Genomic DNA, 144,179 nt, shown 5'->3' with positions numbered 1-144,179 from the left:
ATGTTCAACATATTACAATTGGGGATTAAAGGTAATCTTATCATGTGGATCTCTTATTTCTTACAAGATAGCAAAGCCTTTCTATCACGGAGAGGCGTGTCCTCTTTATTATTATTTAAGCACGAAATGGGTGTCACACAAGGAAGCGTCCTTCCCCCTTTACTTTCATAATTTTTAAGAGTGATATCTATAGTGTCTAACCTAATGATGGTACTTGCTTTATCTATGCGGATAACATATTTTTGTAGGTGGAGGACAATAATATTGAGGCGATTCAAAACAAGATGTGTTTCTACGTTTTTAAATTAGAAGGCTGGTGCAATGAATGGCATATGGATATTGCACGTAAAAATGTATCATAATTAACCTTTCCTCTCGGAGATTGCCAGTTGGGTTCACAGTCCTTTTCCGTGTAGTATCCCTTGGTCCAATAATGTTCGTTCAGTTTGCTTCAACCTTATCCTTTCGTTCACATATCGACCAGCTTAAAACCAAAGCCTTTTAAACGTGATCAAAGGATTGGCTTCTCCCAGATGGGGTGCGAATATATCTAATTTGATCAAAACATGGATCTACTGAATTTGGAGCTCATACGGTTGGTATGATCAATAAAGCTGGTTATGCAGCTTTTCAAACTATTCAGAATAACATCCTTCGATTTGTATGTGATCTCCCACGGTGGACACTTCTCCCAATTTTATACAAGATATCAAATAAAATCAGTATGAAACTGAGGTTTGAAAAGAAAAACATGATATTCTTTTTAAATCAATTCTCAGCCCGCGAATTCACAGATGTATCGAGATCAATAATCGAGGTTAAATATATCATCTCTAACGTAATTTTCTAAAGACCCAGGCACATTCGAAGAATATTGTCTAAAAAACCTGCCCTTGGACCAAATCTTCCCTATCATAAGATGTAACAATTGCAAACATTTCGTTATCAGGAATTATGCATGCCGAGTTCAAATCACGGCGCCCCCCGGACCGGATAATTTTGATCACTGATGCATCCAAGAATGAGAATTCTATTGCGATTGCTGCTATCAACTGCTCCTCGAATGTTGCCATAAAGGGGACGATACACAACATAAACTCTGTGTTTACGGGGGAGGGCTTGCTATAGCTCTGGCTGTTATGAATTTTTCCCAAGAAAATAAAGATTACATTATCTTGACGGATAGTTTATCCAATTTGAAGGCCCTCAGATTGCTCAAATTTCATTGTCCGAAAAAATTTTTTTCTGGCCCGGACAATATGTCTTAAAGCTATATTTAATGTCATAAAGCTATGCTCCTCATTGGAGCTGATTTACACTTCCGGCCACGTGGGGATTGCAAAAAGTGAACGTGCTGGAAATTCTTTAGCCAAATAAGTCTTAACTTCTTATATCTATGATTGGATCTCGTTCGAAGATGCCAGTTCGGTATGCGCTAAAATTGTTCGACATAAGCAAAACATGGAATGGGAAAACTCCAAATATTATGAGAAATATAAATGGCTTGATGATGCTTTCAATTAAAAAAAAACTCACTTTATCTAGACGTAATGAGGTATTAATTTTTCAATTAATATCTAATTAATGCAGTTCTTCATAAATGTAGGCTCAATGAATCATCAAATTCTGCCATTGCGAGGATCCAGAAACCTGTGAACATTTCGTCCTCTCTTGCCTTAAATATGAGACAGCAAGATATTCTCTCCGAGCCAAGTTGAGTTATATTCCACTATCTTTAGATCAGATTTGCGATTTTTTTTTTCCGTTCAGGGATGTCATAAATTGAAGGTTATTTTAGCCTTTATTGTCGATTCTGGGAATTTCTTGTGATATTTGTTTTTGTTAACCCGGCAAAAGCTAAGAATCCGTTCTGGAGCATACGCTGGAAAACAAACCTCAATCTTTCCTTCCACCTGTTTCTGTGTATCTTAATAAAACATGGGTGGACTGATAATTTTAAAATTAAAAAATAAAAACTTAGTCTTAAAAAAAGTTTGAAATCCATTTTTGAGATGAAGCAAAACTGTATGAATAAATTTTAAGATAATTATGACATACTCTCTTTTATTGAATTTCCGATTCTTTCTTTTCAAACTTTGGTATTTTTGTAGGCAATTTAATATTCTGTACGATGGCTAATTTTTGTGTTGAGGACTGCATGCAAACACAGTACCATGTGATTTATGACCAGGAAATATTCTGTAAAAATATTTAAAAATTCTTAAACAATTTAACTAAAAATTATCTAATTAACCGTATGCTATATACCAAAAACTTATTGCAGCTTCAATCATAAAATAAAACTTTTACTTTTTTTTTAAATTTCCAATAATATATTTAACAGATTTTTCAGATTGGGAATACATTATCTTCTATATATTCTTATTGTCTATATTTACTAACTAGTTGAGACATCCGATGTTAATGGAAGGATAATATTGTTTTATGCCTTGCATTAATAAAATTTTAGCTATGCAACTGTCACAGAACATTCACTTAAGCTTTTCTTATTCTTCCATAATAAGCAAAATTAATCTTCCATTTTATGTAAGCTGCAGTTAGTTATGTGGTATAAATATCGTTTGAAAGAAAGTAAAATTATATGAGATAATAACATCTGATAAAATACAATATACACGCAGATTAATATATTCTTTAAAATATTTTTATAGGAAAAATACTAATATACAAAGTAACAACAATTTATATAACAAATAGCATATTTATGACTTTTGTTTTCAATTCTTGCATTTCTGAAAAATTTATGTCCTTTATGAAAATTGAATGATGACATTATAGGTATGAATGAGCCCTTACTATCTCTTGGCAACCAATATTTTCAAACCCTGCCTGCCACTGGGTATACGCATCGTAATTTTGAATCAAGGTCATGTTACAATGGCATCATTTCTCTCTCTTAATTTCCTCAAAACAGCAAGCGAAAAGTTGAAACCAACGAATTTTACATGCACAATACCCAAGAATACAGCATTTTCTTGAGGGAAAATGAATCTCTATCTTCAGGGCCGGATTATTAAACAGGTAAAGTAGGCAACTGCTTAGAAGTCTTGTGACTTTGGAAGATCCCATAAACCGTAGAATTTTTTTTCTCAATATTTTCAATTTATATAATTTTGTGTTTTCATTTGCTTTATTATGGTTATGCATATGAATATGTTCATATTAAAATCAAATATTATTTAAATTTTAATGCAGTATAAATAAGATTTTTTTTTCAAGTTTTTCAAAATCATTTGCAGATTGTTTAAATATATATGCAATCAAACTTCGCTATTGTACATCTCACACAATGAATAACTCGTATAACGTGCCAAACAAAATATAAATAAAGTGACTCCTTTAATGAGCGATGTTTCGCAGAACGAGTGGCGAGGAGTGACACCATGGCATCACATGTTCGAGTGGTTTGTGTCAGGCGAAGAGAACCCTAATATGCATACCTATAAATGATCAAAACAGAAATGCTTCGATTTGCTATATTATATATATATCACCAATAATAAATTTCAATTCTATGAAATGAAAAGAATTCAAGAAAACAACTAGTGCTCTTATAGAACATTTTTTTTATTAAAATCTTTACAGAATAATAAGTTACCAGTCTCATTTAGACAATATGCTGGAATGATGCAAGGTAGGGAGGAAGAAACTGGGTGATTTTTTTTTTTTTTCTGTATGCACAAGATAACAAAACACATTTTGAATGAACAACATATTTAGATGACTATAAATTTTTGTTAACAAATGGCAGTGACTTTCAAATATCGAGGAAATTAATTTAAATTATAAAAATCTAGCAAACTAAAAATGCATAAAATCATTCACAATAAAACACATTGGTCACATCTCTTTACATCAGCTTCATTCAATAGCAAATACTGATCAAGTATTCACAGAAAAACATGCAACTGGCAAGATGCTGACTCGTTTTCCATCAAAATCCCATTACATTTACAGATATTTATAGAAAACAGTATTTAGGTACATTATGCAGAAGTTAAAAGTAATGGAAGTTAAAACAGACAAAGGGATTTAGTTGATCCTTTTTTAACATTATATCTGTACACAAAGAAAAAAAAAATTAGAATTTTGATTACACTGGAAGAAGAGGATTAACTCACAGCATATAGGAAGCAACCAAGAATATAAACTTTTTCAATAAATAAATATTAGAGGGATGTGAAAAATGAATAATTTTTAAAGAATACACAAACATAACATCAACACTGATTGTATAATACATACTTAATTTAAATTGCAACATATGAAAAATATCTTAAAATTCAAAGAAAATATCAACACTATATACACCAAATAGAAAGTTACGCTTTCCAATCCTAATGAAAAGACAACTTCCAGTAACCTGCTTCAACGAGAGAATTGTACAATGAGGAATGATGCTCTTCTCTCCAGTGGAGAGAGACAGCCAGAAGGAAACAAATCTAGCTAAGAACACCCTGTTGTTTTAAAAGCCAACAAATCCATTGAATAACAGCAAGCCAACTGATTATGAGGTTTGTCCGAGAGAGAGTGTATGTACAGTGAAATTTACAAGCAATTCTTTATTCCATGTTAAAAACATTGACATGGAAGACAATTTCTAAGTCCTCTAAATGACCACCTCAGTCAAAACATTCGCAGCGAGAATCCTCCACTGTCGGGGCTGGTCTCAGACTCACTGATATGAATCTGCTCCAGGAGGGATGTGGCCATGGCAATGTCAGGAATTATTTCATTTAAGTGATCACTACAACAGCTTCTTGACATCTGAAAAGAATCACAAAGATGCCTTATGTGATACAAAATAATAAATGCCTCAATGTGATAATTCGGGTATTATGTTACAGAACTAGATAATATGGATTTTAATATTTAGAATCAATTTATTATCTGATTTATTATTCTATATTCATGATTCCTAAGTATGAAAGTTCATGCAAACAAGAAAATAAGGCTTACTGATTGATTATAAAAGAAACTAATTACACATTCTTATTTGGAATATTTTTATAAAAGATTTTACATCAAAATAGCTTCCTAATTATTTTTGTTTGTTAAATTTAAAAAGTATCAAAGACTGCTACTTTTTTTTCAATGAAGAATCCATTCATAAGATCTCATTTGAGATATTGAACTGTTAGTTTAAGAATTCCTGGTTTACATCAATAACTAACAATTCTTTTGACTGCAACTTTAATTCTTTTAATTGCTGTTAAACAATTGGATTTTTCAGAAAACTGCAACTTTTTTTTTCATTAGAAGTAATTAGAAAATCAGTTTTTTCCTTTGATGATAATATGAATCACAGTAGGATGAAATTTAAATTACTGAAATATTGTAGCATTACAGAATTAAAAAATTATATTATTTTCCAAAATATTAATAGTATACTATAATAAAGAACATAAATGTTTTTTAGCAATGTGTTTGATTATATGTCATTCATAAAAGCATTAATTTTAAAAGAAGAAAAAAAAAAAAATGTGAAGAATGTTGAAATGTGAAGGAAAAAATGTTGAATTGTGAAGAATTATTCTTAATACTACCCAAATGTCGTACCAGTGTTTATTTTTATTTATAATAAATAGAACTTTACATAAACACTTAAAATTACAGAGGCTGCTTTTCTAATTTTGTACATTAATTAATAGTTAAACAAATAAAAATGAAATGAAATGAAAAAATGAAAGGTAAAATATGATCATAGGGGGAAAAAAAAAATCATTGCATATTACAAGAACAATAGCTTAAGCAAAAATATATCCACTCAAAGTGTTATTTTCATGATCTTAATTTTTTTTAAATGATCCTAAAAAATTTGGTCTTAAAGAGAAGATAAAAAATTACTTCCCTCACTGCTTTTAATGAAATCCTAAAAAAATGTATGAAAATTACAATTCATATTACTAATTTTCTTGATTCCTACATGTTTCCTGATTAAAAAAAAATTGGTATGCTTTTTCTGATAAAATAAGGCATTTTTATGAAATAAATGTTATACTGTTGACTGCTACCATAACTAAAATAATTGCTTTAAAAAAATGATATTCAAAATTTAAAGACATATTTAAAAGTAATAAACTGAAACAATCATTGAAGCAACTTACAATCATTATAGCAAACTTACTAATATATGAATCATTATTAATTTTTATATGAAAAAATTTGGTAAATTTGAGTATTTTTAATTTGCTCATATTTAAAATTTTTCCCCGGTCCCTTAAATCCTCTATTAACATACTTAAAATACTGTCTATAAGTGAAATTTATTTTAGTCAATGAAATAAAATGCTTTTATTTTTTTAATTTTTCATTAATTAAAAAATGTTTTTCCATCTACACAAAAGCTCCAACATATAACTGTTTCATCACAAGTCTCATCTGCTAATTGTTTATTTGAATTATTATTTTTAAATTACTATTGATTATTAGAGATTTTTACATAGTTCTGGCAGACTAATTGCTTGCTAGTATTTAATAATATGAATATAATTTTTCATCAGACATATTATAGTAAATTATATTTTTGCAATTTAATTTCTAATTTATATAATAGCATCCCGTTTCTATGGTTTAGATTCTTAATGAAAATTTTGAACTTGGTCTGTCATACTACTATTCATGTTTTTCTGAATTTAAAATAATAAAAATATTAATTCCAAAAAATGAGTATTTTAATACATATAAACACATTAAATCAGATAAATTATTACAGAAATACAATTATTGCCTAACACAATTTTAAAAGATATGCTATAGCAATGAAAAATATACGTGATAATAATAAACTAATTCTTACAAAAATGGTATGCGGTCTTTATATGCAATATATACAAGATGCAAAAATATATCCAATGCTAATAATTTAGCATAAAAAATTATTCCCAGATCTAATAATAATTAAATAAATATAAAAACTTTATATGGTATTGTTAAAAAAGAATTTCATAAATAATACGTCTGTACCTTCAGAGAATTAACAATTGCAGATATTAAGATTAATAAAACTTTACAGTAAAACCTTTTATACATATTCATTATAATTTCATCCATATTCACAGTTATTCTGTTCACTAATTTCATTGACACAAAATGAGCAGATATTTATAATAAGGTCTTTTTATGTGCAAATACAATAAGATGTCAAAGCATACCAAAATAATAGAGAAATAATGAAACTTCTTTGCTTATTTGATATCAATAAAATTCAAATTTTAAGAGTGAAAATATTTGGTGGCAGATTCACGTCTCAATTGTTCATTCATTGCAGCAAATTTTATAATGTAAGAAACTGAATAATGCAAAATTAATAGAACTGAATACTTTACATAACATGAGGGAAGAGACAATACATTATCATAGACATTTACAGCCAATTAAAAGAAGTTATTAAAAAAAATCATAGCCACACAATGAAATATTAACATATTTTAATATGAAAATCCACTGCCAACATGTCGGAAAAAAAAATTACTTCAATTTCTGTAATATTATTTCATTGCAATCATAACAATCCTAATTACAAAAAAAGAATATAACATTTACGTTTTTTTTTTTTTTTTAAATCTGGAAATGAAAACCTTACGAAATACTCAATAAGCAAAGATTTAGCTACGAACAGATAACTACTAATAATCAGAGTTTAGCTACAAACAGATAATACTAATTTTACATCTTTATTAATAATGAAGAAGAATAAATATATGTTGACACTTTACAGGATAGACCATTAGAGCTATTAATTTTGATACATAAATACTGTGGAAAGTGAACAATTTTGACCATGGAATGATTTGTTTGAAATTTTAAACAGACCTTTAATTAATTAAAAATTATGCAAAATTTGGGCCTTTTTTAAAATCTTAGCTTTTGAAAATATTACACTACAAAAAAATTTGTGAAATTTCTCTCTTTTTTTTATTGATTTAAGAAATATCATATACATTTTAGAACAATATGTTGTAAAATATACTTAAAAATTGTCGATATTGTTGAAGTGAAGGTCAAATCATTCTCATTATTGCTACTATTGCTAATATTTCATCCTAATCTTTTCCGCACAGTTGATGATCAAAATATAAAGGAAACTTATTTTTTCATGTAGAGTAGGTTCCTGTATAAAGTATGCTTTTAATAATATTTTTTAAATTTTGTTACACTTACAATTAAGATTTAACTACAGAATTAAGTAATGATGAAAAATGTTTTAAGTTCTTTCACTTTTAAACACTGTTGCTCTTTTCTACAATATAATTGGATATATAAAGATATAGATGGTAAATTACGGGAATACATAACAGCATGTACAGAATGGAGTAAGGCTTCTAAAATAGTCAAGTTCTGAATAATTTATATGAGGAATAAATAAGAGAAGTTGCAGCACTGTGAAGGTTAGATTAACAGGACAACTATGTTTCATCTTGATGTAATGGGACTTGATTCCATTGAGAATAGTTTAGATGTACAATGAATAGGGCAGGAGTAAAATTATTCAAATATCAAAGCTTTAATGTTTTTAACTATCCAACACAAACAGTTTGTTAATTTTTTTGATATGTTGGAAAAAAATTTTATATTTCAGTATAAAAAAAATTGATTTATTAATGGCATGGTCCATGGCAATCAAGATCAAATGAGTAAATGTGTACAATTAATCTTCCTTTTTGATGCTTAAGTAATATTTATAGGTGCTTTTATCATTGGAACTGCAGAGTTTTCCCACTACTATGCTTCACTTTTGCACTGTTTTTCTAAAATCTATTTTGATTTAATTATTCTGTAAGAAACCAACTTAAAACCAAAATAGTTTTGTGTGTCAAACCACACCAAGGCACATTTCTCCCTAATGGAACCAAAATACAATAAACTAGTGTTTGGTTCCTTGTTGAAAAATTCCTTAAAATTTAATCAAGTATTTAAAATGACATTTATATGAACGATTAAATGTGTTTAAACTTGTAAACCTATTTTATTAATAATTTTTTTTTCTGGTTGCATTATAGTATTTATTATTCACTGAATAATTTAATAAAAAATATTTTATGCATATAATAATATTATAGAATAAATTTAGCAGATCTCATTACCCTTTCTTTATGCTATATGCATATATACTGAATTTAGTTTATTTATTATTTTTAAAGAATATTTATTATATCTTTGAAATTTTAATGTTTATGAATTAGAAATATAAGATTTAAATTGATTTATTTTTATTGTTTAGGATAATTAACAAAATTTATTGGGAAATAATTTGCTTACTTATTAACAATGATGACAGCATGTCAACAACAAAAATAGAAAAATATTAATAAGGAATAAAAATTAGAAAAAGTTTATGTATCATTGATGAATGAGAGAGAAAGTTTACTCGTGATTTGATGAATAAATTTTACTTCAGATTAAATTTTCAGTGCAAATTAAAATTCCAAAAATTCAATCTTTGAAATCCATTCTGAATTATAACTCAAAAATCCCCCCCCCACTTTAATTTCCTTTACTTTTCCATAATATATGCTTTTAAATTTTCATACATACATATATTTTTTTTGAAACTCTATACCTAAAAAAATATTGCTTCATTTCCATCTCATAATATATTGTTCATTAAATTATTGTTATTTTTAAATCTATGATAAAGATTTATTTTAGCAGCAGATTTTTTACCTGTCATTTAATTACTATCTAAATTTTAGTACTCACCAATCTATACCAAGTGTTTGATACTGATAGAACTCCCAATACTTATTTTAGCCAAATCTTACAAACTTTTGACACTGACCAAATATTCATACTATAAAGAATAATTCCAGCACCAGCTTCTGATTAGATTCAAATGTATTGGTTTGGAAGCATTACGAAATGAATAAATAGGAATATATGTGGAATGATAGACTTCTATTATTCTAATTTACTTCAGATTGAATACGAGTGGAATATGTGTTGGGATGTTTATTATTATTATTTTTTTATATTTCATATGGTTTTTATACATTTTCAAAAATCTCCAATTTTTCATAGCTTTATTATTCTAAAAACACCTCTTCATTACTACTTCAAAATATAATGCTTATTAATTCAATTTACTTTGCATTTACAATAAAGATTATTTTTAGTGATAGATTGGTTCACATTCATTTGATAGCTATTTTAATCTGGTTGCTTATCAAATATGATTCAGTGTTCGATGTCCATGGAGATTTCAAAGACATAGTCATAGCAATGTTTCCTTTTTTCACTTTGATAGCATGACAATGAAAGAGGTTTCATGCTGATAAAATAGACAGTGTTAATGTGAATGTATGATGGAATAATAAATGCTTTATCTAATTTCATACGATATAATTGAATTTTTAACAATATTTCGCAATTTAAAAATGTTTTTCTTAAAAAAAAAAAAAGTCCCCCACTTAAATAATTTAAGCTATTTTTGTTTAAATATTTTATTTTTATGATGACAATTATTTTGAAAAGTAATGTTCCAATTTGTAACTATAAAACACTTCTTAACATTTTAATTTTCAATTTTATAATTTGATTTTCACAATATATTTAAATATTGATAGAATAACCAGAAATATTATTAACATTCAGAAATATAAGCTTTGGATATTTGTTTGGATGTTGGTAATATTTTCAATGAGTTTATATTAATGATGATATATATGGGAGCATTTTTTTTTATTTGTCTACATATTCTAACCACCTTAAAATTGAAAGTCCCTCCTAAAACTTTTAATATATTACTATATTCTATCATTAATATGTTTAAACTCTATAATAATATTCATTTACATTTTGGAATTACTATTTTTAATTTCTGAAATTTTATGTTCAAGCTTTTTTAGCTGTAATAATTTTATTTGCAAATTTAGTTAAAGCATATTTTAACTAAGCCTACCATTAATAATTGTAATTAAAAATTTATGTTAATCATGTACTGATTAATATTTCATGACATTATCCTTTGGATTTTAAATTCAAGATTCATCAACTACTTAATTTAGCTTAATTTAACATAAACATTTTGTGTTTGAGAAAGAAGAAATATATGTTTTGAAATTTTCTAATTTGCATTAAAAAATATACCATTTTATAAATTACTCCATTATTGAAAAAATAAATTATGATATATTGAAATATGTGGGTATAACTAAAATGAAATGCTGTTGCAACATTCTCTATTGAAATGATTTTAATGACATTATATTTAATTATTTTAATGGAAAGAGAAACACAAATATTTTTTCATAGAAATGAAAATTATCAAGGTAACTGAAAACTCCTCTTTTTTTGGAGAAGTTCAGATAAGTCTATATGTTAAGAAAGATCATTTATAATTTACTATTGTACTACTGATTTCTCTAGGCCAATACATCACAATGCTACAGTTTGATCATCGCTCAGCCCTAGATGGAACCATGCACATATGTTTAAGAAATGTAATTGAAATATATAATCAATATTTTGAACAAACCAACTAGTTGCAAAAGGTAACTAGTATAAAATAAATTAAACAGGGAAATTATTTTTTCAAATGCAACTGCATTGAGAATATCTCCAATATTGGCACTCTCTCACACATGAGGTTGGAGCTGTCTTATGAAATTTGATATCGATTATAAGTAATAACATTAATATTACTTACAATTATTATCAGTCTGATGTCCCTATTTATAATTGAAAACACTTTTAGAATTTTTACCTGATTTGATGATTGAAGAGGCTCATCTCTGGCCTCCCCAAGTTCTAAACTGAGATGCCTAGAAGGTTTGTACATTCTTGGCAGCCCATACATATGACTAGAATGGTCCCCAGCATAACGTGACTGATGGCCTGGAGTTGCGGAACTGGCAACTGGGTGATGCTCAGCTCCATATTCCTCCAAGAATTGATAAGAAGTGCGATGGAGCACCTCCATGACTTTGTCCGGAAGGCCAAACTCTCGGACAACGCGCAATTGCAACAGTTTGGTCACATCACAGTGATTTCTGATGACCGAATAAGCTCGACGAGCAGATTGGCTTTGCCTCAACTCCTTTTCACGCTTTTTCATTTGCCGCAAGGTCACCTCATCTGAAAAACAATAGAACAGAAGCTCCATAGGTTATTTTAATTAAAAGATATACAAATAAAATAACTAATGTCTTAAAGAAATATTTAACTTTCTTATAAAATTAGGATAAAGCAAGTGAAATTCAGATTTGATTTATATATGTTAATATCAAAAATAAGTTCAGACCATTTACAGGTTTCCTTTTAAAACCTCCAGTTCGATATCTTCAATATGATTAAAATAATTTCCCATTATGGAAATTAAAATTAAATTATAAAAATTAATATACACAAGTAATAAATATAGCAGTCAAAAATAAAAAAAGAAAGCAATACAGTCCATAAGGATATCATTTGGAATTACTATATTATTAATTACTGGGTTGAGCTTAGACATAGTTTATAATAGCATATATTAAAATTCCTATCACACAGAATAGTAAGATAACTAAAAAAAATCTCTCCTGATAATATGCACATCAATCAATAATAAAACATTTTATAGCAATTTATTAAAATAAATATTTGAATTTGACTTATTTTTACAGAATTTTAAGAGAAACTTAAAGAAATTTATTTAAGTAAAATTGTCTAAATTCCATTTTTCAAAATATAGAGAACAAATATAAACTTTTTTAATACATAAAAGCAATAACAGAAAACGCTTTTAAATTAAAGGGGTTAATATTTCAGAAGGGGAGAAGCAATATTTTATGAACAATAATTTTTATACAAAGAAGCGAGGTACTTACCGAGCACAACATCCTTCATAAACTCCAAACTGGATAGAGGACAGAGGTGCCCAAGAGGTACAACTCCTTCACTGAAAGAGAGGGGTTTTTCCACCATATATAGAGTGTCAGGAATGTGAGAGATGTGCCACACTTGCTGACGAACCACATCTGTGTCTTGACCCAATTGTTCCTCCAACCATGCCTAAGAAAGCCATACTAATTAAATAACCAACACATTCAATTTTCATCACAACAAATTTAGTAAATGGTTAAAAATAGTATGTTGCAAATTTATTTGGATCAGTGACGGATAATTGTAATAGTTAATTTCTGTAGTAAAATCAGTAAGGTAACAATACTTATTTTTCCTCCTGGAATTAACTGAAAGTTGTATTTGAATCTAAAATTCCAGTTTAAAAAGTTTATCTGTTAAAGCAATTACTGTTTCAAAAAAATGATCAACAAGAAAATTATGTCAGACCACTGAAATAATTTCAAAAACTGACGAGGAACGGACAGAAACGCAGCTTGAAGTTGCCGATGATCTTTATTATCTTTCTGCACAGCTTCCTTGATTATTTCAAAAACTTCATATGTGCTAGTGATTCCAGAGATGAACTGCCTAACCCTGAAGCACTGAAAATAAAATTGTTGTAAGAATCCAAAGCAACAAGAGGAAAAATAAATCCTGGAACACAGTGAGTTCAATATTCTTTAATCAAAATAGATAAAAAAAAAGGATAAAAAATGATACACTTCCTTTGAAAATGAACTTTTATGAAACAGACAAAATCTTTCCACAAAAAAAACCTTACAAAAGGCATATATTCTAAACAAACTTATAAAAGAAAAATTCGATCCAAGGTCAAACAAGTACAAATTCAAAAGATACTCCACTGAAACCAACACTTATTACTTGTATATTAAGAAAATAAAGAATGTAATAATTAGCAAAAATATTTTTTTCAATGACGAATTCAAAAACCTAATGCCATCTAATGAGGCAGAATTTATGATTCATACTAAAAATCTCAATAATTTTTCTTCAAGCACTAAATGATTTAATTAGCAATAAAGGAGAAATGCCAACTTCTGATTCTGAAATTGAAGCCAGAAAACCTGACACAAGAGTTGCAGATGTGAAAGAGCTTGGCACTGAGCTCTTGGGAAAACAAAGTTTCTGAAATCAAGAAAAATAAGCCAACCGAAGGAGTTATATGAAATGCAATCAGAAACTGAAGAAGTTTCATTAATTTTGGATTGCTAGAATTACCTGTTATTGCTAAAGAAATTGTGACAAACCTAATAAACATGCTTTAAGAACAAAAGTACTATTTAACTATGCAAAAAGCACGGTCTTTAGTGCCACGACCTAAAAGTAATTTTTGATGTAAAAACAAATCTGTTATTCGAAGACTATATAAATCAATTAATTTTCAGAAAATATACTAAAGCAAACAAATTTTCAGCAATAAAACTACATATTAAAAAAGAATTAAAAAAAAATAGATTGATCATTTGGAGGGCAAAATGTATTTAAAATTAGTAAAACATTATAATTAAATATGTTAAAAACTCATTGTTACCCAATAATTAAATCATAGGCAGTAATTGATTATAAATTGGTCAATTGCAACAACAACAACAAAAATATTCTACATAAATAAAAATGAGCTTTCTGTATTTATAAATTTTTAAAAATAGCGTTATATTAAAAAGAAGTGCCAAGACTAAACATTAAAAGAAGATAAAACTTCAAGGACATTAAAAGAATTTATAAAGAAAAAAAATGAAATAGAATCAGTTTATAAACAAGTTATTAACAGCAATTTAAATTATTTTCCTACTATAATAAATAATGATCATACTAAAGATAAATAAAGTAGCATTAAAGACTTTGTTAATAATTTAAGCCCAATAATAATATGTATATAAAATTTATGTGTAATATCATATTTTCTAAAAATATTGAAACTAAAAAGAGAAAAAGGGGAAAAAAACAAAAAAACACTACCTTTGCTTCTTCCACATAAGGCGTGAAAAGTCGAGGCTTCACATAGAGTCCATGACTATTACGACCCCTGATCCACGCTTTGGGTTTCAAGTTTGAGCTATGTCCCACCAGCAAATCATCTCCTAACATGTAAGATGGTGGTGTGCTGATGAGACCACGCCTCACGGCTGACACCAAAACTTCACTATCAGGAGGTAGAATGTGGCTGATGCGTACACAGCTCAGGAGGTCAGATAGTAGATCACGCAACTCCACATCACTGAGATCTCGCCTTCTCAATCCCCGTCTGCTTACACTGTGGGCTGTATGGCTTACCAGGTTGGGTTCTAAACACAAAAAAGATAAAAAAAGCAACATTTAAAAATAATTGCAAAACAATACAATAATTACTTCATCAATTTCATGGATAGTTGGAATTTCAGTTCAACAACAATAACTTCAACATGGTTTGGAGGTAAAACAATCAAAATTAGTCTCATTTTACTTTTTTTATAAAGTAAATAAATAAAGTAAAGTTTTACTTTATTTATTGTTTGATACTTTATAAAATAAAATGAATTAACAAATAAGATAATAAAAAAACATGTCTGTATTAAACCTATTTATACAGAAAAGGTAGACTAAAGTAGCATGGAGAAAGAGGACATTACTGCATAACATCTTGTACTATTTGAGTAAAGTGTGTTGATGAGGATGGGGGGAGATTACAACAGATATGCAGCATTCAAAATATCAATCAATATAAATCAGATATAATGTTTTATTTAAAATTTAAAAAAATATGGTTGGTTGGTTTGAGGTTTTATTGCACAAGAATCAATATGAAGGTTATACTGTGCCAAACAAGTTTAGTCAAGTTCTCTAATTCAAAGCCCAATAAAAAGTTTCTATAAAAGTGATACAAAAATAACTACTGGTAAAATAATGACAAATTGCAAAAAGTCATAATGAAGCCAAAATAGTGAGTTCAAATTAAGGAATAAGAAACCTATAGGTTTTAAAAAGACAAAAAGGTTTTTATGCGGATAAAAAAAAAATAATGGAGAATTAAATATGATAAAATTAGTAAATTCAATATATTTAACAAAAAGAAGTATATTATCCATAAACTAAAATATGTTTACATTATTATTCAAAAGAGATTATTATGAAAGGCAGTAAAAAAATCAATATAGAACATTTACAGAAAGAATGAATTTTTAAAATTAATTTCAGGCCAATTAAATTGCTATAAATAAAATTTACCATGAATGCTGAAAAAATACACAATAAAGGTTGTTTCATAGAATCTTATGTTTAAATCTTATCAATATTAATGCACTAGCCACCTCTGACAACAGCTAGTTTCCCGAATATATTGTCAGTGTTCAATTTAAATTTATTGTACCCTCAACAAAGTCAAATTGAGACAGATATGTTAAAAACATATTATATTTAAAACTTTACACTTCCTTTACTGCACATTTGATTTTGCATTATTGATACAGACATATTTATGTTTATTCCTAAAAGTGTTGTTTAATAACATCAGTGTCATTAAAAATGTTGTCCATTTAATCCACCTGCACATAAATGACACAGTTACTACTTCATACAATATATTCTTTCTCAGCTTCCAACAACGGAAGAAAATCATGAAATTAGTTATTTGATGTAACAATAAAAAAGAAAAAAACATTTAAATCCCGAAAATTTAGCGAAAAATACACAAAAACAAAATTGGTATTGTTAAAAAAACAACCTTTAAAATAGCAGAAAAATAATTTTTTAGCAATAATATTGTTAGAAATTATTATAGGAAAAAAAAATGCCATTATCTATATTACTTAAAGTTTAAAAAATTAAAATTAAAACAAATTATTCCCCAAAACCCATTTCTACCTTCCAAAGCATATTTCTATAAAATCTGGGAGTATCCCAAGTTTCATCTGGTACAAACAATCTGGTTATAAAATGACAAGATACATACATATTTGCCTTCAATAGTAGTAGAGATAACAAAATAAGAAAAGGTGTTTTTTAAAAAGAAACAAAGGAAGATTTAAAATTTTTAACCTGCACAATATATTAATTCTTAACCTTTAAAGATAAGAAACTTCTGCATTTCAAGCATGAAATACCTTGCATAACTATATGATCAAATTTAATAAAAATGCTTCATTAAAATAGCAGGGTGAAAAAAAAGTTACAATATAAATTTTTTATTTTAACTAAAGCAGTTTAATAATGATGCTTTACAATTTCAGGATAATTTCACATTGTAAAATTAACAATTTATCAGCTGAATTAACAATGAACCAATCAATAATCTATTAATTATCAACCGAATAATTAACAGAAATGAAAAAAGAACTACATACATAATGTAAGTATATATTTTGAAAATACAATGTGCTAACCATAGTTAATAAAAAATAACAGAATCAATTGTTTCTAAATTAAAAATAATATTAATAAATCACTTATTATAATTATTTTAAAATTTACTTAACCAAACAACACTTACCTCTCTCTTCGACACGCTTGAAAAGCTGGTGTTCTCCCCATTTTAATACAGCTTGAAGAACTTCAAGTTCACCGGCCTAATTAATGGAAATAGGGTATTATTCATTAATCAGATGAACAACAACAACAACAAAAAAAAAATATGCAAAACCATCTTGCATGCCATTAAATGCATTTCTAAATTATATAAAATATCTTCAAATTTCATTTTTTTTAAATGTAGAAATAGTTTACAGAAGAAAAATTACAATTTAAGTTAATACGTTCCTTGTATTGTAAGAATGGAGTAGAAAGATGCAAATGAAAAGAAAGAAGAAATGAGGGAAAAAGGAACGAACCATTTAGAAATCCTTTAAAGTAGAATTCTGCCTTGAATATTAAGTTCTTCACAGGGGCTATGTTGTGTAATTTTATTTAATTTTTTAAAATCAATTCCATTCATTGAATATTTGCACTTACATTAAATGGACATGGCTTAAAAATAGTAGTAGTTTCTTCAGTTTTTGTATTTTTAATTCATTTCAATCTATAGAAAGTTTATAGGATTGTTGAAGTTTATTCAATAAATTTTTATGAGAAATGTTTTATTATTATCACCATTTTACCTAATTTATACAAATCTAATTTATACTATCTATTTTTAGCCTTTCATAACATTAGTAAAATATTACTTAGCACTCCAAAGAACTAAAATACTCTAATAATGACGAAAGTTTAATAGCAAATATACTCATTTTCATCTTTCTAAAAGGGGGGGGGGGGACTCAATGTGACAAGTACTTAAAATCTAGAGACAATGATTTATTTCCAAAACTAAAATTAATAAAAATATATTAATTAATAATCTATAGTGGTATAATCCTTGGGATATTTAACTTTCGTTTCTAATAATTGCCAACACACAAACTTAGCTAACCAAGAATTATCAAATTTGACAGAGAGCTGTGTGGTGACTTATGACACTTTATAAGCCCACTGACAGTTAGCGATTTAAGCAGAGTGAGCGTCTCTTGTTTTTTCAGTAGTGCCAACTAGGGCCAAGAGTACAATTTAGCTACTTCATACGACACATTCGCTTGCACAATCCCTTTTTACAGGGGGGCACATTTGCACACCTTACAGATAGAACACAGAGGAACAACCATGCACGAATCCAAGATGCACAGATCACAGGGAAGTAGCACTACCCCTATACCAGGACACCCGCTGATAGTGCGTTAAGTGCTCTAAGTACATTGACTTGAAATGAAGGTTTTTTTTCTTTGAAATTTTAATTAAAAACTAAATAAAATTTTTTCAAGATAACTTTTTGAAATATTAGAATACAAAATAATTTTTACACCATCTTAAAATGTAACAAAATTATCTTTTCCATATTAGAATTTTGCTATATAATTTTTTTTTGTACATTTAATCAATTTTTAAAAAATATTTTAAACATAAGAATTCTGAATTAATATTAAACATATCAGGAATGGAAATGCAAAAACATAAGAATAACACCAAAGAGGTCAATAAAAGTCATTATTAAAGTTACAAATATTTTTTCATTTTTATTATAAAATCCAAATTACTATTCATATTAATACAAAAAATAATGAAATGAGCAAATTGGTGAAATTAAACTTCTGTCTTTAACACAAATCATTATTAGCAAATCAAATTTCAAGAAAACGAGGGATATATTTACTTAATTCTGAGAAATTCTATACAAGATTCTTATTAAATTTATATAATTAACATAAAGAAAACATTAAATTTTATGTTATTTTAAGATTAGAAATTAGGTTACATTGTTAAAAAGCTAAAAATAGTCATATATTTCCATTTTTTAAAAATGAATTGCATAGCGGAAATGCATGGCAAAATTTAAAGATTGGCATGAATTAACAGGAAGATTAAAAATATTTTTCTATATGAATATTGTAGCTTAAAAATACTTTTTGTTGAATAAAGTATTAAAATCAAGCTACATAAAATAATATAATTAAAAATTTACACAATCATTAATCACAGCAAATGGGTTGGTCAACAAAGGCAATAGTTGCTACAAATGACAGCAGGATATAAAAGGTCACAGGGAATGGATTAATTTTGCAACCAATATATAATAAAGTTTGTGAAACTAATCCATACTAGCTGAATATAAATGAAAAGACATATTTACAGAGACATATACTGCATCCATTTTTTTTGTGTATTTAAGGAGTTAGGAGAGGTAGCTAAAGGCACATTTCAACAAAGGTTAGCTCATATACAAGTAAACTAAGATTATTTAGCCTCAGATACAGCAATGATAAATATAGCCGACCCTTCTTAGTATTTGAACAAATTACCTTCACTTCATTATTTGAAATAATTAATCATTCTAGTACTTATTAAAAGTAAGATTTCTAGCAGTGTAAATTTTTTTTAAAAATCAGTTAGCCACTTCAATGCAACTATGAAATATTTGATTATTTAAAACATTTTTTTTTTGCAGTTCATTTTTTATTATTGCAAAAAAGATATAAATTCACATATTAAAAAAAATTAATTGTAAAAAAAATATTATTTTAACTTACTTGTAAAAAATCTGATTTAATAACATCAATCAAATGAGATTTATCCAGCTGAAACAAAACAGGAGAAGCTGCAACAGTCATGAACTCTTCCCGCATAAAATTAATAGTCTGCCTATAAACCCACTGTGAGCCATGAGGTTGACTGCTCCAACGAAGAACAGGTAGAAGACTTTCCAAGCTCAAAGACTCTACAATGAAATCTTCACAACCTAAAAAGTAACAGATAATTTACAACCTGTCATTTAAAAAAAGGTCATGGATGTACAAAACAATCATAAATAAGGATTCAACAAAAATCATTTCTATTCTCACAGTTTTAGCTTAAATTTCTTTTGTTTAAAACAACAGCATTCACACAAAAAAGATTTTGTTTACTGGATTAACATCCTGTTTTGAAGTTACAATTTTGAAAATACTTTCTACTTGGAAATGAAGTAAGATGCTGAAGGTGATACAAAAGTTGACAACTAACTCTCCAAGTCAATTATAATAAAAGGAAGAAGACATTGGAGTTAGTAAAATTTAGAGTATCAGCATACACAGCAGATCTTTAGTGAAACATAGTATTGAATCCACAACAAACTATTTTGGAATCTTATCTAAAATAAGATTCCAAAATAGGATTTATTTCCAGGTAAAATATGAAACATATTCAATGAAAATATAAAAACCTTCAGTAAAATTATTCTTATACAAGTATTATTTGAATCATGCAAAAAAAAAAATTAATGTATATATAGTATTTATACTTCATAATTATTAAAAATTATGCCTCATTAAAATTATTAAAAATAAATAAAGTTTTCATAAAAACTCTCTAGAATTCATAAGTTCCCTGAAATTAATAAATTTCAAAATATCAACAAAAAAAATACAATTTTTTTATTAATTACCAATGATATGTAATAAATGAAGCAAAACACTATCAGAAATTTCAATATCTAAGGAATAGATTTTCCTTTCTTTCTGATATCCAGATTTCTTTTCTACTACATTTGTATATTGCTTTAGATTTCTATTTTTTTCATTGGTGATTCATTTTATTTAAGATAATAGCCAAATCCTCTTGAAATTGAAATTAGAGATAATCTTTAACAAAATAAATTGCAGCTTGCAGCATAACATTATGCTTCATGTCATTCCAAAATTTTACAGCAGTAAAAAGACAAAGATTTTTAACACAGCAAATATTTTACATCTAGTTCTGTATTTTCTGAAATTCATTTAAAATTCTTTTCTTCCTATATAAAGAGAATATTATTCAATTCATTGATTAAAAGTCTAATGGAAATTCTAAAGGAGAGGGGGAAAAAAAAAAAAAAAAAAAAAAGAATTCCAAAGAAGAATTTTTGGTTGTTTTTGTTAAAGGTTCAGTGCATAATTTAACACATCAACTTATAAGGTTTCGATCAAAAATTTAAGAATCAAGTTTCAAATTTTTTCAGAAGTTAAGAACGTAGTTAAAATATAAATAATTCAGAAAAAGAATAATTTTCTCCAAAAAATTCATATTCAGTTGAGTTATAAATTAACTAAGTGACATAATACCAATCCATCATCCAGAATTACAAAGTTATCAACATATTAACTGGAGAGCAACAATAATTAATAAGGATATGCAATCTTTAAGTAAGTTCTTTCATAATCAAAATTTGGCTATGGTAATTAATGGCATATGACTAATACATAAAAACCATTGCTTTATTTGCTTCACCTCTAACTATTTTAGGGGTTACCATCAGATATAAACTTCACACTGCAATATTATTTCAATTTTTATGTTTTGTTTGGCATATTTCAATTCTCATTCGTTTTATACATAAGTATATTATACTTTATAACCCTAAAAATTTGTTATTTCTTAAATTTACCAGTCTTTTGTTGTTCTAGCTAGCTAGTTCAGCTATTTTCGTTTGGAAGCAATACAAAGATTTATTTGGGGATGGTTCTAAAAATTTTGAAACCAAGCCAGATGACATCTAAGGTCATCTAATCCTTCTTTCCAAATTCCCACACTACACCATTAATAGGACAATTGGACCACAACATCAGATTTTTATTATATTTTCTTTTTCCTTGCTGATAAACTAAACAGTAAATACTTTTATACAGACTAGGACTTTTAAAGAAATGTACACATACTTTGCATTAGGGCATCCATCTCAATGAAACGAGCAACTTCATACAATTGCATGGCTTCTTCAACAGATGACTGTGGAACATGTACATCTGTCAAGCTACCTCTTTTTGCACTGTCCGGTAGTACAGCTCCGAACTCCAAAGCATCTTGATACACAGCTCGAAGTAAAATACAGGCATAGCGACGTGGAATTATACTATCATCCAACAGAATTCGAGTCCTATGAGTTTCATGCATGTCGGCTGACCGCCGCTGCTGCCTGTGAATCACATTTCGAAAAAAAGGTGACCGAGCCGATAAAATGGCTCGATGGCACCAAAATTCATTTGTCCCATGGCAGATTTTGCACGGTTTTCCTTCCGCATCAGTCAATATATGATCACAGATATAGGTGGTCTGGCCACGCGCAACCGAATGGCCAGTATCACTTGGAGAAGTAAAGCTTAAGGAAATATCACTGTAAATACCAGTCTCAAGCAAGTATTTTAGATCCTGTTCAAGAGGATTGGGAATCCCAAACTGTTCACTCAACTGAAACAGGATGTCAAAATTGCCACTATATGTTTCAGCAAGAGAAAGGTCCCCAGTGTACAAATATCTAAGAAGTTCATTAAACATAGATATACTAACACCGGCTATATCAATGTCAACTGCAACTTCTGTACAAATAGACGATAAACTATTGAGCATTTCCCTGAAAAAGGGGCACCTGGCAGCCAATATTGCACGATGAACAGCAAATACTGTTCCTTGGTAGATGAGATTAATATCAGAACAGTATTTGTTCTCAAACAACATGCCCAAATCTTGTTTGCAGGAAGTGGCTGGTGGTCGTGCCATCTCTGCCTGCAAAGTAATTTCTTTCAGTGCTGCAGTGGCTTCATACTCCTCCACCAAGGCAACAACGTCTCTGGGACTCCAGTCAGCAAGGAACTCTCGGAAGACCTGAGCGTGGTCGAATCCCTTGCTCGTCCTCCGGCGGCGGGCAAAGCGCTTACGGAGAGTGGACAATGATCCGACTTTTCTCTTCTTCTCCTTGCCATACTGGTCGACGTTGACAGATGAAAAACTGGTGCACACTTTGCTCTGCGCTTGGAGAGATGATGCCATCGGCTCCGTTTGCGTGTTGCTGCAAGAAGCTGGAGAGGATGCACTTGCTCCCATCTCTACCAAGCAGAGGATGTACATATATTCCAAAAGGAGTCTGAAAAATTAGAAAAATAACACATTTCAGAAATTAATTTTCTAGAAATTGTTCCAATTTTATGTAGCAAAAGACTATATAACAGCATTAAAAACAGAAAAATGAAAAAAAATTTACAAAAGAATCCAAATGTATGCTTTATAGATGAAACACTTTAAGGAACAAGAATGCACAGTATTTCATTATATATATCTATATGAATTATAAATCTAGAATTCTTTTTAAAGCTAATATGATCTATGTGATTCCATTTTTGCTAATTCAATCTATACTCATGGTACATAAGTGAATAGCTCTTTAATAAAATTCCGACATATATTAGCAGCTTACACAATTAATTCTTGTGCACAGTTTATTCTAATACAAACAAACTCTGTTCAAATTTTATGAAAGTAATATTAATAAAAAATATTCTTGAAATAAATATAATAAATTAAGTTGAAATTCCGAATTACTTAATGTCCATTAAAAGAGAATGGAATGAATATTTGGCATACTGTAATGTCATAACAAACATCAATAAAACATTTTTCATAATATTTCTATAATTTCTTTTTCAAAATTTATAATATTTCAAATATATATGCTAAACTACTGAATCAATGAGAACACAACATATATTTTTGCATCATTCTAAAATTAAATTTAAAATGATAACTGACAAACAAAGCTTAGAAAAACAGTATCCCCCCACTCTCTGAATAAAATGTTACAAGTTATGATAACTAATAATTAAAGTTGATTTTTAATTTTCTCTCAATATCTTCCATTTTATTTTTAGCACTAAATTGAGAAATTTATAAGTTTAGCAATTTTTATGAAATTTCAATTAGAATTGTAACAAATAAAAAGTTATACAAAATGTAAGCATTTTCTCAAAATAATTTTTGAAAATATTACAGCACAAAAATAATTTTAAGATTTTAAATTTAACTATTATTTTTCTCTATGATTTTTTTAATAAATGAAAAAAAATGAAGCATACTTGATAAAAATATATTTCAATGCTGAAACGGAATTCAATTTTTAGTGTTGCTATTAACATTTCATCCTGGTCCTCCCCCCATCCATTGTTGATGATCAAAATATGAAAATTTGGCTTATTTTTCTATGTTCAGTAGATTTCAATTATGACAGCTTTTAGCAAAATTTCTGAAATGTTTTTATATTTATAGTTAAAGTTTACCTTAGGAATCATTGATAAAGTGCACCTATTTTACAACTCCACTGCTCTTTTATGTGATATAATTAGAAGTATAAACATAGTAGACAAAAAATTAGAGAAAAGCACAGTATAATGAACAGAAAAGAAAAAGACTTCTAAAATATTATTTATATGTCTATCAAAACTAGATATTTTGTTGTGGAAACCATCCGAACAAATAATAAAAATCTCTCTTTCTCTTTATATATAAGTATAAAACACTTATGCAAATGCAAAAATCAAGCTGAATTTGTTAAATATCATTTGGCCACAGGAGAACCACTATTTTTTAAGGAGTTTGATAACACACTAAAAAAATTTAGCACAAATCAAGATCCTTAAAAACAAGATGTTAGGGAAAATGAAAGAGTTAAAGAATCATTCATAAGAAGATTTGGTCAGAATGGGGGGGGGGGGGATAACAGAGGCATATACATTTTATTTGCAGAATAGTTTCCAAATCACATGAATATCATCAATTTTCATTGGCAATTAATTTCTCAAATTTGAAATATATCTAACTACTCAGAATGCTCTATTATTATTACTCTAGTGTAATTTAAAATAATACAGTATTTTTTGTAATAAGATGTAGTCATCAAAGCTGAATGGAATGACTAAATTAATCGTATTTATACTTGCCTTATTCAGTGATTATTCCAATGTTTTTATTAAGTTGACCAATTTTAATTTTCAAACTAATTAAATCTAAAAATTAAAATTATATATCTTTGGTTTCTAACATTTACATATACATCTCTTCATTACCAGAAAATTTTAATTTCAGAAATTAAAGATTTAGTTTTTCATAAAAGATAAAAAATTACAACTTGCAATTTGAAATAATTTAAATTTATTTTTAGTAATGAATGTATTTATAATTTCCTATTACTTGAGAAATGCATAACTATATGGTAAATCAGTGACATGAGCTGGGATCATGTAGTGATTCCAAAAGGATGAAAAGTGATTCTTTGGAGTTAATGAGGGAGCGAGCAGGAGTATGTAATCTCATAATATTTAATTAAAAATTTTTAGCAGCCATTAATCCTAGTACGCCAACTGGTCACTAAAAGTAGCTAATATTTCGTAAATATTTATATGTAATTATAATATTTTGTTGTATTAGATTACATCTAGTTTCTTTCAGAAAATCAAAAATCTTACAAAAAGGCAATACTAATCATTGACAACATAGTGCAACATCCAATGTATTAAAAATTTTTATGCATCAAATTTTTTTAAAAAAATTTAGATTTTTGGCAGAAAAACAGTTTTTGCCTACTGAATAAAATTTTTATACATTAAGTAAAAATTTTTATACAGAAAGTTATGCATAACTAGTGCAGTAAAAAGGTTATTGATTTCATTTGAAAGAAGAAATATAAATTAAATAAATTGATTCAACTAATTCCAAATGCAATAGAAATTCTCAAAAGTTTTTAATAAAAACAATCTAAAAGCAATATGCAATGGTTAATGTATCATGCATTGTTCTTAGCTTTTATTTTACTATTATCTTAACTTAGAATGATATTTTTATTTTAAAATCAGTTTAGATTTCCCTTTTGTATAGCAAGTTTGGTTACTAAATATAAATGATACAAGCAAAGATTTTTAAAATAGAAATATTCAATTTTAATAATCATAATTAAATGAACAATATTTCAAATAATGATTGCTAAAAATTCTAAAATACCTTTTTCAATAAAATATTAGAAATTGATGAAATTTGTATTTAATTAGAGTAATATTAAATTCAAAAGCATAAAAGGAAAATAGAAAGAAATGTACTCACATAATAAGAAATAGAGAGCCTTAAAAGGCATGAATTCTCTGTTATGACATAATGTAGTGAATTTTTGGTTCCTTGATGCTACTCTAACATGGATCACCAGTTACAGATGTAATTTACATATACAATTTAAAGCTAGAGAGAGAGAGAGAGAGAGAAAAAAAAGATTTAAACACAACATTTTCTAATTACAAGATATTTTAAACTTGATAAAATACAAACAATAAGGAATCAAAATTCTATAGTGAAAACTTGACTTTTCAAGTGATTTATTAACTTCTGTATCTGAATAACAAGAGCTTTTTAAGTAGATAACTAGTTATGATGGCAGTTTTGAAATTAAAATAATTCTTCATCTAAAGTTTTAAGAAAATCAAAGTATATAATTATACATTGCCATTTATATTACAGGAGGGAATTAAAAATTATCTAAGGTAAAGTCCCAACTTTTATTTTAGCATCTACCAACTGAGACAGATATTTTCATGTTTAAATTGATTGATTGATTTGATATGTGAATAAAGTTAAGCAAGAATAAAAATTAATTATGGGTTGTAAATTTCACATTTTATTTACATTATTTTATACTAGACAACACCACCACCAACAAAACTTTTTAATATTACTATATATTTATATCTAAAGTATATTATAAATAATTATTTATTTATTTATTCCTTTACTTACTAAGCATTCTGTCTACATGCATATTTTCTACAACTTTTTAACTAATCTGTGATACTATTAAGAGGATTACAGCCCTACCAGATGGTGACTTCTAGCATACAATAAGCAAGGAATTAGCTGGTTTGATGCTGAAGGGTAAAAGCTTGTTCAGACCTTAAAAATTTAAAAATAAAAATTCCTCACACATACAATACTAAAGAAGCCTTATAAAATTATTTACTTTAATGCAGTAAAAGAAAAAAATCTTTACACCATGCATTTCCATTATTACATTTTGCATGCAATTCCAAAATGATAAGATAATTGAAATTTCAATAATTTGTTAAGCAATTATGACAAATTATCAATGAAAAAAAATCAGATTTTTAGAACTAAAATGCAAATTACAAAAATATAACTCTCTATCTTAATTTTTCTTTCTTTATTTGTATATTAAGTATAAAAAAAAAGATTATAAATATTTAACTACTACAGTACTATATATTGAAGATAAGGAAACTCAATGAATACAAAGTAGATACACACATAAAATTGTGTTAATTATTTATACTTTATGCAAAAGCTTTTTGAATGCAATGATAAAAAATGTGATGATACTCCTTATCTAGTTTAGACACATATTTAAAAAAAAAAAATGCTCTTATATTTTGAAAATTAAATACATATTATGATAAATTCATCATTTCTAAAGATAGCAGATATATCTATTTAAAAAAAAAATGAGGAAAAGTTACAACTGAAGCTCAGTGTTCATTCAAATAAAATAGCTTTACTACAGAGATCCAATCCATATAAATTACTGAAAAATAAAGATGCTAAAAATAACCAAAATATATCACTAATATATAAAAGTATGAAAATTCGGAGGAAATATATTTCTCCTCTCAAAAATCATAAATATTTTTAAATTCTTCTGATTAATTATAGAATTTTCTTGAGAATTATTAGTTATTACTTTTTGTATGATTTGCAATATTTATTTAAAAAAAATACTATACATAAAATATTAAACAATCAAAATATTTGCATAGTTTAGCTCCCATCTGCATTATCAACTTCAAATGCAAATCTTAAAAAACATATAACCAATTTTGAATATAATTAAAAAGAAGTTTAGCAAAAATGTTAATACCATTGCCATAAAAAAAACTATTAGAAATCAGCATGTTTGTTATATTACAATAAATAACTACAATAGTTAAAATGCTGGAGAATATTGAATTTCAAGAAAGAAGCTTTAAGAAAGAAGATTTCAATACAAAAATAGACCTATTTAAAAATTAAAAAATAACGTTGAATCAATTCGTAATTAATAGTAATTGTCAAAGATGATTTAAAAGAAGAGAAGTATTCATAAAATTATATTAGAAATAAACAAGATTTAGAAAAACGGAGAGTTCTTAATTCATCAATAATGAATTAACAAATTTAAAGTCATGCAATTAAAAACATATATATAAACAGCATTTCATTACATAAACTGTATTGATCCTACTGCCATGCTGGCATATTAATTTTATATTTTAGAATAAAATAATATAATTGAATTAATACACAGCACAATCAAAGCGCATAAAAATACATAAAACTGCGATAAAGTATGTTACACGAAAATAATCAGATCAGTATTCAGTTTATTGATGATTCCGATGTCAAACTTACCAAGTAACAAAGTATCTCCCGAAATCATAAAGTATAATCGATTAGTGGGAAATCATAGTAACAGAATTAAATATTTATTCCCATACAAAAAAATAAGCATATATTTGGGATGACCCGTTTCAAAACTCGACCTCGAAAAAAGGGAAAACATAACACCAAAACATTCGCCATGATTTCCACTTAATGTTAGTGACAGTTGAAGTAGTTTTGTTTTGTTTTGTTTTTATTTGACAATTTTTACTAGTGATATATACAATGTATCAATTCCGAAATGTAAAATCAAAAATTAGAGACATAAAGATCAAAAAAGTTTTAAATGTTCACTGTATTTGAAGTTTCCTATTTGCATTTCAAAATCATTTTCATAATAAAATAGTTTCATCTAAATATTCTTTCTTTAATTTATAGAAAAACTCTGGAAGAAATTTTAAAAATAAAAATAAATGAAGAATTTTCGGAAAGCACATCAGATTTTCAATTTTTGTAAGAAAATGAAGCTGAAAGGACCTAGAAATATAACTAATTTACAGCTTAAATTGATGATGATCCAGATAAGAAAAGCTTTTTAGTTAAATCTCAAATCAGCGTCTTCAGTTGCTAAGTAAGAAATCAAACCTTATAAGGAATGAAAGCAGTTTTTTTTTCTTTTTCGTCGATAAAACGTCTAATCTAATGCCTCTGGAAGAGTTTGATTTTTTAAAAAAAAATCCAAATTTAATACTTGTCATGTCAATTGTTGCTGTTCTAGAGCGACACTAATGCAATTGAATTCGAGTTTAAAAAGTAAAAATAAAAAGTAAATATTAAACATTAACAGCAGGAAACAAATGTAAAATATTTATATATTGTTCCATAAACGACAATCTTTCTTTAAATTGCGATTATGACAGTAATTAAAAAAAAAAAATTAAAGGAAAATTCCCTACAAGTTAATTTTAATTTTCTCTCGATTTAACCAATTATTTGTATTGCAGATAACACATATTAAATTAGAAAGAATAATTTTTCTCAGAACTGAGTGTAAATTAATAAAATTAAAAGTAATATTTGCAATATTTTTTCTTAAAAATTATTCTAAAGCTCAAAATTTATTGTACTTATAACCCTCAAGACCGAGCTCTTTGTAAATTAGTTTCTTATGTTCTGCTTTTATCGTTAGAATTGATCTCAGACTGTTTTCATGGAAATGAAACTAAAATAAAGTAATTTAGGATTTTAAAACATTGCAAGTACTAATTTATATGGAATACAGAAAAAAGCAAAATAAATAAGAGGCCGATTTCATCTTTGATAGATACTGATTATAATGAGGTGGCAAAGATTTTTTTATGAATTCTTTTACACCTCAACTTAAGAAATTGAAAAGTAAATATAGATTTTTGTTAGATATTTAAAAATTGTAATAATATTATTTCCATTTGGTGCATTCAACTTAATCCATGGATCAGGAACCAGTGATAATGGGAAGTTGTGCCATCTTCTGTAATCAAAGCAATTTTAGAGCACCTTAGTAATACCTAAAATAGAAGTTAAAAATAGCTTCAATATATGTAGATCATATTGAAGGATTTTTGTGGAGAAACTAACTTGCATTGGTATTTCATTTTTCTGAAAAACATGAAAATCTCCTGCTTAAAATACCCAATCTCCAACTTAAAATACCCAAATAACTCACTAAATTGCATAATATTGTAAATTTGTAAAAACAAATCTGTGCAGTTTTATTTTACAATAATGAAAGATTAGAAATATAAAATTCCATTTACATTGAATAATATCGGAATATTGTACAACATAGTTACCCAGAGTAGTAATGATTAATCCCCTTTATTATAAATATTCCCCAGCTTATTACTAGACTGTCGCTTTCAAATCATGTATAACTGACGACCATATTCATTACAAAGCAAGTTTACTTGGAAAGTACTCAATTGTGATCGAGTCAACATTCAAACACAAGTTTTCAAAAGAGACAATTGCCCCCTCCTGTCTGTATAATTCTTCGTGTTTCGAAACGGTTGTAGAGCATTAAAGAATAAGATAATGTAAAAATATCTTCATGTTAATATATTGTGAGCAAACGAAATATGCAAATAACGGTTTTAAGTTAGCAGAATGATTACGTTAGGTAAAACAGCCGATCCGGGTGACAAAGCAAGAAGATGTCGGATTTTAGTGACAATTTTTGGTTGTTTAACTAAGCACTCAATGCGAGGGATATCAATGATATTGAGTCGGCAGGTTTCCAGACATGTCTTTAAAATGTCATCCATTCAACTTAGAATTTGCACTACATTTGGCAGAATAACCGACAAGGTGATAAGCGATTATGAAGTCGCGTTTTTGCTGACTGTTCTTTGTTTTTCAACTAAGATAAAGTAATAAGTTTATTTCATTGATTATTTTGATCACTTCTCAGTAGAATTATAAGTAGAAGAATTTATATTTTGCATGAATAGAGGCAATAGGGTTATTTTCCCTGATGCAGAATTCACTGAATATTTTGAAAAAGAATCGTCATTTTATTCATCCAATTGTTACCTCCTGTTGTGAATTTTCAAGTATTGCTAATGTATTATCTTATTTTATTATAATAATTTTCTAACTAAAATCCGATTGATGGCTAAAGAAAATTTAATAAAATTAAATAATTTTCGGCTGTTGTCAAAATTTTAATATTGACAACAGCCGATGTCAATCCTTAACACTATGCATATTTTTTTGCATTCCGTTTTGATTGTTTCGCGAAAAATAATAAACTTTTGATCCTGCAACCGAGCTTATTCACCTGAGAAGCGATAAAAAAAAGTCTGAATTTCTGCTTATTGCTGCAGTTCTTATTTAAAAATTCTTTTACTACATTATATGCTAAAAAAAAAAACAATTTTTGGGGAATATATCGAATATTTTTTATTACTTATTCCGAATTTCTGAAAAATTTATTTTATAAAACCATTTGAATTTAGTTTCTACATTAATTTTATGTAGCCCCCATTATAAGAGCACATATACGCTCATTTAGCATAATACGTCATTCAGATGCATTCGATACAAATTGAATACGTTCTTTCTCAAGAATGCATTAATACTGATTATGCTTGTCTTACATTAGTTTCAAATCACATTTTCAAATCTCTCTTTTCATTACTTACTAAATGTTATGCTACGATGCATAACATTTAGGGATAAATATTAAAATTCACATGACTTAGAGCCAGATCCAATCTGCACATCAACCTGGGAGCAGGTTCAGTTTAATCTGACTAAACATTATCTTGTGAAAACAATTTTATTTTCTCCTGACTTATATCTCTGAGATAAAGTCATAACAACGCTAAAAGACACACGAATGTGAATTAGCATCTCGAACAGCACAAGTTGGTAGCTGCGGTCTTAGAAGTGGGAGTGAAGAAACGAAAGAATCCGAGAGAAATTAAAAGCTCCTCACCTGAAGATGATGAAGCCCTAATAGTCTTTAAGGTACCTCTTTCAAATATAAGTGATTTTTTTTCTTTCTTTCTGAATTGAAAAGGATTTATAAGTATAAATATACGAGTCCTTTTTTTTTCGTGTTTTCTCTTTTCTTGACCGAGTCTTAGGCCATAATTCTTTCCATATAATTATATATTATCGGAGTATTCTTCACTCTCTAGAAAATCAACAAATTAAGAAAAACTTTTATGAATTTCTAGATATAATTATTTCTTTTTATTAACTACTGGCTGGTATATTCGGCACGGTGTCAGTACTATTTAAAGTGTAAATTTTTTTTTAATACATATAATCTTTGAATTTAATAATCACCTGCAAGATATTAAATAAATGAACATGATGAAACTTCATAAAATTTAACGTTACCGTTATAAATCTGGTTGTAAATAACACACTGCCCATGCGTGAAACAGAAGTTAATTTTCCACTCCTTTAGAGGCTATAAAAATTAGATGAGAACTCTTTAATTTTCTTTATTCTTTTCTGATTTAATTCAGAATTACTTCAGAATAAATCTGAAAGACCGATTAATTAACAATGTTTGGGTTTCAATGCATAAAATAACGAAAAAAATATTATTTCCCATTGAGCAATTGATGTAATATCTCACCTCCTGGCATGGGGGAAAAAATCGCGCATTTTCTAAAATTCTACAGCCTTAAAAAAATAGTTTAATACACTGCGCATGCGCAAGTAATTTTCCACATTCTCAGATGCCTTGCCTTATTGGTGTAGAAAAAAAATCAACTTTGAATTAATAATATAAAACAATCATTTACTCAATTATCATGAAATTGTCCTGAAATAGTGTTTCAATACAACTGCATGCAAATTTGAATAAAATATTTCCAGAAATTTTTTAGTCTATAAAGAACAAAGACAAACGAATATTGCATTTCATATGTATAGATATTTTACATATGTTGTCCTTATCTAGCATTAAGCATTTGTAAATTACTGAAGTCCTGTTCTATTAATACAGTTTTGTTGTTATTGAAATACTTAATTGGTATTAAAAAAATATCCAGTAATTAAAGAATTTTGTTAAATTCGAGCGAAATTCAAAGTAGTTGAAAACGCACTCCTTGTTAAAACCCGAATAAATATTTGCTTTATCATGATACAACAAAGTTAAATGATTTATTGCTATATATGTCTTTCAATCTATATTCTTAAATCTAGAATGAAATATGGCCATATTTTTTCTTGAATAAGATCTCATTGTAATCAAATCTCATGCATCTCATAAAAAATGGACTCAAATATTGACATTGTTTTGGTGGTCAGTAAAATAAACTGAGAATAGTTTTATACAAAAAATCATATTTTCTATCAAATTTTTAACAGTCAGAGACACATTAGGGTCAGTATCTGAGTACAAAAGAAAATTTAGAGTGCGATGAATTTTACAGAGGTAATAAATACTTAATTGGTTTTTATTAAAAGTAAAATTAATTATCATGAGTTATTTTGAAACTAAACTGGGAAAATTATGCTTACTCCCTTTATGATAAACTTCTACTACCACCTCTAATAATTATAAAATATTTTTTAAAAATGCTTTTAAAAATTATTAAAATGTGAAAAAAATGTACTGAAATGAAGAAAATAATGTAAAACGAAATTTTAGGATGTGTTAAAATTACTAATGCGAGGTAGTATCCAATGTTATAAAGGAAAAACGTTAATTTTTCTATTAATTTTTCATTAAAATTTCAATATGAAATTTTGAAAAAAAACAAACAAACCTTTTTTAGTGATCTCCAACTATTTAATAAAAAGTAATTACATGCTGAAGTTTATAGCTGTAGTTCAAAAGATCTATATTATAGAAAGTTTTGTATCGTTTTTAAAATATACGTGCTACATGGCGATGCATCGTGCAATTTACAAATAGCATTCAGTTTATAAATATTATTAGCATTTTTGTCACAGTTTCACCCAAATATCTGTCCTAGTGAAGAAGAATAAGATTTATTGTTTGTTTACAATATTTCTAGCTTTGAAAAGAAATAAAATGTTAAGTAAGTAATTTTAAAAGACTTCCTTTTAAAACTGCATCTAGACTTTTTTTTTTTTTTTTTTTTTTTTTTTAACTGGGAGAATAACCAAGCTGTCAAAGAAAATAACAGTACACAGATTACAACATTGATTTTCTAAAAGTTTCTCATCCAACAATCTCCTTTTAACTCTGCCCCTTAACTTTGAATATAGCCATTATTAACTGGTATCGTCAACAGCTTGAATTGAAGAGGTAGTTTGATGGAATTGAATGGATTGTTTGGATGAAGTCAATGTCTCTAATCAATGCTCACAATTTCCTTATCATCAAGTGTAGAAATCTAAGCTTATCTATTTCTACTACATTAAGCTAGTGTTCCGCCTGAAAAATAACTAATAATTATCGAGAATAAACATTTGAATAATTGACTTTCAGGGAGAGAGGTAATTCTTTGCAGTAGGAAAATAACACTTCCAAAGGTTATCAAAGGTCTTTTTAAAGATCAAACTTTCTGTGATATTTAATGCAAAAATGGTTTATACAAATACAGGCTATCCGTTTTAATCGGATCCCAACACTTAATTTCGAAACAGTTAGTGTTAGGCTTGCATAGCTGAAAGGAGAAATGAAGTAAGGGATATTATTTTATATAGTTTGTATCGATAAATGTTGGTAATGTATATATAACCATTAATTTGAAAGCAGAGTGGTAAGACACTTGGAATTTTCATTCTCTCCCGGAAGGCATGATTTATTCAGAGAAAGCGCGAACAAGGCACGTCTACTCACAGCGCGACACAAAAGTGTAAGAAGGTAAAAACGAGGGAAAATAATTTTCACAGTGCTTATAAATAATGAAAGTTTGATAGGGATTTCTCTACAAGCTCCGATTTAGACAAGGGAAACACAGGGATCTTTTAAAAGAATGTGTTTGTGGGGCAGTATTTTATCCCTTCACTCGGAGTGTGGGAACTTGTCGGCTTTTAGCCGATTCAGCAATTTTAGAACTCGTGTTGAATAAATTAAATAGAAAAAGGGGAATGGGATCAGGAAATAAGAGAAATTTTAGAATGAAGTTAATATGGGTTAAATTAAACTGAAAACTAGGAAATTAATTAAGGTTAAATTAGATTTTGGCAAGTGCCATTATAAACAACAACAACAAATTAGATCTTAAAACATCATTACACACACACACACACACAGTTATAAGGTGGGTTTGCACTCCGCCAGTTATAAGACGGCCAGTAGACAGCGCATGTGTGGAAAGGCTGAAAAATTCTGTTCGGTACATGCAAGTACTTGTCCCGACGGGACAACAACAGCCGCTGTATTGTATTTTTTTCTTAGTACTCATTCGTTTGTAGAATTTGAATTTTTTTTTTGGGGGGGGGGAGGGGGGGCATGAAAAAATTGATCACTTATCACAGATTAATTCCGACATTTTTCACTCCTTGTTCTTTTTGATGCGGGGTTGTGTGTGTGCGTTTCATTTTATTTAGCATTTTTTCTATAGTTTTCCAAATTAAGATATGTTGACCTTTTTTTTTTATTTTACCATGTTTCTTTATGTAAATCTCCATCATTTTAATACGATACGCAGTGAAAAAAAAATTCAGGAACGCCAAAATGGCAATTTATAGCCAAGTCTGGAATGCCTGAATCTATATTATGAAATTGTGCCAAACATAAATCAGTCCCTTTCTGCGCATGCGTTTTCTTATTGGCCGTCTTATAACTGGCCAGAATAAGATTGGTAACTGGTTATATAAGTTATCAACATAGCAATCCATAACCATGACATCTTTTTTTAAAATTTGAAGTCCTATTCGACATCTGCGTTTTTTATTTCATACAGCAATTAGGATGCGATAGATTTATTTAAATACTGAGAATATTTCTCAGAGCTTATATAGTCGAAAATCGGATTTAAAAAATGTTTCTGATTGCAATCGATTTTGCATTTTGAATACTTAAATATTTATTGATTATTGAGACAATAACTACACTGATTATTCCAGATAACAAAAGTGTTATTTAGCTAGTCAAGAATGGACAAGCCATACCTACCTGTCAAGCCATATCTACAATGTTGCATTGCTTTCGATTGTTTACTCCTTTATTGTTTCCTTTATTTTAAAATTAAACTAGTACACTTGTCCATGTGTAAAGTAGCCATAAAAAATAATTTCTACATTAATCAGTTTATTTTTTTTGAATTATAATCTATTTCCACAGGATTTTATAAAAAAAAAATCGAGTAGCATTATTTTATTTACCTATGTTTATTTTAAACATAAACATTTTTATCTATGTTTATTTTAATTTTTATAAACAAGTAAAGGGCATTCCAATGGGAACAGCTTTCTCAAGCACTTTAGCTAATATTTTCCTACATTACTATGAGAAAGAAAATAATTAAATATAATTTAATAAACGGGTGGAAGTATATTGATGATTTACTTTTGATAAATTTAGATAATACCAATATTGTGACTAGTTGCTATCCAAAAGATTTAATTCTAACAGAAACAAATAAAAATCAACTTGAGGCTACCTTTCTGGATTTAAAAATCAAAATAGCTAATGATAAAACAATAGTTGGCGTCTACGATAAAAGGAATGAATTCAACTTTAAATTAACAAAACTTTGTAACTACCATTCTTATCTAAACTCTAAAATTTTCAAAAATCTAATTTTGTCACAATTTAACAGGATTAAAAGAGTTTGTAATAACAAAATTTCCTATATTGAAGCAACAAATAATATCATTATTTACCTATTACAAATTTTATTTCATAAATTTAATAAACAATAAAATTTTGAATCAATAAATATTTGAAAAAATATCCATTTGAATTTAACAAAAATTCAAATTTGTCTATTAAAGATATCAATGTATACAAAAAAAAAGATGTATTAAATTGATGATAAATATGTTAAATCAATGTGATCAATATATCAAAACCTGTACCAGCTGATCATTTTTTTCATATGTAATCAAATTGTTTTTAAAAAAATTCACTTAAAGCGAAGAGCAGCTTCAAAGATTCATTCTCTGGATCGCTTTTAATATTGTTACCACGGTAACGCTACTCGTTATGCAATTCGTTTTCCCGAAGGATATTTGCTCAGAGCCCGACTGATTATTCCAAATTCTCAGCTTCTTGGCAGCTGATTGTACTCAATTAAATGAATAGAATCTTCAAGCTTCATTAAAAGATGTGGGACACGAATTATTTGGTTTCAAATGAATAATTACTAACTGAATATTCCATTTTAACTGATGCCTTATTACAGTTTAAAAGTATGTGTGTGTAAAGAGTATGTTCTAATATGGTATATCAAGAAAAATCCTTTTAGAATAGTTTTAATAACCAAAATTTTCTTTTTCTTGGTAAATTTTTAGCACAAGTTATTTATAAATTAATATCAAGAGTCTAAGTGCTGAATTATCTCATTAGATAAACTGAAGGTTTGGACAGTTATATGCTATTTTTCTATATTATATCACAAAATCTCAAAACTCTGGAGGAAATGTTGATTTATATAGATAAGATAATATTTAGAAAGATTAAGATTTTTTTAATACTGTACGAATTATTAGAATTATATGTAGAATATCTTTATTAATAGTGAAAACGAAAGTATATGTAACAAACATGAATTTGTGTTTCATAAGTTTGTAGATGTATTTAATAAACTTGTGCGCGTGGTAAACTTCTAAATACGTGCATATAATAAAACCGTGTGTATGCAAATATTGATGTTTTATAATGGAGACAGTTAAACCTAGAGCTACCAAATTTGACACAGATATATATATAAAGGTGTATCTGTGTCAAATACATCTGCAGGTACATTTAGATTTGTGTCAGATACATCGACAGGTATATTAGAGATTAGGTTACATTTAGATATATTTAGCATTTTATAGATAGGAAGGTGCATTTCAGAGCAAATAATCCAGACTTATAACAATTTTTCTACATCAAATATAAACAGAAACTTGAAAATGCTATTCTTATGATAACATTTAGAACGGGAAAACTGTTAGAAAGGAAATAAGACACTTTTGAAGGAATTCAACAGGGTTGAAAGCAACGCTTTCTAAAAAAAAATATTTCACCTGTTTTCAAAGCGAAAAAATAAATTCGAATTAAGAAATTATATATATATATATATATATATATACACTGAAATGCATATACTGATACACCTATATATTGGTGGGAAGTAAACATACTGGTACACCAATCTAATATCGTGAAGAGACGCAGAAGTGCCTCAACACGGCGTAGCATGGATTCAACTAATTTGTGAAGATATTCTGTAGACAGTTGACACCATTATTCCTGCAAGGCAGTCAACCAGACTATTGGATTGTGAAGAGGTGGAAATCCCCTGAGGACTGTACATTGCGAAACATCCCAGATATGCTCGATAATGGTCATGTCGGGAATTAGGTGACCAAGAGAGGGAACGAAATTCAGAAGAGTGCTCTTCAAGCTACTCGGTAGCTACAGTAGATCTGTGGCGTGGCGCATTATACTTTTAGAATTGCCCATGTGTCATCAAAATGCACATGTCCTGTGTCATCAAAATACACACAGGACATGAACGGATGCAGGTGGTCAGAAAGGATGTTAACGTACCACTGACCTATTATGGTCGAATATAGACGTACCAACGGTCCCATTTTATACCGACTGCATGCTGCCCATACCATCATAGAACCTCCACCATCTTGAACAGTTCCTTGTAGACATGAGAGATCCATGTTTTCATGGGTTTTCTCCGTAACTGTACATGACTATCCACCCAATACAAGTGACTCGTCAGAGCAGACATCGTTTTTCCAATTATTAAAAGTCCAAAAACGATGTTGGGGAACCCAGGCAAGCTTCCGAGCTTGTGCCGTTAAGTCAACAATGGTATACAAGATGGTCTGTGGCTGCGAAAGTCCATATCATTCAAGATACGTTGAACAGTGCGTATTTTGGCACTTGCTGACAGGACTGCATTCATATCCGCAGCAATTTTGAGGAAGTGTTGGAAGTCTATTTCGTGTAATAATTCTTTTCAGCCGTCGTTGATCCCGTTCTGTCAAGGTCTTTTTGTGACCGCACCACTGTTCGGAGATTTGAAGTTTTACCGGAAACCTGATATTCGTGGAACACATTTGAAATGGACGTGCGTGAAAGTCCAAATTTCATCGCTGCTTCGGAAATGCTGTGCCCCATCTTTCGTGTGCCGACGTTCATTGCATCATACATGTCACATCAGACATGACGAAATCTGCCAATAATATCCTGCTTATGGACGTCAACATATTAAAATTAAATTTCAGTGATAGCCGAAATTCTATGCTAATCCTACGAAGTATTTATTTTTTAATGGCTGAAACACTACCAACATAGAAATATTTGCGTTCTTAGTCAGTAAGTCATGATCAATGAAATCAATGTTTAAATATTATCTACGTTATGTGTTATTATTCACCTTATAAAAACAAGGCAATATTTGCTGCAATGATTTAAAATAACAAGCAAATTTATAGAAACAGTTTTTACATGTATATTTTTATTAGTATTGTTACGAATTTGTAATACTTTTTTTATAAGTAGGTAGTTTCATAGTAAAGAAGAGAGTTTCACAGATAATGGTTGCTGAATAAATGTTGAGTTATTGCCTTTGGTGATAAAACTGATGATCAAAATGAAGACACTAGAATATTTGAAAATCTTGGTGGTATCTCTATTAGGACTCGAGTTCCACAATTTGTTCTAGAACAATCGATGTCTTACCACAAATGTTAGGAAAAAAGCAGAGTCGAGTCCAGTCAGCAAGTCGAGTTGAACGAAATCTCTCCTTGTAATATTGATCTCCAACAAGTTCTGTCTGAGCGTTTTGTACTTTTGTGGTTGTTTAATAAGGATTTGCTGTTTGTGCGTTGTTCATTTCTGCAAATGCTGTTTAGAGTAGGCATCGTCCATGCTTCATTATCAATATTTTGTGTTTTCGAAGAGAATAAAGCATCATTATCCGTTTCATAGTCTGTTAGATTTTACACCGCACGGGTGTATAGTAAAAAGACCAAATCAATTTTTTTGGTATCAGTATACTACTAATCGGACTTTTTAAATTTTAATTGCTTTCTACTTCGTTTTTAATTTGCATTACATTATTAAATAGACCTTGCTCACAAACCAAATTCACTACCAAATAGTGCTAGGTTTATGGAATCAAAGTTTAACTATACAAATAAATTAACTCATAATTAAATTTTAAAACTTAAGCCTTATATTCTTATTAATATATTAGTAGATAAAAATTCAAAATTTTAGAACATCAGAAAGTGAGAGAAAACTTGAATAAAAAATTCTATTTTTACTAGCATGATGAAAAGTAAATTCACTAAAAGCATTTAATAAAATCAAATTACTTGCATAAAATAAATGAAAATCAAGCATACAATAGTACCGAAATAATTTGCTTTAAATATGCATTTATAGAAATTTAATCAGAATGCTTACTTTCAAAGAAATAAACGCTTTCATATATATCATTAGTATTTTTATATCTTACAGCATTTAAATAACGCGAGTAATAAATGTTATAAAACGACCATGAATTTAAATTACCTTCTTACGAAAAACTTCAGTTGATGTACATGTACTAATTATTCAATCAATTTTTTCATTGTTAATGACAGAGATTATCCCATTAATTCAGAAACATTTAATTTTTCAGAATCCTAGACATCTTTCGCAATAAAGTTTCGCATTTATTGCGAAAGACATCTAGACTATCCTAGACATCTTTCATTTTTTTTTTTTTATTATTATTTATTTATTTTTTGCTTTCTTGTATACGAAATATACTAACAGAAAAAATAGCAATCGTAAAAAAATTTGGATTCTATATTTTGACGAATGTTTTCGTTTCAGACCTCGTTGAGTTCGAAAAACATATTTGTAAGATTATACTTATCTGTCTTTTTTTTCGTTTGTCTGTGAACATGACAGTTCAGAAAAGATTTAAAAAAATATTGATTAGTCTTTTATGTTAATAGCTTAAAAGAAAATAGCCGCCTACGGTGGCACCCGTTCACACACCATACCAGTTTGGTTTAGTTTAGTTCTATTAACGTCCCGTTTTAAAGCAACACTAGGGCTATTTTGAGACGGACCTCGTAATTTTGAACAACGGTCAGATGACGAGGACGACACATGAGCTGGCACCCCCTCTCCAAACTTTCACACCACACCAGCGGGTGAGCGTTTGACCCCGGCGGATTTAACGTGCACCAGATCCGCTAACAAGACGGTTCTTCGACGGAATCGGGTCTGGAACCTAAAACCTTTCGGTTCCAATGCCGAGACCTTATCACAGGGCCACCGCAGCCAAGCATGGAAGGTGTTAAAGGTGCAAGATAATTTTCCTCAGACACATATGAATCGATAACTGTCGAAAACCAAGAGATTGCCAACCACACTACAATGATATGCAACTTTAGGATTGAATTGCAACCACGTTTAAGTTCCCATTTTCAAATAAAGATACTTAAGTAAAGAGTAGAATTTTATCAATGTAATGTGCATTATCCCTTAAACTGACAGAATATCATACAGGGAGTGGACAGAGTGCTCCCAGGCACCATACAAATAATTTTGTTCTGTCCTTTGTATTTAACATAACAAGTCAACAATGTTTTAAAGCATTCCTGCACAGTAAACAGAGCATATTGATTTATTATCTATACATGCATTCGAAGTGGCGAAATTATTTGTCGAATAATACTGACATTAATCGGTCAGGTTTATCAAGTTTAAACTGACATAATCGGTGGGATGCGTTATAGTTTTATTACTGGATAACTTTTGAAAGGGGAGTAGATGGGGGAAAGAAGCATTACTGATAACTTATCTAGGGACCATGATTTTTCACGCGAAATAGAAACAGGCGAAATCGAATCAGTGAACCAAGCTGGGTGACTGGTTCATTTCCCCCCCCCCCCCCATTTTATTTTAAATACTATATAGATTGCTTGTGCAATTTTAAATATGTAGGTAAGCCCTTGAGAAAATCTTAGTAATGAATGGAAAAAGATAGTTTTAAAGGTAGGTAAGGTGTTTCTTTTTCACATAGGATAATTGATTCCAAAATAAATCTGGATGGCAATTTTTCCGCGATTGTACACTAGGTTTATTTAACAGTAAAATAAGCGGGGGTTTCAAAATTTAATTTATTAGACTACCATTATTTTAAAACTAAAATATAATCAACTGCAATTAACGAAAAAAATTTGATACTGTAGCTTATTAAGTACACTAAAAGAGCTTATTCAAGCATTTTTAAACATGTTGAATAAATTGGTACCCAATTTTATAAATTCTATGTTCAGTTTTATAGCTATGAAATCAAATTCCCTTTTCGAATTTTCTTTCTATTAGACTTAATTTGTCAAATATAAAATTTCAAGTGCTTTTAAATTTTTAGTAGATTTTATTTTTTAAATTTTTTTTGGATAAAGGCGTTTTAGCTATTACTAACGAGAATTAATATTTTTCTATTAAAATAAATGTTTAAGTATACATACTAAAAATTTTCTGATTTGTATATTAGATATCGGTGCTCATTTTACTCTTTAAATAGAATTCTCCCATTATGTACACTGTTAAACTTGCGCATGCATAAAATGCCTTTACAAATGCGCATTTATGCAAAATTACATTTACGTCATAATTTAATTTACAGTAACATATTTACAGTAATATTTTTCAACCATTTTGGTGTATAAAATAAATTCTTTGGATATTTTGCAATATTTGCTGTATAAATATCCAACACTCAGAAATCTATAGGGTAAATTTATTCCACGACGACATTTTATGGCTGCTTAAATGTGGATATAAACTTGGAGATAGCCTTTCGATTTCTGGTTAAAGTCAGGGATTTTACTTTAAGAAGAAAAATTCCAAATATTCGATAAATATTTAGATGTATTAAATATTTTGATTAAAATTTAAATACGTTATAAAATTTAGCAATGAAGAGTAGAACAACTTCATATAGTAAGATTTGCCAAATTCGCAGCTCAGAGAAATGAGTTGAATTTTTATTGCATAATTCTAATCATTCACAATATATAAAAAGAATATAAAAATCTACATAGCCAGGTAAAAATACGATTTTAAATAAAAAGGTACATAATACATCTCTATATATTTAGTAAAAGATTTTAATATAGTAGCAGTAAAAAAAATTCACTTATTTTAAATAAATTTTAAAGTGGAAAAGGAGGAATAATAGTGAAACGAAACTTCAACTTAAGACTGTACAATTCACATCCAACACATTCAAAAAAATTTAAAAATAGTAATTAATTTTTAAGTAAAAGGCCTCAAAAATTTACTCACTTACGATCACGAAGTATAGACAGAAAAAGGTAAAATAGTAAATTATAAACATTGAATTCGAATTGAACCTTTTAAAATTTAATAAAGAGAAATTTCAAAAATAAAGAAAAATTCGAATTTCCTAAATTTTATAGCATTTCTAGAGCATGAACAGTTCAGCTAATTTCTCATGTATACCATCATTAGAACAGCGAAATGAATCAACATTTCTAATTTGTCATGTTTATAATCGATCAATAAACTTGCAAATAAATTCTAATGATATTTAGTTTAATAAAAATATTTTAGGTAAAGATTGATTTACATTTAAGCTGAATTGGCTATCGATTTATATTTAAGACGAAACTAAAAAATGATTTGAAGTAAGGGATAGAAGTTAGTAATTCATCTTAAGAATTCTCACTTTATTTTATCAATTCAATAGTTCTCGGACGATGTAGATGTATATACCATCTTAAATTTAGACTACGAAGATGTTAGCAATGTAGTTTCTAAAAAAATATTTAACTATCAAAACTAACAGATATCTGGAAATATTTGATAATTAAATAAAAATTGAATTAAAAATACATAAATTTTATTTTCAAGTTTGATATACAAAAACAGATGGTTTACAAAATTGTTACAATATAAAAAGTAGAATACGAAGGCATTTGAAATAAGAATTCATAACAGGTATCAAAGTAAACTGAGTTTCGCAATTTTATGTAAGTGCTTAACAAGAATTCATACAAAGCATTTTTTGAAAATAAACCGACTCTTCAGTTCCGAATTCTATTGGTGAATTCGTAAGAATTGCATACATAAAAATTAATGCATAACTTATATACCGAATTTTTAATTGTAATTTCAACAATTTTTTCGATTATATAATACAATTTAGAACGAATGAAAATTGCATATTGTATTTAATATTTAAGAAAATGTTTTTCCAAATTTAATACCCAAGAATTTTGAATAATCAGCTGCTAAAAGGTTTCATGTTCACCATAGAAGAAAAAATGAAGCAATCAACACGAGGTTATTGCAACATTCATTCACCATTTCTCAAAATGTTGAGTTTTATTCACAAAAATTTCCCGAATAAAGAACCTTCCAAATTTATCCACTTGCGATCGGGGAGGAATAAAGTTAATTTTTGTCTTTCAATTCAGATGAAGATAAATCTCAAAGACATTGAAATTTCTAATGAAAAACATTGTTAAAAAGAACTACAGAAAAACTAGAATTCACCGAAATCTACTATATTTCTAAAGCATGACCAGCTTTCTAATCAGTCATATCTTATCAATAAATTAACAAATTCTAATAAATTTTATTTAAAAGGATTTTAAGAAAAGGATATAAACAAATAACTATTAATTCATCTTGTGCATTTCTACTTTTCGTTTGAGTCAATTAAATATTATTCTAACGAATTAGTTGTATGCACCGTCTTAAACTAACATATTCATAAACTGAATTTACAATTTTCCTGAGAAGTCGCCCATCGAATAATTTCTGTTCAGGGGAGTAAATAATATTCAGAAGTTAAATACAAAATTGAATTCAAGGTACATAAAATTTTATTTGCATGTTTGATATACAAGTACAGGTCATTTACAAGATTACAACATAAAAAAAACACAGTATAAATGCATGAAGAATCCAGTACAGTTATGAAAACAGCAAAGGCTTATTACATAAATTAAATTGGCTTAAGAAGAATTCAATTTAATAAGTAAAACATTCGTTTAACATTAACATACGAGTTGGAATATTTTATGCAGCATGAATTGCTATAACTAAGGAAAAACACATTTATATAAGTTTATGTATTTGGCAGAATTTCAATAGAAAATTCGTTATAAAAATTTTATTTCTATGTGTAATGTATCATAGAATATGCGAAAGCTTAATATTCTATTAAATTAAAAGAATTTAACAAATTTACTATTACTGAAAAGCTGATAGTTCAGAACCCTATACTTTCTCATGTTATTGGAAAAGAAAAAGCGATCTGCCCTACAATTAGATTATTTAACATTCATCGCATCCATTCACTTTTTCCCTTTAATAAAAGACATTCGCGTAGAATTTTTGCATATTATTTTATACTAATCATTCAAGAGCATCGTATTTTCTCTAAAAGCATACTGATCACCGTGGTGATCAGGCACGATGATCAAATGCTTTCTGAGAATCAAAGGATATTTTGATTGACTGGCCGGCCGAGCCAATCAAAGTATGCCTTATCCGCGGATGCAAACTTTACATAAAATTAATAGTCGAAGTAGCGAAATATCTAGAATTTTAAATTTACCATTACACTTACTGTAACTATTTTATTTAACATTTAATAAATAAAATGTTAATTTAAAAAATAATTGCAAATGGATGCAACGAACAGATTTAATATATCTACACAGACTGCGGTAAAAAAATCTGAAATGTTAGAGATTTAAATTAATAACCATTAACGTTGTCTAAATTTTGGTTCAGAAACAATTAATGCGATGCATTATGAAATTTACATATGAAAAGAAACTGAAAGTTTATTTTCTAACAATTTAAGAATATTTATAGTTTTAAAAGTCAAGTAATAAAATTTTTAGTATTACCATAAAACATCTCTTCAAAATTCAAAACTGTTTCATGTGCTAAATACAAGACTTACGATTGATTTACATTTATTGAAAATATTTTCGAAATTTCAAACAATGTATGAAGACAAAAGTGCATGCTAACAATACGTTTTGATTTATCCTCCATACACAATAAAAATTTTTCTTGACAAGAGTTACTAATCGTATATTTTAAATTAGCCGAACATGCATATTATAGCAAATTTCATAACTTGAAAATTTACTTTGAGAACAAAATTCTTTTTTAAATTTAGATATCTTTGAAAACATAACTGAAATTAAGCATAAAGCAATATACATATATTAAACAAAATAATTTTACACACTTAAAACATTTCAAAAGGCGAATATCAAGATTATGAAAGGAAAATTCCTTAATATACGATAATCATATACATATGGTCTTAAGAACATATTGAATTATTTGATAACTCATTTTATAAATCACAAAGCGAGTTCTAGATATGGACAAGATCATAAAATTGTTTTCACGAGCATTGACGTTCAGTAAAAAATGATACCAAGAGACTAAATTTTGAAAACTACGTAGGTAAAATAAACAGATCATTTTACAGAAAAAAAATTTACATTTTTAAATTTTGCTATGGTAATCGGTGATTAAAAATAACAAATCTCATGGCGAAAAGATTCATTTTCCACTCGCAATGAAGTAATACACAAGGCGAATGAATGTTTTTATTTCATAACAATTGCTATTCCTGCCTATATTGTTGGGTCAATGGTGGCTCTGCTTGTCAACTTGAGCTCTAATAAGAGATTAATAACCATATAGCAATTTTAAGGCGAATTTTATCTGAAATGTCAATCCAACATCCACTCTTGTTGGAAAATTGGTTTATATTACTAGCAAAATTAAATCCACTACGAAATATTAAGTTATCCATGTTAAAAAACCATTTCACCAATGTAGATTTTTAAAATACTTATTTCGCAAAAATTAAAAACAAATTACGTTTTAAGGGAATGAATTAAGATCAATATTTTAAAGTTGGCATAAGAATAAAAGCTTCCAGACAATTTTAAAGATGAAATATTGATTGAATTGCCAAACGCTTCTTTTGAATCCTAGATATTTTGAACATTTCAAGCTTTGCAAAGTTGGGAAAAATTATAAATATTCAGTATCTTGCTCTTAGAATAGAAAGGCACTATTTTTGGCACCAATAAATTTAGGTGAAGCCAAAATGAGTTTTACAAACTCAGGTGCAGAAATTTGATCTCCATTAGTTCCATTGAAAAGGCTCCTAATTGCAAGGTTGAAAGCTCCAAATGGTATCTTGTGCTGTGATCACTTGGGTTAAAACGTGTAGACATCTGAAAATATTAAATTAATGGATTAAATCAAACGATCGAGAATGCCATTAAATGCCAGAATATAAAATAAATTTTGATCTTTAAATCCACTCCAATAATTCAATAATCTGAAAAAATTGTTTCATTGTTATCAATTGAAGCGGAGTCTACTACATCTAGGATTTTTTTTCCCACAAATAGTTCGCATTATGAAAATGTAACTAACCATTTTAATACAATTTTAAATTGATTAAGCATTTTTTAAAAAAATTATTCCAGAATCTTCTGAAACATGCGTGTTTATTCTCTACGAAAGTCAGAAATGGAAAATAATGAATGCTCCAAAAGCGTCCGATAATTATTGTTTAGATTTTAGAATATGGTAGATTTTGCCAGGCTCTCGAAATTCTCAGAATCGCTTAAAAGCGCCGAACGCATCCTTGCATAGTGGAGGGGGAAAAAAAGAAAAGCCCGATATTGAGATATGAGCACAATTCCTTTCGTAGAGATTGCAAATGAATTTTCTAGATTGCCATTTATATACTTGAAAATCAAATGAGTTCGCCTTACTGATTAATATATGCTGGTAACTGCGATTAATGAAGGATTGAGAATTTTAAATATCAGCTGCAATACGTTTGGTTTGGCCCCAAAAATAATTTTAGCGGAGAAATGACAATTATTCAGAAACATTTTTTGCTTATCTTTCATAGGAACATGTCAGATGTTTGATCATACATTTCCCTATTGACAAGAAGGAAGCATATATAGGCCAACTCCATTTTTGGACAATGAATTACTTCGACATCTTTTTACAGAAATTGATCTCCCAGTATAATACGAATGTTAATTCGGTTCTTATGCTCAGAGGCAGCTAAAACCCGAGTTTTTCCTGGAAACTATGGTTTATGTATTTTTTGTGCCTTCGAAATACTTTCTAGAGGGTCCAAATAAAATAGTTTCCGAATATCATGCTATTCTAATAATTTTATTATGATTCAAGAACTTACCATGAGAATGATACTTCAAATTATCTTAAGGAAATTGCCGAGTATTGATGATTTGCATATGGAACCGAGAAAGCCATATTAATGATGGTGACGGCACGCTTTTATCCAAGGAAAAATGCAATGGTCGTAAGTTGTCTGACCTATGAATACCTAATGAAATAACATTTTTATAGGTCTAATTATTTCATAATCAAAAGTGTTTGGATACAATTTTCAATTCGATTTGGCAGTTATCATAATTCGTGCAACTTACCAATATCACTTCAGTACCATTTTTTCCTCCAATCCAGACATCTTCCATATTTAGAATTTGCTGCTAGAGCCGAAATGGTTATTCACTGCAGAGATGAGTGGTATTAAGCCGTTCAATTAGGTGGCCTCTAATTTATTCCTTGCAGAACGCGCTGTTCTAATATCAATTGCAGGACATTCTGCCTCTTTTTCCATTTATAAGACGTTCCATCGTGAGTAAACACGAAGAATTCTGTCAGAATACTTTCAGATATAAATAAAATAATTTAAAAATTGATATCTCCAAAGTGTTTGCTATTATTACTCTAAAAACTGAAATTCTCATTTGTTTTTTCTGCTCATCTCTTGAAGACAGCCTAAGAAGTAGTGGCCATGGTTTTCACCCCACCTCAGACTATGAGAAATCAACGTATTTCGGACTCGTCACTTATAAGCCCCTTTTCTGGAATATGCAGGAATTAGAAATATTTCTTTCACATCTACTGTGCAGGTCGTTATTAAAATTCCGGTAATTTTCTTTGTACTTGTACCTGTACATTCTTGATACTTTAAGCTTTGACTAATATTTCAGGCTTTATAAATTTAATAAATCTTTGATCTGTTAGTCGAATTCCATAGCATCCAAATTCTAATATGCGCTTGAAGCTCCATATTACTGTGCCGTGATCACTCGATTCAAAACCTTTCAACATCTGAAAAGAAATTAATGATTAGTGATATGAAATCAAGAATATATGCCTTTTACTTTTGCTCTTTTATCTACGTCGAAAATTCTAAAATCTGATAAAAATTTGCTTGCAACTTCATTGACAGAAGTTAAAGGTTTTCAGTTTTAATCAGGAAATCTTAAAGCTCACATCAATTCCTTTTAAAAAATTAAGCTATTATCAATATTTGAAATACATTTGTTAAACAATTCATCTCAATATTTGGTTTTAAAAAATACTTCCAGATCTTTTGCGAGAGCTATAAGCGTATATAGGAAAATAAGTGGTGTATCTAATTTGGTAATTGCCCATTAAGCATAATTGTTGATTATACTTAATATAACAATAAGTTTACTCGCTAAACGCTAGAATACTCTTTGAAGCGACCCACAGAATGCTTAGTGGTAAGTTCATGAAATTTCATTTAAGGAACATGAAAATTCAATTTTAATTTTGGACGGTTGCATTTCCAATTTTATGGAATGTCGTATTTAGGTCCTTGAAAAATAGAAAAACCGAATGAGACTCTTGCCAAGAAGCATGTTTATTAACTACAATTTATAAAGGATCGAAAAATGTTGATTTTTAAAAAAAATAGCAATACATTTGTTCATTCTAGAAAGTAAGTTTCCCCGAGTTCATGTAGACGCAAAGCAATTAAATTGAATCATTTTTTGTCTTTTTACAGGTGCGTGTTGGAATAAGCGATTTAAGAGTTCCTGGCCCTGTACTACCCACGTTATGACATGCAAATAACCATCATAGTATAACATGCATTTCAATACCGGTAATTCAAAAGGTTACAAATATTTCAATAAATATTTACCGAAAATTATGTTTCACTTCTCTTTGCAGTTTCCAGAAAGCTTACTTTCGAGACGAATCGAATACAATTGGTTTCCAAAAGCCATGTCGCTTTGTCAGTTTTATTAATATAATTTGCAAACTTACTGTGTCCTTGAATTTCTTGTACTTTGATGATGTCGTCTTAAGAGAATACTTACTCGCATCCAGCATTGGCGCAGGGATAGCATGTACATGGAACTGAGAAAAATGTACTGGTGATTGAAGTTGTGCCTTTGTCAAACAAAACGGCATTGACACAGGTAAGTTGTCCACCCTATGAAAAACTAATGAAATAAAGTACATTTTTATAGTTCTAATTAGCATTGATAAATTATTGCATCCAGTTTTCATTTCGATACGACAGTTATTAGTATAACTTACTGATATTGCGTCTGTACGGAACAGAGAGAAAGTCCCTTGGCCATCCAGATGGCTGCTATCAACACACTTTTCACCAAGTGCTGAAAAGGCAGTCATTCCACATAAAGGGAAAGGCGTTGTTTCATTCAGGTGTTCATCCAACAAACACCTGAAGAGTCTACAGGAAGCTGCTCCAATAACTACAGGATTTGTTTCGTTGATAATCTCTGTGAGGTTGCGTTTCTTTTAAACGAGTAAAGAATCCCATGAATTCAAAACTTCCAGGTACGAGTGGGGCAGTTTAATGATCTCTTAAGCTTATTTTAACCCCAGAAGCTTATCAAATTAAATATTCATTCTGTATATTTTCAGAAACGACAAAAGAAAATAATCGCTATGGCTCTTTCGTATATCATTAGACTATACCAAGTAAAATCCACATAATTATGGCACTTTCGTCACTTGAAAGCCACTTTTGTAGAATATCCAGAGATTGCTTCTTCCGTATTCAATCAAAACACTCAATGCGTCTTGGAAGCTTTCATAAAGTTTAAAGTTGTACAAATGGGCTTCTAGCAGTTTAGTGTTTAAGTTTTCGAAGACAATGAATTATAAAGATAATCCCGCGCTTATTTTTTTTTTTTTTTAAATTTGCCCACGAATGAAACAACCTTTACTTTAAAGCTGTACCGATTGTTTTGTTTATTTTTTTTTATGCATCCAAGGATGAGAAATGCAATACTAAGTTTGTCTACTTTCATATACGTTCAAAATAGCTGCAGCTAAAGACAATGTCTCCAATGATTAATTAACTCGATTACATTTCTAAACCTTTTACTATCCCTGATCTAGCCGATTACTTCCTTTCATTCGAATCAAAAAGTAATTAGAATTAAACCGCATTCAATAAAGTACTATTATTCAAACTTCTGTTTTCGAATTTATGGAACAAACTAAATTATTTCTAATTTTTGGATCTGTGGTTATTTAAATAGACTCGGATATTTTATTCAGTAGAAATTCTACTTTATTACACCTCCAAAATATCTAGTCACTTTAGGATTAATTGATACGCGAGCACGAATTGGACGAATTTTTCCGTACGATGTTATACCGTCAAGTATTGGAATAAATTTCTATATAGAAAGTAAAGAACGGCATCCATAATATTACTGTTCATATTATAGGTTGATTATTTTAATTTGAAGATTGAAGAGAAGGGAAGGTGGTTAGAAGAACGTATTTAAGATTACGTATACGGAATTAATACTGTCCAAAACTTCAAGAACCGCGAGCTGAAATTTAAGAAAAAAGGCAGCTTTTAAACGAGATGTAGACATTTTGGAATAAATTGTTTAATTTCCAATACGTGAACAATTTTATTGCCACTCTACGAATAAGTAAATTTAATTCGAAAGAAAAAAAAATCTAAAGTTTATATTAGGCATTTCAACGAATTACATTTTTTAACAAGCCAATAGATATTTTAAATCGAGCTCAGTTCTAAAGTAAAAGCAGTAAATCAAAGACACTGGAAATCAAATATCCAATTTCACCGCAATATGAATTCGAATCTATTCTGGTCAGTATATTATTCAGGTGCCATTTGTCGATTCTTATTATACCATGAAGAATTTCGATTATTCATTAAAATTCTAATGCATTTTAATTGTCGATATGAGCACAGTTCAGTTATGAGAGATTCTCCGAAATATCACAAAACGAACAGAAACAGAAGAATCTATTTATCCGTTATTTAATCCGGTTCGATTATCATGTCAGATATACATATATAGCTGTCAAATTTATGGGATTCAAATCCAAAATGATTTTTAAAATTATCAAGACAGACTTTATTTAATATTAAACTTATTTCGGAGTCGTCTAATTAAGCCTTCTTCCCCTGTTTTTCCTACTTCAAAGCAACGTTTCAAGCTCATCGCCGCCTACATCTCTATTGAAATAATGGTCGTCAACGTGAAATTAAATAGTTGAGAATTAGAATGAGAAATCCTTGTACAACACACAAATGCGGCCCCGTTTTCCTTAAGCATTTTTCCTTTCCTCAATGTGTACACGCACACATACATACGCACACATGCATTGCCCACGCCACCATCCTCAAAAACCACGTCTCACACACATGCATTGCCCACGCCACCATCCTCAAAAACCACGTCTCACACACATGCATTGCCCACGCCACCATCCTCAAAAACCACGTCTCACACACATGCATTGCCCACGCCACCATCCTCAAAAATCACGTCTCACACACATGCATTGCCCACGCCACCATCCTCAAAAACCACGGCTCACACACATGCATTGCCCACGCCACCACCCTCAAAAACCACGGCTCACACACATGCATTGCCCACGCCACCACCCTCAAAAACCACGGCTCACACACATGCATTGCCCACGCCACCACCCTCAAAAACCACGGCTCACACACATGCATTGCCCACGCCACCACCCTCAAAAACCACGGCTCACACACATGCATTGCCCACGCCACCACCCTCAAAAACCACGGCTCACACACATGCATTGCCCACGCCACCACCCTCAAAAACCACGGCTCACACACATGCATTGCCCACGCCACCACCCTCAAAAACCACGGCTCACACACATGCATTGCCCACGCCACCACCCTCAAAAACCACGGCTCACACACATGCAATGCCCACGCCACCACCCTCAAAAACCACGGCTCACACACATGCAATGCCCACGCCACCACCCTCAAAAACCACGGCTCACACACATGCAATGCCCACGCCACCACCCTCAAAAACCACGGCTCACACACATGCATTGCCCACGCCACCATCCTCAAAAACCACGGCTCACACACATGCATTGCCCACGCCACCATCCTCAAAAACCACGGCTCACACACATGCATTGCCCACGCCACCATCCTCAAAACTACGGCTCACACATAGCCATTGCCCACGCCACCCTCCCGAACCTCAAAACCGCATCTCGCATACAGGAATTGCCCGCGCCTCCAACATTAACCCCAGAAAACACAACTAGCACACTAATTACCCATGTCTCCAACACCAACCCCCCAAAACCGCAGTTCAAGCGCTCATTACCCACGCCATCTGCTCTACCTCCAATCCATGGTTCCCGTAAGTATCCACAACACCGACCCCATCACCAGTCCACAATTGTCACACCTACAAACTCCTTACCCCGCTAACACCAGCTCTCAATATTACGTACAATATCTGATATCGCGTCTAGTTAAGACATTCATGTCTTGTCCATAACACGTGGTGAAGTAACTTGCATACTTCATCACACATTGACCGTTTTCAAATTGAACAAAGTTGTCACTCCACTCACTGCTTAATGAAACATTGCACAAATTCGACTTCACTCCAAATCCTGAAACCTTCATTAATTTCATTTCGTGAATCATGCTCGTACATAAGATGGGTCTTTTATGATGCACATCACTAGGGAATTTTCTGATTCGCATAATGCATTTCAACCTGATACTAGAATGCATGTCAGTATCCTCATTGCTCCGAGAAGAAGTATTTTGCACTAAAATTAAAAACAGAATTTAAAAAATACTGAATCCAGCGGTTTTTATGCTAGTTCTGACTAACACGTTGAGTTAAAGCAGAATATAAACAGAGCATGCGATTTGTTCAAAAATTTTTTAATAAATTGCATACAAATATTACTAGTATTCTGTACCGCTTCCTTGGTCCATTTATGAATTTAAATATTAAATTTCCTCCGAGTTGGATGCCAAATTGCCCAAACATGACCTAGATCACGTTTCTGAACAATTTGATTTATTACGATCATTAAATATTGCGAAAAAATCAAGTTTTGGTTGAAGCGCTATTTGTATCGAATAATGCAAGAATTATTTGATTCAAATTTAAGAATATATACTTGGATGTACGATTGTCTGAAAGCATGCCGTAATATCGATTGTTTGTTTCTTATGGCACTTGCCACTGACAAGCCCACTGTTACGAAGACAGCGATTTAAGCCTGAGGGGGACGTCTCTTATTTTTTATAGCAGCGCCAACTAGGGCCAAGAGTACGACTTTGCTACTCGCGCATCAATCATTCGCTTGCACAACCCCTTTTTACAGGAGGGCACATTCACACATCTCACAGATAGAACAACAGAAGAACAACCATGCCCAAACCGGGACTCGAACCCGGGACGCCCAGATCACGGGGAAGACGCGCTACCCCTATGCCAGGACGCCGGCCGTAATATCGATAATTTCTTCCTTGACATTTCTTTAATTTACCGTTTTAAATTTTCGATCTCAATATTCCAGATTTCTTTGTGCTCATATCAGTTGGATACAGAACAAATTTTCTAAATTCCAGTTAATAAAATTTTAAGATGTTAAATTAACATGGTTCGTTTCTGGCCGGAAATGGTTAAAATACATCTCGATTGAAATATTTCGATAGTTTATGTAATTTGTGCAAGAATTCGTGATTTAAGTAAATAAAGAGACAATTCTAAACAATGAAACCCGATAATGCTAATTAAATGGCACTCCTTAAAGAATACGATTAAAATGCAGAAATATCCAAATACAAAATAATCGATTTATTCCATTAGTGTAGATTACACAAAGAATGTTAAAATAAGCGAAGATTAAGAATAATGACAGACTAATATCGGAAAGCAAAAGAATTTTTATATGAAACTTGTTTATGATATTAAAAACCTAAATATACAGACAAAGAATTTCAGAGAGCAAGAGAATGTTTAGGGTACTAATCGGCAATTTCAGTACGAAATATGGTTTCCAAATACGAATTAGCGATCACTTCAGGCTTAATTAAAAAATGACGTTTAAAATCCTTTGAAATGGATAGTAAAATTAGAATATTAATATTCTTATGGTCTCCTGTCCTCGCTTGATTCGATTTTCCGTTACCGCTCTATCATTAATAACTAATCACTTCAAAACATTTCGTCATTCCGAATTCATCCAATTCGCTTTACTATCCGGAAGAAAACTTTCGTTTATATAATGTATATTTTAACCTCTATCTCTGAAATGTTTGTATTTAGCACAATTTCTCTAAATATTAAGGAAATTCCTCTATAGCGTAAAAAATTAGTAGGCCGTGATGATTTTATTTTTACCAGCACTAAGAGTTTACCAGCACTAAGAGTTTATTCCTTATCTTTGTTCATCTAGCATTCGATAAAAACTATCAAGAATTAACTGCAAAACTAATTTTTATTCGAAACTGGTGTGCCTATTGATTGAGTAGTTGAAGATATTTTGACTTAAACTTCCCTACTTTAAGAAATTGATTTGTAATTCGCAATACGAAATTTGATATCAATTAATAAACAGAAGTTTGAATAACAGCCTGAAATCAAACTTATTTAATTTAGAATATACCGATTGAAATAAGTAACCGCTAATAAGAATTTTAAAGAATCGTCAACGAGTTCGATTAAGTAGTCCTTATCACTTCGAAATACCCCGAAATAAAGTTACACCGGAACTCAATTGAATGGCTTTTGACAAAGTTACAAATCAATATTTAGAGGACGAGTTGATCTCTAAATTAACAGTCGCGAAAATTAATGAAATTTTGAGAGATTCATTTTGGAAAATTTATCGTAAACTTTTAATAGATTATTATATCAAAAAATATCCAGGTTCCGTTTTTAATTTGAGAGGATGCACTTATTGCCAGGTTATTGTTTGAGATTTATTCGTTTTTGAGCGGACATTCGATTCCTATATTTTAGACTGTCCCTTTAAAATGTTTTCGAGACCTCGCAAATTCGTGGAAGACGCTAAAATCTAAACTTCTAGTATTCTGAAGGAATAGGGAAGATTTAGTAATATCCGAATATTCGACACAAGTAACCTCCAAGCAACTAGGGTACCACAATTATGTAGACATACCTGGTTAGTCCAATGCGATGCGACAGCAGGAAATTTAGGAGGAAATATCGCCCTCCATCCAAAAACAGCACAACACAACACTAATGGTTTTCCTTTCTCGGGCCATCTTGGAACTAGTATTAAATTGGAGTCGAAAAGTTGGAAGAATGACGCTTACAACGGCGATAGCTTCAAAATATACAGTCCATTATATAAGGAGAGTCGGGCATAAAGATGCAAGTGTCGCTTCCACATCGTGGTCTGAATTGTCTTGCGAAATGACCTGAAAGAGAAATGGTGGTTACCTTGGCGCAAGTTATAAATGATAAATTAAGAAATCTCTTTTCACGAAACGAGATGCGTTATCCTACTTTATATCGATTTCTGTGGAAAAATTTATGCTTAATGAATATTTCACATCGCGAATAAGATTTGAGGGAATTATGGTAGTTCAACGAGGTTCTAATTTCTCATTAATCTAGGCAACCAAAAATACTGTTGATAGAATTGAAAGTAACAAAAATTCTATCCTTGAGTCACTTAATAATCACAGAAATGATTTTTTTATGGCAAAAGGACCAGAATTAGATAAACTGCGTCAAAAAATGATGCACCATCTACGCTACATACGCAATAGAATATCATTAAAACATGCGAGCGCCTCATTACATAGCAGAACACACGAGCTTGAATAACGTTACAGCTTTACGCTTTTATTATTTTGGGTAAAATGAAGGAACGTACTTTATTCAGCTTTCATTAATGTTACAATAGAAAGATTGCCGCACAAATGCTTTTTAAATATTGTTTCATAAAACGCTGAAAGCGTTCCAAGTTTCAGGATTTTTCCCCGTGGTAGTTCAATAAGTTTATTATGCGAAAAATATAAAGCTGAAATATTACAACTATGTAACCATGTACAACTATTTTAATATTTTTATTTCATAAAAATCACCTGTGATATAACTGTTTACAAGATGTTATGATAATGAAATTTAAATTTCACCAAATGAAAGATTTCCAAGAAAAATATGGCACGAGATTAAAATTATGCGACAATTTTGCAAGATGAGCTATTAAAATTCAAATCAACTAGGGGGGGGGGAAGCTGCTAGCCTATATTTTAAGTATAAACAGACCTAATTTTATATGTTCTGTGCAGCATTCATTGTTTAGCTCACTGTAGTAACATTGTGAATCAAGAATTTATAAGTATTGGCATTTGTTCAAATTATACAGTTCAAAAAATCATTTATAAGTATTGGAGCGCCGGCCATGTTCAAGCACTTGTTCTCAGTAACCCTTATGACATTCAATTCATTATTTCGGATTATTAAAAGCTTGCACTGTCGAAATTTATACACTACACTTCGACACTGTTAAGAAATTGTCCTTTCAAGACAAACTTGCCATGAAACGCTAGGGGTATTAGGCACAGAATATAACGATCTTTAGACAAAGATTTGAACCTGAAGCTATCAATTTTGGCAGACGGTGATTTTCGAAAAATTGTATTATTCGAGAAAGAGTCGCTTTTACAAAGTTTGATTTTTAAAAATTAAATTCCGACCAAATTCATTTCTAGCAATAGAAAAGTTTCCTTCACAACTTCAGAAATTATGATGATCTAACTTTACAGACATTTAAAAATTAACTATTCATTGATAATTTTATTTGTGGACATTTAATTTATTCAAATTTTAAAAAATAGTGACACTGCTTATATGCTATAATAAAACTCAAAAATTTGTTTAGTTACATGTTTCAATCGCATACTTTAGTCAATGCAAATCTAATTTAAAAGATGCAAACTTTGTAAATTTAAAGAAATTTTAGAAGTTTAAAAGATTCCAAAGCATAACTTTCACTTTTAACAGATTTAAACTGACATTTATTCTGCAAATCAAATGACTAAAATACTACGAGTAGAATGCATTGACTAATGAAATAGAGCTAAATCGACGATTCAAGCTTAAAATACCATGCTATTAAGAGATGTAAATTTACCATATTATTTTAACAATTTTTTTTAATCCATTTCTTCATTATGCCTATAAACCATCCTAATAAAGTCATGTCATTTCGCGGATGGTCTTTCTAATTTTCACTATGCTATAACTTATTTCTATTCCGATGCAGAACAGAATCTTTAGCTTTCAACAATGTTTTGAATCACTCGATTAAATATTTTATGAAATAACAAAGTTTAAATCTCTGAATATAATCTATTGTTCAATATTAATGGCAAAAACTTGAAAAATTACCAAAATTTGGAAATATTCTCCCGACTAAATTGGCATTATAAGTTTTGTATCTCAATATTTAGAAGAAAAAAAAATCACAAAACCCATGAAATTCAGCTTTTTTAATAAAAATTCTCGTTAACATTTCAAAAAATACCCGAAAAGTTACATTATCACCTTTAAGGTTATATATGTGCCAAATCTGGTAGCGTTAGGTCAAATGGTACGTCTTGTAGAATGTCAATACACGCATTCATCATCATCATTATTATTAGTAGAGATACAGAAATTAACAAGCAAATTTGTATCCCTAATGCAAGAACTTATTAATTGCTTTATTACGCGAAAAACATGACATTTTTTTTTGATCTAGCTCAAAAAAAGAAATGTTTTCGAAGTTCACGAAACTTGAAGTGAGCTTAAGCTAAGTTCCGGAGAATTTTACAATGACCGTATTTTACACTTAAATTGAGTTACAATCATACCTACATTCGTTCAAAGAGCAAGAAAAAAGTTTAGAAGTCAAACTACCGAATACCTGCAACACTATAAAGGTGTTTTTTAACAGTAATTAACAGAACTATTGAACCGAGCATTAAAACCAACAGGATCTTAGTCGAACGACGAAGTTCTCAGCTTTTTCAAGTGTGCCGTTTTCTGTAAAACGTTTGTTATATGAATAGATGTTTAATTTAAGTAGCAATATTTGTAAAATGTATCATGAACAGTTCATTTTTGGAAAGATTTTCTTATGAATGAAATCCGCTTACAAGAACTGAAATTCTAGACTGCTTTTGTCGCAGTAAAATAATATCGCGATTTTTCCAGTTTAATTTCCCAATAAATTAAACGAAAAATGATACAACAATGTTTTATTACAAGCCCTTTACATGAGACTAATTATCAAGCTTTGACATTTTAAATTTGTTCATTCATCTAGTGAATGATAGCGTCATTTATATAGTAATGTTTTATTCAATGATTGCATAAATTCCGCTAAATACTTATTTTCTAAAAAGTTGTTTAAAATAACCTTTTTCGAAAAAAGATTATGAACGAATATTTCAGTACAACAATTCTTCGATACATTAAAAAATTACAGTTCATTTTTATACTTTTCGAAGTCAAAACAACTAAGTAACTTACCCATCATTATTTAATTCAGTATGAGCGATATGCATTTCTTGAAAAAGATATGAATACTTATTTCCTCTTTGAATATAGCGAGTTGAAAACAGCTAAAACATTCCATTTTAGAAGAATTTCCTCAGAAGAGACATTAATAGTTGACACAATGTACCCAGATTAACAGAATTCAACAATAAAATGAAAACCGATCAATTCTTTGAGTTTTTATCAGTTTATAGAGATCTAGAAATTTCTTATAAAGCGTCCTCTTCTTCGATAGATTCCTGCGAGGTGGCTGCTCAGCTAGCGCGTACGAGATATTTTCTAAAGGTTGCTCACTTTTTGAAAAGGATTCAAAAATATTTATCCAAATTCGAACCCATAAAGAAGCACACTCAATAAATATAAAAATTATTTAAAAAAGCGATTATCACGATAAATTTAAAGATAAATCTGTCTTTCGTAGAAAATTCGGATAAGGTGAAACAAAAGTGCCCTGTCATTCATTTAATCAGCAATTATAGGTTATTACTTTATATGCTATAAGATGGATTTTCGTTTAAGGAGCATCAAAAACATGATGACCCAGTAGCATAGGAATCAATGAAGGTACACCATGATATTGTTTGGCTCCGAATCCCAGCTCATTCTTGCTGAAATACTCCGGTATAGCTTCTTTAGATACTGCAAATAGAGGGTTATGGACACTGCTGATCATTAAAATTGCAACACCAGAAAGGAATGGTCTGACGAACGTCAAAATCATATAAAAAGAAAAAGAGGTTGGGATATGCAAATGTTAGCATTTCAGCACATTTAGATGACGCGAGGGAGAAACGACATCTGAAGCACTGCATAAAAGAAAAATTGTGAAGGGAATTTCTCATTTGGAAAGAGCTTTGTAAGGATGGAGTTTGTTCAGAATACCGTGTTAAGCATTAAATAATTATTAATAATAAATTCCTTACTTCTAGTAAGTCGAAATTCAGTTAGAAGTAAATTCAAATCGCTATTTCCTCACAAAATGGGTAGCGACTCTTGTTATTGGGGAGAGGAGTTGTTTTATATTCGCAGCATCTTATTCTATCGTGGAAGTACCGTCGGAATTTTTGATGCCGATTATAAACTAGTTCTTTCAAATGGGTTAAAAACTCCCAAAAAGTTTGGAAATTTTCTTTTTTCCCTCCTTCATAATTACGAGAATTTATATAAATGCGGAGTTCCTTGTACGAATGCTACTCTGAAAATGTCTCTTCAGTTGTAAATTTCTACTCTTTATTTTACATACTGGGAATATGTTTTGCATTTCCAGAGTAATTTATTTTATTCAAAATAAACTTGAATTCACTGATGAAGAAATTAAAACCAATTTACCGGCGAATGATGGAAGCTACGGTGATCTGTCAAGCGAAGATGATGGTTGGTGAAAACGTGTTTTAGCCGATCGCTTGAAGTGTTTTTCCAAATTTATTTTCCTTATTTTATTGTAAAATGCAGTTTTAAAATCATCTCGTCTCTTTTCTGAATTACTGTTGCACAAAAAAATTAAACAGTAATATATGACATATTATCTACGATTGACAAATAACCTTTAATAACATTTAAGTTTAATAAAAATACGATGAAATATAAGGATGTTTTTTGTGTAGATATTTGTCCCAACTTTTATTTCAATAATTGAAAAATGATTTACTAAAAATCTACGTGTGATTCACTCATGCGTAAATTTATGAAAACTTAATATGGGACTTGAGTTCAACATTTCATTTTATTTCTTTGTAATCATATCTTGCCTTAATAATACCATAGAAAAAATTAAAGTAACATTATAAAATTAGAAATTCGGCTTGAAAAATTTAGCATGACGGTTTATACTAAAAAAAATATTTATGATGGACTCGAGTGAAATGTTCAAGCTCAAAACTGAAGGAATATATTTGTGGAAAAATATTTCGCTGAGTAATTTTTTTCCCGGATTTTATTGAACAACTTTTTGTTTGTCAGTATTAAATGAAGTTTTAAAGACATGTTATCTCATTTATAGAATTGCTTTGACAGATGAGATGTATAACGTTTGGCGTAATATAGTCTCTAGGTTTGGCAAAAAATTTAAAAGATAAGTAAAAATGAGTTGCAAAATAAAGATTTTTGGAATGTATATTTATATCGCATTTATTTTTGTCGATTTAAATAAAAGCAAGACTGCTTAAGTTTTCGAAAGCAAATTGTGAAAACAACCTTAAAAATTTAATTAAAAGTTTAAACAATATCTTTGCATTTCGATCGAAAATTCAAAACAATATTTTATATTTAAAAATTCAATGACCATAACAGTTTATATTTAAAAAAAATTCAATGCTAAAGATAACAAAAAAAAAATCTTTGCTGAGTGTTCAAAGATAATCATTTTCGAAATGACTTTCAAGGTTCTATTTTCACATATTTTTGTTTTATTATTCAACGGATGTTTTTATTTCAATATTAAATGAAGATTTAAAACATTATTTCGTCTATTTCTGAATTGCATTGACATCTATACTATATAAAAAAATATCCTAATAGCACTATTATGTAAAAATGTATTAAAATGTTATGTATTATGTAAAAAAAATTGCAGACTAATTATAACGTATTAATTTTTCTAAAAAAATTGAATTAATATTTTAAGTCTGTTGAAAATTAGATGAAAAATAAATATATTTTTGAGATTGATATTAAGGCCTGTTTTTATTCGATGGTTTGGAAATCTAAAATAAAACTTAATTCACACTAAAAAATATCATTGCATTAGAATAAAACTCTTAGGCCGGTAGTAAAGGCAACTTGTTGTCGTAAAAAAAGTAAGGTAATTGCTCAAAGTAGAACGATTTATTACTTCAGCCCACAGAGATTAACTGCTCCAGAGCTCCCCTGAGCTTGGGAGAGTCCATGTCTCCCAGCGAGACGCTCAGAAAGTCTGGAAATTAATGAGTGTCGCTTGAAAAGCGATTGGATGTTAAAAAGTTAAGCCTCAAATTGTATAAGATATTTTTCTAGTAATGTAATTTCTGATACTTCAAATAAACTGCATTGTTAGTAATCAGAATTTTTTATCCTTAGCGTTCAACGATGGTAGAAACACACTTGATTCAGTATGTGATGAAAAGAAAAAAAATGCATGATAGTTGAATTTGTACCTTTAAAATACAATAATATTTTAGCGAGTAACCGAGAAAAAAAAGCACACTCTCACTTTCATTAAATAAATTAAATTGACAGGGATTAATCGCCAAAAACCGCCAAGAACGACACGATAGATTCAGTAAAAATGTTGAATTTACGCCAAAAGATAATATTTCGTAACTATTGTACGTCAACGCAGTTTAAAGGGTTCTCTGGCAGGACAAGTTTATTTGAAAGTATGCGGGAAAGTTTATGGGAGACAAATCCGGCTGGTTTCGAGCTGTACGCATGTTAATTGGTGGCTCAAATTGTAACAAACTGTATAGGTATCAATACAGTGCATAGGAAAATTTTGAAAGGCTGACACATTTAAAATGATTTCGAAAAGTGTTAAATTGAATTCATTGAATTGTTTACGAATATATATATACAAATATGGAACAAAAAATTGATTAGCAGGTTATAATTTGATAACAAAACATAACTAAAACTATATCAAAAATCATCTAAAATATAATTACATTTCAATTCTTATTAATTAGTTCATAATTAAGAATTTATATAGAAGAAACTAAATCATGTAAGTGAGGAGTGTTATTTCGCACCATATATCATCGAAGACCTCATAAATTAGTTACAAAAGATGCTCTTTCTCATTGATGAATAATTTAAAACAAATATTACACAAAGATTTTCTATTGGGTTAATACCGGGATTACATGCTGGCTAATCGAAAAACCTTTTCATTCTGTGAATTAAACCACGTTCAACAGTTGTTTGCTATGTGAATCGAAACATTGTCTTTCTGAAATTCCTAGGAAGGATGTTTAAGTAGTTTAGTTTAGTTATATTAACGTCCCATTTTAAAGCAACACTAATGCTATTTTATGGGACGGACCTCGTCATTTTGAACCGCTGTCAAATGACGAGAACGACACTTGAGCTGACACTCCTCTCTCCAAACTTCCATACCATACCACCGGGGAGGTATGTTTAGAAGTGTGACAGATAGTAGTAATCACTAAACGATCATTCCGATCAATCCGAGTCGGCCGCGGTGGCCTGGTGGTAAGGTCTCGGCTTCGGAACCGGAGGGTTTCAGGTTCGAGACCCAATTCCACCGAAGAACTGTCGTGTAAGGGGGTCAGTTGCACGTTAAATCCGTCCTGACCAAACGTCCTCCCGCTGGTGTGGTGTGGAGAGGGGGGGTGCCAGCTCAGACGTCGTCCTCGTCATCTGACCGCGGTTCAAAATGACGAGGTCCGTCCCAAAATAGCCCTAGTGTTGCTTCAAACGGGACGTTAATATAACTAAACTAAACTAAATCCAATCAGCCCGAAGACACAGGAAAAAATCTGAATGACCGGATGCCGCTACAGCGCATGCGAATCAAAATTTTGAATTGCGATGATATATATATATGTGATTCTTTCCTCCACGTTTTGAAACTTAAAAAAAGAATTAAGGTACATATGTCTGACAATAAAAAATATCATTTGCTTCGCATTGTTTGAAAGAAAATTAAACTTTTAGTTGAAGAAAAATTATTACATCTAATTAAAAGCCAGCCAGAAGAATAAAAGATGATTAATAAAATTAATCCCGGAATAAAAATCATAATTTTTATACTCAAATTAAAATGAGCTCTCAATGACAAAGACCGTATCTTAAGCCGAAATTTAAAAAAGAAATATATATTTATATAAAATAGAAAGAAAAAAAAATAAGGTTTTACAAGCTTTTCCTCGAATGAAAAAAACAAGCATAATTTTTCATGGAAAAGAAAAAAGTGATTCATCCAAACGATAAGAGTTTTTTTTTTTGGAGTATTTTCTGAGAAATGTTAATTAAATTCCAGATTTTCATATTTTTATTTTGCATGATATATATATTCCTGTAAATTAGTTTAAATGAATTTAGTTATTTCATTAAAAAAAATTAATTTTCTGTAATAAGGGCAAGGAGATTCAATGCATTTTTTTAAAATAATTTTTATTCTATTGATTTATCTTAAATTACCTCTGTTTGCATTTAATCAGATAATTTTAAATTCCATAAAGTAATTTATAATAGAAATATTTTGAAGCTACAATGCGTGATTTTAAGAAAGTGCTATCAACTATCTTTCACTTTTCTCTATGCTGTATTCCGCATATTGGAAATATCATTGACACACAACTTCACTTTCGATTCATTATTTACTTGTTATGATTCCTTATATTGAACAAACAAATTTATGCTCACTTTTCAAATCTCAAATACATTAATTTTTCATCTTTTCATTTAAGAAATATTTCATTCAGAGAGAAATCACACTAATAATAAAAAAACTTCTTGATTTTTATGAATGTCTAGTCTCAAAGTTACGAAGAATTCCTTTTTACTTTCTCGTGTACGAAATATATAAAGATATATTGTACCAATGAAGAAAGAAATATTGTAATTGTTAAAAAATTCGAACACTATATTTTAACGAATTTCGATATTTCAGACCTCAGACCTATCTGAGTACGGAAAACACACACACGAACGAAATCCTTTCAAATTAAGTATGTCTGTCTGCCTGTTCCTAATATAAATGATAGCTTCTAAACGAAGAGAAAGTAAGTTAACACAATAACTGTAAACAAAGAGCTTGATAGATAAAATTTAATAACCAATTTTGCCTTATCAAAAATGGAAATAGTGCCAAATTTGGAATTAAATGACTGTCTGCTGGCTGACCTGTACTTTTACAAACATGTAAATGCGATGACTTAAATATGTGAAATTTAGTATGTGATCTTGACACTACAGTTTTAGTTATGAGTTAACTTTTAATTTCAATTGCAAAACATGTGTCCAACATACCTTTTCTTGTTTTCTAATACTTATGCATTAAACTTAATACATAATACAAGTTTAATCATTAAAAAATCGCCACATATCGCACTCTAATAAACTCTTTTGAACTGTTATTTGTCAATGATATACAATTAATAACACACATTTATTAGATATTATGCGAGAAACTTTGGTGTGACCACTCTAGTTGGGTTTTTAAAAAGTACCTTTCTTTAAATTTTTATTCCACATTGTTTCCTTTTTATTTTAGAGAGGAATCACTGATAAAATTTGCTCAAGAGACTTTATTTTTATTAAGAAAAAAAATATAAAAGAAAATGGATCATTTAATTAGAAGGTTGCATTTACTTTGTGGTGGTTTGTGGATTTAGAAAAGAATAGTACTGAAACCGTTTCTCTAATACTGAAATACACTATTTCCTTCATCTTCAAAAACACGTTGAAATCAACTTATTTAAAAAATTTATTTTTATATAGAAAAATAAAAAATTTCCTTTTTGATCCTGTCTGTTGTATACAGGGTTCAAAGATTCATCCATTCCGAATTGCCTTTTGTAACTATTTACTCTCATTATAAAAAAGTTAAGTAATAATACAAACATTATTAATAAAAGAATTACAACGGGTGTAAATTATGAGGTTATACTAGCTTTTTTTAAATCCATTCGCTTCCGTGACATGTCATATTAATAATAATACCATGCTTATAACTGCTTAAAAAGAAACAGCGCCATCTGGTGAGCAGAAATCTGTAACAACATAGTACTGAAGTTTTTTTTGGGGGGGGGGGGAGTTAACTTCGTAGAAAAATTAAAAGAATCGAATAAGTATAATCACATTAAAATAATTCAAAGTTTATTTAAATGCGATAACATTTCCGAAATGTGTCTTTGATGAAAGCCAAACCTTTGCTTCATTTTTGATTAATTGGAATTTTAATTATTTTTTTTCAATCAATCTGAAGTGCACTTTTTAACACTCCAAAATGAGACTGAGCCAAATTGGGAGCTCTATAATTAACATTTGCCCAGTAAAACGTCAAATGATAAATAAATTCATATGGAAAAACAAATATTTTATTTTTTTCTGTTTAATAGAGATGGTTAAGCATTTAATTAATTTCTTCATAAATCTCTTCTCCTTTCATTCTTTTGACAAATTTATATATTAAATTACACATTATCTTGTTTGCTGAGAGTTGATATTAAATATTTAACACGGAGATTTGATTAGATTATTTTACTTTTTATCGCCAAAGGTTGACTTTTTTCTTTTCCAAAAAATAATGTATGAAAAATAAAAAAATAAAACATGAGAATCAAGCCTTTATTCCACTTACTTAGCAAAGTGTCTTGAAAAAATATAATTACTTTTTATTATTTTAGAAAATGTACACAGTTTTAACACGAACTTTAATAAAGACCGAGTGAATACATAAGAAATAAAAATCATTTTTAACTGAAAACGCAGCAGGGTGTTAATTTTTAAAGGCCAAAATGTCCTTCAAGTGTAATACGTTCAATTTTATTCTTTCCTGCTTTTTTTATTAGAAAAATCCTTATTAAATATGCAAGATTTTTCCTTGAACGTCTTTTAATCGTATTAGTTTTTTTTAATATTGTTGAAAAAACATTAATGCCTTACTTCTAAATTAGATTTTTTTACAGTTATTAACTTTGAACAAAACAAAAGAATCAAACTATTTTAATTAAATAAACAAGAAAAATGCATCCAATTTCAGTTGATTTTTGTTATGAAGGAACCATTTCACACTTCACAGTTCACTCTTTAATGTAATTAAAAGTATTATAAATGAATAAACTTCCAATAGATTTCTATATTTTTTATTAAAAGAAACTGACCGTGCCAGGGAAGTTTTAAATTAAGTAAACCTATTAGAGAAGATTCTTTTTTTCTTTCCTTTTTTTACAAACCGAACAAAACTCTTTAAAATTAGTTTCAGCATAAATATAGCAATAGATATACATGGGAGCAATCAGAACTAATACATTTTTCCCCTATAAAATGGATGAAAATAATAATGAGAATTATTCGCAATCAAATAATCTTTTTTTTTTTTTTTTTTTTTTTACAATCTATTATTATCAAAACGCAGCTGCAGTAGTTAGAATTTTACTTAATTACTTTAATCGTTCTTTGAAGAACGGATTTTAAGAATAAATCTTTAAGATCGTTCTTGAAGCAAAATTGGACTATAATTGACTTTATATTTTATTTGTATATTATATATTTGTTGTATGTGTTTTCAGTTGATAATATCAAATGAATTCATAACAGGCTTTATGATAATTCACAAGTGCAACAACCTAAAAAGAAGATTTTCAGTATGTGATCTTCATATACGTTTTTTTTCGTATGCGTTCTTCTTCTTTCAGCCTTACGTTCTAGGTGAGTAAGCGAGATCAAAAAGATAAACTGATGAAAGCAATTTGTATTTTCCCCAATAATTTTATAATATTTTGGAAACCAGAAGGAATGTTCCCCCCGAAATTTATCGCTTACTTATTAATTATTAACTGCAAGCTATTGGCGAACAATAGTTAGGAAAAAGCCTATTAGAGTGAGATCTTTGGCAATCAATCGTTAGAATGTGGTTAATACACAAATATCAGAAAACCGAATTGTACTTTCGACTTCTTTTTTTGACCGATTGAAACCAGAATTTGACATTTAATTATAATGAAAAATTATATACCAGATTTCCTATATTTAAGTCATTAAGTTTTTGGGTTTTCATGTTTAAATGCTTGTGAAAATATGGACTGATAGATGGTCAATCCTTTGGCAGAAATGGCTAAAATTCGATAAGATCTATACTTTAGATGTTGTAACTGTGAACTTAATTCCATTAAATTATGTTTTTGAATTATCGCGCTTATATCATGCAAGAGAACCGACTGACAGACGGACAACTCCTTGATGAATTTGGTTCCAAATTTGATATCCATTTTGAATTAAATAACTAGGAGAAAATTTCGTGTTGATATTTTTCACTTAGTATAAAAGAAAGTAACGATACGAATCTCAGCAAAATCTATTTTTTAGAAATATTTAAAACAATATAGAATCTCTAGAAAGTTTCAGGCACTAGAAAGTAATGAAAAAAATACGTATGTTGCAAATAATATTTTATTAAAAAGCTTAAATTACAGCCCGACTGAAGAGAGCAAACATCATAACATAACAATAAAAACAAATGTCAATAAATAAATGAAAAAGAAATTTGTAGCACAGTAATGAAAATAATTTACATAACAATGAAATGCACACAAAGAAAATATTATGAATGATTAAGTACTGAAAAACATAAAAACAAAATATCAATTTGTATTTACAAGATATGGAATAAAAAAAGATTTGAAGACAAATAAATTGCATTTTGTTGACCAGATTAATAAACATTGTAAATAAAATGGGATTCATCAGAATTAGAATTTTAAACAATCATGTGTCTTCGATTAATTAGACAATTCTTCTTTTATATGCCAGAATGTAAACAAAAAAAGCAACAAATTAATATTTTAAATAATGTGCCCTTTATATTATAAATGCTATATTTTCTCATAAGAAATTTCCTCTTTTTCACATTTGTTTATGAAATGAACATAAAAATGTTAAATATTTTTAATGTTTCTGAAAAATTAATAATTCTTTTAATAATTTGAAATGAAAAAAAAAATGCTTTTTACATTTCTGGCTATTATTAATTTAATATTCTTACTTTAACTAATATTTTAATTTTTAAACTGACTAAACATTCAGGAAATTTTATCAGATATTTAAAATGCATGAGAAAATATAGCACCAACATGAATAGTGCTTTTTACTGTGAAATAAAATCAAATATTTCAATATTTGTAAACTGACTATTGAAAAATATTAATCTTGCAGTTTCTTTATGATCCCAATTGTGAAACAAGCATTTTAAATGCAAAGAATACTGAAATAGTTTTTCTAGGTGACAAAAATGCACATTGTTTCATTTTACTTTCATTTGTAAATTTTTCAATTTTGCAACAGCTTGCAAATTTGCTAAAATATTTCACTTACGCACAAAACATATTTAAAACTATTAATTATTCAAATAATAATTTTTTAAATGATATATCAAAACTAATGCCATTATTAAAAATAAAATATACGAGGACTCATATTTACAAAATAAAATATTGAAGAATAATATTTACAAAAGAGCTAACCTAGCTATTCCAAGCTCTTGAAGGAAAATAAACAAAACTTTAAATTATAAATAAATTAAACATTTAAAAAAGACTTAATGTAACAAACATTTTGTCGGGATTGCATTTCAAATTTTTTCTAATCTAATCTAATTTATCAGTCTGTTTTAAACACTTTCTTGAAACAACATATAATCAGTAAATATATGTTTACTGCATATATGTTGTAAAAACAAAATGATGATATTTATAACTAACACTATGATTCAAATTTACTGTAGTAAAAACAAAATGATACTGATTATAACTAACATTACGATTCAAATTAATAGGACAATTAATTAGTAAACAATGTATTTGAATTCGAATTTTACTAACTAAAGAGCGAAACTATCATTGCCAGATTTCTAAGAAGAATTATTTCATGTAAATGTTCGAATTTTGATGAACATTTTTTGAATAATCTAATATTTGCAGCTTCGCATGATGAAAAGATGATGCACAATTTATGTTTAAGAATGGTTATAAATATGCTCAAGAAATCTTTTTTCTTTCTTTTTTTTTTTTAATTGATGCAGCGTTTCAAGCCATATTTTTGTTATCTTTTGGCAATTTTAATCTAAGCATTTTGTATGTTTAATAAAAGTAGAAAAGAAACGTTTATAATCATAAAATGACAAAAGTCATTACTTTATAATCATAAAACGTTTTTTTATTAACTACAACGAATTTTTAAATAGCTGCAAATAATAATAAAAAAAATAGTGAGAAATTAGAATATTTAATATTTAATGTCTAAACGAATATCTTTACATCTTACTTTATCTTTTAAACTGATCATGGGTTCAGTAAATTTTTACATTACTTTTTATATAGGATAGAAAAAAAGAGACACACAGAAAAAAAATTATTTGAAATTTCTATATTACATTTTTCTGAAAAATGATTCAAAATAGAAATGTCAAGTCCTTGGCAGTACAGTTTCAACATAGTCCTTCTCAGAGAATTTAAATTAAAACGTATGATCTAGTTTTAAAGCAAAACAGCTAACTTATACAGCCATGTAACTAAATATATCAAAAGTTAGTGATTCGATTGATTTCAAGTATTTTTATCATGTTTATCGCTTTTAATTGAAGAGTCGTAAAACCTTTTAACCACAGAGAATGGAAAAAAAATCCGTTACTTATCATTTAATTCATTACTCCGTCAATAAAGGAATTCTTAACTTATCATTTAATTCAGTGCTTGGTAAATAAAAGAAATTAATTCGTACAAACAAACTTTAAAGAATAAAACATTGCTGCCATTTTGAATAGCTAACAAGCATAAAAGAGCTATGCAATGTGTTCATTTAAGTAAAGATTCTGGTAACTATGATGATAAGAATGCATTTTGACTTAAGTCTTACTGCTAAATATACCCGTGGAACAGAAACTTCACCATTATTAACAAAAAAAAAAAGCAAGCGAAGCCTATTCAACCAAACAAAATAATAAACAAAAACCTTTTTCTTCAGTCTTTTTTTTAATTGTTTGTCTTATAGCTTTTAAATAAGCTTTAACTTTTAATTTTATTTTCAGACATAATTTTTCTATTTATGCCTTAAAATTTCTAATTTTTTTTCGTCCAGTTTTTTATTATAATTTTCTTTAGTGAATTTTTAATCAAACAATTTCCAAGTTCATAAATTTTTTAATGAGATTTCTTTTTATCCATACCTTAATTAAAAAAATACTTAAAAAGTCATAGCGTAAACTTTTTACAGGTAGGCTGTATTCAAGCCTATTTTTCAAATATTTTTTGTTTAACAATAATTATAATTTGTTATTATTATTAATATCTTACATACAATTCAAGGCAAGCAAATTAGCAAAATATTCGGCAACCAAGTATTGCCTTAAAAAAAAAAGAATTTGCAAAACTTCATTTGCAAACTAAGTAAGAGATTCCAGAACCTTCACTTCATTGATGAAAATTATGATTTACACTTATATATTGAAATGGGTGATAAATTTGACACTAATTGGGTTCTACCAGGAATGGATTGTTACATGATTTCACATGTGGATTTCTTTTCTTCTTATTTACTGATTCCGAATCGCAGGCCTTTGCCAGCTATGCGAATTTGCCGTTGCCTTCTGGTCTTGGCTAATGCTTTCAGCATGTTGACCAGCTGGGCAGCAGTGTAATCTCGCTTTTTGATGCCTGCGGAAATAGAAAAGAAATTCAAGGTATTATAAAGCAAAAATTATATTAAGAACACAATAATACAATTTTTTATTTTATTTTCCGTTTGAAGGGCATTCATTTTATTGATAGATGGATGATAATATTACTAAACAGTCAATTCATAATGACTGTGATGATGATTTGGTTGTCATTATATTTTATATTTTCCTTTGGTCATTTTCTTTGGAACTTAACTTATATATATATATAGAAGGCAGGTTTGAAGACATAGACGAGACGTTGTTATATTTTTAAATTAATTTTAATTTCCATTTCGTGAAAGCATAATTATTTACAAACAGAGATGTGGACAAGGTACGTCCACCACGGCGCTGCACAAAAGCAGAAGTAAAGAAGGAAGGCAAAAAGAGACGAACAAATGATCACTGATCTTATATAAGATGGGATTTCTGGCCACACGCCAATGGAATACATATGTTGATCTCTGACAAGGGCAACGGAAGTATCACTTTCATTTGATACGTAGTACTGATGGCTCATTAGTTTTACAGAGGAATTAATTAAACCGAAACTAGAATTGAATCAAGAAATAAGAGAATGAAATTACGATGGGCTAAATTAAGATAAACCTTTGGAAATTAATTTGGATTAAATTAAGAGTTTAAAATATCATTACATATATATAAATCTAAATTAAATCCTAATTAATTTCCTGATTTTTATCTTAATTAAACACATTTTGACTTCATTTTAAAGTGTTCTTTTATTTCCTGATCTAATTCCACCTTTTTTTATTTAATTGATTCTGCTCGAGCTCTAAAAATGCATACATCTGCACTTTCACAAGCTCCTAGTGAAGGGATAAAAATATGCCAGTCTAAACAAATTCTTTTAAAATATACCTATTTCCCCCTTACTTAATTTGACATGTATAAAGAAATACCTATCAGAATTTCACAGTACATAATCATGAGGATAAATATTTCTGCCACTTTTTTCTCTTTTCACTCTTGTGTTGTGATGTAGATTGACGTATCTCGTCGCTTCTTGCTTGTGCATAAATTATGCCTTCTGGGATGGAATAAAAGCGAAACTTAAAAAATTTCATTTTCCTCTTTCTCTTCGGCCACAACTCTGCTTCAAAAAAAATGTGTGGGTGTGTAGTGCATTTTCTAAGTCTAAATCTACATTGTACAGACGAAACGCAGAAAAAAAAAGGATTAAAATTTTATGAACTGGGAAATCATCTTATTTTGTTTCAGATAATTCCATTTTGTTAAATATTGTGTTACCAAGTGACTAAATTAAGTCTTTTTCTGCAGTAACAAACTAGGACATTAAATTATGGTCTAGCGATGAAATCCAGGCAAAATTATAATTATTATAGTATTGAGAATAATTTTCTCAATCATGTGATAAGCAAAAGTAAATGTCCTGCAAAAATATTGTTGCCAATAAAATTAAATTAAAAATGTAAATAAAATTGCGAAAAATAATCTCGCGATGCCCTATGAGGAAGTCAGGATTTCTTAGGGCATACTTAGGAAAAAGGGTGCTTTAATAAACTCAGCATAATATGGAAAAATCCTTTCTTATTCTTTGATTATACATATTTTTCTAATTTAAATCATCCTTTTGATTATTTTAATAAGTAATTATGTTTCATGCTATTAAATATATTATGTTAGTTTATGTTGTATAGTTGCCTGTATATAACATTTTTTATTAAATAAACTATGTTAGTTAATGTTGGCATTTAACAAATTAGCCTTTAAAGTTAGAATTGCATGAAATATTTTTTGCTAAATCTATTTTAATCTGTGTTTAAATTACTCCTAAAATTTCTTTTATGTAATTTTGATGAAAAATGCCCAAATAATATAACCTTTGTCAAAGAGTCTTTAGCCACTTACCATTATGCATAGTGTCGTCCATATTGTTTTCTTCGTTTCTGTAATAGGGTACATCTTCCGCAGCTGAACTGCCGTAGCGCTTCTTCCACCAATAAACATTATTCAAAGCTGTCAGATCAGCTGGCACAAATCCTTCTAAAACAAAAAGGGAAAATGAAGAAATTGTTATTTTTTTCTTCTGAAATCAAAAGATCATCAGCGTTTTATAATTACAATTTAAATAGATGTTGTAATGATTCTTTTCATTTATATATCTGAATGTTTACTTTCATATGTGCTTAGTGAGGACAATTTTCTTTAACTCGTATGGGTAATTATTTTATTCGATTGGAAGAATCAACTTTCAAAGTTCTGTCCTTTCTTTGAAAAGTTTTGTCTGATTAAATTACAAACAAATATGATTTAATAATAAAATGTGTGTTGTTATCAAAAATATAAAAACGTTCTTTTGTTGTACCCCTTTGTATTTCGAAACAAAAGTTCAACTTGGATATTACATTACATTTCTCATTAATGAAACTGAATAATTAAAGATCGAAATAAGATCTAGATTTCATTATTATTTTACTGTAATCTGCAATGTCTGAACCAACTGAAAATTTCGTTTTAAACAAAACGCAAATAATCATGCCTTTTCATGCTAAATATTGAATCAAAGATTTCCTATACTCAGCAAACAAATATTTCGTAAATACAGTGAAATTAAGCTTTTCAATCTTATTGTGTGTCAAATTTACATTTCTGAAATACTTTGCAGACCTACCATTGTATTAAAACAAGGAGAATGTCTATGCATTATATGGGAAAAAAATGAAAAAATTCGAAGGACAGGCAATCGAAATTACTCAAGAGAAAGATTTTTTCCCCAGTACACTAATTCTGTAAATTGAGTGGTCTGAGTGGTTGAGTGATCTATTTTTTGTGTTTGTGTGTATGCGCAAAAATGTATCTCTTGTATTTAATATTTTGATGCTCTAATTCTGCATTAAGTTTAAATTTAAACAAAAAAAAGGGAAAATACGAACTTTTTGAATGATAAAATAATATGTAAAAATAAGAATAAATGTATGTATATATTAAAAATCTAGGAATGAAAACAAAAATTGTAAAAGCATCAAAGACTAATTAGAATAGTATAAAAATTAATAATTATATTGAACTTTAAATGATTTTTAAGGAATTTTTTTTCTATGATATTTATTTTCGTAAAATTTCTTTATTCTAATAATTTTAATTTCTCATAGATTTACGATTTATTTTTTAAATTCTAGATTTTTAAATTAAAAGAAAAAAAATTAAACTTTAAAATATTTGATTCTATTTTTTGCTCATTAATAAAAACTTGTTTTTTAACTTAAATTTCTAACTTTCCCTTTTTAATATATTTCATAATTCATTTTTATAACATTCTTTTATTTGGAATTAAAATTTGATTCAAATGTATCTTTTAATTGGCAATTAATTTCTAAAATTTTAAGATATTGTATTGTTATTGGGAAGACGTACAGTTAAACTTAATTTCAAAACTCTAGCATATGAAGCGAAGATTCGGTTACAAAATTCTATCTTCCCAAACAAGAAAGAAGTTCTTGGAAATATATAAAGAAATAATATATAATCTGATGTGTAATTAAAAAAATAATTTCACTTTACTCTTACCTTGAGCCTTAGGATAAAGGAATCTCACTCCAAGCTTATTTTTAGGAAATGGACGATCTGAAAAAAAAAATGTCAAGATATTTCAAAAAGAAAATAAATAATCAAAAATGTTAGGAAACAAGAAAATATTGATTTAGATTTATATGATTCGCTGCGTAGTTTTGACAATAATGTGAAAAAAAAACACAAATATTTTGGAAGCAAAATTTTGTGGTCGAATATTAAATTGAATATTAAAATAAAGAAATGCTTATCAGAACATTCAGCTGTAACATGAATAAATATTCAAAGTGCAAAAATATTTTGCTTCCCAGGGCTATTTTGTTTTGAATTAATGAAGGAAAATTTAAATACTATGAATTATCGGCAAGAAATTTCCTGCATAAAATAAATATTTATAAGAGTTATTTTGTTTATCATTGAAGAAAATACATAGCTTTGAATACATAGCTTTTATTAAAAAATCTTTAATGTTTACTTAGTAGATATTAAATTATTTTGGATTCCTCTTTTTTTTCCTCACTTATAACTTAATTGAAAATTTCGAAAAGGCTTCATTGATTATGCCATAATATTTAATTTTTATTTGATTTGTAAGCATTTTCTTAATATTTCTAAAAAATATTTTTCGCTTTAAGTGAATAAACAGATTTTTAAGAAAAACATAACTGAACAGACAAGCTTCAGCAATATATCATGTATGAAATTTTATTATTTTGTATGAATTAGGATATATAAGTTTTGTATAAATTATAATATAGAATTGTTAAAATGGAAAAAAAGGAATAACATTTTGTACAATCCTGTTTAAATATATCAGGTATTTAATTATTTATAAATCTTTCAGAAATCTCATGTACACAAAAGTTTTCATCATGAAAATTTCACTGAAGAACTTTTTCTACCACTTTGCATTTTTTGAAATTTAAACATAACTGAAATATAATACTAACCATGAAAATACCCCAAGCTTCCCTTATAGGATCCAATGGAATTCATCCTTTCAGCATCTTCATCTGAAAATATAAAAAGACACAAATTAATCGAACTCTGGTTACATATTGGATTTTAAAAACGTAGGAAACTGCCTCTTAATTAGTAGGCTTGACTTAACGCAGTAAGTATTTAAGTGTAATAGAAATGATTAATAATGTTTTACACGGAATATATTATTTGAAGAAAGTTAATATGGATAATTGTAAAATAAACTGCTGTTGACATTTCAGATATAAATCCATAAACGAAAATTTCTATCATCAGTAGGGAATTCTAAGAACAAGCCAAGCCTAATCAATGTTTAATCATTTTTACTAATTCATTGCAAATAATGTTCTTCTCAAAGTGCATTTTCAAACTGTTCTTTCATTTAGAAATAATTGATGATGAATTAACAATATGTTTAACTTAGTGCACTAAACTTAACTTTTTGCACTAAAAGGATAACACGAATTCATTCTAGTTGTTTAAATACCATTGAAGGGATTTGTCAACGCAATTTATTCTTGTAACTTTACTAAAATTAGAATTTACTAAAATTACATATATATGTTTAACTATAATAATCACATCCTATATTAAAACAACTTATATAAATATTTTCTTGTTGTTAAGGTTTGGAGAATTCCAATAACAGAAAATTATTATTTTTTTCTGAATTAATTCGCTACATGTATTAATTTTTTTTACTGTCTCAGAATTTATCGAATAACAACAACAAAAAAATGTTATAGAAAACGATTCCAAAAAGTTTTAACAACATCTGATTTCTATATAAAATCGGAATTAGAAATTTTACAAATAAAACAACATTTTTTTTCAAATATTTTTCTCTATTACTTTAATCCTTAGCTGTCATTCTCTAAATATTTCAATTATATTAAAATTTCCTTATCATTAAAAATAAATGAAAATAAAGAAATAATATTCTGATATTCGAATCAAATTGGTTTTATTATAGCAGTTGAATTTTTTATAACAAACAAAAAATATTATTAATAATCTGAATCTAATAATAAATTCTCAAACATCAGTAAAATGCATACAAAAATTGCTAGGAATCAGGAAATAATGTTTTAAGATTTTTAAATTGCATAAAGTCATTTTTGTATAATGATTCTTTCTGAAATTCTCGACAATAAATCTCAAAACTTTAATTTTCAAAAAATTAAAAACCTCATTAAAATTTGAAAAATTGTGAGTCTGTCTGTATTAAATTTAGTCCAACAGTTTGAGCACACCTTTTATTATTACTTATACTAAATGAGGTCATTTAAATAAAAGACTAACATATATATGTATAAAAGGTTTACATATATATATGTTATACTATTAGTTAAGTATAGTTAATAGTTAACTTGGATGAAAGGAAATATCTTAAAAATTTTAATCTATTAACTACATATCATATGTTTCGAAATAAACTATTTGTTTCGCAAGAGCAAAAAATTTATGTATTTTAAAGCACGTAAAATTTCAAATCCCATGTTATTTAATATCATAAAAATTCACTGTAAGGCGAGTTTGTAATTTATATTAAAGGCATAGGTTTCGTTCATTGTGAAATTATTGCTTTGAAGAATCTTGTAAAGACAGACAGAAAAAGAGTAGAATGTCGACGCTTTAATATAATATGAAATTTATTCGCATCGTCAATCTAAAATAATTAAAACGTTGGGTTTTTTCCACGTTAAAAAAACCCATAGAAAAAGATTTAATCTGTGCTAAAAATCTTTCTTAATATGGTTGCCATGGCTACTCAAACAAATGACAACCACGGTTTTCAATTAAAAATTCCGCTGAAGTAATTATTTTCTCCATCAATTTATCTTTAGAATGTGACAGACTAAAACAGATTTATTTTATGAAAAAGCTTCTAAAATATTAAATTTTTTAAAAAAAATATTGAACAGAGAATTAAAATGTTATTCCAATTTTTACATTTCGTATCCATGTTTTATGTTTTATACTTTTCACCATTTTCTATTTAGCAACGATTGCAACATGTTTTGTTGCTTTTGTAAAAATAATTTGTTCTTACACTTTTAATATTTTTGTTAAAAACCCTCAAATGCTTTTACTTACTAATTAATCATTTGAGCAAAGGCAGAGCGAATTAATATTAATTCGAGATAAGCTGAAGACAAAGAAAAACTGAAAGTTTTTAGCTATCTGCGTGTAGAAATTTTTTTAAAACAGTAAATAGATTTGTAGATTTCTCTAAAATCTGTTGTAACAAAAGCAAACAATGAAAAATGTTACAAACTCTTCAAAAACTCGTTATATTTTATCAAAACACTCTTACTTTCTTCTAAAATGTCTCTGAACACTGTATTATATTTAAAGAACAAATTTTCTGACGACGAATTCTTTGAGCTGAGGAATTTAAAAAAAAAAATGGTTTCGAAGAATAATATTTTAATACTTTACTATTGAAATACAAATTAGTTTAGATATTTATGATAACAAAACTAATACTACTTGATCAACTATGTTTTATTTTACTTTATGTGATTTTAATCCCATTCATAGGTGAAATCTGTCATTTTATTGTATGTTTAAGTCATTTTATTATGCTTTAATTTTATTCCATTGACAATGCTTCAGAGAATAGTAAATTAAAAAAAAAATTAAACAGAAGCTACCGAACAATGAATAAAGTAGTCGTAACAAATAAAATCATTCCAATTTTTTTTTTAAAAATTTATTGACTAATTGTTCTCGCAATGAAAATTTTTACTTTCTAGTATACGAAGTATAGAGAATTTATAGTAATCGTCAAAAAATTCGAACTGAAGATTTTGACGAATCTCCACGTGTTAGACTTCTATGAGTTCGAAAAACATATTTTTGGAAAATGCCTGTCTTTGACAAAAGTAAATCAAAAACGCCTTGAGACAGATGGATGAAATTTGGTATGCAGGCTTAAAACCAAATTTTCAGATTTTTATCAAATTTTGAGCAAAATACGCTTAGAGAAAGTCTGTCTGTCCGGCTGTTCGAATATAAATTAGCACGATAATTACAAAACAAAGAGAGCTAGATAATTCAGTACTAGATAGAATACAAGCTAGAATTCGGTACTCAGATTTAACATCTGTAGTGTATTAAAGTTTGAAACAAAGCCATCAATAGGTTGACTGTCTGTCGGTCCGTACTTTCAGAAGCATGTTAACCCGATAATTCAAAAAACGCAATAACTTAAATAAATCAAATTTGGTATGTGATTTTGTGACTACAAATGCGGTTTTGTGTCAAATCTTTGCTTCAATAGATTCAGAAAACGTGTCTAAGTCACAGATTCGATTTCCGGATACTATTAATCGTATGCGAAGAATTAATCACAAAAAAAAAAAAAAACTCGCCAAAGATGACATCTATACTAATAATAAAGCTCAATGTGTGTGTGTGTGTGTGTGTGTTGGCGCTCTACAGGCCAGACCGTTTGACCTACAGCTACCAAATTTGGTACATGTATACCTTGGAGGTTGGGAATGTGCACCTGGGGTTCTTTTTTTCGAATTTTTAATTAGAATTTTAATTATTAATTAAAAACTAACTTTCCCGCCAAAAAATCTTTCATTTTCCCCACCGCCAACTTTTCCGCCAAAAATATCTTCCATTTTTCCCACCGCCAAATGAGAAAGGCTTCAGTTTTTTTTTCTCCCAACAGTAATGAGGCTAGGGTTAAAATTTTTCGGCGGATTATTTCAATCGATTCTGTTTATTTTCTTAATGTTTGATGCATTTAAAATTAAACATTGTTAATGAATCGATCTTTCAGATTCATTCTGATGTACTTTTGAATTAAAATAAAACAGAATAAATTAAATTAAAAATTTCTAATCCGCATAGCGTTACCCCAACTGGCGTAGAAAAAATCACGTATTTGCGTTACGTAACTGGCAAAGAAAATTCACGCATGCGCATTCTGTTCTGATTGTTGCCATAACAACCGTTATCAATGGATGATTTACATTATTTTTGGGTTAGTTGCCTGCTTTTGTAAGTAAATTGTACTTATGTTAGTTATATATTTTTTGTATATGCTTATAGTTTTAAGTACATCGTTTTTTAAGTAGTTTTTTTAAAACCTGTTTTCAACCGTTTATTTTAAACGATTCGTTTTATTTTCTTAGTGTTTGATGCATTTAAATTTAAACATTGTTAATTAATCGATCTGCTCATTATGAATCTAAGAAAATTTTGTTGACAAACTCTTGAGATATTACATAAATTAAAAAAGATATTCTTTAGTGCCCATAAAGTTTAAACGCTGTGTGACTCTATTTTCAGTAATCAGATTATAAAAAAAATGCTTTGTTTCAGTAAAAAATATTATTATATTAATTATAGTATTATAATATATAATAATAGAATTAATATAATAATATATATAAAATATTATATAAAAATATTAAAATATATAAGATTAATTCTTTCCACTTTAATTTAAACCATAAATTCTACGGGTGCTAACAGAAAATTAGAGAGATACATATTACGTTATGACTGAAGACCTTTATAATATTATGAATGAATTATATGACAATCAAAATTTGAAGTTTTAATATATTTTGATGAAAAAGCTATTAAAGTAGGAATTGCATAAAATATTTAATTATTAAAATTTTAACGAACATTAAGATTGGCGAACCGGCTGGTCGCCAAAGGCGGCTAGTGATAAATAAAATGAAAATACTAAATTCACGCCAAAAGTTAATATTTTATAACTATTGTAAACAATGCCATGCAAGGCATTCTCTGGGATAATACCTTTATTAGAGAGTATGCGAGAAAGTTTGGGGGAGACCACTGACGATGGTTTTAAGAAACTGAAAATAGTATTGCCTCGTTTCATTAACAAAGTTTTAAAATAGTTTCAAGGATGATGAAACAATGATTTTTTTTTTTACTACAACAATGAAAATAATTATTACAAATTATATGTAAAAAACTTTTTTTTAAATTAATTTTAAGGAATATATTGAAAAGGTATATTTGCAATACCTATATCAGTCTTTATTTTTTTTCCAAGAATGTAATAGCATTTTTCGAAATTTGATTTGCAACTTTGTCTTGATGAAGTTTAATTTTTTTAAGGTTAATGAAATTTTTTCAATAAATATAGAACGTAAACTTTCTCTTGATAGTATGTTGAATTGATTTAAACAATTTTTTTCATTCTTTTTATTTTTAACTTCGTATTGTAGGGAAACCCTGCAACGATTATAAACCCTTTACTGTAACTTTCTATCCATTGCCGGAACCAGGTTTGTATAATTTTTCTCTCCACTTTCGATAATAAATAGATATATTTCTGTTGTAATCATTTAGTCACGGTTCTGCGTTGGGCCTCAAAAATGCCTCAACAAAAATCGGAAAACATTTTGTGTTTTAGCTTTTTTAAGTTGTAAATATATGTTTTTTTACATTATTTATTGTTTCTACAGTTGTATTTAAAAAAAAATTTCACTTGATTTCTGCTTTGGCGAGTTTTCTCTTGTTGCCAGTGATTTCTCTTTAAAGATATTTTAAACAATATTAATCGTTTTCATATATTTGTTTGGAATCTTTTTTCCATGCAGAAGTAACGATAGAAGGTTTCTTTTCCCCTTTCCGAATATTAATGTAACTTGTTTTGCACTTAAAAATTTTAATATCCTACATTTCACATTGTTTTTGATTTAAAAAACAGAAACATTTATCTTTGGAAAGCGCAAAAACATATCTTTGAATCCACCTCCTGTTTATATGTGACATTTTGATATGCGTTAATAAATTTAACACAAAGAAAGAGAATCAAAGGTTTCATTCAGGAGTTTGATAAACGATCGCAGCGCCCCACTGGCAGCGACCAGAACTATAAACGGAATACATATTGCTCGTGTTAAACCTGATTCTGGCGATTGAGACATACAATATTATATATTTTGCATATTAATATGCAATATTATGTTATTATATATTTTGCATATTAATATGCAATATTATGTTATTATATATTTTGCTAAGAGGTATTTTAATATTATTTATTTATTCCATATTTGCTTATTATTTTTACTTAAATTTGTTACTTTATTTATATTCATTTTTCTGTGTACTGTTTTTGCTTGTTTTTTCAAAGCCGACGACATCGATGTCAAAGTCGAAAATTTAAAAAAATATGAAAAAGTTTAAGATAGAGGAAACCAAAATATTCTATTTGTGAAGATTCCGGAAGAATATTATTCAGATAAGAACATGCATGTTTAAAAAAATTAAAATTTTGTTTATTTACAATTTAAACTAAGAATTTTAAAATATGTGTTTCATATTTGCATAAAGAAGAATATATAATGTTTGTTTTTAATAGGAAATAGTTATGGCATTTTAATTTTTGTTAATTATTATTACTTATACAACATTTTTTTAAATTTAGCATTGATATTTTCATTAATTGTAATAAAGTACTTATAATTGAACATATTTACTTTATTCTGACAAACTGACGGAAATCTTATTGTGAAGTTTTAAAGTATTTCTCTTTTCGGATAATAAACTGTTACCAGGAATTTTTATTTCAAGATATTTGCTTAAAGCAATTTTTTTTATCATAATCATTCTTAAAAAAAAGTAAATACCCTATGTATTTATTATTCTTATGGTATTGTCAAGAAAAGACCATCATAACCATTTCCTAAAAAAAGTTATCTAAACACCATTTTATCTTTTTAAATTTTACGGCAAATAATTATATCAATTCAAAAACTATTCTTTAACTTAGAGGACATTTTTGATTTGAAAATCAATTATATAGGGTAAATCTCCTTTCTTATAAATCTTTAAGGCATAACTTTTGGAACAACATCACAATGCATCTAGCAGATAATGAGATCTATTAGTGAAGAGGCAAAAGAAGATATTACCGTTGATTTATCATTAGAACACATATAGATACTCTATTGCAACAAAATAAAAAACGCACTAAAGGTTAAGCCAGCACCATATATATGAAAAATAAAGAAGGTAAGCACAGAAGAATTTGTGTCATAATAAAATATTTCTGATTTTAAAAACATGCATTTAACAATAAAAATAAAAAGATTTTAGAAAATTTTTATTCATGCAGTAAAAAAGTAAAAAATCCTTTTTTATTCCAAGATTTAGAAATTAAGCAAATTATACTCGGAAATCTTAATTACTTGTATATTATGCTACTTCATATATTTGTTGTTGCTTCGTATTTAAATGCATTTATGTAAAATATTTTTAATGTAAAAAATAATTTTGCATAAATTATTTAATATACACATTTCTTTTTACTACACAGTACCACTTGATTGACTACTTTAGCTAACATGCAATTACTTGAAGTTATGCTAATTTTTCCTTCCAGTTTTTTTAAGCACCGTGATATGACTATTTCAAGCCAGAAAAAATTCCAGAAAACATGAAGCAGAAATTTAAAAAAAAATAATGGTATAGTAGATCAGGGTATTACTATTACTATATTTAAAAATCGTCCGAGTTAAATTTTAAAACAATGAATAAAAATTGTAGAAAATGTGCACATAAAGAAATTTATTATCACTGAAAAGATAAAAATTTGAATTTCAATATTAATTTAAATATTTCTACTCTTAAGTTACCAAAGAAAAATTGCAAAATTTTCATCAATTTCTAATTAATGGAATATTTAATTCACTTTGTCACTTTGAAAAATTAACGGTATTCTTTTCCTTGTCTTGGAAAATAAATATGCAACATTTGGTTCAAATCAGTTCATTACCTTAGGAAGAGATGTGGAACATACGCATATAATTAAAATGATTTATATTTATGTTAAGAGCATCATAATTTTTTTTTTTGCCTTTTTCACGTCTATATTTTTGATAAAAAAGTTTTTTATTTTTGTTTTTAGTCTTAGTAAAAATGCATTTTTAAAATGGATTTATTTTTATTATTTTCCACTATTAAATATTTAATATATTTCATTATTCATTAAATTTATTATTACGAAATCAAAATTTAAAAATAATCGATTAAGTAATTAGGATCCGAAAATATTAAAATATTATATTCGCATCAATAACATATAACTATGTACATAACAATAACATAATTACATCAGAAAATGAGTGAATTATTGATTATAATATTCCATCATTATAAACGTGAAAGAAGTCAAGCTTATTATAAGCATGAAAAAAAAAATCATTTAATGAATTTTTGCTTCGGTACAAATTAGATAAAAGGAAAATTCCTAGTACGGATTTGAAAAATGCTAAGTATTAAAAATCAGTTAAAGCTTAAAATCATCCTTTAATTTTTGTCATAATATTTCCTTTCTTTAACATTCTTTAATCTTACTAAGTTTTATTTGCTGAATTTCCAAACATATAGACTTTAAGTGTTCGATTTAAAAGCAAAGTTGGAGCTTCAGAAAACAGTAGCAAACTATTTAACTCGGAAACACGAAGGAATGGCGAATGTGTCCAGGATTTACACATCTGAGTATCATGAAATATGTCTCTGAAGCACAAGCATCAGAGAAATTTCTCTTCCATAAATGAATGCCTTTCACTTTACATGCTGTCTTGACGTCATACCCATACATTTGCGTTTTCGAAACGGTGAGGTGTATAAAGGTAAGTCCTTACTTACCCCATGCTTTCATTTGAAATTCATTGCGTTTCAGGAAATGCTGAAATAAGTTAACTAAAAGAACTGCGGAGAACTGAAATAAAATTTATTTGTGGAAATAGCCTATCAGCGTACCATCTTTGACGATTTTCTTTTTGTTCAATAATTGCTGAGATGCGCTTAATACAAAAGTACCAGAAAATTGAATGCGTATTATGGACATCTTTTCTCCTATTGATTTAAATCAAAATTGACAAAGCATTACAATTGTAATCACAAAATAACATGTATTTCATATATTTAATTCATTACATTTTTAAGCAATCACATTTAAATGCTTGTGTAAATTCAGACCAACAGACCCTTTGAAGGATTTAATTCTAAATGTGATAAGTAGATGTTAAATCTCTTTACCAAATTTTATCTATCTAGCTCTCTTCGTTTAGAAGCTATCGTATTAATTAATATTCGGGCAGCTGGACTTCCTCTGAATGGATTTTGTTCAAAATTTGATTGGAATTTACAAAATTGGTGTAGAGATCGTATACCAAATTTCGTTTGTCTAGCTAAAAGTTCTTTCTAAGCTATCGTGTTCACAGAGAGACAGATATAATTTCCAAAAGATCAAAGGTCATATAAAGGACATCCAAAATGCATATTCGATTTTCTTATCTGCAGTATAATATTCACAACGTAAACCATGATAAATAGTTCCAAGCCTAAGAGGAAATATTTCATCTTTTTAAAATTTATAAAAAAGTTCTCCACTAAAAAATAAATTATACAAATAAAATAAATAAATTCCACGATCTATAATGCATAGTACCCTTTTATTCAGTAACAACAGATATATGTGCATGATTTTGCATTTTCTACATAAACTCTTGTATCTTCTACATAAACTCTTGCATTTCTACATAAACTCTTGTATCAAACTAATTTTTGCAGCAAACAAAGCAAAAAGTTAAATGGATTTATTTGATCCAATGCATGTAAAAGTTCCACTTCAACATAAAAAAAACAATGGATTTTTTATTGAATAAATGTTCTCTGTCTTTCACTCATGCACATACGTCACACAATTAACACTATTTTGTTTTGAGCAGAAGAGGAAAGTTTGATGTCAAATATTTAAATAACACTTGAAATTATTAAGTTGAAATTCAAAATTGAAAAAAAAATGACTTATAAGTACATTTGTTAATTTTTCTTTGTAAAAGTTTTTAAATAAACTGTAAATACGGCATAAAAAATCCTATATAAAAGCATTTATGACATAAAGTGTCTTTTAAATATATTTTTAAAAGCAAGCACTTTTATATTTTTGTTTCGTGTCCCGGCATTTTATTCCCAACTTGGTGAGATAATTTTTTTTTAGTAATTTTTGTAAGATTTTCTAAAGCTTTGATTGCTTTTAGGTTTGTGTGTTAACTGGGAAAATTTTAGAAATTATTAAGTATATTAATTATAAAATTTCACACATTTTTGATAATATCTTACAGTATTTTTATATCATAAAATATTCGAATTTTGCATTCTATTTTATATTTCTCGTACTCATTAATGCATTTTATTCATGAAGTTTCGTTTTAAACACGATTTCAAACAAAACAAAAACGATTTTCCAAAAACTGCTAAATGTCACTTTGAATATCGGATATATGATTTCTTTTATTAGAATTCTCGCTTTTCCTAATTTAATTTGAAAATTCTGGTTGTAACGCGAAAAGAAATTTACAAGCCAAAAGTTTATTATTACAAATTCAATATCGACATTGTAAATCAATAAAATACATATCATATGAAAAGTTAAAAAAATGTTCTCATTTTCTTGAATATTTTAAAGATAAATCTACATGATTTTTTTTTTAATATATCAGTTCTTAAAATTTTGTTCTTACAATCAAAATAAATATACTGCAAGCAATTGAAGAAAGTAATTTAGAAGAATTTTATTTTGAACAGGCGATAATTGGAATGCGGAAAAGAGTGAATTTGATTTTCTTCAATTCATGGAATCAGGCAAGTTATTAAGCTACTACTAAACAGTTTCTATAGCAACGAGTCTTTTCTCTTTCCTAAAGCAATCGAATATTCAAGAGAAATAAAAAGAAATCAGCTTTCACTTTTAAAGATAGAAGAATTTAAATTCAATTAGTATATCGGAAGGGAAAACACCTCAACTTGTCCACAAATGCCAGTCGATGTATGCTTCCACTACTTTAGAATCTTTTTTTGCAATCTATATTATTCAACGAATATTTAATTCTAAAAACAGAAATAACTTTGATCGCAGAATTTTCTAACAGTTATTTCTCTTCTCTTTCTAATCTTCAAAACCAAATTCTCATGGGAGTTCATCTAAATTAATATTTTACGCCATTGAAGATATAAACAACGACTCTTTAAGATGGATTACTAAATTGAAAAGTCAAATTTTTGTGAAGGTATGAAAATTTTTAAATTTAATGTTCATAATGTTAGATCAGAATTTTTCTATAAAACGATTTGAATTCTAAGTCCATTTTTTGGAATTTCACTGAATTTTATTATTGCTTTTATATACATTGTAATATTATTTTACATCTTTAAAAGCTATTTTCTTCATATTGTTATCTTTGGTGGAATTTTCTTACGAAAAACTCTTAATAGATTAAAATATTTTGCACAAATTTGGAATAATAATTTCTGAATATGTTCCACAGTTGTTTAGCTCATCTATTCATTTAGAAATATTCTATAGTTGTATAGTTCCTGTAAATAGTTGTATATTTTTGTTAACAGAATTTTCTGTTTTAATTATATCATTCCATATCATATTCCCCTAATATTTAAAGAGTGGGTAGAAATATAGTTCAGGAAAAGGATAATATATTTCTTAACTATCCGAAAATTTTTAAACAATAATTTAATAAAGCTCTAAACTAAAAGATTTTTGTCTATTTTAATCCAAAAAAGGACTTTTTTTTACCAGTTTTTAAAAAAACCTTTCTCATTTAAATAGGATATTTTGGTTATATGCATGATTTTTTTTTTCATTCTTTTATAAGCAAAAATTCAAAAATACAACTATTTTATTACGTTTTTCTAAAAATTCATCCCGATACCATCCACATCCTTAAATGGATCAGGTAATGGTTTTTGGTCATGGTCAGATGATCAGGACTATATGTGAACCGTCACCAGTATCTCCTCATTTCCACACCATACCAGCGACATGGCAGATGTAATTGTCTAGCAAGCGTCATTTCGCCTTTAGTCACGTCAATGCATTTAGTCAGTATGCGCGGTTGATGCTCTGCGGCAATGAGTTTCGAGCTTAATGGTATTCAGCACTAAAGTTTAGATTATGTTATAAAGCCACTGCGTTCTCAACATTCTCAAGTGGGATACTAAAATCAATCATAAGCCGTTTTCTATTTCAGAATAAAAACTAAATTTAGTAAGGTTTCAGTTTAACTGCTCTTAGCACAATTTAAGATGTTTCATTCAGTATGTGTATAATATTGGATGCAATTTTGTATTTTATACTTATTTTATGTCTGCTCTTAATCTGTAATAAAATATGAATCACAAACTTTATTAATTTGCATCTTTCTTTGCATTCGGGGCACTCCATCATTTCTAATCCACATACATTTCTTGGTGATGCTGGTTCTATGATAGGTGTTGTTATGTTTTAATTATTTGCGAAAGAAACTCGTATTCATGTGACACTTGAAGATTTCATTTTGATCTACGCATCTTGGTGATGGTTTCAATCCCATATAATTTTGCATATCTAGTCTATGGGCAAAAGACTCATAATGAAAGAGGTCTGGTCAAAGTGACCTTGGAATGCCCAATTTAAAAGAGTAAAGACTTGCATTATTGATGGACTTTTCAGGAGAATTAGACTTCATTTGGGTTTTGTTCAAAGGAAACCATCAACATTCAGATAAATAGTTGCGAGTCTCGCTTTGCAAGAGGGCACATTAGTTATCAATTTTTAAAAAGTGGCGTTTAACAGCAAATCCAAAATATATGTTTTTCCTCCCATACATGTTTTCGGCCGTTAACCACTTGTGGGTATTGCCCATCATGCAGTGAAAAAAAGAGTATGGGCGTCATATTACAAAACAGTTAGATTACAATTAATTTAATAATTTTGTATAAAAGTAATTTATTAAGATTACAATTAATTTAATAATTTTGCTGTAAATTAATTTAATAACTTAAAATGCTTAATGGCTGTTGTTGTTGCTTATGGCATTTGCCATAGACAAGACTGCTGACGAAGTCATCGATTTTAAGCCGAGTTTTAGCCTCTCTTGTTTCAGTAGCGCCATCTAGGGCCAAGAGTAAGTCGTAGTTACTTCCACAGCGTCACAGCCCTTTTTATGGGGCGGACTTCATTCATACATTTTATTTACGAACCGTAATTTAGACCTGAATCAGAGAACGGTCACCTCTGATCCAGTAGCCCCAGTAGTATTGTCTCGACTTGGAAGACTTAGTGGTTGCAATAGGTTTATACGTGCACCAGTCACCGTGTACATGAAAGGTCTTCGGCTTGCGAGATTCGATCTCATAACCCAACGGACGCGAATCCAACGCCCTAGAAACCAGGCTATTCCGGCCACCTGAATGGATAATTGAAGCTAACAATTTAATGTTAGCAATTTGATTTATCAGGTTGATATTTCTCTCTGCAGAAATTAACAAAACCAGCACAAATTACTCCAAACTATATATCACATGTTTCTTACAGCATAATTACAATAGACTATAGAAAATTACTTTTAATTTAATGAGGATTAATGGGGATTACTTATTAAGCAGGATAATATCTTACTATTTCCTCAACTAGCGGTTGAAACAATAATGTTAAAAAAACAATCAAAAACAAAATTTAATGCGTACAATACGAAGGGAGGAATAAATATAAAAAGAGAATCACTTCAGTTACTCATATTATTTAATTTTGAGCCGGCGTCCTGGCATAGGGGTAGCGCGTCTTCCCCGTGATCTGGGCGTACCGGGTTCGAGTCCCGGTTTGGGCATGGTTGTTCTATCTGTGAGATGTGTGAATGTGCCCTCCTGTAAAAAGGGGTTGTGCAAGCGAATGAGTGATGCGTGAGTAGCAAAGTCGTACTCTTGGCCCTAGTTGGCGCTGCTATAAAAAATAAGAGACGTCCCTCTCAGGCTTAAATCGCCGTCTTCGTAACAGCGGGCTTGTCAGTGGCAAGTGCCATAAGAAACAAACAAACAAACAATTTAATTTTGATCATCATGCTTAAAAAATTATTTAAAAATCATCAAGACGACAAACTAATTTTGTCGGTTTTCAGCAAAAAAAATTAAAAAAAAAAAAAAAAATATCTAAATTTGTTTCCAAAAATAGATGATTCACAAACAGATGCACTTTACTAAGACTCTTTCAGTGTAAAAGAATCACCTTTTCATTGTGAAAAACACGTCTCTGAAAAAAAAATATGCGTGGACAGTAATTTATTATCCAACTGAAAAGGCGCATCACCTTGATCTAATCGGTCAAAGGTAAAAGTACTTCTTTCGGAATTCAAAGACAAAAGTGTCGCCATCTACAAAACGCAGCACACGTTTCTTCCCGACCCACAAATCACAGCGCTTCCCCGCCGAGGAGGCTGGAAGCGTAATAACAGAACGTATATAATTTGCGAAATCATTGTGTTTGACATTACTGAAACAAAGAGCAAAACATTCACCTGTCTTCTTTGCAGGACAAATTATTTTCACTCAAAGCCATAAATGTCACTGGAGAAGACTGGAAACATCGGAGGTTACGTTGTAATTTGTAAACAAATACGGGCTTTTCCGTCTTTGTCGAGAGACAAAAAATTTGTTCGGGAAACTAAAAGGCCGTAAGCAAAATCTCAGAGTGAAAAAAAAAAAAAAAAACTTTTTCGAAGGAGATTACATGCGCTATGACATTTTTAAGAGTTCTTCTAAAGGCAATGGGATACGAAAGAATCGATTCATGAACGTCAGAGTCACGTAGCAAACGTAACCGCGCATACCATTTAATGTTTGTTATGTACAGGAAGCAAACTGGCAAAGGACTCTGACTATACTTTCATCTATTGAAATATAAAAGGGATAAACGAAAAATTAAGTGGAAATCTTTTTACAAAATTTCACTCTGACCAAAAACCACTGGGAGGAATCTTCCTGAAACTTTCTTGGAAATTCTCTACTAAAGATGTTAACTCTTTCCTCCCGCATAAAATTGCGGATGCCGAGTACTCAGATTAAAAAATCCGAGTACGCAGATTTTTCTTTTCTGAGACTCTAGCATGCATTCAGTTATATTAACGTCCTGTTTCGAAAGCAACACTAGGACTATTTGGGGACGGACCTCGTAAATTTGAACCGTGGTCAGATGACGAGGACAACACCTGAGCTGGCACTCTCCTCTCCAGACTTCCACACCACAACAGCGAGAGAACGTTTAGCCCCGACGGATTTAATGAGCACCAGATCCTCTCACACGGCTCTTCTTTAATGGAATCGGGTCTCAAACCCGAAACCCTCCGTTTCCGAAGCCGGGACCTTACCACCAGACCATTGCGGCCCTTCCAAGCATGAGAATTCTAGTCTTCGTAGAAAGAAAACGGTACTTTTGTAATAACTGCATGCTATTGGCGAAAAATAGGAACGGGAATAAATTTACAACATAAATTTAGTGCTGTTGCTGACTATAGATTGCGATCTTTGGCGATAATTTGCTGGCATGCTTTTAATACTCAAGTGCCAGAAAGTCGAATATGCATTTTCGACGCCTTTCCTCTGACCGACTTCAACGAAACTTCTAAATGGAATTAACTACAATTGAAGTCACAAGATCACTTACCGAATTTCATCAATTTAAGTCATTGTGTTTTTGAGTTAACACATTTATAAGCCTGAAAAAGAACAGACCGATAAATAGCGAATTCTTTTGTCCTATTTAGTTCAAAACCTGATAAGGATATGAATTAGGATTCAATAATAGTGAATTAAATTTCGGTTACCAATGTTATTCTATTTCTGAACTATCATGTTTATTTGCATGCAAAAATATACACCGATAGATGGTCAACCCCTTGTCGAATTTTATACCAAATTTGATATGGATGTAAGTTTCAGATGCTAAATCTATGTACTAAATTTTATCTGTCTAGTTCTTTACATTTTGTTCTTATCGTTATCTCATGTATTTAAACAGTTGGACAGACAGACTTCTTCTGAATCGATTTCGTTCACAAATTTATTAGAAATATGCAAATTTGATTCACCATACCATATACTACCCCCTGGAGGCAACTCGAAATGAGAATCAGATGTTTCCGGTATGGTGGTTGGATCTCGTCACCCTGGAGGGTACACAAAAAGGTGGGGAATCTGGTTCCTCCCATCGATGACGGAACGTACTTCCTTCGGGAAGGGTTGTACCGTGACTGGTGATGGCCCTTAGAATTCAACCATAGTTCCACCAATGTTGCTGTTGCGGCGGTCCAATCATTGGCATTATTTACCCGTGTGCCTTCGGGTGGGTAGGAGAGTCAATGATATGACTGATGGTAATACCATATACGGAATTCATCACACGTATGGCTCATAGTGTTTTCGAGTCATTTTATTTACAAACAGGCACGATTCCAAAAATATGTTTTTCGGGTTCAGAAAGATCTAAAACGTGGAAATTCGAAGGAACCTCGAATTTTTTTACAATCACAATTTTTTTTTTTTTTTTTTTTTTTGTATACATAGCAGGTCTAATTTTTTCTCAATAATAAAAATTTATAAAAATGCCTACACATATAAAAATGAAGAGAATACGAATTGGAATCAATAATCCAACAATTATTGATTCATTTTAAAGTTAACCATTAATAGAAATAGAAAACTGCGGTTTATATTTAAATTAACCTTATTTTAAAAACAACTTATAAATTCAATCCAAGAAATTACCGAAAATTTGTTTCATTACAAGGAGTTATTAAACATTTTTTATTACGAATTACCATATTTTAATCTATATGCCTTTCGTACAACGAAGCTCATCTAAATGATATTCTAATACAATCCACGTTTTTTCTAGTATTAATTGCGCTAGGGTTTGAATTGCATGAATAAGTCAAGTTTAATCGGCAAGTTCCGGAAACCTCGCAGTTAATAAACCATAATTTGAAAAATAGCGATATCTCAAGTTTTTGCATTTTTTACTGCCTGTCCGTTTTGCTGTTTCTAAGATGCAACGTCATCTGTATGAAGAATTTGGAACTATTCTTTTTTCATTGTTGGGAGAAATATTTTGGGACGAATTTTAATACAAAGTGCATTATGCTACTCTAGTTAAATAAATCTTATATTTGATTTTAAAATATACCGGAAACTTTTGAAACACACTGCATACCTGTGCGATTTTTCAAACTGGTGCTCAGTTTGCTTAGTTATATTATATGTCAAGTGTACAATCAATTTAAAATTTGAATCCCCTGCATATTTTGGGAAGGAAAAAATATATTAGGTTACTACACATTGTAAGATAAGGAGCAGTTAAAATATCACAGCACGCACGTAGTTATGTTTATCATTTATTCGTAATGTGTTGTGATTAGACAATTCTATTTAGCGCTCATTACATATTATGTAATTCAACCACAATGGAATTAAAAAAATTACTCGATATTGTCGTGTAGATGAAGTTAGAGTAGATAAACCGTGTGTTCACTAAAGTCAAAGATAACACTCTCTAATCTCAACTCGAGACTTTATTCAGGGAACTAAACCTTACTTCTGTTTTTATTCACAAGACGAAATGACTCGAATTTTCCAAATTTAGAAAGATACAGAAATCATAAGAACATTCTAGAAATAACAGAAAACTAGAATAACAGAACAGACTAGAAATAACAGAAAATAAATCAATCAGAAAACAATTTTTAGGCAACTTGCTTGCAGTTACATACCAACTTGCAAACTGTCGCTTTCAGTGCATAACATTCTACCACTGAGCCATTGCGCCCGCGAGAAAATAGAACAATTTTCGTTACAATATCAAATGCATGACATATTAAGCGACACATCAGCGATTCATTTACATATGTGTTCTTCCAAAAGTATAACTAAACGCAATATAATCTAAGTAATAGAAAATGACCATCAGATGGTTTTAACACAGCTAGAGTCTTATCTAATCAGACAAAGCTGAATACAGCAATTGATTTACAAGTAATGATAAGATTCAGAAAACTAAATAATCAATGCTAAATTCATTAATAAGAAGTAATTAAATTAATATAGATTATGCACTGTCAGAGTATATTAACCATTTGAGAAATATCCTATTAATCAAAATTTCTCATTGGAGACTTAAATACGTTTGTGGAAATTTCATTATGGGATTTCGGAGGGATTTAAGAGGAAGTACGTGATATTTTAGTTTGAAGAATTTGGAATAAGAAAGTTAAAGAAAATAACGTCAGAAAATTCTGGGAATGCATATTCTATATCATACTTTTAACCAGCGGAAGTGATCTCACGAAAGATTTCTCGTATACTTATTAATCAGTGTACCTGTATATTGTTTAATACATGCTACTGATGCACAAAAAGCATAAAGCATTTGACGATTTTTTGGGATTAATCGCAGGAAATGTAGCTATTGCATCAACACTAAGGCACTTAATGAGTATGTTATTCAGCCATCTGACTCTCCGACCCGCCACGCAGGCACACGGATTTAAACCATAAAACTAAATGACCCGACCGCCGCAACAGCAACACTGGTGGGAACTGTGGTTGAGTCCTAAGGGCCATCACCGGTCACGGTACAACCCTCCCAGAAGGAAGTATGTCCCGTCATCGATCAGATCCTCCAGATCCCCCACCTATTATGTATCCTCCAGGGGGGCGAAATTCAACCAGACTTGCCGGAAGCATTTCATCCTCATTTCGAGGTGCCCCCCGGGGGTTTAATGTGTATTTTAGACTGTTTTTCCACCGATTTAAACTAAAATTTGACACAGAACTTCAAATGTAGTCACAAGATCATTTATTAAATTTCATTTCATTGCAATTTTGAGATATCATGTTTACGTGCTTGTGAAATTAGAGACCAATAGACGGTCAGTTCCTTAATAGATTTAATTCCAAATGAAGATGTAAGATTTGTTTTAGATGTTAAATTTGTATACCAAATTTTATCAATTTAGCTCTCACCATTTTGTTGTCATCTTGTTAAATTATTTTCAGATAGCCGAATAGGCCGATTTCATATTGAATGGATTTCGTTAAAAATTTGATAGAAACCTACAAATTTAACAGAAACCTACCATAAATTTTCACCATCTAATCAAAGTATTTTTGATTTATCATGATCACAGACAGACAAATATAATTCCTACAATGTGTTTTCTGGATTCAAATAAATAAAAAATGTGGAAACATATCAAAATCTTGAAGTCGCTTTGATTTTGACGATTACAATATTTTTTTCTTTTGCTAGTTTTAGTTGAGTTATATTAACGTCCTGTTTAAAGCAACAGTAGGGCTATTTTGGGACGGACCTCATAATTTTGAACAGAGGTCAGATGACGAGGACGACACCTGATCTGGCACCCCCTCTTCACACCACACCACAGCAACGGGAAGACATTTGGCCCTGACGGATTTATCGTGCAACAGACCCCTTACACGGCGGTTCTTCGGTGGAATGAGGTCTCGAACCTGAAACCCTACGGCTCACAAACCGAGACCTTACCACCAGGCCACCGCGGTCATTTTTTCTTTTGCATACTTCGTGTTCGAGAAAGTGGTCTCCTAAAAATTTTCTCGCATGCACTCTAATAAAGTATTTTATTATCCCAAAGAACGCAGTGAATGGCAATGACGTACAATAGTTACGAAATATTAACTTTCGGCGTGAATTTAGCATTTCTACGGAAACTCTCGTGTGATCCTTGGCGAGGTATTTGGCGATGAATCCCTGGCATGCGGTTAATAGTATCCGAAAATCGAATTTTTGTTTTAGATGTGCTTTTCCAAACCAATTGAAATCAAAATTCAATACAGGATTAAATTTGTAGTCTCAAAATAAGATACCAATTTTAATATATTTGAGTCATTGTGTTTTTAAATTATGGTGTTTATAGGCTTTTGAAAGTACGGACATACAGACAGTCAACCCCTTGTTAGATTTTCCCCCTTGTAAAATTTGATAGATGCTTACCTTTTAATCTGTAAATCTATGTACCGTATTTTATTCATCTAATTCTCTTCGTTTTGTAGTTATCGTGTTAAATTGTATTCAAACAATCAGACAGACAGACTTGCTCCGAACAGATTTTGCTCAAAATTTGATAGAAATTTACAAATTTGGGCTAAAGACTTTGTATCAAATTTCGTCCTCCAGCTCAATGCGTTTTTGAGTTATCTGTACGACAGATAGACAGACGGAAATTTTCCAAAAAATGCATTTTTCGAACATAGGAGAGTCAAAAAGGGTGGAGGTACATCAAAAATTTCGAGTTCGAATTTTTTGATAATTACTATACTTTTTCCATACTGCGTATACGAAGAAAAGTAAAAATCACTTAAGGTGAGAACAGTATCAGTATCATAAAAAAATAAAGAATAAATTTAAGATGATGATCAAAGTAAATTTTAAAGTTTGGGTATACGAAGAAAATAAAGAAGGTAATTTTGAATCATAAAGATTTAAATCATACTATCGATATTCTGACCTCATTATTTGCGATAGAATTTAATATTCCTAGATTTCGAACAGCAAAGTTCCCGATTGGCATAAATTATATTAATAATATATATATATATATATATATATATATATATATATATATATATATATATATATATATATATATATATATATATATATATATATATATATATATATATATATATATATATATATATATATATATATATATATATATATATATATATATATATATATATGGAAAATCAACTATTTCCGATATTGTATTATTTTCTCCTGAATTTTTTATTCATAAAAATAAATAAAAAACTTTGCTTTGCACAAAATAATTATAGTCAAACTTTTTTTCTTTATTAATAAGCTTAAAGGTCGAGCAGTTTTGAACATTTTGCTTAGCTATAAATGCAAGCTACAAATAAGATTAACGTTAATTATATTTTAATTTCCTTTACTTTCTCTAAAACAGAGTTATACATGCGAACTATTCGGAACTAAAAATAACCAAGAATAATAATTTATTTTGAAATACTAACTATACCACATAAATGATGATGCAAGTCACGTGCTCTCACTATAGGATTGATCCAAGTCTTCAACTAAAACTGCACGCACTATCCACAATTGCGGCTTTAGGGCGCTTTCGATAATAATTCGTTAACACATGCTGAATACCAGCCAATTTATGGACGTCATTCCCTGTTCACCCAAATAACACCATTAAAGTACTTGAATCGGGGGGCTTTATTAAAGTGAACATTAAACCCGTGACATTTCACCCCCGATTTCTAAAGTAATCTACTCAATAACATCTCAAATGGGAGTCTGAAAGGAGATCGATTGCCATTTAGTCAACCATAGAGCCAGTAATGGCGCAACCATTGAATTTCATTTACCCCCAAAACATCTTGTACAGCTTCAGTCTATAATGAAATCAAAATTCTTAACTAACTCATAGTTTTCTCAGAATAAACTAGTACTTTAATGCACCTTTAAACATTTCCACCCTGTTTTAATTCTCTAACAACATAAGAATTTTCGCTATTTTAAACTATGAAATTTTGATTAAAAATGGATCGATTAAGTTCATATTTCTTTAAACTTTAGTATATTGCTGATGAAATATATTTAAAATCCACTAAATATTTCTAATGGAATGAAAAAAGAATTTATATGAAATTAAACTCATGAAATCTTAATTTAATTATCATTCTGTTATTTCTATTAAAATTAAAGCAAGAAATGATATAGTTACCCCAAGTGTAGTTTTGAATTTAAAAACAACAAAATTTAATCAAAACATCCTTTTTTTTAATCATTAATATATTATAATTCCACTAAATATTTCTAATATTATGAAAAAAGAATTTATATGAACTCATAAAATCTTAATTTAACTGTAGTTCTGTTATTTCCATTAAAATTAAAGCAAGAAATGGTATTGTTACGAATCTGTAATGCTGCTTCCCAGCATAGTTGGTTCCCATCATCAGAAAGACTGTTTTACAGTCATCGATATTGGACGGTGTCCGGGTGTCGCGTCGGAGGTCCCAGAGCTTGGCGACCATTTGGCGACTTGGCGACGAAATTGGCGACTTTGGCGTCAAAATAGATTATACCCGAAACATCGAGAATTTTCTCGATCCGTCCATTGGGAACCGAGATACGCCTCGAAAGTTCCTGATTGGCTGAGAGGCTTCTAGCCCCGCCTCCTGAGACCTATAAAAGGAGGCAGTCTGCAGCTGCCGGTAGTACTCGGAGTCGACGGTGAAGAACGAGTCTTCCAGAGATTAGCAGAGCAGCGAAGGAGTCAAGCTAGTGCTGAACTAAGCTGTGCGCTACTGTCTGCAGTAGAGTCTTGTTGTGTGCACGTCTCGACTGAAGATAATTGTCTTCTCTACGCTGTATATAGTTGTCTTCTTTGTGCTGTCCTGTGTGTCTTCGTGTAAATAAAAGTCGTTGTTTTATTTTCTACTGCTGATTGAGCGTTCTCCACACCATATAACTTCCACTATCCAAACGAACCCCGAAATTTCGCAACAATATAGTTACCCTAAGTGTAGTTTTGAATTTAAAAACAACAAAATTTAATCGAAAATTTTTATTTTTTTATCAATAATACATTATCATTTTCTTTCATCTAAAGGTATAAAATAATATTTTCATCTGAAATTATTCTTCGAAGTGAAAACAAAATTGAATTACATCATCATAATAAAATCTGAAACATATTTTCCGATCTGAATTATTATTTTAATGCTGGGAATCGAGAAAAATCTGAAGTGTGATACATGCTACTACAAGCTTAAAAGAAGGATAAAAAAATGCAATCACATTTTTCCGTTTTTCCTTTAAATTTAGCTAATGAAAGAAAATAACTAATTGTACTAAAAATATTCGATCGAAAAGTAATTTATTATTACTGAATAGAGTGCCAAAGTATAATTTCCATTTAAATAAAGGAAATGCATCACTTTATTATCAGATTGAATTTCATTTAATTTTTTTATTTTAAATTCATTGCATTTCAATTTTTTTTTTCTATCTTTCTTTCTCAATAAACGAATGTGAAAATTAGTTGTTGGGTATAACTTTAATTACTCTTTTCAGAAATAAAAATTCAGGACATTCTTTGTCAGATAAATAAAATAAACTATGGGTGAATGCATTAACAATTCAGTGATTTTAATTTCATGTTTTAAACATAAAAGACATATGCTATAAATACAACAAAACTGAACCTTTTGCTTATTTAAGAGAATTTTTACTTTGATTGAAAATGTTTTTCATTCAGAAATATAAAATTTAAAGATATATATATATAAATTCCTTTTTTTCAAAAAACCCCTCTTAATTAAACTTTTTAATAAAGCATTATTAAAAGAAACTGGTAGGCGTTTGCCATTAAATTATGCCAATCAAAAAGAAAATAAATCATTATCGTCAAAATACCGTTTTCTTTCACTTCGATAATATCTATGAATCAGAAATATCTTTACTTTTCAATTAAATTCAATAAATAAAAACAGAATTAAAATTTTGGAAGTACATTCTAGTCTAAAGTCTTCCTAATTAAGATGCAATTCAAAACATAAATAAGAAAAGGAATTGTCTGTCTTTTTTGACAGATAAATAGTCTATGATATAATATAGATATCAAACTGTTGACTAACTTTAATTCCTTGGAAAACAATTCAGCAACTAAAGAGCACCGGACAATCTCATCTAGATTTTTCGAAATCTCCTAGTCTCCAGTTTCAGCAATTAGTTTTCCATCACCGGTAAGCTAATTGCTTCCTGTAGCTGTTAGCCTATTAATGACCCAAACCGGAGAACCTATACGTCATCTCGCTTTTTTTATTTTGTAATAAATTTTGTAACAGTCTTAAGCTCTAAATTTTCGCAGTGTTGTTGTATAAAATGTTAATAAATTGAATTTTTTAAAAACCGATACATATTATGTAGAATAAATTGTGACAAGAAATGCTCACTCAGTTTTTATTGAATAATTTAAAGACTTTATATGAAATGGATTAACACTAGCACGACCAAGACCATCATTTTGATTGTTTTCCAACTTCATGCTTAAAAATTTGATATAATTTATGTATTGTTCTAGAAATTGTTGTCTATTTTAAATAAAATATAAGAACAATTGCATATTACTATTCAATTTCCATTCAGCCATTTTAATTTCCATAATCAATATGACCTATACCTGTTTATACCAAGACCCGTCAAAATGATGACTTTTGCAATTTCAAATCTTATAATATTTTATGGATCATCTGGATAATGATGGAGATCAATATGTATTTACATTCGTTTATATATTTCTTTCAGGCAATTCCTGGAAAAATGTGAATTATATATTCTTCATATGAAGTTTTATTGATTGATCCAAAGTGTTCGGCAGTCAATATAATGGGATCTATTTTATTCCGATTATGATTCAGTTTAGAACTAAAAGATCTAACTGAAAATTCTATATATTCAAATACAAACAGGGTTTTTTTTGGGGAGGTATTAATAATTAACGAATTATTATATTAAATGTTGTTTTTGTTAACTTAGGTTCTTTTGTTTACATAAACTAAGTCAAAAAAATAATTTCAAGATAAAAATGCATTTTGATACTAAAGTTTTATATTTGTCAATAATAATATGCAGTTGCTTTTAAATTTTTGCCTTTATCCTTCGTGAAAGACTTTAATTGTACCACTAATTACAGATATTGCGACATTCCTGTCTTACTGAATTCGAAGGAAATACCTAAATAAGAAATGCTGACAAAATTATTGAATGCTTTCTTCTAGCAGAGTGTGTGGAACCAAAATGCTTTTTCTATTTTGAGTTGCCGATTTGCTTCAAAAGTTTTTGAATATTTGATTAAAGCGCGATAAGTTTATCTGATAACTCTTTAATTGATTAAAAACGATTTCTTCCATTTTTACTCATGGAACATCTATATCAGAGGACATAAAATTTCTTGAATTAGGCGAATCACAAGGTGCCCAATTACTCCAACTGAAATGTAATGAATTGCATTTGGGATTTATGGTTATCTAATGTAGCTACATAAGTACCACAAATATTCATTTTGTAAGTTTTAATACCTCATTTCCATTCCAAAATTCGAATAAATAACAGAAGTCAATTTACTTTTCTGCTGGAATTTAATGTCTCTTTTCAAACATGCAAATTATTAAGTTACACTGATCTGAAAAATATTTAAAAAATTCTTTTGCGTTGACAAGAATATTTTGCACAGCATAGAGACATGTAATCGGAAAAATTAGGTAAATATTCATGTACATAAATATGGTTTCGTTTTCTGGTCATGTACATAAATATGGTTTCGTTTTCTGGTCATGTACATAAATATGGTTTCGTTTTCTGGTCATGTACATAAATATGACTGTTAATCGATTAATATTAAATTAAATATTAATTTCAAATGAAATGGAAGTGAAATTAAGAAAAAAACTCATTAGAAGATTCAATAATAACTAAAATAATTAATTATTAAATATAGTAAAGACCAAAAAGTAGAAAATAATTAGAAGAGACCACACTACCTGAAAGAATTTTTTTTTCACTTTTTTTAAAAACATTAAATCTTAAATAATGGCGTTATCCGTTTTTATAACTTCTTGCACTTTAAGCAAATATGTTTAAAAAATTTAAGTGTTTTGAACATTATTTAAAAAAATTTTCAAAAACTTGACATGGAGTAATGATTTACCCGTTACCAGAATAATTCTGCCATATTTTTGCGATTAAGATACCAGTATGTTTTAAACTATAAACAATGAACTTCAGAATAAATTTGGTCGTAATAAATATCAATTAAATGTGCATTATTTTATTGCACAACTGTTTTTATAACAAGAAAGTAAATTCTTTGTAGATTCCTGAAAATGAGAAATTTATTTTTAAAAAATTACTATTATCTTGTTAATCTCATTATCAATTAAATGTGCAGTATTTTATTGCAAATTATTTCTTGTTAATCCCATCTATAAAACTATTTGTCTAGTAAACAATTTCAAGTACATAACGTTTCTTTGCAAACATCGCATCAAATAGGTCATTTTATCAAACACATTTCAAATTGCATTGTTCTATTTCCCACAAAAAGGGGACAAGTATCATATTTCATTTGTGTCATACTCTTCACAATTTATATAAAACGTTAACATTTTTAGTTAAAAAAAACATCAAACACATTTTTATCTAATTTATGACCACACGAGTCTTCATTGAAATTGTCATCCCCAATAAACGATATTTCAAGTACTAATTCGAGACTGTAGGTCTGCTAAAACGCGACTGTTAAATATAGCTCTCAGAGTGGTCATTGGAATATTAAATCACCAGACTTTATGTTGACTTTCCATCCAACATTACTTTTGTGGAAGCTTTAAGTTCTCGTTTATCCCTTTTGCCTTCCGTTCCCGTTTATCCCTTGTTCAGAAGTTCTTTTTCTTATGAGAGGTACCCAAAAAGATAAATAAAAGATATTTGAGGCAAACAGATTTGTTGGGTTGTCCTACTATGGAATCAATATCTCAGTTTTGATGGCATTATTACCCTGGTGGAACAATATGGCGGACGATCCTAATACAGAACATTTATTCAGATGAATATTATCGCGTAGATGAAGTTAGCGTAGATAAAACGTGTGTTAACTAAAGGATAACACTCGTTATCCTTTAACTAAACTGTTCTTTCGTTGCCTGTTAAATAAAGATAACACTCGTTAATTTCAACTCGAGAAATTTTAGGAACTAAACGTTACATCTGTTTTTATCCACAAGACGAAATGACTCGAATCGTCCAGATTTAGAAAGATACAGAAATTACAAGAACATTCTAGAAATAACAGAAGATAAATCAATAAGAAAACAATTTTTAAGCAATTTGCCTGCAGTCAGATACAAACCTGCGAATCATCGCTCACAGTTCACAGAATTCTACCACTGAGCCATTCAGTCCGCTTCAAGTTAAAACAAGTTTCGTTACAATATTAATAGAAAGCGGGCACATACTAATGATGCCTAACAATTAAAAACAATGGCGTTTATGCACAATCCAGAAGTTAAAAATAATAGTAAAAGACGATATTTTTCACAGTAAGGAATAAAGTTTTCTTATTAGCATTTTGATGATTCTGAAACAATTGCTTAAATTACTCTCCAGAGTTTAACACGTATCATAAACCTCTCTACCAACTAGTAATTCCCTGTATGGTATTATTCTCTCGATTTCCCCTTTTGCTTGAAATAAAAAATAAAACTGCGCTTGAAATAGTGTTAAGAAAGTAATTTTTTTATCAAAAATCTAGATATCAAAACAAAAAAATCCAAAAGTGCGATGTAGAGATAACAATACAATTACAGGAATTAAGTTCCCTTGAATATCATAGGAAACGAAATTCCTAAGTATTCACAAAACTAAAATATACAGGATCAAACAAACACTTTTTTTTGTTTCCCAAACTATTTCACCTTATGATAATGCATTATATAATATGCATATACATCCAAACACAAAATTTCATCACATCAGCTGAACAATTGTATGAAAACCCTATGGCTTTTGTGGTTAAGGGTGATAATTAAAAGTTTTAAAAAATTAACCTTTTTTATATGTCCCCATACAGTAAAAGTGTGAAATAATGAAATACTTCTCTTGCTTTGCAACGCAAAGTTTTACATTTCTATATACAAAATTTGCATAGGCGACTTTATTTTTAAATTTAGAGAGACTAATCATAAATTTAGATGAAAACATTTATTTCAGAAAGGCAACTTTATTCAAATGCAAAAAAATACTTCTATATATGTAAATATTTCTATTATAATGCGTTATCTAATCATCATAATTTAAAAGAAATTAAATATATTGTTACGAAATTTGTCCGGGTTCGTTTGGATAGTGGGAGTTATATGGTGTGGAGAACACTCAACCACCAGGCGGCAGTAGAAAATAAAACAAAGACGTTTATTTACACGAAGACACACAGGACAGCACAAAGACGACAACTATATACAGCACAGAAGACGATTATCTTCAGCCGAGACGTGCAGCATACAACAACAGCATACAACAAGATTCTCTACTTCAGACAGTAGCGCACAGCTTAGTTCAGCACTAGCTCGACTCCGTCGCTGCTCTGCTAATCTCTGGAAGACTCGTTCTTCACCGTCGATTCCAACTACTACCGGCAGCTGCAGACTGCCTCCTTTTATATGTCTCAGGAGGCGGGGCTAGAAGCCTCTCAACCAATCAGGAACGTTCGAGGCGTATCTCGGTTCCCAATGGACGGGACGAGAAAATTCTCGATGTTTCGGGTATAATCTATTTTGGCGCCAAAGTCGTCGCCAAGCCGCCAAATGGTTGCCAAGTTTGTCGCCAAGCTCTGGGACCTCCTATGGAACCAACTATGCTGAGAATCCGCATCAAAGATTCGTAACAATATATATATATTATATAATAAATTTCCAAAATCCTCAAATAGGATCGTGACAACTAATGGGTTAAAATTTCGCAGATACCTTAAGAGATATATTAATTAATTCCTGAACTAAAGAATTAGCTGCAATTCTATCCACTCTTTAAATATTTGGGTTCGACTGATCAATTACATGAAGTTTTCATTTTTTTTCCCCACATTTTTAAACATAAAAATAACCATAAAGTGTTTCTAAATGAAAAATTTACTTATTCGCTAGATCAAGAACTGTAGAAATTATTCAGAAATTATTTTAGCAAATTTAAACAGAAAATATGCATTCGATTTTGATTTATTATGTTTTTCGAGAAAAATATTCCTTCAAACATTAAAATACGAGTGAAACAATTCTAAAGATGTAAAAAATAGATATAAAGGCATTTATAAAAATCAATGTAATTTCCCAAAATACAAACATAGAAAATAAATTCTCGCGATTTTGTAAATGAAATTGTTTAAACACTAAAATATCAAATTTTGAAAAAAATTCATATTTTTACAAAAAATAAATAAATAAATAAAAAATTGACTTTTTAACATAGTAAACTGTTCAATTTTAACATAACCTTAAGCTCCAAAACAAAGAAAAACAGCAATGAAATAATTTCGGATAAATCCAAAAAGAACATTAATAATTACTTATCATTCTAAGCAACTATCCACACCTCTTTTCGTCGCATTTTAAATTTAAAAAAATGCCGAAATAAAAAAAACTTTGAGAAGATTTTAATTTTCAAAATATAAAAGAAAGAATACGAGAGAGATAATGATGGAGCTTAACTTTTCCGAATATATAGATTAAATCTTCCATAATCGTGTAATATGGTTGATGTTAGTCGAGGCTGCTGACAACCAGTTATACTTACGACATTAAGCACTTTCGCATTCAATTATGATTCGAACTCAAGCAAATAAAATTCTACAACAAATTTTTATTTTAATCCTTTAAGTTTTTTTTTTATTTTCCATTATTATTAAACTATTTTTTCATACCTCTTACTAATCCGCTTCATATCCCCAGGGTACTTACACGCGCCATACGTTGGGGATTTCTGATATAAGGCAAAAAGTGTAATTCATGTCTAATCCCATCATACAAAAAAAGAAAAGCCAAAATATCACATTTCACTCTCTTGACAGTTAATTAGGAGATAATTTTCTCCAGAAAATAATAAAACTTTAGCAACAAAATCACTAAACAATCCGTTAGCTAAGAGCTATCCTAAATGACAGGGTTCGCCCGAGATTCTTTGGAATGGAAAAGTCTATTATGTCTTGTTTCCTTTTAACAAATAATCCTCTTAAAACAATCTTATGAAAACTCCGTTCAATCCAATTTGCTTTCTAACTAAAAGAATCAATTAGGAATTGCTTCTAAATAGCTTTTATGCAGCAGAGAATTTTAGAAGATAAGTGTCAAAGGAAAATAAACTTTGGTAGCAGTAATTGCAGTTAACAATATGGAAATTCAACTAGTTTACAAAAATTAGAAGCAGTGGATACTTGAATGGCAGTTTTCTAATTATGAAAAATATTAAAAATGAAAATAGACTTTAGCTTTATAATCTACATTTAAGCTGATAATGTTTTTGTCTGTTTCGATAACTAAATGCCGGGATCCGAAATTCATTTTAAAATTCTATATTATTTTATTTTACACAACAATGACGGTAAACTCTCAGTTTTAAGATGGAAATATAATAAGCACTTTCTATTAAAGGTTTATAATTAAAAAAATTGCTTTAAATTAATTCCAAAAACAGTTATCGATGAACAGATAGTTTCAAATCATCCGAAAGCTATAGCAATTATTTTTGTACATACTTATTAACTCTAATAAGTATATAATAATAATAATAAATAACTATACATAATAATAGCCTTATATTACATGGGAGCTATAAACAAATGTGAAAATCGACAAATTTAAAATCTGACACAGAGCTGAAAAGTTGCAGTTGGCATTCAAGCAATTAGCTTTATACTCATATTGATAATGATGGTTCTAGTCTGATCTGCGCTGACGTATCTATCCAAGCTCATTATCAAAAACTCAAGCGTCATGGAATCATAATAAAGGAGATATGTGATGCCTTTTAGTGATTAAAATAAACCAAATTATTGTTCTTACCAATTATTTTGTTCTAAGAAAAGAAATTTTTTAATATGCCTTTAGGAGGCGATAAAACATAGCTAAATAATAATTACTACTTTTATTTGCATGTTTAAAAACAACAGTTAAACAATTAAATAGTATTTAAAACAACAGTTAAACAGTTTAGTACCAATTAGTATTTTCGAAGCATACTGTTTAAAACGATCAAAGACCATTAAAAAAATTATTAATATTAATAAAACAAACATTAAACTTAAAATGGTTTTCCGGACAGCTGAATAATATGACAGGTGCTTAATTTCTAAAGCATTAAATTATAACTGAAAACAAAAATAACATAGATGAAAGCAGAATAACTCCGTGGAATGGGCGATTCTTTAGGCAGATGTTTTTGGTAGCAAAAAGCGCGGGAAAGGATTTCGAACCACCTGCCAGCATGGTGAAAGAAACGTGTTAGAATAACCCTCGTGCTCCTTTAATTTTCCTTTTTCATTAGACTATTTTCTGCAACCACAGATAACAATGGTTATCCGGAGCAATAGGTTGAAATGGCTTGGCCATATCTGGAGAAGCCCTGAAAACTGTGCCCTCAAAATATCCACATTTAAAAATCCTACGGGATCCCTGGCTAGAAGAAGACCTCCAATCAGATAGCTGGATGATGTGGAAAGAGACCTGAGTTCTGAGGATAAAGAACTGGAAGGGTGTTGCGGGGGATAGAAAGTGGTGGAAAGTGCGCGTGGTTGAGGCAGCCAAGGTCTTCATGGGGCTATTGTGCTTATGAAGAAGATAGAACTATTTGGAAATATTGAAAGGAATTGAAGTTTTTCTTATAATTTCGAGCCTCCATTTTTTAAGGTAAGACTCTTATTATACTAAATGTTGGCCCATATAAAAAACATTATTAAATTTACTATAGTAAAAGTCCTTTAGAATCCCCCCGTTTTCCCCTAATGTTGTTGATTTGTGTTCAAATTTTCACCAAATGATAATGAAAAATTTTTTTAAAGAATTTTTTTCGGCTTACTCACTTTTCGCGAAAAAAAAAATATTAAATAAGAACAAAAAAAATAATCAAAACATATTTAAAGGTTTGTTTCATTTTTTTAAAAATATTTTGTCAAATATGAAAGGACATTATACAAAGATTTGCTTTTATAATTTATTCATTCATTATTTAGCATTATATAAAACCGTACTTAGTACAGAATTTTGTTTCTGGGTTTTTTCTATTAAATAAGGACCTCATAAATAGTTTCTAAAATTTTAAACGGTACCAATTTGTCCAAATGATACATTTTCAGCTTAAGCGGAATAGATTATGTTACAGCTTGAGGTGACTTTTTCTCCTTGCCTTCACATTTATTTAAAAAAAATGTATTTTAATCAAATCAAATGTTAAAAGTTTGTTTTGGCAATGATTTTGTTGCTGCCAGGGAATCCTTTTGTAAAGTTGAGAAGTGATCTAAAAAAAGTAAAAATCATGTTCTTTTAAAAACTTTTGGTTATTGCTACATGTATTTAAAACTATTTGACCAAAATCGCTGAAATTTAGAACAGTGGTGTTTTAAATTTTGTTTCTTGGAAAAAATTTCTAAATTTCTTTTCAAAAAAATTCTAATTTATAAATTTGAAGATTGATAAAAAAAATTAAAAATATATTTTTAAAAAGTTATCTTTTTTTATTGAGTATTTTAACGTAATTAAAAATTATTATCACAAATTTATTATAAATCAAAATATATTGAGAAAAAAGAACTCACTTTTAACATTAGGGATTGAAAACTTCAATTTCTAATGCTTACTCAAAATCATAAAATATTATATGTATTTGAGCTGTTGTATTCGTGAGAACTTGGATATGTATTTATTCGAAATCAAGTGTTACTCTTTGAGAAAATTGAATTTCTGCAAAACAAAATGTGAAGATGACACCGTGTCAAAAAAAAAATATTTCATACACTTACAGAGAACGTATTTTAATAGAGAAAAACATTTACATTTTTACTGTGCGATAATTAGATTCAGAACGACGAGCAGTGACCGGTCACTTTTTTAATGGTCAGTACAAAGCGTATAGTTCCAGGAACGCGTTGTACACAAATCACATGAAGAAAGCTTTACCTTCTAAAGAATAAACAATATCTTATGGTGAAAAAATTTTCTTGGTATTTACCTGACAGGAACGTTGCTTCCATGTGCCTTACTCAATAAAACTTTTCATTCAATTCAACAATAGAAAAAAATAGCTTTTGCATTTTTAATGTAAGCTTTCTTTAAGACAGAATCATTTTTATAAGAGCGCAAATGAGTTATAGTAGTTGCATGCGGTTGTTATTATAGTTATTTTATTTATTAACTGTCATCTAAGCAAAATATGATAGTTGTTGTCATCGAGTATATTACTTGTTCTATTAAGCCCTCGTGTTATAAAACGATATTTGAATATCTGCATGAATTTAAAAAAATCGGTTTTTTTTTCGTTATTTAATAACAAAAAAATTATTGTTATGGAAATATTGTTATATGGTTATATTGTTATATTGTTATTTATAAAATTTTATTTTAAATTTCAGCTTTTTAAATAAATTTTATTAAAGGAAAGTTTTTATTATCTTCATCTGATGATATCTAATTTAGAAATTGCTTCTATTTCCAGCGTTTCAGTTTCATCTTCATATGTCTCTTAAATGAAAGAGGTAATTATTTTGTTGTTTAACTACACCTTCATAGAAAGTAAAAGAAGAGAATTGATAATATATGTATATAGTACACTCTCGATTATTCGATTCGTGATTATCCGGCCTAGTTTTCTTTTATCGTAATTAAATGAGGAAGGCAAGACGTCTCTTAAGTCATCTGTTAAAGACTTTTTCTAAACCTAAAAATTGTAAGTTTTGACTTATCTTAGGGTTACCTTTTCACATCTGTGTAATCATTTATCAGTGAAAACTAAAATCAATTTGAGCCAATTTTCTTAAGATTTAGACCTACAATTTACAGTAGTGTTTTATTTACATTTCTTGCATTGAAGTTAGTTATTACAGAATATATGATAAAATGTCAGCAATTTATATTTTTTAATTTACTTTTCCTCTAATAAATTCTTGAAATGTGCATTGCATTTATTTATACAAAACACATATAAACTGTCAGTACAGAGCCTTCTATTTTTCAGCCAATCAGAGCCTTCTATGATTCAGCAGGTCACTGCTACATCCACGTTGAGATAAATGGAGGGCTTATTGCTCAATAAGAAGTGAGAAAATACGCTTTATAACAGTGAGTTTTGGTATAAAGTTTTGTCTTCTGTTATTGGTGGACAAAGAAATAAATTCATAGAACTTCAACTTATTCAGTTTTTTTTTTTTTTTTTGTTATCTGGCCAGTCCTTCCGTTACATTAGGCCGTATATCCGGTCTAATTATTTATTGCATAGATTATTTACTGCATAATATATAAAATAAATAAGAATATATAAAATAAATAATAAAGAATATATAAAATTTTAAAAAAAGTATTTGAAGGATTGAAACTGATGCAAAAAATACCCACAATTTTCAATGAGAAGAAACCATAGAGCTGATATATAAAGTAAAATAAAGCTGATATAAAGTAAAGTAAAGCTGATATATAAAGTGATTAGTATCTCAGCTCTATGGAAGAAACCATAAACGTTTCATCTGCGGATCTCTGATGATAACTTTTTCGTATGGCATTTTAGGCTCGATGATAAGCTTTCTCGAATAGCTACAGAAAACAAAAGAAGGAAGAAAAAAATCGAATGGTTTCTCAGAACAATTAATAATTATAATTAAAAAGCACTGTTTAATGTACAAATTAATAAAAATTTTTAAAAACATTTACTTAGGGGAAAACTCCTACATCTACTAGAAATATAGATACATCCCATCTTACTATACAAAACGTGTATTGTGAACAGAAACCATAAAGATACTGGGTATCCAAACAATACGATCTTTCTGAATTGTTAAAAAAGAAAGAGCTTTTGTGCATTATTAAATGATAAGAAAAAAAGAAGAAGAAGAAAATTAAAGCGAAAATATTGTTCAACAAATGAATAACAAAAACCTTATTTAATTTATCAATTCCATCCTTGGGGAATTAAAAGACACAAAAGGAATTAATTATTAAAAAAATACAATTTAATCTCACGAAAAGTTTTTAAAACATGTTGAAAAACAGTCATAACAATGAATTGATTCTCTCTTTAAATGACCGAACCAAATTTTATACTTTATCCTATTCAATTTAAAAACAGATAATTCCTATTTCAGATGTATATTCTTTGAAATTTCCATTATTTAAATATTCTAAAGATTTTAAAGATTTGATTCAATGCAAAAAATGCTGTTTATTTGCTTTAAAAGGTAATTTTTCAAATATTGAAAATCAAATACAATTGAGCATTTAGAGGATCAAAAGCAAGTTTTTTTTAAACATTTTTTTTCCTTTTTATAACATTATTTAATAACATTTTGGACCAAAAAGAAAATTGAAACTCTCTAATACAGAGATGTATTAAAAATCTAAGATATATCGTATCTATTTTAAAATAAAGCAAAGCCACCCAAACAATTAGAAAATCCAAAATTCAATTAATTAATATTTATTCAGAAAATGGAATCAACGCTATTGTCGATTCTTTCTTTCCGGTTTCCGAAAGTTTTATTATCATTCGTGATAAAGAGTTCTTAATAGGATTTTAAAATGACTATACATCATATTTCATAGGAAAGAAGATTACAAATTAACTGCAATCTGATTTTCACAATTTTAGATACCATCATTGCATGTTATTTTATTTTAGCTTTATTACTAACTAGCCGCCTTTGGCGACCAGCTGGTTCGCCAATCTTAATGTTCGTTAAAATTTTAATAATTAAATATTTTATGCAATTTCTACTTTAATAGCTTCTTCATCAAAATATTTTAAAACTTCAAATTTTGATTATCATATAATTCATTCATAATATTATAAAGGCCTTCAGTCATAACGTAATATGTATCTCTCTCATTTTCTGTTAGCACCCGTAGAATTTATGCTTTAAATTAAAGTGGAAAGAATTTATCTTCAATTAATATAATAATATTTTTTACTGAAACAAAGCATTTTTTTATAATCTGATTACTGAAAATAGAGTCACTCAGCGTTTAAACTTTATGAGCACTAAAGAATATCTTTTTAAATTTATGTAATATCTCAAGAGTTGGTCAACAAAATTTTCTTAGATTCATTATGAGCAGATCGATTCATTAACAATGTTTAAATTTAAATGCATCAAACACTAAGAAAATAAAACGAATCGTTTAAAATAAACGGTTGAAAACGGTAGAATTTATGCTTTAAATTAAAGTGGAAAGAATTTATCTTCAATTAATATAATAATATTTTTTACTGAAACAAAGCATTTTTTTATAATCTGATTACTGAAAATAGAGTCACTCAGCGTTTAAACTTTATGGGCACTAAAGAATTTCTTTTTTAATTTATGTAATATCTCAAGAGTTGGTCAACAAAATTTTCTTAGATTCATTATGAGCAGATCGATTCATTAACAATGTTTAAATTTAAATGCATCAAACACTAAGAAAATAAAACGAATCGTTTAAAATAAACGGTTGAAAACAGGTTTTAAAAAAACTACTTAAAAAACGATGTACTTAAAACTATAAGCATATACAAAAAATATATAACTAACATAAATGCAATTTACTTACAAAAGCATGCAACTAACCCAAAAATAATTTAAATCATCCATTGATAACGTTGTCATGGCAACAATCAGAACAGAATGCGCATGCGTGAATTTTCTTCGCCAGTTACGTAACGCAAATACGTGATTTTTTCTACGCCAGTTGGGGTAACACTATGCGGATTAGAAATTTTTAATTTCCTTTATTCTGTTTTATTTTAATTCAAAAGTACTTCAGAATGAATCTGAAAGATTGATTCATTAACAATGTTTAATTTTAAATGCATCAAACATTAAGAAAATAAACAGAACCGATTGAAATAATCCGCCGAAAATTTTTAACCCTAGCCTCATTACTGTTGGGAGAAAAAAGAAACGGAAGCCTTTCTCGTTTGGCGCTGGGGATAATGGAAGATTTTTTTTGGCGGAAAAGTTGGCGGTGGGGAAAATGGAAGATTTTTTTGGCGGGAAAGTTAGTTTTTAATTAATAATTAAAATTCTAATTAAAAATTCGAAAAAAGAAACCCCAGGTGCACATTCCCAACCTCCAAGGTATACATGTACCAAATTTGGTAGCTGTATGTCAAACGGTCTGGCCTGTAGAGCGCCAACACACACACACACACACACACACATTGAGCTTTATTATAAGTATAGATAACCAAAAGGAGTGTTCCTCTCAAAACTTCCTCGCATACATTCTAATAAAGGTGTTGTACCAGAGAACGCTTAGTATGTCATTGGCGTACAACAAGTACGAGTAGGGATTGCAATACCGGACCAAAATTTCAATACCGGTATTCGGTATTTTTTAAATCTTAATACCGGGATACCGGTTTTAATACCGGTATTAGAAATTTTGGAAAAAGAGAGAAAACACAGGTGTTTCTTTTTTTTTATTTGCCAGTTTTATTAGAGAGTGTAAATATCACTAAAAATAATTTGTAACTTATAAATTATAACAGCATATAATCACAAAAAAGTAAAGGAACATCTTATTTATTTAAATCACAAAAAAAGTGTAAATATCACTATTCAGTCTGTGGTACTATTACAAATTTTTGAAATGTGATCTTAAAAAAACATAATGCATCAATTGTACTGGATATAGCTAATTTCTGTAATGTCTTTTGGTTCGTTGAATTTTTTTTTATTTATCGCTAATTCTAATTTTTGTTCAAGAGACAATTCCTTTTCACTATCGACAGTAGTGACATCATAATCTTCGATAATTGAACCGAATTCTTCTGAATGTGGATAAGTTTATGTGTAAAAGATTTTAAGACAATTTACTCTAAACTTAATCATATTTGAATTGGTTATTTTCTTTTCTTTTTCATTTTCATTTTTAAAATTATTATAGTTATGTAAATACCATAAGACATTTTCTATTTCGGTATGCTTTTCTTCTGTGCGATTTTTAAATGTAATATATAATTCTTCAGATAGTGGTGTGTGCTGATCTTTCAGTGAAGGCAACATGAAATTTATTGTTGCATTAGCTGTTAATAAATTAGAATCTTTCCGACATAATGCCTCAATAGTAAGTTTTATTGGAAGTAGAGCTGATATAGTTCTGGATATTAAGTCGAATTCACTATCTGAAAAAATAATTTACAAGTTTAAGTCGATTATTGCTTTTTGGATTGGATTTCTCAGTTTCAAAAATCGTTCCATCATTAGGAGTAAACTGTTCCAACGTGTATTAGAATCTAATATTAACATATATTCTGTTTTATTTTCAGTTAGTATATATTTTAGTAATATGTTCCTTTTTAATAGGGGGACGTTTAAATATCTTAACAATTTTTCGAACTTTATAAATTATAGGAAGCAATTCTTGATGGGTTAATATTTCATCCTCATTAGCAATATCTTCTTCAACAATTACATTGTCATTATCTTCATTGTCAATATCACTCTCACTCTTACTCTCTTCAATGTCGGAATTCGAAGTTTTTATATCCACAGTATTTGGATTCTTCTGTTCTTTATTTTTTTGGTTTAATAAATCTATTACTCCTAATTGAATTCCATGTGCATAGCACAACTGCTGATTTGCACCAATCAATTTTTCAACTTTTTTCATAATTGTTGCTCCATCAGTCGTTATAGATACACTACTTTCTTTCAAGGATAATCCATGTTTCGCTCATTTAGATTTAAGCAATTAATTAAGCCATTAATTAGCTAATTAATTTCGCCCGTTAGGGAGACATAAAAACAAAAAGGTATACTATTTTGCTATGTTCGCGATACCTGAACATATGGTGGAGACAATTTTAAAAATTTCTAGTAAATACCGAAAAACCGGTATTTAAACTTGTGAATACCGGTATTACAAAATTGTACAAATGGTTCAAAATACCGGTATTCGGTATCCCGGTATTGCAATCCCTAAGTACGAGATATTAACCTTTGGCGTGAATTTAGCATTTTTTACTCAATCTATCGTATCATTTTTGGTGAGTTTTTTGCTGATAAATCTCTGGTATGTGATTAATAACAGTTTGTGTTTTAAATACGTTTTTACCATCCGACAGAAAGAAAAATTTGACACAAAACTACACTTATATTATAAAATATTATACGAAATTTGATACATTTAAGTCATTCCGTTTTTTACAAATCGCGTTTGTTTGTTTCTGAAAGTACGGACCAACAGATGGCGAACCCTTAGTTAGATTTGGCTCAAAATTTGATGCTATCTCACTATAGATAAATTTGTGCACCAAATTTTATCTATCTAGCTTTCTTCGTTTTGTAAGTATCATGCTAACGTATTTCGGAACAGCCACGCAGATGATTTCCTGTGAACAGAATTTACATAAAATGTGATGTAAAGACTGTAAACTTTGTTTTAACCATCTAATTCTAAGCGTTTTTCAGTTATCTTTGTTACAAACAGACAGACGGACTTTTTGCAAAAAGTTTTTTTTTTTCACACTCATTGAGGTCTGAAACTTGTTCTTCAAAATTTCGAATTCTTCGACCATTACTATACTTTGTCTATGCTACGGATACAAGAAATTAAAAATAAAAAAATGCATTTTCGCAAATTCTTTTATTTTTTTTTTTTTAAATTTTGAAATGATATATTTTCTAAATTACTATTAAAAAACAAAATTCGAAAGGATGAAATTTAACATGCACGAATAAATAATTTCCCTCTTAAACATAGTATTTTCGAAAAGAAAAGTATTATGTCAACTAAAGAAATTATTCCAAAAAATATCAATGCAGGAGCAAATAGTACTGAAATGTATGGGCTTTATATGAAATTCCTGCTGTACATATAAGAACCAATATTTCAAAGTACTGAATAAAGAAAACTATTTCGAATTTATCATGCAGAATTTTAAAAATCGCTGAAGAAATAAAGTAATTTAAATTCATGGTATCGTGTCATATTTTCATTCGCAACATACATGCGAAATTGCGGGGCACCAAAGTCTTCTATATTTACGCTTGACTGACAAGGACGAACGCGAAACGTTCCTTGAATACGAGTGACATCAATTTTCTCTTTCTCGGCCAGTTCCTCTGTACTCAAAACAGATTTCGCCCCTTGCTTATCATTCACTTCGTCCTGTTAAATTCTAATCCCTGACTGTATTTGCTCTCTTCTGCAAGTACTATATAGAAAAAGGTTGAAATGGATATCAATAAGAAATTTAATTTAATTTTAAAGGTATTCGAATGACGAGGGGTGGAGTAAATTTGAAACAGCTAAATTAAAATGCGATATCGATTTCAAATTTAGTTTTCATATTTTTTTAAATAAATTTTAATATAAAATTTAAGTATCGTTTTCTAAACTTATTCATATCTAATAGATAAAAATGAATTTTTGTTTGTCCGTACATTATGAGCTGCTGTACCGTTCATTCGATTGCGATAAAACTTTGCCAACTTATAGCTTGCACTTTAGCGAAGGTTATAGGCATAGTACAATTAATATATCTTATATATATATATATATATATATATATATATATATATATATATATATATATATATATATATATATATATATATATATATATATATATATATGAATGAATTTTAGTTTGTATATATTTTATGCGCTACCAGCTGCGACAAAACTTTGCCTACTTATTACTTTGAACCTAGATAACCCATTTTTTAAGCCTCATATGAAGTTGATATTCACACACTCGCTTGCACAGCCTTTTCTTACAGGGGAGCTCTTTCACACACCTCACAGACAGAACACAGGGTCAAGAACAACTATGCCCGAACCAGGACTCGAACCCCGGCCGGAATCCAGAGAAGATGCGCTACCCCTAGGCCAGGACGCTTTCTATTTCATTCATTATATATGAAAAAGTGAAAAAAAACAAACTAGATTTCTCTAATCTTCATCGTTCATTTTTTTTTGTGAAAAAATAATAAATTTCCAATTTTTATAAAATTGATTAAGAAAAAAAAAACATTGAGGTTTTAAAAACCGATTTTAAATTCGTTGTGATGAAAATTATCGATTTTTGATGAATCTCCATATTTTTTTTTATCTCAGTTGGAGGATTATTTGAATAATTTGATTTAAAAAGGACTATGAGGGATAGAACTTATCTAGTGGTTAACGCAAGTGAAAAATGCCTACGATACGCATTGTTTTCTTCATATTCATCTTTATATTAAATTTTTAAAACATTAAATGATGAAAGCCATCTTCTTCATGAGGCACATTTCAAGGCCTCCGCCTGTAGAATTTGCTCCCCATTTTTGAACCACTCGAAATTTGAATCATGGTTTGATGACTAATACATTTCATGAGTCAGCATTCATGTCTTCAAATTTCCACAACACACAAAGAAGAGGACTTGAAATAGGCCCATACGTATGGCAGATCTTCATTGGAATTAGATATGGGAAATATAAGATTTTATCAGCACTATCATTCTGAGGATATATACTCTATATTGTTACAAAATTTTTCTTCTACAACAAATACCGCTAATCAATTGCAATAGCGCAGCACATTTAATTGCTATAGTTCAGCAGCTTTCTTGCTGTCTAATCCTCCAAGACCTCTACGTGTCGGCGACTCCGACTCTCTCACACACAACTTCCGCCGATACACACACTTCTTCGTAGCTTCTGAGTGCCCGTCTTTTACAGTTCCGGGAGGCGGGGCTAGAAGCTTCTGACCAATCAGGGCGCATCTGAGTGTATCTCTGTTATTACTGGATGGATCATGAAACTTCTCGAACTTTCTGGTATTATCCATTTAGTCGCCAAACTGACCAAATTCAACGCCAAGTCGCCAAATGGTCGCCAAGCTCAGCACGCCGTGCGGGATAGCAAAATTACAGATTTGTAACAGTATTCATAAATTCGAAATCGGAGGTGAAACATTTAGCTGATAGTGTGGTGTAGAAGTTTGGATAAAAAAGATTGCCTCTACATGTGATTGATTTGTCATTTAGTCACGTTTTATAATTCAAAAATTTAAAGTAATATTCTAAAACACATCTCTTGTCATCACGAAAAGGAGCTTTACTACAATAACAAAGAAAAGAAACTAAAATGATTACAACGTTTGATACGGGTGGAAAACTACACTGAAATTATTATCATTATTTCAATTAATGCAAATAAATAGTTAATTCATATTTTATTATACATTTACTTAATGCCTATCATTATTAATATTTAATGAGAAACTATTTTGTTTTTGAATTGGAATGCTGTACGATTCAATCTGAGACTTATCTTTTTGTTTACTACAGTACACTCCCGAATATCCGGTTCGCGACTATCCGGCTTCCATACAATCCGGCCTAGTTTCTTTTATCGTAATTAAATAAGGAAAACAAGGCGTTTCATTGGCAACATTACCAAGACATTGGAAGCGGGCGTCTGCTACGATCCTCCTACGTGTCGTGTGCAAAATATAAGTTCTGACAGGAAAAGGTCAGCGTTCTGTTCGTTGTTCATTGTTTCGTCAGTGTGTAACTGACCTCAACCATCGCTGCTGTCTCTGCACAGTACGTACAGTATTCTTAAATTGTTCTTGGGGTATGCTTAATGTTTTTTTAAGTGTACCATAGTGAAGTATCACATTTCGAAATGTGGGATAAACAAAAAAAAAATAAAAAAAAATTGTAGTGATTATGGAGGCGGAATTAAGCACTATACAGCGACTAGACTCTGATGTAACAGCAAAAAATACAACTTACGAGTTAGGAGTTGGGAAAAGTACAGTGGGGAATTGGTAAAAAAATCGGGCAGAAATTGAAAAGTGGCGTGTTACACAAGTTAGTGGCATAAAAGCAAGAAAAACCATTCACACTTTACGTGTCTTCAGATAAATGGAGGGCTTAGGACTCAATATGTGAGAATTTATGTATTATAACAGCGTATTTTGATATAAAAACTTTGTCTTCTAATGTAGGTGGGCAAAAAATGAGTTCATAGAAATTCGGGCCATCCGGCTTTTCTGTTATACGGTCTACCCTTCCGCCACAATAAGCTGGATACTCGGAAGTGTGCTGTAGTTTTTCTTTTCCAGATCCTCCATCCGTTTCCTTTACTATTCTAGTGAATGTTAAGCCTTATAGTAAATATACGAGGAAACACGTGAGATTTAAAGCATTGGAATAAAAGTGAAAAAAGTTGGAAGCCATTATCTTACATGCAAAAGCTGAAGAAATAAAATTCTTTGTTGAAAGATGTGATCAAAATATACCTTGGGGAAATGGAAACTAAAGTAGAGATAGCTGTACCATTCCCATGATGTCAAATGCAACCAGGTATTTATTGGTCATTTCTACTCATTGTGTGAGAAAATGATATCTGAAGAGCTACAAGTGAAAATATATCTATTGAATAAAAAGAAAAATCTTTTCCAAAATAACTTCTGAATATTTTTCTTATCAAACCGAAGCATTGGAATATTTTGGCGAGAAAAGTAAATATTTTTCTTCCATTTCTATCAGAACTTTTGCTACTTCCCCGAAAAATTCTTTTGGTTGAAATAGGCAATTTTTTTGACAAGTTTCCATCTGCCTATATTAGTTTTTTTTTTTAACATTTTTTCCCCTTCGACTTGTGTAATGAATGCTTGAAATTTTCAAGCGGATTGTATATTTATGAGCTCCAACAATGAATACCAAAATATTAACACTTTGCGAGTTTTTTTTTCTGTAATAAGAATCTATACATGGCACAGCGCTAACATACATGGCATAGAAATCGCTCTTATTACTTATTGTTGAATGGCAACAGTCAAAAGTAAACACAGATTGATTCTTTGAATGTTTTTACTGTTGCACAGAATTCAACGCTTTGCTTAATAATTAATGGAGTAGCCAAAATATTATTAAAATTTCTCGAGTGTAGGTTTGACAGGTCACTAGAAACTCCATTTAGTTCAGAGGAAGGAAAATATAAAAGAAGTTAAAATGATAGAAAGCGATGTAAAACAAAGTTTAATCCAGGTTGAAAGAAAGTATTCATTTTTTGAAATAGTTTCGTGGCCGGAGACATAGAATACAATTTTGAATTTTAAATTTCGCTTTTATTCCATCCCGGGAAACATAATTTATGTACAAACGGAAGCGACAAGCACATCAACATAAAACGACACTAGAGCGAAAAGAGGAAAAGCTAATGAATATTTATCCCCTCGATTATATACTGTGAGATTTTGATAGGGATTTCTTTACACGTGTCAAATTAGATGAGGGAATTATTAGGGATCTTTTAAAAAGAATTCGCTTCGGTTGACAATTTTTTATCCCTTCATTCTGAGTGTGGGAACTTGTCGATTTCAGCAATTTTAGAACTCGTGTTGAATTAATTAAATAAAAAAGGTGGAATTGGATCAGGAAATAAGAGAACATTTTAGAATGAAGTTAATATGGGCTAAATTAAGCTAAAAATTAGGAAATTAATCAATTTTTAATTAGATTATAAATTATCCTAACATATATATCAATTCCATACATTTTTAACACACAAATATCTTTTCATTTGCTTCGGCTTCACTCTTAAAGAATGTTATAATGAAATTAAAACTCGTCTACCAAAACACTCTATCACATTCTTTTTGCCGTTTAATAAAATTAAGATTAAAACAGTTGTCTTCTTTTGATATTTTGAAGTGGGATTTTCATTTTCGAATTAATTTGGTAGTATATACATTTTTTTAATTCGCACACTAATTAGTAGCAAATTAAATTCATGTAGCAAATTAAATTTCAGTCGGATCAAATAACGAAACAAAACTTTAAAAAAATACATTACATATTATTCGCTTTCCTGTCTCTAAAAAGTCAGCTGTCTAGGCGAACAAGCTGATCGCCAAAGGCGACTAGTTTATTCAACAAATGGTCAAGAACTTGCGTAACATGTTCTAAGAATTCCTTTACAGTTTATATTTATAACGTTATAGGATTATTATAAATGGATAATTCGAGTTTGGATCCCCAAAAACTCAAAAAATATAATTATTTCCATTAAAATTATTTTTGCTCCGAAATGAGAACTGAATACCTTATTTATGATGTACGAAATATTTGACTTCCTTTAAACGTATTTTTTAAAATTATATTATAAAAAATTAACATTTCAAGGAGACAGGTTTTAAAAATAATAAATACAGTACTTAATTGTACAGAGCAGTTTTAAACCAAGAGAATGAAAAAAATAATTAAATGTGCTTGGTAAAATCATTAACTAATTTCTTGACGTTTAAAAAATACATTATAAAATTCTATTCTTCTTGAAAATTATATTTCTCTTTGGTTTGAAATAAAAAATGTTTTTTGAATAACTTGTAATTAAATTTTAAAAGTTACAAATATTTCTAATAGTAAAAACTTTGGAAATTTTTCCATAATTCAAATAGACATATTATATTTTATGTTTCATTTTACTATGGCAATGATAAAAGACCATGTTTATTCTGAAAATAATAATCCAATCAACTAGCATCAAAATGGGGGGGGGAAATGTATAACAAAAAATTCATTTGTTACGTCATTGTGTTGATTGTCCAAATCAAGCGTGAGAGTTTGAATCCGTCTAATGGTGTACAGGAAGTTTGAAACATAGTTTTTCCCCCTTCACTTATAAATAAAATTGTATTAACCCACAAGAAAAGTTTCACAAAAAAGTTGTACGAATTTATAAGACCTATAAAATAAATTATGTAACATTAAAATGGCTTAATTATATTAGAAGAAAATTTCAAAAAAATTCAAATTTTAAAACTTATTCCCCATCTTTTTTCTTTAGTTTAGCCGAAATTTTCGGAATTATACAGTATTTAAAGTACAAGAAAATAACTAGTGAAAATTAGAGATTGTTATCTGCAATATTTTTTCAAAAATTTAAATTTTCTGAAAAAAAATCCGAGCTGCCAAAACGTTCCTATACATATTTTTAAAATAAGTTGGAATAAATGCACAGAAAAACTACACTAATCTAAAAGAATTTCTTACAATTTCGAATGGCATCTTAATGATCATTTAAAAAAACTGCAAATATTGAATTTGATATTAACATTTTGTCTCGAGCCTGTAATTTGCATCCAGCATTAAGCTTAAAATTCTTTCATATTTTCTGATGATCGTTAAGTTTGCTAACACTACAATTTAATGTTTTTCGGTAATCAGTCAGTACAAAGTAAGATATTTTTTTCTTTTCCAAATTCAATTTTCCCCCTTTCTTTTTATTTTTTGAAAATTGAGCATTATGATCCTATTTTGAAATGGCAAATCATTTTAGAATAAAATTCTTTTTCGATCCACGAAATCTGGATCATAAAGAAGCAATTATGAGCATTTTTCGTTGACTCCTATTTTTTTAATGCAGATATCGATTTGAAAGTTTTATCAGTTTTTCATTACTTTGTAAAAAGTACTTAAATGTAATTCGAAGAATTTCGCTTACAGTCAAATAAATGAAAAATATTTTTTTCAAATTTGGATCTTTTGAAAACTACCTAATTAAATTTTCATATCGTTTTCATCTCATTTTATATTCCTACAACTCTTCTTTTTTCTTTTTTTTTCTTTTTTGGAATAAAATTATTTTGTCAAAACGCGAAAACCAGAACTTCAACTTTTATACTTCTCTTCTCCTTTTCCGATAACATATCCAATTGCAAATTTAAATGCCTCTTTTAAATAGCTTTCAACTACTTAAATAAATTAAAGTGATGTTATGTAAAGTGCTGTAACATTTTTCATTTGAACTATAGGCCAAGTTGTTCTTTTATTAACGCTTTATTATCTCTCAGCTTTTATACAATAAAATGCTCAGATTCATTGAATGTTGCCAATATTTCAGCTCATAGTAATGGTAATAACGAATGGCGCGCTGCTACGAAAATTATTTTGTCTCACAACTAACTCTAAAAATATTTTGAAATTTGATAATATATATAATCTACATATTTGCTAATACTTGGAATCAATATACTATTGTTCCGATTGGGATCATATAAGCTGTAATAAATCAGACAAAACAATATATTTTAAATTTCAAAGGTATTAGATTAATTGGCGTGTCATCTTTTCATAAAACTGTAGCTAATAGATATGAACTTACACCCCCCCCCTCTCCAAAAGAAACATTTGCAAAATGCTTGCTAAAGGCAAACGTTTATAACAGAAGCAAAATAATTATGGGAAAGGCCATTCTGTAGGAGTTGATTTATTTTTATAATGACAGCATACATCAGTTTCTTTAAAAAAATTCTTATTTATTCTTTGAAACTTAAATCTGCTAATTTCTGTATTAAACGTTATTAAATAATTTTCTATTAAAAATTTACACTTTTTTTATATTAAGTATTTGAATACATAAACAATTTTGTCCCTGTTTCTGCTGAAATATTTTCAAAACTTAAGAGAAAAGTTAATTTGTTTCCAGTTATGTAACAAGCACAAAATTTAATAGCTATTATATTATACGCTATGAATAAGTATTTTCCAGAAAATTAAAAATGCATGATAAGGTGAGTATTAAATTACTTAAAGACTATCACCTCTTTACTGTAACAATGTTAATTACTGCGACTATAATAATGAGACTCATTATGTTGCGCGGAAATGCCCTAAAGAAAAGGAAAACAAAATAAAGAGAATAAGCATTTGTTAGGAGGAGATTTGACATTCTAGAAGTCACTCAACAATCTTCATCAATTAAAGTTAAGAAACAGAAAAATTTTACCAATGACTCATTAATCAGCGAAACGTAAGTAGTGCTTCTTTAAGATTTGGATTTAAGAATATTAAGCTATTTTAAAAAACAAAAGAATGGTATGTCATCAGCAAATATGGAGCAATTAATATATATATTTTTTTTACTTTCTCATATGTATGTTTCTCTTTCTCTTTTTTAATAAATAGAAAATATAGTAATGTTCAAAAAATTCGAACTCAAATCTCTACGTTTTATATTTCCCAGAGTTCTAAAAACATATTTCTGGAAAATGTCCGTCCGTCCGTCTGTCTGTGGCAAAGATAACTCAAAAACTGTTTGATTTAGACTTATGAAGTTTGCAGGTTTCTATCGAGTTTTGAGCCGAATTCATTCAGAGCAAGTCTGTCTGTCTGGCTTTCCGAATGTAATTTAACGGGATGATTACAAAAAGAAGAGATCCAGATAGATAAAATTTGATACACAGAATAAACATCGATTTTCGAACATTAACCGCATTCTAGGTTTGGTTATATTATCGTCCCGTTTGAAGCAACACTAGGGCTATTTTGGGACGGACCTCGTAATTTTGAACCGCGGTCAGATGACGAGGATGACACCTGAGCTGGCACCCCCTCTCCACACCAGCGGGAGGACGTTTGGTCATGACGGATTTAACGTGCAACAGACCCCCTTACATGACCGTTCTTCGGTAGAATCGGGTCACGAACCTGAAACCCTCTGATTCCGAAGCCGAGACCTTACCACCAGGCCACGGTGGCCCTAATCGCATTCTAGGAATTAATTGTCAAATAACTCACTAAAGTTCATACGATAGATTCAATAAAAATGCTACATTCGCGTTAAAGGTTAGTATTTCGTAATTATTGTACACCAATGCCATGCAAAGCATTGTATGGGATAACACCATTATTAGAGAGTATGGGAGAAAGTTTTGGAAGACTACTCCCGCTGGTTTAAAAAAATAATGACGTTTATGATGACGTTAATGAAAAAAAATAACGTTTTTGTAACGCTATAAAATTTCAAGTAAGAAAGTGATATTTGATACTAAAATAGAGATGCGAGATTTTTTTAATGTTAAACATTTCTCTTAAAAAAAAGGATTTAGGATTTTTACTCTATCTTTAACCTTCTATCTAATTCATATTGTATCAGAATCATATAACAATAACACTGGGTGTGTCATCTATTATCATACAAAATGTTACGTTTAACTGCCACATATTTTTCTCCCTGCAGAGTTTCTTGAGATACATAAAGACTTCAGATATTTAAAGATCAATGGATCCAAATAAATAAAGATACATAATATTTTTACTTTCCTCATTCTTTTCCACAACCTGTAATAATATGTTGTATGTTCTTTACCACACCAAAATAATTATACCGAATTCAAGAATCGAAATTCCACTGTGAAATTAATTTGTTTATCAAAGTTTCAACCTTAATTATTTTCAAACATTACAAATTACATATGCATACAGGATCATTAATGAGTCACACGTTTGGCTTATTACTAAATGTTTAAAATTTTTATATATTTGTATTTAATTTGCTTGTTGTTTAGAAAGGTGAAATCGATAATCCATTTTTTTTATAATCGATCCGTTATAATCGATTTTTTTCATTCATGTTCTGGCCGCTAGATCAATAAATAACCAAAAAAAAATCAATTGAATTGAAATATTGTTCAATTATATATTTTTGATGACAATACTTGAATATTTTATTTGATCATGCTTCTTCAATTGTTTTATATCATCTACTGTATGTTTCTGATACTATGTGAGCAATTTTGTTTGTTTTTTGCTTTTGTTTGTGTAACTTCTTGTTTCCCCCCCATTTTTCTTTCTTCTTTCTTTGCATTTGTGCCTGCGTCCTTATATTTGAAATTTAATATACTGTCAGTTGCGTACTGACTTACATCTGTAAGCTTTGTGGTATACTTGTTGGCACACAAGGAGTTTATACATCAAGAACAAAAAAAAACAAAAACAAAAAAACACTGTTTTAACAGCTAATTACCAGGTTTATTTAAAATGGACTATCATATGATTTTTGAATTTTATCTCTTCAATAAATGACGGAGAAAATACTTTAAAAAATTATATTTTATTAAAGTATGGATTATAAAGTATATTTTATAAAGTACGTCTAATTTAACAGCATGTTATCAAACGTCTACTCTGGACTTTAGTTGAAAAGAATAGTTTGTGAATAGTGATACACTTAAATAACTTACTTTATAACTAACATAAAATATGGTACCGTCATAATATACAAACAAAAGTGGCATGTAAAAAACGTCACTTAGCTTTTGTTTTCCAAAACTTAATAATGTTATGAATTCGTTTTAAATTGATTTAATGACTCTTTCCTATTGGCAACCACAGGCATTGCAGCTTTAATTTTATATCACAAAGCCTTTTAAAAGACAAAATTGTAATGCTGCTTTAAGCCAACTCACGACATTTAAGGGTTAATATCCTCGAACATAATTATCAACTATTCAATAAAATAGCGCAAATTTTGATTCCATTTGCGTGGTTTCGCTTCGTAGTGAATTTCTTACAAAATTAACTCCAATATTTAATAATATTGATAGTAATAAATTGTAAATAGAAAACTAAAAAATAAAGTGTAATCAAGTTTTCTAAACTATACTTTAAATATTTCAGTAACATTGATAGTAATAAATTATAAATCGAAAGCTAAAAAATAAAATGTAATTAAATTTTTAAATTATATTTTAAAAATTTCAATAACATTGATAGTAATAAATTATAAATCAAAAAATTAAATATAATTAAGTTTTTTTTAAAAAAACTATATTTTAAAAATCATAATTGTTAAAAATGAGAGTTTAAAAATTAATAAATTTATTTTAATATAAGAAGAATACATTTAAACGCTAGAATAAAAGCTCTCAGAAATTAAGACTTAATTCAAGTTTGTGGAAAATGTTAATTGCAAGTTAGCCTTGCTTAGAAAACAGCCACCCCCCTCCGTCATTTTCCGGCAAGTACATTAATGCTAATTTATAATTTAAGGGATCATTTGATTCCAAATTTGTTGTACTGATGAACTCTTTCATTAGTTTCCAATACATAAGATCTATTCTTACATAAGGGATTACGATAGTTAAAATTTTATTTCCAGAGACAGTCCAGTCTAAAAGTAGCATATATCCGGTAAATAGATATCGTGAAATATGAAGACAATCACAATTAAAATTCAGAGTCATTTGAAAAATAAATTTTTCACAATTCTTCGAAAAATTTGGATTTAGTTTGGTGTAGTTGTCACCTAAGATAATTTAATTAATTATGAAGTGAAGAGTGATTTGTTGACTATAATGTAAATAGATACAAATATTATGTGGAATATATTAATGATTGTGTGAGATGAGCTTAAGGAAATCATGTATGAAATCAGGATAATCATCCAATCACATTTTTGGAAAAATTTTATAAGAGCCTTTGCTATTTGGTTTCATATTTGTCTATTTCTCACAATTTTTGTGACAAAACAAATAGAATCAGTTTTAAAAACTTTTAAGAGTTTTAAGTTTAAGTAATATATATAAAGTCAAATCTTTTTTTAAAATATGACTTTCTCATCATTTTTTTTATCTGAATTGCCATAATTGTATTAGAATGAAAGATCCCGCGGGGAAGAATTGGTCAGTTTTATGCGTTCTGAAATAAATGATGAATTTTTTTTATATTGGCTTCTTTTATCGAAGAATACAAAATTGTCGTTTTTATTACTTTCTGGCATACGAAGTATAGAGGAGGAATTATAATTGTCAAAAAAAAAAAAAGAAAAAAGAAAGAAAGAGAAGAAACTACGAATTTTGACGAATTTTCACCTTTTATGTCTCCCTGAGTGTAAAAAACGTATTTTGGTATTTTGGGTAGTCTGTCTATGAACATGATAATTAAAATATGCTTTGAGCTAGACAGATGGAATTTGGTATATGGAATAACAATCAAATTTGTAGATTTCTATAAAATGTTGAACGAAATCCATTCAGTGGAATTCTATCTGTCTCTCTGGCTGTTCGAGTATAAGTAAACAAGATAATTACAAAACGCAAAGAATTAGAGATAAAATTTGGTTCACAGATTTATTATAAGAAATACAAACATTTATGCCGCCGTCATGGCATAGGGGTAGTGCATCTTCCCCGTGATCTGGTCGTCCCGCGTTCGCGTCCCTGTTTGGGTATGGTTGTTCTTCCGTTGTTCTATCAATGAGATGTGTGAATGTGCCCTCCTGTAAAAAGGGGTTGTGCAAGCAAATGAGTAATGCGTGAGAGTTCCTGTTTGGGCATGGTTGTTCTTCCGTTGTTCTATCAATGAGATGTGTGAATGTGCCCTCCTGTAAAAAGGGGTTGTGCAAGCGAATGAGTGATCCGTGAGTAGCTAAGGCGTACTCTTGGCTCTAGTTGGCGCTACTATAAAAACAAGAGACGCTCCCCCACCGGCTTAAATCGCTGTCTTCATAACAGAGGGCTTGTTCATGGCAAGTGCCATATGAAACAACAACAGATATTTATCAAATTTTTAACTAAATCCTCTATTGTTCTCTAGTTAAGAATATGTGTAAATGCAGTAACTAATAAACACAATAACTTAAATAGATGAAATTTGATATGTTACAGTTACAGTTTTACATTAATTTCATTTCGATTGACTTGCGAAAGGATTCCAAAATCCATATTCTCGCGATAAACTTAGTAAAAATACTAGCCATGACAAATATCGATATTTTCTGACTATTGTTCACCATCGTCCGACAAATTATTCTCGGCTTTACCCAAGGTCAACGGTTTTATGTATAGAAAGGGGGATCAGATCTTAATTGGAGAGTATGCGAGAAAATTTTGAAGAGACCATTTCCACTGGTTTAGAGAAGGTACTGAAATGATAACGAAGCTTCTAAAGTGGTTCAAAATTTCTGTCGAGTTATAATGATTTTGAAACTAACATGCGACGAACATTATTGAATAAACTGTTCTGCTTCTTTGAAATGCCAGATATAAAGTATAAATAACAAATAACATAATTATTATCGAGTGCACACACACACACACAAAAGGAAAAATTCAGGGGATAAACCTGATTCTATTGCTCGAAAAAGTAGCTCCGCATCCCATATTACTCTCATTTCAAAAGATCATTTTTATTTGCTAACGAATGTCATAATTTCTAAGAATTATCGATTTATTTTATTTTTGGAAGTTTAAAAAAATATGTTTTCCCACTGGTCACATCTCTTCAATTTCAACTTTTTTTTTCTCTGTTGTTCAGATTTACTGTTCTTACAATCAAAATTCACGATTTTTTTTGGTTCCAATAATTCTTTGAATGTTCCATTGAATTAATTTATCTTAATTCCAATTTCAATTTTCATTTATAATCGTATTTACAAGTTTTACTTCATCTTTAGTTATTTTATATTCATTTATCTTTAAAGATCAAATTTTTAAGTGCATAACACTTTAACAAAGGAATTTGTTTATAAAGTCCTATTAACGTCCCGTTTTTAAAGCAACACTTTGAAACCCGTTTTTAAAAACACTTTTTAAAGCAAACTTTCGCATAAAATATTTCCTTAAATATTTTCATATAGATGTAAAATCGTTGATACTGAGATGAGAGAAGAAAATTCAAATTTAGGGTAAACATTTTTTTCCTTTGTTATATAGGGCATTTAAAGGATTCTTAAAAAAGAAAATCTCACTTCTTGAGGTAATTTCTAAAATTCTACGTGAATTTTTTCTAACTCTGCACAACATACTTGCTACTTTCTAATACATTAATAAAAGTTTAAAAAAATATTCGATTATTCTAGAGCACTAAATAAAATTGCAATTTATCACATGCTTATTACTATAAACATTTCGCATAAAATATTGCCCTAAATATTTACATATAGACGTAAAATTGTTGATACTGAAATGAGAGACGAAAATTAAATTTCTAGAGACATTCATTTTCCTTTGTTATATTGTGCATTTAAAGGATTCTTAAAAAAGAAAATCTCACTTCTTGAGGTAATTTCTAAAATTCTACGTGAATTTTTTCTAACTCTGCACAACATACTTGCTACTTTCTAATACATTAATAAAAGTTTAAAAAAATATTCGATTATTCTAGAGCACTAAATAAAATTGCAATTGATCACATGCTTATTACAATAAAACATTTCGCATAAGATATTGCCCTAAATATTTTCATTTAGACGTAAAATAGTTGATACTGAAATGAAAGACGAAAATCAAATTTCTAGAGCCATTAATTTTCCTTTGTTATATAGTGCATTTAAAGGATTCTTAAAAAAAAAATCTCACTTCTTGAGATAATTTCTAAAATTCTACGTGAATTTTTTCTAGCTTTGCACAACACACTTGCTACTTTTTAAAACATTAATAAAAGTTTTAAAAAATACTCGATTATTCTAGAGCACTAAATAAAATTGCAATTTATCACGTGCTTATAACTACAAGCATTTCGCATAAAATATTTCCCTAAATATTTTCATTTAGACGTAAAATTGTTGATACTGAGATGAGAGAAGAAAATCAAATTTCTAGAGACATTCATTTTCCTTTGTTATATTGTGCATTTAAAGGATTCTTAAAAAAGAAAATCTCACTTCTTGAGATAATTTCTAATATTCTACGTGAATTTTTTCTAGTTTTGCACAACATACTTGCTACTTTTTAATACATTAATAAAAGTTTTAAAAAATATTCGATTATTCTAGAGCACTAAATAAAATTGCAATTTATCACGTGCTTATAACTACAAGCATTTCCCATAAAATATTTCCTTAAATATTTTCATATAGATGTAAAATCGTTGATACTGAAATGAGAGACGAAAATCAAATTTTTGGAAACATTTTTTTTTTTTTTCCTTTGTTATTCAGAGCATTAAAAAGATTCCAAAAGAATAATCTCACTCTTTGAGATAACTTCAAAAATTCTTCATGGGGTTTTTTTTCTAGTTTTGCACAACGCTCTAATAAAATTCATATAAACAAAACCATTAAAAACTGCATTTTATTTTTTAAGCAGAAATTACTCACCAATTGACCATGGATGAGCTTGATTAGGAAAATAGGTGATCACCGGTGGCGGCGGTCGAGGCTGGACATTAGTGACCATTGCCACAATCAAAATCAAAACATTCAAAAAATGCATGTCGGACGACAGTTGTTGCTCGCAGCGGAAAACCGAAGCTTGTGAGATGGTGACGCGAAAGCGAATGAGATTTTATTCGGACGCGCGTCTTTAAAAAAACAACATTCAATGTAGGCGGGGTTACTTGCGCGCGCTTTTGACGTCAATCTCAACTTCGACGAAGCGCATCTTCCTGAGGGATTGCTTGATTGGCCGAATGAGAAAACTACGTGGGTTTTGAGGGATGATTATGAGGTGAAGATGAAATCGAAAATTTGGTTTAAATTAAACTCTAGTCAAGACATAATTAAGTGAATGGATGAATCAGTCAATTACATATCAGTAGAAGCAATGTCAATATACGTATATATATACAACAGCATGGTCTGTTTGTAATTAGTTTGTTATAAGAACACTGAGTACAATTGTGCCGAGATCCGTTATTCTATAAAGTTCTATGAAATAACAAACGGCGAAATAAAAATATGAAAAATTATCAAGAGCTATCGATAATTTTTCATATTTCTTTCTTAACAACAGGAAAGAAAAATTATTTATGGTTCTAAGGGAAAATTTTAACAAAAGAAACATCGAATTTTTTTTCCTGATATTTAATCTCTAGTGATTTTGGTACGAAAGTGAAGGCACTGAATCGTGTGTTGATCCTTAACACAATTTTTTATAATTCTTCTTTTCATTTCCCAATTTTGTCAAAATATTTTTTGCTATCGATATTTTTTTATATTTTTTTCTTAACAACAGGAAAGAAAAATTGTTTATGATTCTGAAGGAAATTTTTAAACAAAAGAAACATCGAATTTTTATTTTTCTGATATTTAATCTCTAGTGATTTTGGTACGAAAGTGAAGGCACTGAATCGTGTGTTGATCCTTAACACAATTTTTTATAATTCTTCTTTTCATTTCCCAATTTTGTCAAAATATTTTTTGCTATCGATAATTTTTCATATTTCTTTCTTAACAACAGGAAAGAAAAATTATTTATGGTTCTAAGGGAAATTTTTTAACAAAAGAAACATCGAATTTTTATTTTTCTGATATTTAATCTCTAGTGATTTTGGTACAAAAGTGAAGGCACTGAATCGTGTGTTGATCCTTAACACAATTTTTTATAATTCTTCTTTTTATTTACCAATTTTCTCAAAATATTTTTTGCTATCGATAATTTTTCATATTTCTTTCTTAACAACAGGAAAGAAAAATTATTTATGGTTCTAAGGGAAATTTTTTAACAAAAGAAACATCGAATTTTTATTTTTCTGATATTTAACCTCTAGTGATTTTGGTACAAAAGTGAAGGCACTGAATCGTGTGTTGATCCTTAACACAATTTTTTATAATTCTTCTTTTTATTTTCCAATTTTGTCAAAATATTTTTTGCTATCGATATTTTTTTATATTTTTTTCTTAAGAACAGGAAAGAAAAATTGTTTATGATTCTGAGGGAAATTTTTAAACAAAAGAAACATCTAATTTTTATTTTTTTTTCTGAAATTCAATCTATTTAGCGATTTTGGTGCAAAAATGAAGGTATTGAATCGTGTGTTGATCTTTGCCACAATTATTTATACTTCTTTTAATTTTCCAATTTTGTCAAAATGTTTTTTTCTATTTGCGTTCAATTGATAATGTTTCTTTGTGATCTTAAAATTCGACAGTAAATAAGAAATTAAAATAATGAATGAACGGAATCAGTAAGTCAGTATCTAAGGACTGTGTTTTGGATTTAGGGTTCACTATTCTAAAATGTTCCTAAAGTTTATTAAACAGAATTGAACTAACTTTACAAATTCTACAACAGACTATTCTCAATATAATCAGTTTGGAACAATAAAATTCGATGAATTATTTCGATAAAGTTTTGATAAAAATAATTGTTTCTAATTATGCATATTTTGGAATTTGGTCATAATAACGTATCCGCATCCAGTTAATGATAAATAAAAAGATAGCTACTTAAAATAGATATTCTGAAACTCCATAGATTTTTTTTTTTTTTTGTAAATTGTCAAGAATATTAAAAAAAAAATTTACATTTATTTAGAATCCCAGTTTGATATGATGCTAAGATTACTTGGAGACAGGACTCATAATTTCAGGCAGATTCCCTTTCTCAAAATATAGCAGAAGTTTTTCAATTAAATGATTTAAGGTACATCAATTCTGAAAATCTTTTACTGAAATGGATCTGAAATACTCACTCTTTCTGCTTTGGGTCGTTGTGGGCCAGGAGGATTTAACCCTTTATTTACTGACAGTACCTTAATTACCGTTTAAATCCGGCTGATTTCTTCGTAATATGACTATTTTTTCTAACCGCATTTAAAAGAAAACAAAGAGAGTATTTCCAATGGAAAACAGTAGATATCAAATAAAAACAATATTAAAAATCTTTTAATCATTCATTAAATTACTTAAGTTACTTCAATTAATTTTTTTAAAAAAATTCTTTTTTTGGGTTTATTCTGTGGTAAAACTTAATTAATGGTTCAAAAATAAATTTGAAAAACTGAGGGTAAAATAGTTTGATAAATAAAGAGTTAAGATGCAGCCCAAAATTTAATATACATGGTTGGCTATATATTAACCCACATCACTACAAAAAAAAATTGTAGAATAAAAAACAATATTGGCTACTATAATTGTTCAGCGTGTCGTCATTACATGACATGTATCAAAATATTTTCGTATCTGACATTGATTTGGAGTTGAGAAGTTTATCCTTTTTATTTATGGCAGACAAGAAATAAAATAAAATTTAGTACTGTCTCAATGAATTATGTGCATTCATAAGAATAAAAACATAACAACAATATTTTAAAACTATATTCTTTATTTTTTTTCTGAAAACAGCAAAGGAACAGCACAGCACCTCTTGTTCAGCATGCATGTTTTTCTGTTTTAGGCAATTGAAACTGGAGTTCATAAAATTTTCCATTCGAATAATTAATACGATAAAATCAAAAATATATTTTATATAAATGATTAAGTTAAAAATAATAAAATGTTCTAAAAGAATACAAAATAGAGATTAGAAATATAAAATAAGAGCGATAATTTAAAGAAATTCAAAAATTCTGAGCCCTCAAGATAAAACAGAGATAAATATATAATGATCAGAATTTGAATTAATGAATTTATTTTAAATGGTTAGCTACCGAAATTTTGAAATTCAACATTAAAAAATTTCTTTTTGCTTTGAGAAAAATGATGAAAAACAATGCTCATTTTAAAATCACCAGCAAATAGCAAAATGTGACATCTTAATGAATATTTTTCATTAAAAGTTTTAGATATTATATTCTCTCAGTAATCAAAAAAATTTTCCAAGATAATTCTTTCTCAAATTGTAATTTATTCATCTATAATAATAAACTATGAAATATTATTATGATAACGTTATGACGCTTAAAATCTCTTTTATCTGTTGTAAAAAATTAAATTAAAATATATTTTTAAATTTATGATTAATATTAATAATTCTAAAACATTAGTTCTCTTCTAAGAATATATGGTATTTATTTTTGCAATATTTGAAACTCCGAAATATTGAAATTTATTCTTTATTACTAAAATCTGCTAAAAATTAATTCGCAGTTTTACAATTTATTTTTAAACTTTTACCTTTAATTTACCTTACCTTTTATTTTTAGGGTCCCTGGTGGTGAGTTTCAGATTCGAGACCCGATTCCACTGAAGAATCGCCGTGTAAGCTGGTCTAGTGCATGTTAAATCGTAGCGGTCAAATGTCCTCTTGCTGGTGTGGCGTGGAAGCTTGGAAAGAGAGGGGTGTCAGCTCAGGTTCGTCCTCATCATCTGACCGCGGTTCAAAATGATGAGTCCGCCCTAAAATAGCCCTAATGTTGCTTTAAAACTGGACGTTAATGTAACTTAACCAAAACCAAACATTTTAATTTTATACAGTGATTTATTTAACATAAATCGATTTGTAGAAATTTACAATACTGGAAATATTAAAAGCTTTTAATCTTCTAAAATATTATGTTCGTCTGTTAATATTATATTCGTTTGTTTATATTTTTTGCTATTTACGCTGAAGAAACCTACATATTTTACAGATATCTCCCTTAAAATATAGTATCTAAATGTGTTAAAACTATCTACTAAATATTTGATTATTACAATACGGGTAGTTATAAATTAGTAGTAAAATTCCATCTTGCATCTTTCCTAAAAACATGTAAAAAAATGAAAATGAAGGAAAAGAAAATAGCTTTCAGCTAAAGCATTTCATAATTTTACTGTTTTTTCATAATAATTAAACGTTAATGCTTTAAATCACACATTGCTGTTTCGACGATGCTATCAAAGTCCAAGTAAATCAATACATTAATTAAATCAAATTGATCATATAAAACTGGAATGGATTCTTTATGCTGCAGATTCATTATTAATCGTGCAGTTCTCTAAATATAAATAATTACTTTTAGTTATCTTTGATCCGGAAATCCTGGATGTCATTCTTTCGCACTTGTTAATAGGAACTTAAGGAATGTACTATACAGATATGCAAAACTTTCTCTACAAGCGAAATGTTAGCATGAAATAATTGTAAAAGATTTTGTTACTGCATAATTTGTTATTGTTACTATTTTGTTACTTTTGCTGTATATATCCCCACTCTAAATTAACTTTTTATCACTGGATAGACAGCGCAAGTAATCGATAGCCGTAGGCAATTAATCAATAGCTAATTTTTAACGAAATAGCAAAGAAGGAAGAAAGAGCAGAATGCATGTTGTGATTCTACTTTATCAAATCAGCTATTTTTACTTTCTCGTATACGTTGTATGGAGAAAGTATAGTGACCATCAAAAAATTCGAATTTTGAGGAAAAAAATCGAAATTTTGACGAATCCACGCGCTTCCTGAGTTCGAAAAACACATTTTCGGAAAATGTCCGTCTACCTGTGACAAAAATATCTATCTAGCTCAAAGTAACACTTTGAGCTAGATAGATGAAATTTGTTATACTGTCTTTAGACCAAATTTGCAGATTTCTATCAAATTTTGTATAAAATCTTATCAGAGGAAGTCCGTCTGTCAGTAAATGAGTTAACAGATAGCTACAAAACGAAGAGAGCTAGATAGATAAGATTTGGTACGCAGTTTGAACATCTATAGTGTATACGATTGTCAAAGTTTGAGCCAAATCCAACAAGAGATTAACCCGTTTGTCGGTCTGTACTTTCAGAAATAAGTAAACACGGTAATTCAAAAATGCAATGGCTTACATATATCAAATGTGTTGCGGCAATTTGTGACAACAAATGCAGTTTTATGTCAAATTTTTGATTCAATCGACTGTGAAGAATGTGTCTGAAATCCAAATTCGATTTTTGGATACTTTTGACGCATGCCAGTGATTTGTCGCCAAATTACTACCCAAGGATGACACGATAGATTCAGTAAAAATGCTGAATTCACGAAAAATGTTAATATTTTGTTACTATTGTACGCCAATGCCATGTAAGACATTCTCTGGCATGACAAGTTTATTAGAGAGTATGCCAGAAAGTTTTGGAGTGACCTCTTCCGCACGTAGTTGATTTGGTGTTTAAAGAAATGTGAATAAACATAATGATTGTCCGCTGATAAAAAAAAAACCCAAAAATCGCTTTAAAAGCAAAGAAAAGCAACACTAAGATTAATGTTTTTAGGTACAGTCTTGCTCATAAGAAGGTTGCCTGTTTTTTTTTTCCCTCCTTCAGAACAAGCACAGCAATTAACGCTTGCTGAAACATCTTGCAACTTTTGATTGCGTCTTTGAAAAATTTCAATTCCAGATCATTTGCTAACAGGATGAGTGACCTCTTTTCCGGGAATCAGCTGTTAGTGGGCGAAAAAAATTCCGGGAAGTTGGTTTGAAAAGGATGATTAAACCATGGTTCCAACGCTCTTTTGCTTTTACTTGGATGGATTTCTTTTCATTTGGGAACTGCATCAAAAAACGAATTCATTTTACAGCAATTCATGATATTTAAACTCTGAATGCTAGGATAACAGATGCGAAACAAATTTCAGAAGCATGTGGAGAGAACTTAACCCATATCAGATAACTGGATTTTTATAAATGGCATAACTAACAAAGCACTGATTGCAGTCAGAAATCAAGTACTCCCATTAAGGGTTAAATATCATTTTAACTTTCTCCAAGTTAATAAGAACACAATAATTGAAATTCATGAAGATAATTTTCTTATTACAAAAGTGATTATGTTATTTACTGTTTTCTAAAATAAATGTAGGTTTTTTTTATTAATAATAAGTCAATCCTCATGTACCACAAAGTACAGCACAAGGCTTACAGAAGTAAGTAGAAACAACTACATACATAGATAAAAATATGTACAAATAAAAATAAGGATAAAAACAACAGGAAAAAATAAACAACAAAACTAATTAAAAATTGAAGCAGAAAAGGCAATAAATTTACAAAATGAGAAAAAAACCATTTTGTGGTCGACCAAAACATGAAGCGGAGGTGGAGACTTAATATTACAGGCATCGAGATCCACAGTAAAATCTCTTCTCCCTTCAGTAAGTTTGGAGCAATCAAAAAGCAAGTGTTCGACATTTTGAACTCCACCCACGCTGCAAGAGCACAGATCAGTGTTTGATAATCCAAATTTCTTGAGATAGTAATTGAAATTACCGTGTCCAGTAAGAAATTTTGTTAAGTGAAAATCACTGAAAAAATGCTTGTTATTCAACCTTTGAGAAATTGTGGGGAAAAATAATTTGGTTAAACAGACAGTTGACGAATTTTGGTACAACTCGTTCCATAAGAGAATGGTCTTTTTATGATTCTCATTACGAATGTAAGATTTGGGGATGCTCACAGGATCAATGATTAGTTTTGTAGCTTGCTTTGCAAGCCAATCGGCTCTAAATGCAGGTTTAAATATCATTTTTTACCTATAAAATTTTACAATCAGGTATTAAAACTTGAGTTAGTTTAGTTGTATTAATGCCACATTTTAAAGCAACAGCAACTCTAGAGCTATTTTCGGACGGACCTCGTGATTTTAACTGTGGTCAGATGACGTGAACGACATCTGAGCTGGTAACACCATCTCCAAACTTTCAAATCACACCAGCGGGAGAACGTTTGGCCCCGACTGCTTCAACGTGCACTAGACTCGCTTACATTACAGTTTTTCAGCGGAATCGGGTCTCAAACCTGAAATCCTTCAGTTCTGAAGCCGAGACCTTACATTAAAATTTGAGACTCAAAAAGTGAAAAATGCGATTCAAACTATGTGAGTTAATCACTAGGTTTCTGTTTTACTTAATATTTGCGATGGCTAAAATATGCTTTCACAGTGATACATTTTTCGGCCTAATGCGCCCAAACTACCACGAAAGCAATGAAAATTGCGTATAATTCTTATAAAATTGAGTTTTTGAAAAAAATTGAATTTTAAATTGATGTAAAAATGCTTTCGTGCAATAACGTGGTATATAATAAAGAACTCTGGAATTATTCATAAAAAATACTAAAACTTTGATTAAATTTCAATTATCATTCTAATTAAATTAGGTCGGTATAACCTAGTTACTAGGGCGTTCGATTCGCGTCCTTTGGGTTGCGAATTCGCACCCCACCGGCCGAAGACTCTCCGTGTGTGTGGTGGCTGATACACGTATAAATCTGTTGTGGTCACAAAGTCCTCTATGTCATAGTAATATCACTGGGGGTACTGAATCAGGGATGATAGTTCTCTAAGTAATAAAATTGTTCGCAAGCTGCATGATGCATTCTACAGCAAAATATGATTAATATCATGTTAAAATATAGAGACTGTAAAATCAATTAATAATTATGTAGTGGGACAGGGAGGAAACAAAGACTAAAAAAATTTATTTAGATTGAATACGAATTTTTGGTCTAAGAAAAACTGATGGAAAAATTAGCCAATAGGAATAGGAATGAAACATAAATTTAATAATATTAATCAACATTAAATATAATGATATCAATATTAATTAATATTAAATATACTTATTTGAGAAATTGTGCGTCTTTTCAATGATTAAATATCTTTAATTATCTTGGTCTGTTTCATGTTGAATTCTGTAATCGATTTCTTTCTCACATCCTGCTAGAAAATTTGGTGTACTTATGTATTCTTAATTACAATTCAATATTTTAATAATTATGGAATTTAATTATCAGTGAATTGATAAATTTAATTAAATTTTAATTATATAATTATGTTACAAGTGTGCCTAATACTGAATTTGAGAAAAAGTTTTAAAAAAGGAGTAAAAACAGTAATTAAAAAAGAAATTCTATATTTTAATTCATTAATGAAGATTTTGTTTTAAAAACTACTTTTATTGAATTGATTATTGTACTAAACGTGCGTAACAGAACATTGATTGCGTTATGCTTTTCCCTTAGCGTTATTTTTCATTTTTTATTTTTTTCCCATTCTATTGACTAAAAGGTTTGCTCAAATCTTATATTAAAGCGGAGAAAAAAGATCGCTTAATGTTATGACTTTCAGTAAAACTCTCATATGGAATACTATCTTTTACTTGCGACAGTCTTCAGTTATGTTCAAGATCATCAGGTGGCATCCTTTAGAATAATAGAACTACTCTTGCATACCTTAGGAATAATTTATCCACCAGCCGATATTTACACTCAAGTACGGGAGTAGTAAAGCACACTTAACTTGAAATTTTAAAACATCACGTTTGGAAAATATCTTAGAGTAACTTCATTTATCGTGTCCCTGAAAATAATGGCGCTTTCTTAGGGTAAAAATTTCCTCGAGGCAAGCTAGGAGGCAAAGTTTGATTCCTGATAGCTAAGTTGAAAGCTTGAACTTCCTTTCGATTCTTAGACGAAAGCAATGAAACATTGTATATCAAAGCAATCATAGATAATGGCTGATAATTAAGGAGATTTTCGGTTTTATGTATATTGGCATGGCATTGGCGACAAAAGTTACGAAACATTAAGTTCTGGCGCGAATTTAGGATTTTTGTGGTGTCTAGAATGTCATACTTGGCGATTAATCCATCGCATGCTTTTAATAGTATCAGAAAATCGAATCTGTGCTTTAGGTACTTTTTTCTCAACCGATTGGAACAAAGATTTCACACAAAACTACTATCGTAGTCACAAAATTTTATACCAAATTTGATATATTTAAGTCAATGCGCTTTTGAATTATTGCATTTACATGTTTCTGAAAGAACAGACCGACAGACAGTCAACCTGTAGTTGGATTTGGCTCAAAATTTGACATGTGTCTACAATATAGATGTTAAATCTTACCTATCTAGCTTTCTTCGTTTTGAAATTGTAGTGTTAACTTATATTGGAACAGCCGGACAAACGGACAGCATCTGAAGAGATTTTACTCAAAGTTTGATACAAATCAGCAAATTTGGTGCTAAGACCTACACTAGATTTAAACCATCTAGCTCAAAGCATGTTTGACTTATTTTGTTGTTTTGTTTGTTGTTGTATTCTTATCACAGACAGACAGACGGACATTTTTCAAAAAGATGTTTTTCACACTCAGGGTCTCTATACTACGTATACGTGAAAGTAAAAAAACATTCAAAATATTCAAAGCAATTAATTCATGCTCAGCTTCTTGAATTCCTTTAAGTTGATAATTTGTACATAATGTTGCCAATAGATATCTGCATTTTTTTGTTTAATTAATTTCCTTCACGCTTTTTTCTAATCCAAATGCATTTAAAGAATTTCAAAGTAATGAAGAAAACATACGAAGAAGTCTTTCATTTTTTTTTTTTTTTTTCAAAAAAGGCAGAAAACCGTGTTAAAAATAGTGGAAATAAGGGATTAAAAAAGACTTTGTGACTCCTAGCTCGTAAACAATTGCAACTATCTGAAAACTTTTTATACAAAAGTTGTTTCCTGTAAAAAGAGGCTAATTCACCTAATTTGAAATATTTTTTATCTCATACCGTAAAGAACTTATTAGAAAATGAAAATTTCCGTCATCTTTAAATTAGATTCATTACCTGCGGCATAATCCAAGAACAAAGTATTCCAAGTCAATTAAAATTTAATAAAAATTACTCTAATTTTCGTGTTAACAACAACATAAAATGATTAAAGCGTTGTACACACACACACACACATATAACACACATATATATAATTTTGTACAAACTTCACAATGCTAAAATTGAGCATTTTCCTATTAACATTATTTTTTATTTTGTTTGTACGTCGAACTAAATTTAGGGGCAATTTTCTAATCATTTATATTTATTTTATTAAACTGAAATTAACGAAGTTACATCAAGATTAATGCACAATGAACATTTCATGGATTTGTAATTTAGTCCAGTATTGCAAGTTTTTTTTTAACATTTTAAAATTGTATTCAAAAATTTTTGAATTTATTAAGATTATTGTAATTTGATGGGATTTTTTTTAATTTTCAGTTGCTGATATTTAAGTTCTTATCACATGATAGCATGATGTTGTTTTGGTTTGGAAATTTTTGAAGCCTCAAAATGCACGGACAGAAAATTGGCCATTTATCGCTTTTCAGGCATCAATTTTTCGCCTGTAGGGTTATTAAAAAATAATAAAAAAGGTTGTGACATTTGTCGACTTATCGCCAACAAAAAGTTACAATTTGGTGTACATGTCCAACATGTATCTGATTCTCCTGTCTGGTCAATAAAGGGCAGGTCGTAAGAATTTATCCCCCGAAGAAGCACGGAGAAGAAAATGGGAATGAACGCGAAACAGCGAGAGGAGGTATCGAAAGTTATATATATTTATATATATATATATATATATAATTTTCTATTTTTCTAGTTGTCAAAATAAGCTTTAGAGCTCGAACGATTTTGAGATAGGGTGGAGGAAGTCATCGTTTTCTAAATATCCACGCATGAGTAATCTGATAATCACGTGATTATTTCAAATCGGTTTGAAGTTTTGCTTTCACGAAAAAAAATTCTATTGATTTTGAGATGGTTATCATCACTTTTCTAAATGTTGTTGATTGCGAATTATGAATCATGTGAGAACACGATGCTTTTCTGTCGGACTGATACCAATCAATCTTAAAAAAAAATAATGTTCTCACATAAAATTTACAATAGCAGATTTCAATTTTTTTTTCTTTTCTTTTCTTTATTTCCACCAAGTTCTCCGATTAAAAAAAAACATTCCGCTGTTTGTGAGATTTTTATGATCAAAACAGTATCGGTTTTGAAAATTTTAATTGATTTGATTTGAATCGATTATATTGAATTTTCTTATAGGCTGGAAATCCTGAAATTCTTGATTACTTGATGTTGGTCTTTTTTTTCCCCAACTAAGAGATGTAGAGATGCACTGAAATATTTTGTTGCGAAACTAGAATATTTTTATGAAAAAAAAAAAAAACTTATTTGAAACTACGAGTTTTATCTCGTCATTGACAGTAGAATTTTCATTAGAAATGCTTCTAAAAAAGCTATTCTCTCTCCTTTTGTCTTCGGAACTCTCTCGCGCACTGCCTCGGTGAAGCTCGTAGTAAAAATCAAATATTTAATTTCTTTAGTTAAATTGTAAATAAATTTTTTTTTTCTTAAGCGTCCCAATAATTGCAGTCACAACAAATACACACAACCCTAATTACGACAGAGGAACAAAATCGTTTGAATATTTATAACAAATGCACCGAATACATGCAATATGGTATTACTAAGAGAATTGAGATAGAACTTTGTTCTCACATTTTTCATCGGTTGGCTGTTTTTATTGGAATTGTAAATTAGCTCTCAATCAATTCTTCAAAATGTGGAAAGGCAAGCAAATCCGCTTAAATATGGGTGGCATATACGTCGATTGACAGTAAATAATGGTAATTTTGATGAATTTTGGTGCAGATGATTATAACGCGAGTTCGCAAATTGTACAGACTAAGTCTACGGCAAAGGATACCGACGTGCTCTGATTGGTTTAAGCCTTGGCATCTTTTTGGCAATGTTTTGCACTCATAATAGTCTAGTTTTCGCTTATTTGGCTCAAACTTTGTACCTTTCATTAGTTTTATGGAAGATATGAGTGAATATCAACACGATCTAATTTTTATTAATATAATTGTTTTCTCTAAATATTACTAGTAATACTACTAATACTAATTATTAATAATAATAATAAATATTACCAATAATACTAGTAATACAAGTAACTAATGTTGTATATGCACAGAAGTATAAAAACTGTATGAAAGTAATTACTGAACATATGATGCAACAATTAAATATTTTTTATTTTTCTATGATTTTCGTGCCTTTATTAGATAATTTATGTAGTCATTGAAACTTGTTGCTGAACGTTTGTTCCTTTTCCATCAACTACATAAGGGGAGATGATTACTTAATATCCAAAACGTATAAATATGTAAGCTTTAACGGAATATGTGATTTCGTAGCTAATTTTTTTAGTTATATTAAAATAATATTATGAAGAAACACATACAAAAATATTTTTAATAAATTGTAATTTTTATATTTCCTGAATTTAGGTTTCAGGATTTGATTTTTTCTGCTGTTTATGTGTTCCAGATTAATATTACATGTCAACCGTAAAAAATAGGGGGGGGGGGATAAATTAGCAAATTTTATTTACTTTTTATAAAAATATATTTCGGTATGGCATCTTT

The 144,179-nt window shown here is 29.2% G+C and overlaps 2 protein-coding genes and 1 long non-coding RNA gene across 4 annotated transcripts; all 3 read right to left on the bottom strand.

Annotated features, from left to right (window-relative positions):
• Window positions 1-3,570: 3,570 nt before the first annotated feature.
• LOC129959392 (BTB/POZ domain-containing protein 7-like) lies at window positions 3,571-28,768 on the bottom strand. Of its 2 annotated transcripts, XM_056072217.1 has the most exons (10): window positions 28,585-28,768; window positions 26,923-27,075; window positions 26,239-26,370; window positions 22,035-23,236; window positions 19,893-20,101; window positions 17,330-17,405; window positions 14,824-15,149; window positions 12,828-13,011; window positions 11,726-12,096; window positions 3,571-4,788 (listed from the first exon to the last, which is right to left on the bottom strand). In XM_056072217.1, exons 4-10 carry the CDS (start codon window positions 23,218-23,220, stop codon window positions 4,648-4,650), a joined length of 2,493 nt encoding a protein of 830 aa, XP_055928192.1. In that variant the 5' UTR covers window positions 23,221-23,236; window positions 26,239-26,370; window positions 26,923-27,075; window positions 28,585-28,768; the 3' UTR covers window positions 3,571-4,647. The 2 variants fall into 2 exon arrangements, with proteins under 2 accessions (XP_055928192.1, XP_055928188.1); XM_056072213.1 differs by lacking the exon at window positions 26,923-27,075.
• A 17,832-nt stretch (window positions 28,769-46,600) lies between these two features.
• LOC129961850 (uncharacterized) lies at window positions 46,601-49,387 on the bottom strand. The gene is made up of 3 exons (XR_008783840.1): window positions 48,703-49,387; window positions 48,450-48,599; window positions 46,601-47,460 (listed from the first exon to the last, which is right to left on the bottom strand). It is a non-coding gene; the product is annotated as an uncharacterized LOC129961850 (long non-coding RNA).
• Window positions 49,388-69,673: 20,286 nt separating this feature from the next.
• On the bottom strand, window positions 69,674-131,544 carry LOC129960185 (uncharacterized). Its single transcript, XM_056073400.1, has 5 exons — window positions 131,383-131,544; window positions 76,825-76,887; window positions 75,872-75,928; window positions 74,213-74,347; window positions 69,674-72,314 (listed from the first exon to the last, which is right to left on the bottom strand). Exons 1-5 carry the CDS (start codon window positions 131,495-131,497, stop codon window positions 72,190-72,192), a joined length of 495 nt encoding a protein of 164 aa, XP_055929375.1. The 5' UTR covers window positions 131,498-131,544; the 3' UTR covers window positions 69,674-72,189.
• Window positions 131,545-144,179: the final 12,635 nt, after the last annotated feature.

This window comes from Argiope bruennichi, chromosome 2 (genome assembly GCF_947563725.1).
Source record: "Argiope bruennichi chromosome 2, qqArgBrue1.1, whole genome shotgun sequence".
Taxonomy (NCBI): domain Eukaryota; kingdom Metazoa; phylum Arthropoda; class Arachnida; order Araneae; family Araneidae; genus Argiope; species Argiope bruennichi.
The sequence above is the reverse complement of the archived record's forward strand: the minus strand, read 5'-3'. Positions and strand labels throughout refer to the sequence as shown.

What these genes read in the sequence shown, in the direction of transcription:
- LOC129960185 (XM_056073400.1), bottom strand. Translation starts at nt 131,497, where the DNA reads ATGCATTTTTTGAATGTTTTGATTTTGATTGTGGCAATGGTCACTAAT. An exon ending in AGCTCATCCATGGTCAATTG is followed by an intron (nt 76,888 to 131,382) that starts GTGAGTAATTTC and finishes TTATATTTTCAG; the next exon opens with ATGAAGATGCTGAAAGGATG. An exon ending in CCTTTATCCTAAGGCTCAAG is followed by an intron (nt 74,348 to 75,871) that starts GTAAGAGTAAAG and finishes TTTTTGTTTTAG; the next exon opens with AAGGATTTGTGCCAGCTGAT.
- LOC129959392 (XM_056072217.1), bottom strand. Translation starts at nt 23,220, where the DNA reads ATGTACATCCTCTGCTTGGTAGAGATGGGAGCAAGTGCATCCTCTCCA. An exon ending in GATGGATGCCCTAATGCAAA is followed by an intron (nt 20,102 to 22,034) that starts GTATGTGTACAT and finishes GTTACTTTTTAG; the next exon opens with GTTGTGAAGATTTCATTGTA. An exon ending in CAAGCGTGTCGAAGAGAGAG is followed by an intron (nt 15,150 to 17,329) that starts GTAAGTGTTGTT and finishes TTTTGTGTTTAG; the next exon opens with AACCCAACCTGGTAAGCCAT.